The sequence below is a fragment of the Oryx dammah genome, unplaced genomic scaffold (genome assembly GCF_014754425.2).
Source record: "Oryx dammah isolate SB20612 unplaced genomic scaffold, SCBI_Odam_1.1 HiC_scaffold_27, whole genome shotgun sequence".
In the NCBI taxonomy this organism is placed as follows: Eukaryota; Metazoa; Chordata; class Mammalia; order Artiodactyla; family Bovidae; genus Oryx; species Oryx dammah.
In genome coordinates, this window is record NW_024070211.1 from 131,625,463 (window position 1) to 131,769,641 (window position 144,179).

The following is a 144,179-nucleotide window of genomic DNA, read 5'->3' on the forward strand; positions in this document are numbered from 1 at the left end:
CGAATCATTGGCCACAGCCATAAATGGGTATGTAATCACACATCTGGCCATTTCTCCTCCCAGGTAATGTGAGCAGCCAGGTGCCCTATCTGAAGTTCTGGGAGGATTTACCATCCCCACTGTCCTCCAGGGATGTCCCAAAGAGGGACTATCATACATCTGTCCATTTTCAGGTGGTGCCTGCAAGTCATATAGAACCATCTTTAGCTCAGGCCTGTGCCGGGAGCCAGAGTGGAGAATCCCGCCCATGGCAAAGGTCATGAGGAAGAGGCCTGACAGGCAAAGGCGAGTCAGGACTCAAGGGATCCCCTGGACCTGCTAGAGCATCTACCCCCCAAAACCAGAGTCTGTCCGCCTTATTGTATTATACCTTTCACCAACTCTTCTGACATTAACAGGGGGCTATCCCCCTCCACCTTTCTCTGGAAAAAGTTAACTTAGAGCTCTAGTCAATAAGTCTCCTGGGCGTAATAAGAGTGTTTCGGTCTAAACACTCCTCTGATGGCTCTCTAGCCTGCCTGACAAGTTTATCCAGACTCTCACAACCACACATGTGATTGTTCACAGCCTCCCAACTGTGAGAGGCACAAGACGCCCTAAACTTTCTAAATACGGAGACTTTTGAGAAGTTAGAAGTTATTAGTGGAGAAGGCAATGGCACCCCACTCCAGTACTCTTGCCTGGAAAATCCCATGGATGGAGGAGCCTGGTGGGCTGCCGTCTATGGGGTCACACAGAGTCGGACATCACTGAAGCAACTTAGCAGCAGCAGCAGCAGCAGCGTAGTATTAGTGGATTGTTAGAATAATACCGGTGGAGGGTTTCATTGTTGAGCCAATATTTGCTGCTAACTCTCCATATCCCTTTCCCTCTATATACATTAATTGATATAGCTGGCATATGGAAAAAATAAGTAATAACCTTTGATATTAATCATGTTAGACCTTAGGCTAGTAAATTCTTCTCTTGATTATAGCCCACTGCACCTTTGCCCTGTAGGAATGCAACTTTATCTGGTGCCTTTGGAGGGTGGCGCCTGACTTAAGAAAAATCACCCTTGGAGAAAATAAGTTTTCTGGTAGACTGACCATTATCAGAAGGAAGGGTTAAAAAATGTTAGCAGGCCCCCTGGCCAGAAGATGATGTAAAACCACCTAAAACCTTTGTATGCATGCATAAAAAGTGCCTGGTCTCGATAAGGGTCAGGACTGCTGACCCTGCATGACTTTGTATTTTCCATTTATCTCTATGTATGACTTAAAGTATAAAAGCTACCCTGAAAAATAAAGAGACAGACCAGTTCCTCGAAAGTCTGGTTCCCCCGTGTCGTCTTTCCTTTCTTACTCTCCTTTTCAGGCAAATTCCTATCTGGAGCACAGAGGTCCGCCATGTTTACTTATTTGCCTGGGCTTCTAAGACCTGAATGGGAAGGCACCCTGCGTCTTCACTCTCTTGGGAGACCGAGAGGGCGCCTGTGGCCTATGTAAACAGTGCAAGTCTCTTGTCTTGAGACTTTATTGGCTTTCTGTGTAAACCAAGGAATATCAGCCTCTTTTCTCCTCTATTTTCTTAACTGTGACATTCCCTGTTTATCTCCCTCTATATCTCTAGTTAATCTTTTTCTAGACGCTGACGCCATTCACCCTTCGATTACCCTGGATCCAACCAGGGCTGGACCTCGGCAGGCCTGAGACTTTTTTCTGTTAACTGATTGTAGGGAGCACCTCACAAGGCCAAGACAGAGGTGGCTGCGAAAGGGAAGGCAATATAAGAGGCGTGGGGACCACTGGCATTTGGGCAACTTCTTCATACAACTTATTTGTGCCTTCAGGGGCTTCCCAGGCCCAATCACATAGATACAACACTTTCATTTGATGACAGAGTGCTGTGTGCACACCCAGCTTTATGGTTTGGTGTGTCAGATAACACTCAGTTCATGAGGTGTAGCTCAGGGCATATGGTAATTTGGTGACCCATGGTCAAGCATTCAGTTTCTACTAAGGTCCACTAGGCAGGCCAAGAGCTATTTCTCAAAAGGAGTGTTTTTATCCATGGAGGATGAGAGGGTCTTGCTCCAAAATCCTAAAGGCCTATGATGTATTTCACATACTAGTGCCTGCCAAAGGCTCCAGACAGCATCCCTGTCCACTACTGATATTTGAGCATCACTGGTTGTGATGGATCATAGGCCCATGTGGCAGAGTAGCTTAGCAGCCCGGACCTGTTGCAGAACTTTCTCTGGTTCTGGGCCCCACCCAAAGCCAGAAGCTTTGGGGTCACTCAGTAAATGGGTTAGAGGAAAAGACCCTGATGCTGGGAAAGATTGAAGGCAAAAGCAGAAGAGGGAAACAGAGGAAGAGATGGTTAGATATTATCACCAACTCAATGCACATGAATTTGAACAAACTCTGGGAGATGGTGGAGGACAGAGGATTCTGGCATGCTACAGTTCATGGGGTCACAAAGAGTCAGACATGACTTAGTGACTAATCATCAAAAACAACAAACCTGCACACACGGAACCTTCTCCAGGATAGATCACATCCTGGGCCATAAATCTAGCCTTGGTAAATTCAAAAAAATTGAAATCATTCCAAGCATCTTTTCTGACCCCAATGCAGTAAGATTAGATCTCAATTACAGGAAAACAAAACTATTAAAAATTCCAATATATGGAGGCTGAACAACACACTGCTGAATAACCAACAAATCACAGAAGAAATCAAAAAAGAAATCAAAATATGCATAGAAATGAATGAAAATGAAAACACAACAACCCAAAACCTGTGGGATACTGTAAAAGCAGTGCTAAGGGGAAAGTTCATAGCAATACAGGCATACCTCAAGAAACAAGAAAAAAGTCAAATAAATAACCTAACTCTATACCTAAAGCAACTAGAAAAGGAAGAAATGAAGAACCCCAGCGTTAGTAGAAGGAAAGAAATCTTTAAAATTAGGGCAGAAATAAATGCAAAAGAAACAAAAGAGACCATAGCAAAAATCAACAAAGCCAAAAGCTGGTTCTTTGAAAGGATAAATAAAATTGACAAACCATTAGCCAGACTCATCAAGAAGCAAAGGGAGAAAAATCTAATCAATAAAATTAGAAATGTAAATGGAGAGGTCACAACAGACAACACAGAAATACAGAGGATCATAAGAGACTACTATCAGCAATTATATGCCAATAAAATGGACAACCTGGAAGAAATGGACAAATTCTTAGAAAAGTACAACTTTCCAAAACTGAACCAGGAAGAAATAGAAAATTTTAACAGACCCATCACAAGCACAGAAATTGAAACTGTAATCAGAAATCTTCCAGCAAACAAAAGCCCAGGTCCAGACGGCTTCACAGCAACCTTCTAACAAAAATTTAGAGAAGAGCTAACACCTATCCTACTCAAACTCTTCCAGAAAATTACAGAGGAAGGTAAACTTCGAAACTCATTCTATGAGGCCACCATCACCCTAATACCAAAACTTGACAAAGATGCCACAAAAAAAAGAAAACTATAGGCCAATATCACTGATGAACATAGATGCAAAATCCTTAACAAAATTCTAGCAATCAGAATCCAACAACACATTAAAAAAATCATACACCATGACCAAGTGGGTTTTATCCCAGGGATGCAAGGATTCTTCAATATCCACAAATCAATTAATGTGATATACCACATAAACAAATTGAAAAATAAAAGCCATATGATTATCTCAATAGATGCAGAGAAAGCCTTTGACAAAATTCAACATCCATTTATGATTAAAAAAAAAACCTCTCCAGAAAGCAGGAATAGAAGGAGCATACCTCAACATAATAAAAGCTGTATATGACAAACTCACAGCAAACATTATCCTAAATGGTGAAAAATTGAAAGCATTTCCCATAAAGTCAGGAACAAGACAAGAGTGCCCACTTTCACCACTACTATTCAACATAGTTTTGGAAGTTTTGGAAGTTTTGGCCACAGCAATCAGAGCAGAAAAAGAAATAAAAGGAATCCAAATAGGAGAGTTCAGTTCAGTTCAGTCGCTCAGTCGTGTCCGACTCTTTGCGACCCCATGAATCACAGCACGCCAGGCCTCCCTGTCCATCACCAACTCCCAGAGTTCACTCAGACTCATGTCCATCGAGTCCATGATACCATCCAGCCATCTCATCCTCTGTCGTCCCCTTCTCCTCCTGCCCCCAGTCCCTCCCAGCATCAGTCTTTTCCAATGAGTCAACTCTTCGCATGAGGTGGCCAAAGTATTGGAGTTTCAGCTTCAGCATCATTCCTTCCAAAGAAATCCCAGGGTTGATCTCCTTCAGAATGGACTGGTTGGATCTCCTTGCAGTCCAAGGGAGTCTCAAGAGTCTTCTCCATCCAACACCACAGTTCAAAAGCATCAATACTTTGGCACTCAGCCTTCTTCACAGTCCAACTCTCACATCCATACATGACCACAGGAAAAACCATAGCCTTGACTAGACGGACCTTAGTTGGCAAAGTAATGTTTCTGCTTTTGAATATACTATCTAGGTTGGTCATAACTTTTCTTCCAAGGAGTAAGCGTCTTTTAATTTCATGGCTGCAATCAGAGCCCAAAAAAGAAAGTCTGACAATGTTTCCACTGTTTTCCCATCTATTTCCTCTGAAGTGATGGGACCAGATGCCATGATCTTCGTTTTCTGAATGTCGAGCTTTAAGCCAACTTTTTTGCTTTCCTCTTTCACTTTCATCAAGAGGTTTTTAGCTCCTCTTCACTTTCCTCCATAAGGGTGGTGTCATCTGCATATCTGAGGTTATTGATACTTCTCCCGGCAATCTTGATTCTAGGTTGTGTTTCTTCCAGTCCAGCATTTCTCATGATGTACTCTGCATAGAAGTTAAATAAGCAGGGTGACAATATACAGCCTTGACATACTCCTTTTCCTATTTGGAACTAGTGTGTTGTTCCATGTCCAGTTCTAACTGTTGCTTCCTGACCTGCATACAGAGTTCTCAAGAGGCAGGTCAGGTGGTCTGGTATTCCCATCTCTTTCAGAATTTTCCACAGTTTATTGTGATCCACACAGTCAAAGGCTTTGGCATAGTCAATAAAGCAGAAATAGATGTTTTTCTGGAACTCTCTTGCTTTTTCCATGATCCAGCGGATGTTGGCAATTTGATCTCTGGTTCCTCTGCCTTTTCTAAAACCAGCTTGAACATCAGGGAGTTCATGGTCCATGTATTGCTGAAGCCTGGCTTGGAGAATTTTGAGCATTACTTTACTAGCATATGAGATGAGTGCAATTGTGTGGTAGTTTGAGCATTCTTTAGCGTTGCCTTTCTTTGGGATTGGAATGAAAACCGACCTTTTCCAGTCCTGTGGCCACTGCTGAGTTTTCCAAATTTGCTGGCATATTGAGTGCAGCACTTTCACAGCATCATCTTTCAGGATTTGAAACAGCTCAACTGGAATTCCATCACCTCCTCTGGCTTTGTTTGTAGTGATGCTTTCTAAGGCCCACTTGACTTCACATTCCAAGATGTCTGGCTCTAGATGAGTGATCACATCATCATGATTATCTGGGTCGTGAAGATCTTTTTTATACAGTTCTTCCGTGTATTCTTGCCACCTCTTCTTAATGTCTTCTGCTTCTGTTAGATCCATACCATTTCTGTCCTTTATCGAGCCCATCTTTGCATGAAATGTTCCCTTGGTAGTTCTAGTTTTCTTGAAGAGATCTCTAGTCTTTCCTATTCTGTTCTTTTCCTCTATTTCTTTGTATTGATTGCTGAGGAAGGCTTTCTTATCTCTTCTTGCTATTCTTTGGAACTCTGCATTCAGATGCTTATATCTTTCCTTTTCTCCTTTGCTTTTCACCTCTCTTCTTTTCACAGCTATTTGTAAGGCCTCCCCAGATAGCCATTTTGCTTTTTTGCATTTCTTTTCCAAGGGGATGGTCTTGATCCCTGTCTCCTGTACAATGTCATGAACCTCATTCCATTGTTCATCAGGCACTCTATCTATCAGATCTAGGCCCTTAACTCTATTTCTCACTTCCACTGTGTAATCATAAGGGATTTGATTTAGGTCAAAGCTGAATGGTCTAGCGGTTTTTCCTACTTTCTTCAATTTAAGTCTGAATTTGGTAATAAGAAATTCATGATCTGAGCCACAGTCAGCTCCTGGTCTTGTTTTTTATTGACTGTATAGAGCTTCTCCATCTTTGGCTGCATAGAATATAATCAATCTGATTTCGGTGTTGACCATCTGGTGATGTCCATGTGTAGAGTCTTCTCTTGTGTTGTTGGAAGAGGATGTTTGCTATGACCAATGCATCTCTCACTGTTTGCAGAAGACATGATCCTCTACATGGAAAACCCTAAAGACTCCACCAGAAAATTACTAGAGCTAATCAATAAATATAGTAATGTTGCAGGATATAAAATCAACACACAGAAATCCCTTGCATTCCTATACACTAATAATGAGAAAATAGAGAAATTAAGGAAAGAATTCCATTCACCTTTGTAACGAAAAGAATAAAATACTTAGAATATATCTACCTAAAGAAACTAAAGACCTATATATAGAAAACTATAAAACACTGGTGAAAGAAATCAAAGAGGACACTAATAGATGGAGAAATATACCATGTTCATGGATCAGAAGAATCAATATAGTGAAAATGAGTATACTACCCAAAGCAATCTATAGATTCAATGCAATCCCTATCAAGCTACCAATGGTATTTTTCACAGAGCTAGAACAAATAATTTCACAATTTGTATGGAAATACAAAAAACCTTGAATAGCCAAAGCAATCTTGAGAAAGAAGAATGGAACTGGAGGAATCAACCTGCCTGACTTCAGGCTCTACTACAAAGCCACAGTCATCAAGACAGTATGGTACTGGCACAAAGACAGAAATATAGATCAGTAGAACAAAATAGAAAGTCCAGAGATAATTACACACCTATGGACACCTTATCTATGACAAAGGAGGCAAAAATATACAATGGATTAGAGACAATCTCCTTAACAAGTGGTGCTGGAAAAACTGGTCAACCGCTTGTAAAAGAATGAAATTAGAATACTTTCTAACACCACACACAAAAATAAACTCAAAATTGATTAAAGATCTAAATGTAAGACGAGAAACTATAAAACTCCTAGAGGAGAACATAAGCAAAACACTCTCCGACATACATCACAGCAGGATCCTCTATGACCCACCTCCCAGAATATTGGAAATAAAAGCAAAAATAAACAAATGGGACCTAATTAAACTTAAAAGCTTCTGCACAACAAAGGAAACTATAAGCAAGGGGAAAAGACAGCTTTTAGAATGGGAGAAAATAATAGCAAATGAAGCAACTGACAAACAAGTAATCTCAAAAATATACAAGCAACACCTGCAGCTCAATTCCAGAAAAATAAACGACCCAATAAAAAATGGGCCAAAGAACTAAATAGACATTTCTCCAAAGAAGACATACAGATGGCTAACAGACACATGAAAAGATGCTCAGCATCACACAATATCAGAGAAACGCAAATCAAAACCACAGTGAGGTACGATTTTATGCCAGTCAGAATGGCTGTGATCCAAAAGTCTACAAGCAATAAATGCTGGAGAGGGTGTGGAGAAAAGGGAACCCTCTTACACTGTTGGTGGGAATGCAAACTGGTACAGCCGCTATGGAGAACAGTGTGGAGATTCCTTAAAAAACTGCAAATATAACTGCCTTATGACCCAGAAATCCCACTGCTGGGCATACACACCGAGGAAACCAGAATTGAAAGACACATGCACCCCAATGTTCATCGCAGCACTGTTTATAATAGCCAGGACATGGAAGCAACCTAGATGTCCATCAGCAGATGAATGGATAAGAAAGCTGTGGTACATATACACAATGGAGTGTTACTCAGCCATTAAAAAGAATACATTTGAATCAGTTCTAATGAGGTGGATGAAACTGGGGCCTATTATACAGAGTGAAGTAAGCCAGAAAGAAAAACACCAATACAGTATACTAACACATATATATGGAATTTAGAAAGATGGTAACGATAACCCTGTATGCGAGACAGCAAAAGAGACACAGATGTATAGAATAGTCTTTTGAACTCTGTGGGAGAGGGAGAGGGTGGGATGATTTGGGAGAATAGCGTTGAAACATGTATAATATCATATATGAAACGAATCGCCAGTCCAGGTTTGATGCATGATACTGGATGCTTGGGGCTGGTGCACTGGGACGATCCAGAGGGATGGTATGGGGAGGGAGGTGGGAGGGGGCTTCAGGATGGGGAATATGTGTATACCTGTGGCAGATTCATGTTGATGTATGCCAAAACCATACAATATTGTAAAGTAATTAACCACCTCCAATTAAAATAAATAAATTTATATTAAAAACAAAACACAACAACAAACCCAAATGAGAACTACATTGCCTCCAGAGGCTAACTGGGCATTGCCTCTTTCTTGGTTATAGGAGAGGCCTTATGCTTTAACATAGAAAGGGTATCTTGACATTCTGCATGCAACTGGACTCCTCGCAATGTCACTGAGGTAGAAGGATCCTGATTTTAACCGGCTACGTTTATCCTCTGACACATGTCTTACCAATAGGTCCAGAGTAGTGCCTACACTTGTGCGTGTGTTCTCAGTGTGTCCAACTCTTTGCAACCCCATGGACTGTAGCCTGCCAGGCTCCTCTGTCCAGGGGAATCCCCAGGCAAAAATATTGGAGTGAGTTGCCATTTGTTCCTCCAGGGAATCTTCCCAACCCAAGGACTGAACCCACATCTCATGTGTTACAGGAGGATTCTTTACCACTGAGCCACCTGAGAAGTCTGAATAGTGCCTACTTCCTACTTACTAGGTCTAATCAGCACAATGTCAATGTAATGGCCCAGTGTGATATCATGTGGAAGGGAAAGGTGATCAAGATCCCTTGGACTAAACTGTGACACAGGGCAAAGAACTGATATACCCCTGCGGTAGGACAGTGGAGGCTGAAAGCAAGCTGCTCTGACAAGCCTTATGGACAGAGGGAGAGAAAAAGGCATCTGCCAGGCCACAAGTTGCATACCAGGTACCAAGGTACGTGTTAATTTGTTCAAGCAATGTGATCATATCCACTATGCAGCTTCAGTTTGAGTCATCACTTAGTTAAGCTTGTGATAATCCTCTTTCATTCTCCAAGATGCATCTGTCTTCTGCACAGGCCACATGGGAGAATTTGAGCGACTGAACTGAACTGAACTGATAGTGGGAATCATCATCCCTTCAACTTTCAAGTCCTTAGTCATGGTACAGATCTCTGCAATCTCTGCTTGGATGTGGCATTGTTTTAATTTATTATTTTCTTAGGATGAAAGTGAAAGTGAAAGTTGCTCAGTCATGTCCGACTCTTTGCGACTCCATGGACTATACAGTCCATGGGATTCTCCAGGCCAGAATATTGGAGTGGGTAGCCTTTCCCTTCTCCAGAGGATCTTCCCAACCCAGGGATCAAACCCAGGTCTCCCACATTACAGGTGGATTCTTTAGCAGCTGAGCTGCAAGGGAAGTTTCCTATGATGAGGCAGTTCTAATTTGGCCTTTCCCACTATAATAGCTCTCACTCTGAAGGTCAGGGAACCAAAGTGGGGATTCTGCCAGTTGCTAAGGATGTCTATTCCGATTCTGCATTCTGGAGCTAAGTAAGTAATGACAGGATGAGCTTAAGGACTTACCAGGCCCACGGTGAGATGGACCTGAGTTAAAACTCCATTGATGTCCAGAACCCCATAAACTTCTAATTTGGCTGGAGGGCACATGACATTTTGGGTCTCTTGAAATCAATGCCTATTCACAGCCAGTGTCCATAAAAGGTCTGATTATTTCCCTTTCGTCAGTGCATAGATGATCTGGTAAAAGGCTGTATGTCCCTTTGGGAAAGCTGGGAATAAGATTAACAGCATATGTTTTTGGTGGTGTACTGGGGTTCTTCCTCAAGGGGTCTTGCTTCACCTTCATTCAAAAGATTCTGGGTCTGTCAACTGGCTCAAGTTTGGGAATTGATTAAGTGGGTGTGACTCTACTTTATGACTTGAGCTAGATCTTCACTCACTTGACCTAGAACTTTTCTTTTTAATTAAAAATTTAATTTATTTTTGGCTGTGCTAGGTCTTTGTTGCTGTACACAGGCTTTCTCTAGTTGCAGTGCATGGGCTTCTCATTATGGTGGTTTCTCTTGTTGCTGAGTGTGGGCTCGAGGGCACTAGGGTTTCAAGCAGCACACAGGCTCAGTGGCTGCAGCTTGAAGGCTCTAGAACGTGGGCTCAGTAGTTGTAGCACTCAGCTTTGCTGCTCAGCAACACGTGGGATGCGTCCCCTGCATTCGCAGGTGTATCTCTAACCACTGGACCACCAGGGAAGTCCAGAACTTTTCTGCTTACACAGATCAATTAAGAATTTAGTAGGTTTCCTACCTATTTCAATGTTTAGTAACCCCATGATTAACAGGAAAATGCCACAGGTTTGTGCGCCAGAGTGAGTCAAACTATAAAGACTGTTGCTTTGTCTCTGCTGTCTACTGCGGTAACTATGCCTACCTGGCCTGCCTTTGGGGCAAACCATCGTGAGTTCAGTAGAAAATGAATTATACCAAAAAACCACATGAGACTGAAAGAGGACTCAGATGATATCCTACCCCTGGTGGATACCATGACTGCAGCCTCATGAGGCCCTAACCAGGGTTGCAGCTATATACTCTGCTGGGTCCCTGAGCATGGACACTGAAATAATACTGCTTTTCAATGTTTGTGGCAATTTATTATGAGCCATGAAAAACTATGAAAATGTGCACAAATGTAATGAGAAGAAAAAGCAGGGATGATTCACATCCTGAATGCAATAACTGTAGCACCCGACCCTGATAGCCACACATCCCTGAGAGCGCTTTAAAAGCAGCAATCACATGCTATTAAAATGGTAGAAGTTAACTGATAAGTAAGCCTTTTAAAACACTTTTACGCTAGTTTGAATGAAAAGATTATATACACTTTCCTTGTAAAGTTTCCATTTACCCTTTGTAAAATAAAAAGGCAAGCTGTATGTGAATCAAGAATTTTATTAAAATCAGTCAGACTGACAGTCAATCACAAAAGGTGTGGACAAAATTACTGATATACACAAAATGAAGGAATATTGTACCTTGAGTTCTTCTTGAGGAACTACTTAGAGAACAAGTTTCAGAAAACAAAATGAAAAAAGACATTGGCATAAGGACTGGAGGTAAGCACTAAATGTATAGTTGCTGAACTAATACTGACTGAAGTTTACAAGGAGAGTGTAGTATGCCCCCTGCTGTTGATGTGCTCTGACAAAGCAGGAAGAGCACAGCTATTTAAAAAATGAGGGGAGACCCCTCAAGGAGCTGGAGCTTAGTCCCTCATCCCTTGAACGTGGTCTATACTTAGGGACTTGTTTCCAAAGAGTGGCTAATGAAAAGGAGGTGGGGCTAACTTTACAATTATACACTACACATAAAACATGTGTTTGTAACACCTGTCTACTTAAACACCTGTCTACTTAAAAAGTCCTAAAGACAATCACATACTCAATAGCAATAATCACCCCACTGCCTAGATTGTGATGTTTAAGCACCATTTTCCAGAAACTGAAACCAGGGACTCAGAGAAATGGCCAGTTTGAGAAGCAGGAAATATACAAGATGTGTTGGGAATATTTTGCCATACCAGAGAGCAAAATGATAACAAGAGTTAGGAGTCAACTTGAAAAGAATTGAATCCCTTAAACAAATTGTAAGAAAAAAAGAACAGAAAGGCTATCTATAAAGATTTAAAAGGCATATCAAAGACAATAAGAATATAGGCAAGAGAAACTGTAATGTTTAGATAGACAAAATTTGTTATTAAAACCATAAACAAATGCAAAATTGTGATTAGTATAAATGTCAAGATAGAGGAGTCCATTAATAGCAGAGTTGATTTACTAAGATAAATCACATTCTGGGCCATAAAACACATGTTAGCAAATGTAATAGAACAGAAATCATATAAAGAACATTTTCAGACTACAGTAAAATTAAAATAGAAATCAATAACAAAAAGTGAAAGTCATTCAGTCATGTCTGACTCTGTGACTCCATGGACTGTCCATGGAATACTCTAGGCCAGAATACTGGAGTGGGTAGCCTTTTCCCTCTCCAGGGGATCTTCCCAACCCAGGGATTGAACCCAGGCCTCCCGCACTGCAGGATTCTCTACCAGGTGAGCCACAAAGGAAGCCCGAGAATACTGAAAATTCCAAAATATTTTGAGATTAAACAATGTACTTCTAAATAACACGTGGGTCAAAGAAATTTCAAGAGAAGTTAAATATTTCTGAACTAAATGAAAATGAAATATAAAATTTCAAAATTTCATCGCAGCACTGTTTATAATAGCCAGGACATGGAAGCAACCTAGATGTCCATCAGCAGATGAATGGATAAGAAAGTTGTGGTACATATACACAATGGAGTATTACTCAGCCATTAAAAAGAATACATTTGAATCCATTCTAATGAGGTGGATGAAACTGGAGCCTATTATACAGAGTGAAGTAAGCCAGAAAGAAAAACACCAATACAGTATCCTAATGCATATATATGGAATTTAGAAAGATGGTAACGATAACCCTGTATGCGAGACAGCAAAAGAGACACAGATATATAGAACAGTCTTTTGGACTCCGTGGGAGAGGGAGAGGGTGGGATGATTTGGGAGAATGGTGTTGAAACATGTATAATATCATATATGAAATGAATCACCAGTCCAGGTTCGATGCATGATACTGGATGCTCGGGGCTGGTGCTCTGGGATGACCCAGAGGGATGGTACGGGGAGGGAGGTGGGAGGGGGGTTCAGGATGGGGAATACATGTATACCTGTGGCAGATTCATGTTGATGTATGGCAAAACCAACACAATAGTGTAAAGTAATTAACCACCTCCAATTAAAATAAATAAATTTATATTAAAAAAATGTTAAGGAAGAATAAATAAAAGTCCTTTACAAATTCTTCCAAAAGGAAGGAGAGCGGGGAACACTTCCTAACTCATTCTGAGGCCTCTATTTCCCTGATACCAAAATAGACAAACACAAAAAAAGCATAGAACAGTATCTTTAATAAATATATAATAAAAACCTTAAAAAATGAATAAATCACATCATGATCATCTCAATAGATGTAGAAAGAAAATTTTACAAAATGTAACACCCTTTCATGATTAAAAAAAAAAAAACTCAACAAACTTAGAAGGGAACTGAATCTTTTAAATGGCATCTATGAAAAACCCACATCAAACACCATATGTAATGGTGAAAGACTAAACGCTTTACTCCTAAGATCAGGAACAAGACAAGGATGTTCTCTCTCACCACATTTATTCAATAGTTACTGAAAGTTATAGCTAGGACAATTAGACCAAAAAGAAAGAAAGAAAGAAAGGTGTCCATATTGGGAAAGGAAGAAGGAAAATGATCTTTTTTTGGATATGACATGATCTTGTATATATAAAATCCTAAGGAAACCAATTGTTTCCTTAGGAAAAAAATTGTTAGAACAAATAAGTTTAGCAAGTTTGCAGGATACAAGATCAATGTACAAACTGTATATAGATAAATACAAATTGTGCTGTGGGTGATATTAAGGAAGATGGCAGAGTAGGAAGCTCTAGGAATCTACCCCTCCACTGGCCCAGCCATCCAATTGTCGGGAACTGTCTGAAGCAACTCCTTTACAGAGCTGCTTCAAGTAGAGCACTTGCAGCCTCCAAGAGAGCGCTGGATGAAGGGGCTGGTAGCTTTTGTCAATTTCAGCTTTAATGACATGGTGGCTACTACTGCTCATTCTTAAGCCCTGGAGCAGGCAGTGATGGAAAATAGCAGCCCGCCCAAACTCCTCGTATGGTTTGCTGGACCCAGAGTGGGTGATAGGGCTTTGTCCGCCAAAACTTGGAGTTGTTGGTTCTGACTGTTGTTTTTGATCAGTGATTGGCAGCCATGGAGGGTGAATGTTGTTTCAACCCTCAGGCTGAAGTGCCTCCCAGACATGAGAGAATCTGAAGAAACATTTTCTCTCTCTCTCTCAGAGTCATTTAAGGTTATATTTGTCAGGCACACAACAAAGGATGTATACTTTGCAAAATATAGTATGGAAAAGCTACAAAAGGATGGCTCCATCCATGAATGAAGAAAACTCCAGCAATCACTGATGAGTGGGAAAATCAGATGTCCAGAAAGTAACCACAGCATGATGCTCAGAGTATGTACTTCTCAGCAAAAACTAGAAAAACATATGAAGAAATAGATCAGTATGTTCCAGTCATGGGAAATAAAGAGTTTGACAGAAACTATTCCTGGGGAAGTCCAGATATTAGAATTATTAGTCAAAGATGTTACAGTGACTGTCTTAAATGTTAATCAGCTAAAGAAAACCATGAACAAAGAACCAAAGGAAATTAGTAAGGTGATATCTGAACAAAATGAGAGTATCGATAAAGAGATGGAAACTATAAAGGGTAGTCAAAAAGAAATTCTGGAGCTGAAAATACAATAAGTGAAAAACTCACAGAGGGATTCAACAGTAGATCTGAGCAAGTAAAAGAAAGAATCAACGAATTTCAAGATTAGACATTAAGAGATTACCTAATCTGAGGAGAAGAAAAAAAGGAATGAAGAAAAGTGAACATAGTCTAAGGGACCTATGGATACTAGCAACAGAACAATATACACATTATAGGAATTCCAGAAAGAGAAGATACAAATGGGCAGAAAAAATATTTGAAGAAATAATGGCCAAAACTTCCTAAATCTGATGAAGGACATGAATACATACATCCAAGAAGCTCAACAAACCCCAAACAGGGTAAATTTAATGAGATCTGTATCTTTGTAAGGAATACATTATAGTCAAATTGCTAAAACTCAAAAACAAAGACATAATCTTGAAAGCAGCAAGACAGAAGTGACTCCTCATGTACAAAGGATCTTCAATAAGCTTAACAGCAGATTTCTCACCTGAAGCCATAAAGATCAAAAGGCAATGAGAAGACATTCTTTAAGTGCTGAAATAAAAACCTGTCACCTAAGAATTCTATATCTGGCAAAACTATCCTTCAAGAATGAAGGAGAAAATAAGGCATTATCAGATTAAAAAAAAAAAAGCTGAGGATGTTCATTACCAGTAATTTGCCCCACAAGAAATTCTAAAATGAATTATTCAGACTGAAATGAAAGCACACTAGACAGTAACTCAAAGACATAAGAAAATATTAAAAAACACTAGTGAAGGTAAAACTTCATAGGTAAAGAAAACAAGCCAGCGTTATTGTACTTTCAGTTTAGTTTATATTTACAGTGTCTCTATTTTCATGTGATTTAAAAGAAACATGCATAAAATAATTATAAATACATGATAATGGGTATATAATATATAAAGATGTAATCTGTGACAATAGCAACATAGCAACATAGAGAGGGAGGAGAGGAGATGTATAGGAGATGAGTGTATAGTATTATAATAGAACTATTATTCAAAACATATTATAATTTCAGGTTGTTAATTGTAATACCCATGGCAATTCCTAAGAAAATAACTTTAACAATATGCAGAAAAAGAAAGAAGGGAATCAAAATGGTACACTGAAAAAAAATTAACTTACTACAAAAAAGGCAGTAATGGAGGGAATGAGGAACAAAAAACATAGAAGAAACACAGAAAACAGTAAACCCTTTATATCAGTAATCATATTAAATGTAAGAGCTTTTGATTGTATATTTGTGTCCTCCCCAAACTTGTATGTTGAAATTCTACCTCCTAATGTGATGGTATTAGGAGGTAGAGCCTTTCAGAGGTAATTAAGTCATAAAGTGGAGTCCTCATGAATGGGATTAGTGTCCTTATCTCGATGAGAGGGCTTGCTTCCTCTCTCTCTGCTTTCCCCCATGTGAGGATAGAACAAGAAGTCATTGGCAAGCCAGGAAGAGTGGTCTCACCAAGACATTAGGCATGCTGGCACCCTGATCTTGGACTCAGCCTTCAGAACTATGAGAAATAAAAGTTTGTTGTTTAGGCCATCCAGTTTATGGTTTGTGTTATAGCAACCCAAATTAAGATAGCATGTAAGTGGTGAGGAGATTGAATTAGTAATGAAAAATCTCACAACAAAGAAAATCCCAGAGACAGATGATTTTACTGGTGAATTATACCAAATGTTTTAAAGAAGACTCAATATCGATTATTCACAAATTCTTCAAACAAATTGAAGAAGAGGAAACATTTCTGAAACTCACTCTATGAGGCTAGCATTACTTTGATACTAAAACTATACAGAGGCACTACAGGAAAGAAACAACAGATGAAAATCTTTATGAATACAGATACAAATATCCAACAAAATACTAGTAAGCCAAATTCAGCGGCATTTGAAAAGGATCATCCCATGATCAAGTGGAATTTATTTCTGAAATGAAAGTATGGTTTGATATATTAAAATTAACCAATACAGTAAATCACATTATTAGAAAGAAGGAACAAACCCACATGATCATCCTGGTTGTTGAAGAAATAGCATTTAACAAAACTTTGCTAAAGCTGATACTCCAGTACTTTGGCTACCTCATGCAAAGAGTTGACTCATTGGAAAAGACTTTGATGCTGGCAGGGATTGGGGGCAGGAGGAGAAGGGGACGACAGAGGATGAGATGGCTGGATGGCACCACTGACTCAATGGACGTGAGTCTGAGTGAACTCTGGGTGTTGGTGATGGACAGGGAGGCCTGGCATGCTGCGATTCATGGGGTTGTAAAGAGTCGGACACAATTGAGCGACTGAACTGAACTGAATGTAAAAACAATAAACGAGGAATAGTAGGGAAATTCCTCAACATGATAAAAGCCATATGTGGAAAACTCACAGATAACATCATACTCAACTGTGAAAGACAGAGCTTTCCCTCCAAGATCAGGAACAAAGCAACAGTGCCAAGTTTCACCACTTTGATTCAACATAGTTCTGGAAGTTCAAACCAGAACAATTAGTCAAGAAAAACTAATAAAAGGTATGGAAAGGATGAAGTAAAGTTCTCTCTGTATGCAAATGACATGATCTGACATACTGAAAAACCTAATGATTTCACAAAAAACTGTTAGAGCTAATATTAATTAAGCAAATCTGCAGGATACAAAACCAACACACAAAAATCAGTTTTATTTCTATATACTTGCAATGAACAAGTCAAAAGTAAATTGTAAGAGCAATTCAATTTACAATAGCTTCAAAAAGAATAAAATATTAGTTAATAATGTAAAATGATACAGTCACTATGGAAACTAGTTTAGTGGTTCCTCAGAAAGCTAATGACAGCATCATCATACAATTCATAAATTCCTCTCCTAAATAAATATCGAGGAACTGCAACCAGGCATTGAACAGAGACTTATACATCAACTTTCATTACAGCATTATTTATAACAGGCAAAATTTGTAAATGATTCAAGTGTTCACCAATAGACAAGTGGACAGAATAAAATGTTATGTATATTTAACAGAATATTATTCAGACATAAAAAGGAATGAACTTCTGATGCCTGCTACAATCTTGACGACCTTTGAAAAACTCATGTTAAACAAAATAATGCAGACATAAAAAGACAAATGCTTTACAATTCCATCTATATGATGGCTTCCCCAGTGGCTTAGGGATAAAGAGTCTGCCTGCCAATACGGGAGACACAGGAGATGTGGGTTCGATCCCTGGGTCAGGCAGATCATGTGGGGGAGGAAATGGCAACCCACTCCAGCATTCTTGTCTGGAAAATCTCAAGGACAGATGAGCCTGGAGGACGCTACGGGGTCGCAAAGAGTCAGATACGACTGAGCATACAAGCACACACTTAAAACAGGCAAAACCAGAAAGACAGGAAATACTTTAGGGATTACCAGGGGCTGGGGAAAGGGGACTGAAGAGTTATCACTTAATGCTGACAAAAGGGTAGAGAAAATATTTTGGAAATAGGGGTGAAGTTTGCATAACATTGTGAATGTAATTAATGCCACTGAATTGTATCTTAAAATGGCTAATTTTATGCTATATATTTCTTACTACAATTTAAAAATTAATAATTTAATATATAAACAATGAATTATACACTGAGTGAATTGTATGGTATGTGAATCATATTTGTCAGGCTGTTCCAAACTAAATAAATAATATGTACAATATCTAAAAATCAATTGTATCTGTATAGCAGCAATGAGCAATCAAAAAATGAAATTAAGAAAGTGGTTCTAACTATTCCCATTTACAACAACATGGATGGACTTGGAGGGTATCATGTGTCGTGAAATATGCCAGACAGAGAAAGATAAAAGCTGTATGATACAACTTATATGTGGAACCTAAAAATTAAAACTAGTAAATACAACAACAAAAAAGACACACTCACAGATAGAGAGAACAAGCTAGTGGTTACCACTGGGGAGAACAAAGAAGAGGCAAGACAGAAGTAGGGGGTTAGGAAACAGAAACTATTATTTATAAAATAAATAAGTTACCAGGATATATTGTACAACACAGGGAATATAGCAAATTAAGAATAACCTCTAAAATTGTGAATCAAAATACAGTATACCTAAAACATATAATATTGTAAATCAACTATCCAGTTCAGTTCAGTTCAGTCGCTCAGTCGTGTCCGACTCTCTACCTAAATAAAAACGATAAAATAAAAAAATGTTGTTGTTGTTGTTGTTGTAGAACCACTCAATTGTGTCCAACTTTTTGTGACCCAGTGGACTGTAGCAAGCCAGGCTTCCCTATCCTTCACCATCTCCGGGACCTTTCTCAAACTCATGTTGACTGAGTCGGTGATGCCATCCAACCATCTCATCCTCTGTAATCCCCTTCATCTTCTGCCTTCAATCTTTCCCAGCATCAGGGTCTTTTCAAATGAGTCAGTTCTTCACATTAGGTGGCCAAAGTACTGGAGCTTCAGCTTCAGCTTCAGCATCAGTCCTTCCGATAAATATTCAGGACTGATTTCCTTTAGGATTGACTGGTTTGATCTCCTTGCAGTCCAAGGGACTCTCAAGAGTCTTCTCCAACACCACAGTTCAAAAGCATCAGTTCTTCAGAACTCAGCCTTCTTTATGGTCCAACTCTTACATCCATACATGACTACTGGAAAAACCATAGCTTTGACTCTGTGGACTTTTGTTGTAAAAGTTAACATCTCTGCTTTTTAATATGCTGTCTAGGTTTGTCACAGCTTTCCTTCTAAAGAATGAGTCTTTTAATTTCATGGCTGCTGTCATCATCTGCAGTGATTTTGGAGCCCAAGAAAATAAAGTCTGTCACTGTTTTTATTGTTTCCCCATCTATTTGCCATGAAGTGATGGGGCCAGATGCCATGATCTTCCTCTTTAACGCTGAGTTTTTAAACCAGCTTTTTCACTCTCCTCTTTCACCTTCATCAAGAAGCTCTTTAGTTCCTCTTCAGTTTCTGCCATAAGGGTGGTGTCATATGCATATCTGAGGTTATTGATATTACTCACAGCACTCTTGATTCCAGCTCATGTTTCATCCAGCTGGTGTTTCTCATGATGTACTCTGCATATAAGTTAAACAAGCAGGGTGACATTATACAGTCTCGACATACTCCTTTCCCATTTTGGAACCAGTCCTTTTTTCCATGTCTAACTGTTACTTCTTGACCTGCATAGATTTCTCAGGAGGCAAGTAAGGTGATCTGGTATTCTCATCTCTTTAAGAATTTTCCACAGTTTGTTGTGATCTACACAGTCAAAGGCTTTAGCATAGTCAATGAGGCAGAAGTAGAGGTTTTACTGGAATTCTCTTGCTTTTTCTATGATCCAATGGATGCTGGCAATTTGATCTCTGGTTCCGCTGCCTTTTCTACTCCACCATCTTTAAGTCATAAAATAAAAAAATAAAACTAATTAAAGGGGCCTGCCACAAATATTTTTGCTATATGGAACAGATCACATTTTCCCTATACTTACTGATGTCAGCAATTATATGTCAATGGCAGGAAGCTGCAATGACATGAAGTCTCCTATGAAAAGGATTGTATCTTAGACTATAATTCCATCTGAATGTGTTAAATGAGTTGTGTAATAAATAGCTAACATGAAAATAATGTTAGGAATGAGTTTGACAACTGAAAAACTTTTACTCTGAATGTTATAGAACTGAAAGAAATTAAATTAGAACTAAATAAATGGAAAAACAGTCCATGTTCAGATTGAAAGGCTTAATATGAAGGGGGAAATTTTTCCAAATTTATCTATAGATTCAACACAATACCTATCAAAATCCTAGATGATTTCCTTGTAGAAACTGACAGTCTCTTTCTAAATTCACCTGGAAATTCAAGGGACTCAGGACAGCCAGGACAATCTTTAAAAAGAATTACAAAATGTAGAATTCACACTTTCCAATTTTAAAACTTATTGTAAAGTTTTAGTAAATAAGACACATGTGGTAGTGGCCTAAGGCTAGATCAATGGAATAGACTCAAGTATCAAGAAATAAGCCCTTACAAATACAACTCACTTACCTTTGACATATTTCCAGGACAATTCAAAGAAGAAGTTCAGTTCAGTTCAGCCACTCAGTTGTGTCCATCTCTTTGTGACCCCATGGACTACAACATGCAAAGCTTCCCAGTCCATCACCAACTTTCAGAGCTTGCTCTAACTCCTGTCCATCAAGACGGTGATGCCACTCAACCATCTCATCCTCTCTCATCCCCTTTTCCTCCTGCCTTCAGTCTTTCCCAGCATCAGGGTCATTTCCAATGAGTCCAATGAGTTATTCTCATCAGGTGACCAAAATACTGGAGCTTCAGCTTCAGCATCTGTCCTTCCAATGCATATTCAGGACTGATTTCCTTTAGGATAGACTGGTTTGATCTTGCAGTCCAAGGGACTCTCAAGAGTCTTCTCCAACACCACAGTTCAAAAGCATCAATTCTTCAGAACTCAGCTTTCTTTATGGTCCAACTCTCACATCCATACATGACCACTGGAAAAACCATAGCTTTAACTAGACTGACCTTTGTCAGCAAAGTAATGTCTCTGTTTTTTGTCATGCTATCTAGGTTTGTCATAGATTTTCTTCCAAGGAGCAAGTGTCTTTTAATTTCATGGCTGCAGTCACCATCTGCAGTGATTTTGCCCAAGAAAATAAAGTCTGTCACTTTTTCCTTTGTTTCCCATCTATTTGCCATGAAATGATGGGACCAGATGCCATGATCTTATTTTATTTATTTTTAAAATAATAAATGCTGCATGATTTTATTAGAGGAGCCACATAAATGTGGCCGCTTCAACTTTTTAAAAAAATTTTATTTAATTGGAGGCTAATTACTTTACAATATTGTATTGTTTTTGCCATACATCAACATGAATCTGCCATGGGTGTACACATGTCCCCCATCCTGAACCCCCCTCCCTCCTCCCTCCCCATACCATCCCTCTGGGTCATCCCAGTGCATCAGCCCCGAGCATCTTGTATCCTGCATCGAACCTGGACTGGTAATTCGTTTCATATATGATATTATACATGTTTCAATGCCATTCTCCCAAATCATCCCACCCTCTCCGTCTCCCACGGAGTCCAAAAGACTGTTCTATACATCTGTGTCTCTTTTGCTGTCTCGCATACAGGGTTATCATTACCATCTTTCTAAATTCTCTATATATGTGTTAGCATACTGTATTGGTGTTTTTCTTTCTGGCTTACTTCACTCTGTATAATAGGCTCCAGTTTCATCCACCTCATTAGAACGGATTCAAATGTATTCTTTTTAATGGCTAATACTCCATTGTGTATATGTACCACAGCTTTATTTTTTTTTAATGTTGAGTTTTAAACCAGCTTTTTCACTCTACTCTTTCACTTTCATCAAGAGGCTCTTTAGTTTTTCTTCACTTTCTTCCATAAGGGTGGTGGCATCTGCATATCTGAGGTGACTGATATTTCTCCCGGCAATCTTGATTGCAGCTTGTGCTCATCCAGCCCAGTGTTTCTCATGATGTACTCTGCATATTAGTTAAATAAGCAGCGTGACAATATATGTCCTTGATGTACTCCTTTCCCAATTATGAACCAGTCTGTTGTTCCATGTCCAGTTCTAACTGTTGCTTCCTGACCTGCATACAGACTTCTCAGGAGGCAAGTAAGGTGGTCTGGTATTCTCACCTCTAAGAATTTTCCACAGTGTGATCACAGTCAAAGGCTTTGGCATAGTCAATAAAGGAGAAGTAAATGTTTTTCTGGAACTCTCTTGCTTTTTTGATGATCCAATAGATGTTGGCAATTTGATTTCTGGTTCCTCTGTCTGTTTAAAATCCAGCTTGAACATCTGGAAGTTCTCAGTTCACGTACTGTTGAAGCCTAGCTTGGAGAATTTTGAGCATTACTTTGCTAGCGTGTGAGATGAGTGCAATTGTGTGGTAGTTGGAGCATTCTTTGGCATTGCCTTTCTTTGGGATTGGAATGAAAACTGACCTTTTCCAGTCCTGTGGCCACTGCTGAGTTTTCCAAATTTGCTGGCATACTGAGTGCAGCACTTTCACAGCACCATCTTTTAGGATTCGAAAAAGCTCAACTGGAATTCCATCACCTCTACTACTAGCTTTGTTCATAGTGATGCTTCCTAAGGACCACTTGACCTTGCATTCCAGGATGTCTGGCTCTAGGTGAGTGATCACAGCCTCATGGTTATCTGAGTCATGAAGATCTTTTTTGTCTAGTCCTTCTGTGTATTCTTGCCACCTCTTCTTAATATCTTCTGCTTCTGTTAAATCCATACCATTTCTGTCCTTTATTAGTCCATCTTTGCATGAAACATTCCCTTGGTATCTCTAATTTTCTTGAAGAGATCTCTAGTGTTTCCCATTCTATTGTTTTCCTCTATTTCTCTGCACTGATCACCGAGGAAGGCTTTCTTATCTCTTTTTGTTCTTTGGAACTCTGCTTTTAAGTGGGTATTCCTTTCCTTTTCTCCTTTGCCTTTCATTTCTCTTCTTTTCTCAGCTATTTGTAAGCCCTCCTCAGAGATCCATTTTGCCTTTTTGCATTTCTTTTTCTTGGGGATGGTTTTGATTATCATCTCCTGTACAATGTCACAAACCTCTGTCCATAGTTCTTTAGGCACTCTATCAGATCTAATCCCTTGAATCTATGTGTCACTTCCACTGTATAATCGTAAGGGATTTGATTTAGGTCATACCTGAATGGTCTAGTGGTTTTCCCTACTTTCTTCAATTTCAGTCTGAATTTGGCAATAAGGAGTTCATGATCTGAGCCACAGTCAGCTTCCAGTCTTGTTTTTGCTGATTGTACAGAGCTTCTCCATCTTCAGCTGCAAAGAATATAATCAATCTGATTTCAGTATTGATCATCTGATAATGTCCACGTGTAGTCTTCTCTTGTGTTGTTGGAAGAGCGTGTTTGCTATGACCAGTGTCCAAACTCTGTTAGCCTTTGTCCTGCTTCATTTTGTACTCCAAGGAAAACTTGCCTGTTACTCCAGGTGTTTCTTGACTTCCTACTTTTGCATTCCCGTCCCCTATAATGAAAAGGACATCTTTCTTTGGTGTTAGTTCTAGAAGGTCTTGTAGGTTTTCATAGAACCATTCAACTTCAGCTTCTTCCACATTAGTAGTTGGGGCATAGACTTGCATTACTGTGATATTGAATGGTTTGCCTTGGAAACGAATAGAGATCATTCTGTTGTTCTGGAGATTGCACTCAAGTACTGCATTTTGGACTCTTTTGACTGTGAGGGCTAATCCATTTCTTCTAAGGGATTCTTGCCTGCAGTAGTAGATATAATGGTCATCTGAATTAAAATTCTCCCATTCCAGTCCATTTTAGTTTGCTGATTCCTAAAATGTTGATGTTCACTCTTGACATTTCCTGTTTGACCACTTCCAATTTACCTTGATTCATGGACGTTGCCTTCCAGGTTCCTATGGAAGATTGTTCTTTACAGCATCTGACTTTACTTCCATCACCAGTCACATCCACAACTGGGTGTTGTTTTCACTTTGGCTCTGTCTCTTCATTCCTTCTGGAGTTATTTCTCCACTTATCTCCAGTAGCATATTGGGCACCTACCGACCTGTGGAGTTCATCTTTCAGTGTCATATCTTTTTGCCTTTTCATACTGTTCATGGAGTTCTCAAGGCAAGAATACTGAAGTGGTCTGTCATTGCCTTCTCCAGTGGACCATGTTTCGTCAGAGCTCTCTAATGGTGAATGAATAGTCTTTTTGGAGGGTGGGGGAGGGATAGATAGGGAGACTGGGATTGACATATGCACACTAACATATAAAATAGATAACTAATTAGGACCTATGGCATAGCATAGGGAATTCTTCTCAATTCTCTGTAATGACCTCTATGGACAGGGAAATAAGGAAAGGAATCTAAGAAAGAGTGAAAGGATTTTCCTGATGGTTCAGTGGTTAAGATTCTGCACTTCCACTGCTGGGGGCACAAGTTCCAACCCTGGTTGGAGAACTAAGTTCCCACATGCCACGTGGTGTGATCAAAACAAACAAACAAACAAAAAAGAGTGGATATAGGTATATAGATAACTGATTCACTTTAGTGTACAGCAGAAAGTAACACAACATTACAAATCAATTATACTCCAATAAAAAGTTAAAATATGACAAATAAATCCTCCATAAATTAACCTAAAAAAAAAAAAAGAATAGTCTTTTCAACAAACGGTAGTGGGACAACTGGCTGGGTACATGCAAAAGAATAAAGTTCGATAAAATCTCTAGAAGAGAACATACGTAAAACATTCTTAGGTCAGTCTTTGAAGGCAACAGAAATAAAAGCAAAAATAAACCAATAAGATCTAATCAAACTTACAAGCTTTTGTACAGCAAAAGAAACCATAAACGAAATGAAAAGACCACCTATGGACTAGGAAAAAATATTTGTGAATGAAGCCACTGACAAGGACTTAATTTCCAAAATATACAAACAGCTCATACAACTCAATTAAAAAAAAAACAAACAAAAAACCTCCATCAGAAAATGGGCAAAAGACCTAAATAGGCCTTTCTCCAAAGCAGACATACAGATGGCCATTAGGCGCATAAAAAGATGCTCAACATTGCTAATTATTGTGTGCGAGCCAAGTCACTTCAGTACTGTCTGACTTGGCAACCTTTATAGACTGTCGGTGTGATTCTCCAGGCAAGAATAGTGGAGTGAGTTGCCGTGCCCTCCTCCAGGGCATCTGCCTGACCTGGAGATCAAACCCGTGTCTCTTATATCTTCTGTATTGGCCACTGGGTTCTTTACCACTAGCACCACCTGGGAAGCCCCACTAATTATTAAAGAAATTAAAATAAAAACTATAATGAGGTACCACCTCACACTGCTCAGAATGGCTGTCATTAAAAAGTCTACAAATAACAAATACTGGAAAGGATGTGGAGGGTGTAGGTGTGTACACTGTTGGGAGAGAATGTAAATTGGTATAGCCACTATGGAAAACAGTATGGAGGTCCTCAAAAAAGTAGTCACCATCTGATCCTGAAATCCCACGCCTGGGCATACATCTGGAGGAAACTATAATTCAAAAAGATATATACACTACAGTGTTCACAGCAGCACTGTTTACAAAATCTGAGACATGGAAATGACCTAAATGTCCACTGAGAGATGAATGGATAAAAATAATTTGGTATACATATACAATGGAATGGACTTCTCTAGTGGCTCAGATGGTAAAGAGTCTGCCTGCAGGACAGGAAACCTGGGTTCAATGCTTGGGTCAGGAAGGTCCCCTGCAGAAGGGAATGGCAACGCACTCCAGTATTCCTGCCAGGAGAATTCCATGGAAAGACGAGCCTGGTGGGTTATAGTCCATGGAGTTGCAAAGGATTGGTCACAACTGAGCAATTTTCACTCATACAGTGGAATATTCCTCAGCCCTCAAAAAGAATGAAATAATGTCATTTGCAGCAACATGGATAGACATAGGCATTATCATACTAAGTCAGAACGAGAAAGCCAAATACCATATGACATCACTTATATGTGGACTCTAAAATGTGACACAAATGAACTTATCTATGAAACAGAAGCAGATTCACAGCCATAGAGAACAGAACTGTGGCTGCCAAGGGGGAGGGTGTTGGAGAAAAATTAATTGGCAGTTTGGGGATTAGCAGATGCAAATTATTATATACAGTATAATATACAGTATACTTGGATAAACAAGTCCTACAGTAAAACACAGGGAACTGTATTCAGTATTCTGTGACAGGAACATGAAAAAGAGTATGTATAACTGAATCACTTTCCTCTACAGAAGAAATTAACATATCATTGTAACATTAATTAACATAACACTGTAAATCAACTATACTTCAATTTTAAAAAAAGGAATGAAGTTGGACCCCCTACTTCATATCATACATAAAAATTAACTCCAAACAGATTAAACACCTCAGTAGGAGTAATGGTTACAGGCTTCAGGGCTTGTTTGAGGGGCAATGAAAATATTCTAAAACTGATTATGGTGATGCTTGCACAACTGTGTGAATATAGTAAAAGTCACTGAATTTCACACTTCAAGTAGGTGAATTGTATGTTATGTGAGTTTTATCTTAATACACATTTTTAAAAATGAAACAAAAGATTATCACTACTGTTCCCACAGACAAGGAAAGAATGATTAAGGAATACCAGGAACACCTTTATGCCCACAAATTTAATAACTCAGATGCAATGCTCCAATACCTGGAGAGACAGATAGGAACTACCAAAGCTCACACAGGAGAGACGATTTGAATAGGCCTACGTCTATTTTAAAAATTCGATCAATAATTAACAAATTCCCCCAAAAGAGAGTATACCAAGGGCCAGATGCTTTCACTGCTGAGTTTGACCAAACATTTGAGGAAGAAATTGTATTAATTCTTTGCAATCCTCTCCTGAAAACAGAAGAGAGAACATTCCCTAACTCATTCTATTACCAAGACATTGATATAACACTAAGACACATACAAAAAAGAAGCACAAACCAGTCCTTCTCATGAACACAGATGCAACGAATTGATGGAAAGTTGAATCTATGTGTAAAAAGAATTATACACCATAACCAAGTGGGATTTATTTCAAGTATGCCAGTTTGGCTGGTTCAATAGTTAAAAATTAATTAGTGTAATCTAAGATACCAACATGATAAAGAAGGTAAGTCATGCGATCATATTAGTGATGCAGCAAAGAATGACAAAATCCATAATTGAAAACTTTCAGCAAACTGGGAACAGGGAATAACTTCAACCTGATAAAGAACGTCTACTAAAAACCCTACAGCTAATCTTATACTTAGTGGTGAGAAACTGGACCTTTACCCTATGACTGAGAACAAGGCAAGCATATCCCCTTTTACCACTCCTACTCAAGAGCTTACTGGAAGACCTCCGGGAAGGAGGGCATGGCAACCCACCCAGTATTCTTGTCTAGAGAATCCCCATGAACAGAGGAGCCTGGCAGGTTCATAGGGTCACAAAGAGTTGGACATGACTGAAGCAAACTAGCACAGGACAGCACAGCACAGCACAAGGAAATAAAAACTATACAGAGAAGAAATAAAACTGTATTTGTTCACAGACGGAATCACTGTTTACGTAGAAAGTTCTGAAGAACCAACAAAAAAACTGTGAATATGGCAATATCACAGCACACAAGGTTAATAGTAGATAAATGGGGACCGCTTTCACATACACCACAAAAGAACAATTAGAATTTGAAATAGAGAATTCCCTGGAGGTCAAGTGTTTAGGACTCTGGGCCTGGGTTCAATCCCAAGCTGGGGAACTAACATCCTACAAGCCATCCCACTGACATCCCACAAGTGTGGCATAGCTCCCCCACCACCACCAAAAAAAAAAAGTGAAACAAAAAATACAGCACCATTTACAATAGCACACACACAAATGAAATACTTAGGTATAAATCTAATGAAATATGTACAGGCTGTACATGAGGAAAACTACAAAACTGATTAAAGAAACCAAAGATCTAAATAAATGAGGAGATAGTCCAAGTTCATGGACTACAATACTCAACATTATTAAGATGGCAATTCCTTCCCAACTTGATCTATAGAGTCATGTAATACTAGTCACAATTTCAGCAAGCTTTTTGTAGCTATTAACAGAGTCTAAGGTTTATATGAAAAGACAAAAAAAACTAGAATAGCCAATGTAATACTGAAGAACAAAGTTGGAGAACTGATATTTCCAACTTTAAAACTGTAAAGCTACAGTAATCAAAACAAAGTGGTACTGGCAAAGGAACAGACAAGTAGGTCAATGGGACAGAATATAGAACCCAGGAAAAAACCTCCACAATTACAGTCAACTGACCTCTGGCAAAGGAACAGAGGCAATTTAATTAAGAATAGTCTTTTCAAGAAATGGTTATGGAACAAATGGTCATCCATGTGCACCCTCCCATACCCAAACCAAAAAACTCCACACAGATGTTAAAATTTCACAAAAATTATCTCAAAATGGATCATGACAGCCTAAAGGTAGAACACAAAACTATAAAACTACTATATCAAAACACAGGAGAAAATCTAGGTGACCACGGGTTTGGTGGAGTCTAGATATAACCCCAAAACACAATTCATAAAAGAAAAAACTGATGTTGTATGCATTAAAATTTAAAACTGCTCTTCAAAAGGTACTATTAAGTAAATGGCAACATAAGCCACAGACAGGGAGAAATACTTGCAAAACACTTACCTGAAAGAGGACTGGTATCCAAAATACACACACACAAAAAAACCCCTTAAAACTCCATCAGAAAACAGAGAAGCTAATTAAAATACAAGCAAAGATGTGAACAAATACTTCATCAAAAATGATATAAAGGTGGAAAATGAGCATTTGAAAAAAATGGTCAACTTCATGTCACGAGAAATCACTACACACCTGTTCGAATGGCTAAAATCCAAACACTGCCAACACTAAACGCTGGTGAGGATTGAAACAGCAGCAACTCTTATTCTGCTGGTGGGAATGTAAAGTGGCACAGCTGCTTTGGAAGACAGTTTGGCAGTTTCTTATAAAACTAAACCTAGTTTTACTTTATGACCCAGCAATCACATTTCTAGGTTTTTACCCAACTGATTTGAACACTTATTTCCACATGAGAACCTGAATTTGAATGCTCACAGCAGCTTTACTCATAATAGTCAAGAGCTCGAAGCACCAAGACGTCCTTCAGTGGGATAACAGGTAAACAGACTGTGGCATAGTCACACAGCAAAACAACTCAGGATACACTCAGCAGATGGAAGAATCTCAAATTATGTTGATCAAAATAGCCAGATACAAACAAGTACCTGCTCTATGATTCTATTTACATGAAGTTCCAGAACAGACAGAACCAATCTATGATAAGGGGCAGCAGATGAGTGTTTACCTTAGGGGTTGGGGGTGGGTGCAGAAGTGTATGGACTACAAAGGAGCACTCTTTCTAGGGTTATACAGTAATGCCATGGCTCTTTATGTGGATCTTAGCCATGGCTGTATGTGTCAAAATACACGAAACTGTAAATTTAAGATGTGGGTATTTAACTCTGTAATTATATCACAATAAAATTGATTATTTTGGAGTAAAAGTTAAAGATGGTCATTTTAGAGGGAAGAAGGGGCTGTGATTGGGATACAGCAGTTTGTGACTAGCAAAGTTATATTTCTTACCCTGGGGGATCATTTCAAAGTTGTTCTTTTAAGAACTTACAAGGCTATATATTTGTTTCCCGTACTTTTATCTATGCTGTGAAAGTGAAAGTGAAGTCGCTCAGTTGTGTCCGAATCTTTGCGACCCCATGGACTGCGGCCAACCAGGCTCCTCTGTCCATGGGATTTTCCAGGCAAGAATACTGGAGTGGATTGCCATTTCCTTCTCCAGGGGATCTTCCTGACCCAGGGATCGAACCCGGCTCTCCTGCCTTGTAGGCAGATGCTTTACTGTCAGCCACCAGGGAGAATTTTATAATAAAAAAGTACATCCTTTCAAAGGTGTCCCTTTCATCACAGGTTAGGTTGGACTATATAACCTCTAAAATAACTTTAAACTCTCAAACTGTGACTTTTAATTACTATGATAAAGAAAAAAAGGTATTTTCTAGTTAATGATCTTTTGTAATACTCAGGTTTTAAAAAATAATATGATAAACTTGTGAGTAATAGTTTTCTGGACCAGAAGCCACTGGGTGTCTGGACTTCTCAGCACCATCTCCTGGTCATAAATCCCTAAAAAATACAACTAAGATAAAATCACCAGTTAAGTTGTATACCAACATTTGTTCATACATCTGTAATAACGAAAATCTAACAACCTGAATGTCTGTGGACAGAGAAGCAATTTGTGGAAGGAATATACATATTCAAATGACAAAATGCTTGCCCTTTAGCAATAAAAAGCAATGAACTATTAAAATAAGCCATAGGAATAAATTTCAGCATAAATTTCCACCATATTGAGTAAAAGAAGCCAGACTCCCTCCCTCAAAAAATAATATAATGTATGATTTCATTCATATGAAATCACAGAAAATGCAAACTAGAGTGGCAGAAAGCAGATTAATGTTTGCCTGGAGATGGGAGGAGGGCAGGTAAGGGTGAGAGGCAAGATGTCACAGAGACAACAAGGAAACTTTTGGGTCTGATTTCTTCCCTCTCTTGATTGTGGTGAATGTTTCATAGGTATTTACATAGGTTAAATCTTATCAAATTGTACACTTTAAGGTGCTTAGTATGTCAATTGGTGCTCCATAAAGCTGTTTTAAAATAAGTGTATAAACAGATGATTCACTCCCTCCTCCATCCCCTCCCACCTTCTGATCACATTGTCCTCATAAGGTGAGGGAAGACAGAAACCACCACTGTTCTCACCTGCCCTGACATCAAAGCTTGCACTGCTGCTAAGTCTGCTAAGTCGCTTCAGTCGTGTCCGACTCTGTGTGACCCCATAGACGGCAGCCCACCAGGCTCCCCCCTCCCTGGGATTCTCCAGGCAAGAACACTGGAGTGGGTTGCCACTTCCTTCTCCAATGCATGAAAGGGAAAAGTGAAAGTGAAGTCGCTCAGTCGTGTCCAACTCTTCTGCGACCCCATGGACTACAGCCTACCAGGCTCCTTTGTCCATGGCATTTTCCAGGCAAGAGTACTGGAGTGCGGTGCCATCGCCTTCTCCATGCACTGACAAGCTTCTTTTGACCAGGGTTATCAAATTGTCAAAGTTTTATTTAAACAGAGGTAACACTACAGCCATGAAATTAAAAGACACTTACTCCTTGGAAGGAAAGTTATGACCAACCTAGTTAGCATATTCAAAAGCAGAGATATTACTTTGCCAACAAAGGTCCGTCTAGTCAAGGCTATGGTTTTTCCAGTGGTCATGTATGCATGTGAGAGTTGGACTGTGAAGAAGGCTGAGTGCCGAAGAATTGATGCTTTCGAATTGTGGTGTTGGAGAAGACTCTTGAGAGTCCCTTGGACTGCAAGGAGATCCAACCAGTCCATTCTGAAGGAGACCAGTCCTGGGTGTTCATTGGAAGGACTGATGCTGAGGCTGAAACTCCAATACTTTGGCCATCTCATGTGAAGAGTCGACTCATTGGAAAAGACTGATGCTGGGAGGGGATTGGGGGCAGGAGGAGAAGGGGACGACAGGGGATGAGATGACTGGATGGCATCACTGACTCGATGCACATGAGTTTGGGTGAACTTTGGGAGTTGGTGATGGACAGGGAGGCCTGGTGTGCTGTGATTCATGGGGTTGCAAAGAGTCGGATACGACGGAGCGACTGAACTGAACTGAACAAGTCCTTGGGGTGGCAGAGTCACACACAACTGAGTGATTGAGCACACACACAATACTTGTAGAGAGACCAGGTCTCTGATGTAGGATCCCAAATACCCGGGTCCTGTCCGTCACAGGCCAGTGCACCATGCATCGCTAGGCAACGTGTACCATGAGAAACAGAAGCAAAGGAGCCCTGTTCTAACATCATCACTGGATTGCACAGAACACTATACTGGAGTCTAGCGCACAGTCAGCAATGGCTTCAGGTCAGAACACTCTAGTGAAGCAGCCTTAACTGTTCTGAGGACCTCGTTAGCCTAGACTATGCAGGCCATGCGGCCACACTGGAAGAAGGCAGAAAGCCTGCTTCATTTCTCTTTCCTGGTCCCATGCGAGATGAGAGTTTACCACTCCAGTTCAAGGAAGGCTGTCTCAGGAGAGCTAGACTCTAGTCGTGGTGCACAGACTTAGTTGCCCTGTGACAGGTGGGATCTTAGTTCCCCCACGAGGGTTCTAGAGATCCCGCATCTCAATGAAGATCCCCCGTGCTACAACTAAGACCTGACTCAACCAAAAAAAGAAGCAAGCCAGCCTAGGCTACCTTCCCACTCCAGCGAGGTCACAGAAGGTAACCTCGGAAAGAAAATCCACTCTCCTGGAAGTCCTTCCCCCATTACCGCAGCCTTAGTTTTTGTACTATAGAATGACCAATTTATATTTACAATGAGGTACAATGCAGACTCATATTTAAGATAATCAAAAGCCCACAGGCTTCACCATCTGTGACATCTTCAATATACCAAGGTAAGTGGAACTCTGTGTGGAGCAACCAAACTCTGTCAGAGTAGACTCAACAAAGTGAGAGAAACGCCAGAAGGGTAAACACTCAAGTGATGTGCAGTACAGCACTGATGTGCTACATAAAAAGATGGAAACTGCTTATGTACAAAACCACTTTGAGTCCTTTATTAACATTTGGAGATGTGCCATACGTATAATTAACAGCATCACACCAGCTACAGAAGTACAGATAACCAAGAATGTACTTCAGAAAAAGGATCTCAGAGCAACGTATGGTGTTGCCTGCTCTCCACCTCCACAAAAACCCAACTCTGACACACGCAGGACAGACAGTATAACAATTTCACTTTGAAATGGTTCTTTAGAAAATGACAAGAATTGGCAGTTCAAACCCTTTAGTGAGACGTGGCAGTCTCTCAAGTGCCATGGCACTGCTTTAGAAGGCCAGCATGGGCATATGAAGGTCAGACAGAGTAAGAACCGACTAGGGCGAGGGCAAGAGGTTTGATTTTCAGTGTAGAGAGAGAACAGATGGTCCAAGTGGATACTTTCCGTTCAGGCTCAGTAAGGGTCCTGCAGGAGTCCATCAGATAAATAGTCTATCAACTGGAAGGCTGAAAAACGCCAGCCTGTCACTTGTGTCACTGACTCCAACCGGGAGACCCTGTGGCAACAGGAGTCGGGCACAACACAGTCAGCACAGGAGGGAGACGCCTGAAAGAAAGACTGGAGTCCCCCGTCAGGTCAGTTCTGACCCTTCCACATCACTGGGTGCTCCGGGTCCCTCTGCTTTCACGTGTGAACTAAGGAACGCTTTCCTTTATCTCAATGTTCCACTTTGAAAATAACCAATCCCTTCCCCCACCCCCAGCATCATTCTCCATAAATTCTTTTTCCAAAGTCCTGATTCGGGATCTAGACTTTTTCCTTTCGCTTCAATTTTGACACCTTCTTGACAGTCCCATTCTTGTTTAGAAGCTTCAGGACACGATCTTTATGATCTAAAACTTTAAGCATGGAGTCTCTGGCCTCACTGATTTGATCCATCACAAGTTTACACCTCTGCATATTTCCCTGAAACAAAAGACATGACATCATCCATCAGCAATTTTTAAGACAGTGTGGCTTTTAAAGAGCTTCTCACCTTTGAACTGAGCCATTTTGAGGCTTTCACATAGGAAAAAAACACTTTACTGTTTCTGGATAATGCAGGCTGAAGAAAATAATTGATTTTTACCAAAGATATTAATGGAGAGAGGGGAAGAGAGAAATAAGGGGAGGGAAAGGGCTCCTTCAAACCTGTATTAGTTCATTTATTCGGTGTAAATCATCATCAGTTGCTGCTTTTTTCTTTGGGATAATCCCTTCCTGCAGGTTGGTGAGTCTTTCGTAAACATCATGTTCTAGATTCGTCTGCAACAAACAAGGAGGGAATCATGACCTCAGAAATACTTTTCTTCATCAAACTCAGGCAAAATACCCACCTTGAATCACCTGTGTAAACTGGTATCAGGTCTGTTTGGGTGATAAAATAATTTCTCCCAATGACTAATATACAGTACAATAAGGAAAGTTAATCAACAATTTACATCACAATTGGCTGTAATTCCGAGTATCTTCTAGGATAACTTTTTTTTTGGCTGCACCATGCAGCATGTGGGATCTTAGTTCCCTAAGATATCCAACCTGACCTCCTTGCAGTGGAAGCTCAGAGTCGACCACTGCGCCACCACGGAAGTCCAAGGATAGCTTTTAAATTCTCCCCTAAATTCCCAATTTCTCTGAAAAGCAAGTCTATAAGTTCCATAAAAATATGCTTTTATGCTAAATTTAAACCTAGCCATGGCACTACTTAAAAAAAAAAACACTCATAAAAAGACAATGTTCTTCAGATCATGGCTACTCCAAAGACAGAAAGACTTTGTGAGATTATTTTGATCGGCTCCTCTTTATCTTGCTGAAGGAAGGAGTCTTGCCCAGGGGTTATGGAAAGGGCTGAACACAGAACGCACTGGACAGATGAGATCAACAGCAGTTTACTAGTCAGTATACTTGTGGCCCAGGGGAGGAGGACACTGCACGTCGCGCCGAACCACAGAGCGGGTGCCCTCCATGACAGAGAGAGCAAAGAGGGAACCGGTAGGGGCTGAAGGAGGCAGGCTCTGTAGTCTAAGAGGGCATGGTGCCCCCTGGTACCCCCAGAAGGACATCACTGGCTTATCTGAGTATCTCAAGCTGGAGAGGAGAACTGAAGCCCACTTCTCAGGGAGAAGTGCGAACTGTGCCTTACTCCCACAGTGAGGAGCAGTGAGAATGTGTTGACAGGCCCCCTGAGGCCCCCTCTGTTTTAGATGTCACAGCAACGCATAGTATGAACCTTAACTGTAGGTCTTGACCATTAAAAACTCCACCATGACCCATGTTAACTGGGAGGGCTCCAGAAAGAAAATGCTCTATGAACTCAGGTGTCCTCAGCAGGACATCACAACTGCTAGAGCGCCACCTACCAGCTGCAGCAACTGGGCTGCACAGAGGTGAACCTTCCAGCCTTGGGCTCGACACGAGACTCCTTTCTGATTAGCTATTTCCTGCAGCATAGCTTTCTTCTCCTCTGGAACCAGAAAAAAAAACAAATAAAAGTCACTGAGAATGTAAGTCACAGTATGAATAAAAGCTCTGTTGGTTCACTCCAGCAAAATAAGACTTACTTTGCTAATCTAATGAGTTCCAAAGAGAGTAAGCTAATACTCTATAAAGTTTTAAGTGAGGTAAACGGTCTTTAGTGGGCTGGAGCCTTGCTTGTGTGATGGCTGCAAGCATGTGGAGAGGCTGGGCATTAAGCTTAGAAGCTCTGTGGTGTTATCTAGAGCTTGGAAGAAATCATAGGGCTCCAACTTGAGTAACATTTAAATTCAGGTGGAAAAGTCCATGAATCAGCCCCGTAGTAAAATAAATACAAACTTTTTCATTTGGACTGGGGAAAGACAAACAGGGACTGAGGAGCACCTGTCAGAGGTGCGTTTAGATATATCTGTGAAGTTTTACTATTACTGCTCACCAGGACTCAAAATGGATTTACACATTACATGGATAATCAAAAACTATTTTAAAAATTATGTTCTTATTGAAAAATTAATATTTTTTTCTGTTTAAAATTTTGGCCGCACTGGATCTTTGCTGTCGCACTCAGACTTTCTATAGTTGCAGAGCATGGGCTCTAGAATGCGTGGGCTCAGTTGTTGTGCTATGTGGGATCTCAGTTCCCCACTAGGGACTGAACCCTCATCCCCTGCAATGGAAAGTAGATTCTTGACCGCTGGTCCACCAGGGAAGTCCCTAAAAAATTAATCTTGAAAAAAATTCTATCTATATATTTGTCAAAACTGATAATAATGCATAAGACCAAGAGTGAACCTTAATGTAAATGATAAACTCTGGGTGATGATTACTTCAGTGTAGGCTCACCAAATGTGCCACTGTGGTGAGGGACGCTGAGAGTGAGGGAGGCTGTGCATGTGTGGGGACAGGGGATGTGGGGCAGACACGGGAAATCTCTTTACCTCCCATTCAGTTCTGTTGTGAACCTAAAACTGATCAACTTTATTTCCTAGAACAATTAACAACGACACAAAACCCCCAAACTTACCTGGTAGGCAAATATTAGCAAGAAAGTAATTTAAAAATCTTAAACTTTTTGAGATAATTACTGATTCATATGCAATTGTAAGAAATAATACGGAGAGGTCCTGTGTATTCTTTATCCCGTTCCCCTCTGGCAAAACCGCAGGGTAACATCACAACCATGCTACTGACAAAGTCCACTGACTCCTCAGCTTTCATCAGTTTTATATGGTCTCGGGTCTGTCGTTACGAGCATTATAAAAAAACTTTTCAGCTCAAAATAATTTCAGATTCACAAAAGCTGCAAAGATTGTATAGAGATATGTCTGGCAAGAGACCTGTCTGTAGAGTGCGGGAAGAATTCTCACCACTCGACAATAAAGACAAACAAATTAAAAAGGGCAAAATATCTAAACATACATTTTTCCGAAAAACATATACAAATTGCCAACAAACATGAAGATATTCAGCATCGTTAGGCATTGCTGCTGCTGCTGCTAAGTCGTTTCATTCGTGTCTGACTCTGTGTGACCCCACAGACGGCAGCCCATCAGGCTCCCCCGTCCCTGGGATTCTCCAGGCAAGAACACTGGAGTGGGTTGCCATTTCCTTCTCCAATCCATGAAAGTGAAAAGTGAAAGTGAAGTCACTCGAAAGTGTCTGACTCTTCACGACCCCATGGACTGCAGCCTACGAGGCTCCTCCTTTCATGGGATTTTCCAGGCAAGAGTACTGGAGTGGGGTGCCATCACCTTCTCCGTCATTAGGCATTAGGGAAATGCAAATAAAAACTGTAGTAAGTACCATTTCAAACCCCCTAAGATGCCATGATAATAATAAAAAAAAGACTAAGTGTTGGTGAGGATGTGGAAAAATCAGAAGTTGTACGCATTCCTGGTGGGAAAGTAAAATGTATTTGGTTTGGAAAATACTCTCAGAGTTCCTAGAATGTTAAATAGTTACCAAACAACCCAGAAATTCCATTCTTAGGTGTATGTACAAGAGAAATGAAAACAAATGTTCCCACAAAAATGATGACAGGAACATTACTCATAATCCAAAAGTGGAAACAACCCAAATGCCCATTGAGTGATGAATGGATAAATAATATGTGTTATACATCCATAAAATAGAGTATTATTTGGCAGGAAAATTGACTGAAGTCCTGATACATGCCATACGGATGACTCTTGAAAACATTAAGTGAAATAAACCTGTCACAGAAGACCCCATGGTATATGATTCTGTTTATAGGAAATGTCCAGCAATGGGAAATTTAAAGAGATGGCAAGTAGATAAAAGAGGTTGCCTAGGGTTGGGCGTAGGGAGGAGTGAAGACGGCAGGACTGGTGATGATAGCTAAGGGTTGTACTTGTTGGGCTAATGAAAATGTTTTAAAACTAAATGTAGAGATAAACACACAACTTTGTGAATACACCAAGAATCACTGAGTTGTACATTTTAATAGGTTAACTGCATGCTACATGAATTATAGCTCACTAAAGCTTTTGTTGGGGAAAAAATAAAAAGATAGTAACGAGAGGTCCAGTATTTCCCTTTACCCAGTTTCCCCTCACTGTTTACATCTTAGTAACTGCAGTACAGTTATCAGACCCAAGAAATTGCCACTGATGTAAAGGGAGTATATGTCATTATATCACGTGTAAGTTTATGTGACTGCTGTGTCAATCGAGGTTTAGAGGTACTCATCACCGTGAGAGACCTCCTGTGCCACACCTTTATGGTCACACCACCCCTTCCTCACGATTAACCCTTGATCCACTCATTTCTTCTCTATGTGTATAACTTTGTCACTTTGAGATTATATAAACAGAATTGCACGGTATGTGTCTTTTTTCTGGGGAAGGGAGGGGGTGCGTGTTTTGAAAATGGATTTCCTCGTAAGCCTAAGCACAATGCCTAAGCTGTTACATAATCAATAGTTCTTTCCTGTCCATTGCTGACAAGAGTCAACGGCTCGTTTGTTTAACCATTTGATGGCATCTGTGTTGCTTCCAGCGCTTGGCTATTATCAAAGACGCTGCTATAAACACTTCTATCCAGATTTCTGTGTGGACAGAGGGTTTTCATTTTTCTGGGATAAATGCCCAGGAGGGCAACTGTCGGGTCATATGGTAAGTATATGTTTAGTTTTTATGAAACTACCCAACTGTTTTCCAGAGTAGCTCAGTGACGTGTAAAAGACAGCTGAATTGTGACATGACAGTGTTCTGCTAAGCAGTTTCCCCAGCGGAACTGGGGAAATTAAAAAAAAAAAACAAACCCTTTAAACCTCTGGAAAAAGGTCCTAATGGTTAAGAGCACAGCAGAAACATCTATTCAAACAAATCTACTAAAAGGTGAAAGACCAGTAAGTCTGTGGCATTTGAACCAAGACTGATCCCTTTCTGTTTCTCACTCTAGCTTGGAAGGTGGAGACTCTGTTCCAGATTGCTGTAGCCCCAAGCACAGGGTTCCCTCTCCTCCAGCTCCCAGAAGGAGCAGGGCATTTCCCATCCTGCTCCCTGTTGCTGAGGCTGTCTCAGGTCCTGAGTCTAGTCGACATGTGGGGGCTCCCTTCTTTTGCTCAATCCCCACTTGTAGAAGGGAGACTATACCTTAGGCAAGGTGAGCTGAAAACACTGGGGCCCAGGAGCCCCTCTCCTGGCTTGTGAAGTGGTGGCATCACCCTAGGAGAGGCAGGCCAAGTGGAAGACAGGCTGCTCACCCCACCTACCCTCCAATGAGCACTCACCTGCTAAGTTGCCATTGGCCCACCCCCACCTCCAGAGCCCCAGGCTCAGAGATTCTGCCTGGAGAAAGAAACAGGCCATAAAACAGGAAGTTTCTAATCTCTTCCCAAAGGAGTTGGCTCCAATTTCAACAGAGTGTGAAGTTCAAACCTAAAGGCGCTCCCAAGAGCAGTGGAGGGTGTAGGTAAGAGGAAATGTGCAGACACAGTGAAGACACAGCCTAGACTGTGGGCTGACTCATTTGCAGGAGAAAGCAAGGAGCGAGAGAGCTGGCAGGAGCTCTCCTTGGGGGCAGAATGATTATCAAACACTGACCGCAGAAACCATTCTGGCAAGGAGCTACAATACAACTGGATTAGTCTGCAGAGGAATTTGTGTTTAAGGGCAATCCAGTACTGTGTTTTTAACAGATCAAATGGCAAGCAATAAGTGGGGTTTATCAGTTGGACGTGGTCAGCGAAACAGGAGGAAAGAGGCCTGCCCATGCCACTGTCCTCCCACGGTGGCTGCGGGCACACTCAAAGCTATGTCTCCCCAAGGAGTAACATCAGAGGCTTCCCACTTGGTGGTGCTGGTGGGGTGGAGCTGATCAGACTTCACTAAAAGAATCCAGCCAGTCATTAAACAGCTAAAAATGCAAATAACTATAGCGGGTCTTTGAGGAGGCAGCGAGACCAGTACCTGGAGTCGCTACATTATCTAAAATGTCCAGTTTCCAACAAAAATTATGAGGCATTCAAACAAACAGGGAAATATGACCCACACATGGGGAAAAAGAAACAGGCAGCAGAAAATGCTTGACAAAAGTGACAAGATGTCAGATTTAACAGAAAAAGATTTCAAAGTAGCCATTATGAATAAATTCACAGAATGAAAAGAAAGTATGAGTGAAGAAGTAAAAGAAGGGATGATAATCATGTCACATTAAACAGAGTATCAACATAGAGACAGAAATTGTATACCATTAAGAGCACCAATGCATGTATAACGGAGTACCAAAAGGAAAAGAGATGAAGGAGAAGAAATACTCAAAGAAAAAATGACTAAAGATTTCTCACATTTACTGAAAAACAGTAAAGTATATATCAGGAAGCTCAAGGCAAACTCCAAAGAAGATAAATGTATAAGGACAGACATATCATAGTAAAAATCTTCAAAGTCAAAGCTGAAAATGTCTCAAAGGAGTAAGATAAAACATGATGCGTCACTTACAATATAATCCCATTAAAATCAACAGCTGACTTCTCAGGAGAATGGAGTCTAGAAGGCAGTGGGATAACAATCGAAATGCTCAAAGGAATGTATGAGAAATTTAGTTTCTCTACATCCTCAGCAACATGTGGCATTATTAGTATTTCTAATACTGTATTTCCTTATTGATTTTGTCTGGATGATCTGTCCACTGATGAAGGTGGAGTGTTAAAGTCTCCCACTATTATTGTGTTACTGTCAATTTCTCCCTTTATGGCTGTTATTATTTGCCTTATATATTGAGGTATTCCTATGTTGGGTGCATATATTATTTACAATTGTTACACCTGCTTGGATTGATCCTTTGATCATTATGTAGTATCCTTTGTTTTTGTAAGTCTAATTTTGCCTGGTATGAGTACTGGTACTCCAGCTTTCTTTTGATTTCCATCTGCACAGAATACCTTTTTCCATTCTTTCACTTTCAGTCTGTATGTGCCCCTAGATCTGAAGAGGTTCTCTTACAGACAGCATACTTCAGTTCAGTTCAGTCGCTCAGTAGTGTCTGACTCTGTGACCCCATGAATCGCAGCACGCCAGGCCTCCCTGTCCATCACCAACTCCCAGAGTTTACTCAGACTCGTGTCCATCGAGTCAGTGATGCCATCCAGCCATCTCATCCTCTGTCCTCCCCTTCTCCTCCTGCCCCCAATCCCTCCGAGCATCAAAGTCTTTTCCAATGAGTCAACTGTTCGCATGAGGTGGCCAAAGTACTGGAGTTTCAGCTTTAGCATCGTTCCTTCCAAAGAAATCCCAGGGCTGATCTCCTTCAGAATGGACTGGTTGGATCTCCTTGCAGTCCAAAGGACTCTCAAGAGTCTTCTCCAACACCGCAGTTCAAAAGCATCAATTCTTCGGCGCTCAGCCTTCTTCACAGTCCAACTCTCACATCCATACATGACCACTGGAAGAACCATAGCCTTGACTAGACGGACCTTAGTCGGCAAAGTAATGTCTCTGTTTTCGAATATACTAGGGGCCTTGTTTTTGTATCCATTCGCCAGTCTATGTCTTTTGGTTGAAGCATTTAATCCATTTACATTTAAGGTAACCATTGATATGTATGTTCTTACTGCCATTTTATTGTTTTGGATCGTTTCCATCGGTCTCTTTTCTTCACAGGTCTTCTTTTGTTCTCTTGTCATTTAATGACTGACTTTAGTGCTGTGTCTGGGTTCCTCTTCTAAGTGTTTATCTACTGTCGACTTTGTGGCTACCATGAGGTTTTGATACAGCAGTCTATATACAGACAAGATTGTTAATAGGCTACTGGTTTTTAAATTTCAAATGCATTTCCAATATCCTACATTTGTGGTTTCCTCACAACTGCTGGTTGTGATACCATATTTGTGTGGATATGACTTCCTACCTTTACTGAACATTTGCCTTTGCCAGTGAACTTTTCCATTTGCAATTTTCTTGTTTTTAGTTGTGGTCTTTTCCACTTAGAGAAGTTCCTTTAGAATTTGTTGCAAAGCTGGTCTGGTGGTGCTGAATTTTCTCAGCTTTTACTTGTCTGTAAAGCTTTTGATTTCTCCACTGAATCTGAATGAAAGCCTTGCTGGGTAGAGTATTCTTGGTTGTAGGTTCTTTCCTTCCATCACTGTAAATATATTGCACCATTTCCTTCTGGCCTGCAAAGTTTCTGCTGAGAAATCAGCTGATAACCTTATGGGAATTCCCATGTATGTTACCTGTTGTTTTCCCCTTGTTGCTTTTAATGTTTTATTTTTGTCTTTTTGAAAAAAATTACTGTGTCTTGGTGTGTTGCTCCTTGGGGTTTTCCTGCCTGCCACTCTTCTTTCTGGAGTTGGGTGACTGTTTCCTTTACCATGTTAGGGCAGTTCTCAGCTATTACATCTTTTAAGTATTTTCTCAGGTCCTCTCTCTCTCTCTTCTGGGACCCCTTTAACGTGAATGTTGGTACATTTAATGTTGTCTCAGAGGTCTCTCAGATTGTTTTAATTTCTTTTCATTCTGTTTTCTTTATTCTGCTTCATGGCAGTGATTCCCACCGTTCTGTCTTCTGCATCACTCATACATTTTCCTGCTTCAGTTATTCTGCTATTGATTCCTTCTAGCGTAGTTTTCATTTCAGTTACTGTGTTGTTCATCTTTGTTCTTTAGTTCTTCTAGGTCTTTGTAAAACGTCTCTTGTATCTTCTTGATCTGTGCCTCTATATTTTTTCCGTGCTGGATCTTCTTTACTATCATTATTTCAAACTCCTTTCTGGTAGGCTGCCTGTCTTCACCTGGCTGTTCTTCCGGGGTCTCACCTTGTTCCCCCGCCTGGGACATGCTCCTCTGCTGTCTCATTCTGCCTAGCTTCCTGTGATTGTGGTTTCCATCCTGCAGGCTGCAGTACTGTAGTTCTTGCTTCTGCTATCTGCTCTCTGGGGGAGGAGGCTGTCTAAGAGGTTTGTGCAGATTTCCTAATGGGAGGGACTGGCCCCTGCCCAGGGGTGGGTGGAGCTGGGTGCTGTCTCTCTGGTGGTCAAGGCCGTGCTCAGGAAGACTTAAGCTGTCTGCCGGATGGCACTAGTGGTAAAGAACCCACCTGCCAATGCAGAAGATGCGAGAGAGGCAGGTTTGATTTCTGGGTCAGGAAGATCCTCTGGAGTAGGAAATGGCAACCAAATTCAGCATTCTTGCCTTGAGAATCCCATGGACAGAGGAGCTTGGAGGGCTATACTCCACCAGATCACAGAGTCAGACAGGACTGAAGTGACTTAGCACAAACATGAGCTGGTGGGTGGGGCTGTGTTCCTGCCCTGTTGGTTATTTGGCTTGAGGCATTTCAGCACTGGAGCCTAGAGGTTGTTGGGGGCAGCTAACGGCAGCTTCTGGGAGGGCTATACCAATGAGTACCCCCCAGAACTGCTGCCACCAGTATCTTTGTCCCTGTAGTGAACCATGGCCATCCCCATGTTTAATTTCCATGGGCTGGAGGTTTTCCTGTTATCTGCCATTGGTTTCTAGTTTGAGTCTATCATGGCCAATGAAGATACTCTACATGATTTCAACTCTCCCCCCAGTTGTTGAGGTTTATGATCCTAAATAAGGTCTATGTGCATCTTGAGAGAATATGTATTCTGCTGCAGCTCAAGTGCCCTATAAATGTGTACTAAATGTTGGTTTGTGGTATTCACTTCTTGCATATCCTTGCTGATTCTCTATCAAGTGCTTCTATCAACTGCTGAGATGAGTATGTTGATGTTCTAACCATAACTACGTATTTGCTTACTATTTCTTTCAGCTGTTTTTGCTTCATATTTCTGAAGCTCTTGGGTTTTGCTGACTATTTTTAAAATCAGTATGTAATGCCTTTCTTCATTTCTGGTAATTTTCTTTCCTCTGAAGTCTATTTTATTTGATATTAATATAACCACTCTTTTAAAATTAATTTTTGCAATGTCTGGTCTTCCATCCTTTTACTGTCATTCTACTGATACACTGTATCTGAAGTTTCTTACAGACAGAACACGGTTGGATCTTTTTTTCATCCTCTCTGCCAATCTGTGTGTTAATTGATATGTTAGATTATTAACACTTAAGACAATTACTGATATGTAAGGCTAAGTCTGCCAGGTTATTATTTGTTTTCTGTTTGTTTCCTGTGCTTCTTGCCATTTCTTTTTTCTTTTCTTCAAGTGAATTACCTGTTTTCAGTATTCTGTCTTTACTTGTTTATATGAATATGACTTTACAGCTTAGGCAAAACAATTCAATTAAAGTTTAATAGTCAAGAGACTTGGCACAAAGTGATTAATACATACATATTTGAACAGAAGACTTAGGAATCATCAATATTTTCAGCTGTTAAATTACCTTTCTTGAGATAGCTTATGAAGAGTGAATTCCAATAAGCAATAAGTATTTTCTTATAAGGCTTAAAATGTTACTAGGGAAACTGTAAATATTTTCCTGCTACAATATGGAATTCTGTGGTGTGAAGAAATGTTTGGTGGCTCATATCCTACTTTCACCAAAGGCCCACGTCCTCTGATTTCTCTTTGGAAGTCTCACCCTCTTTTCTAAACTCAGGATACACTCATGAGGAAGAAAAGCTGGGTAGTGCAGCCACCTCTGTGCTCCCATTCGGAGACTGAACTGTCAGGATCTTCACTCCTGCTCATTGGCTTTAGTCTGCACCATCTAACTTGGACTCATCTTGAGGCTTCAAGGGAACCCTTGGAGAAGTTTCCAAATACAATTTATTTGAGGGAATAGGAAATATGGCCAATTCTCTGAAAACTCACACTTCTCTATGCAATGATTATATTTGAGATTCAGTTCAGTTCAGTTGCTCAGTGGTGTCTGACTCTTTGCGACACCATGAATCGCAGCACGCCAGGCCCCCCTGTCCATCACCAACTCCCGGAGTTCACTCAGACTCACGGCCATCGAGTCAGTGATGCCATCTAGCCATCTCATCCTCTGTCGTTCCCTTCTCCTCCTGCCCCCAATCCCTCCCAGCATCAGAGTCTTTTCCAAGGAGTCAACTCCTCGCATGAGGTGGCCAAAGTTTTGGAGTTTCAGCTTTAGCATCATTCCTTCCAAAGAAGACCCAGGACTGATCTCCTTTAGAATGGACAGGTTGGATCTCCTTGCAGTCTAAGGGACTCTCAAGAGTCTTCTCCAACACCACAGTTCAATAGCATCAATTCTTCGGTGCTCAGCTTTCTTCACAGTCCAACTCTCACATCCATACATGACCACTGGAAAAACCATAGCCTTGACTAGATGGACCTTTGTTGGCAAAGTAATGTCTCTGCTTTTGAATATGCCATCTAGGTTGGTCATAACTTTATTTGAGACTAATAATACTTAAAATCTATCCATAGAAATATTTGCAGATTCAAGCAAACTGCTATCAGCCATTCTCACTGTAAGTGTGTTTATTAGAATGTTATTCTCAAGTTCAACAACCACAAAAACATTTACTGTGTGCTCACGCTAGATCATCCCACATATGTTTGAACAAATGTTGAACAAAAGATTTTTTGTTTCACATATGTTAAACAAAAGGCCTTTTGGAAAATACACTTTCTAGGGCTTATGCTGAATGCATATCTGAGCATCCTGGGACTACTGTGATCTATGTCACGTAACAATCTAGTATAGCTCCTCCTCAACTACTTTAGGGGCTAAGGAGGTCATCTGTCACTACTTGGGGAACTGGCAACACAGGTAGTCTTATTTATTAGACTATGTTTCCAGTAAAGTACATATAGCTTTCTAAGGCAAAGGATAATTCTCCAAATTTTATGCTCAACTGTATATTATGCTTAAGAGTTAACAATAAATTTATAACAAAACTGACGGGGTTCTTTTTGAAGCAGGAAAACTATGATTCTGTCTTTTCATTCTACTGTGACTTTAACAAGCTGAGGAAAGACCAACTGCATGAATCAACACTAACCATTTCTGGCAAAACTGACCTTTGACCCGGACATCACTGTACCGCTGAAAGTGGTGGTAAGCAGCTTTCCAGGGGTTCCGATAGTGACGGAGCAAAGTAATGGGAGGTCTTGGACGAACTGGGACATACCTTACACCCTCTTCATCTATTTAAATGAGAAGAAAAAGAAAGCATTATATAGCTTACGATATATTTGCAACAATATTCCCGGTACAATTTCTGCAGACAAGCTGTAAGTGAAATCTAGCTACTGTAAACAGCCTCAGGGATAAACTCCTAGCTTAAGTGGGAAGACTTCCATGACAAAAGTTAACTCAAGTGAGCGTTACCGATATACTCCTTGGGAGGAGACTTGCGCTTCTCTGCCTTCACCAGAAGACTCTTGGCAGTGGACTTCTCGTCATCAGTGCTGTTTGTCTCCATCATATCCCCTTCTTCTGTTGAAATCACATGTTGCTGCTTCCGAGGCTTTTTCCTTGGTGAAGCACCAGGGGGTAAGTCACTTGTAGGCATGGACAGGTTGTTAGCCAGCAATGCAAGAGACGGAGATGTGGTGTTGGCAGCCAGAGGAGGAACTGCTATCATAGGAAACAGGGTGTACATGTATGAGAACCCAAACACGGTGGAGTGTCCGCTGACTTCCATCAGGGAGAGTTAACAAAGACAGAAAGAGAGCCAGCATTACAGTGCCCAGGCCGGTGCTAAAGCATGCTAACTGCGGCAGAGGTTGCCCACTGCTGACATCTCACACCTTCATCTCCCTTAGTCCAAGTACTCCTCACCCTGAAATAGGCACATTGTCACTCAGCTCAAAGACCGTATTTATTAGTTTCCCTTGTATGGTATGGCTATTTGAAATGAAAATCCTAGTGCTTTGCAGAAATTTTAAGAACTTTCCTTAAAAGAACGAAGGCCTTACCCACTCTGTGTCTTCTTCCTGTGACCCTCCTGTGACCCTGGAACTCAGATGGGATAGCTGGAGTTCCAGCAGCTATCTTGAATCAAGAGCATTAGGGTCAAATGCTAGGGCTGGTAGAAGCCTGGATCCCTAAAGATTTAATGTAATCCACATACCATGCCTTGACTGTCTGCCTCAGAATTCACTTCAAGGGAAACAATAAAAACTTACATATTCAAGCCACTATTTTTCAAGTCTCTCAGCAGTGATTTCTAGGTGATAACCCATCACCTCATATAATCTTCAATAATAATCTGAGTAAGTAGACAGTATTGTCCCTCAACTTAACGATGGGAAAATGCGGCACATATCACACAGACAGCGATGGAGAGCTGGGCACTGAGAGAGGCGGTCTGGCTTCAGAGCACAGCCAGTCAGTGCCTCCAGACAAAGAGCATGCTAAGCACAAAGGCAACAGCGTTTGTTTGGGCTTGTATGGGTCACATACCTGGTGACTTGCAATTCATGATAAAAGTTCACCTCAACTCTTCTACGGTATCCGTGGTCCGTCCTTTCCTTCCACCATTCCTCAGCCATCCATTCCCAACAGTCACAGCCTCAACTCTGTCATCAAATCTCAATTTCTGACATCTGACTTTCCAGTCAAAAGCAACTCTTTCCAGGTCACTTCTCTTAGCAACTCACCTCCACCAATTCTTGTACACCATTAAGAACTATTTTCCATTAATCATAGTAGTTTTTTTGCTGTCATTCATCCCTCTAATATCTTCTCATTCCTATCACTGGGTTTTAGCTCTCCTATCAATTTTATTTATTCACTTACTGTCCCTTCTCATGCTACACTGCACTCACTGAACAAAAAGCACAGCGGGTTAAACCCAACTCTCCAACCAAGTCTACACCTATGCAGCTGAGGGCAGCCAGAGGAAAACACACAGCAATGAAACAGGCATCCCAACAGCATGCTTGAAAACCTCAAGCAGGCTGGCACCGCTGCTGGGAGGCCCTCCTGCATCGGCCAAGTCCATTCGCCCTCCACACTTCCTATACTGCCCTTTCCCTCAGCTAATGCCTACGCTTTCTATTTGACAAAAAGACACAGAAACCATCAGAAGGAAACGCCCATAAATCTCCACCACATATACCCACTCACTTGCATGGTGACCAGGCACTTCCTTTCTCTTTGTGCTTTCAGGAAAGGCAGATTCCTTCACATTCAAGGTAGGTCCCACCCACTCTCATCTCCTCAGACATCGTCACAAGAATTCATCTTTTTCCTGCATCATCAGTTCTTTCCTCTTTATTGGCTCATTCTCATTAACATACAAAACTCATTTGTCCTGTCTTAAAAATAACTTTTGGGACTTCCCTGGTGGTCCAGTGGTTAAGAGTCCACCTGCCAATGCAGGGGACATGAATTTGATCCCTGGTCGGGGAAAACCCCACCTGCCACAACTCCTGAAGCATACATGCTTAGAGCCCGTGCTCCACAACAGAAAGCACCACAATGAGAAGCCTGTGCCCTGCAACGAAGAACAGCACCCAGAGAAAGCTCATGTGCAGCAACGAAGACCCAGTGTGGCCAAAAAGAAAACTCTCTTGGCATCATTTCCCTTCAGATATTGGCCCTTCTTTTTCTGGTGCTTTATAACAAGTCCCTCAAGGGCTGTTTATACTCAGTGTCTCTCGCAGTTACCTCCCAGCTCTCTCCTGAACCCACACCCCACCATGCTGTGGCCCAATATGATTACATGGCAACTGCTCTTCTCACGGAGAAGGCAATGGCACCCCACTCCAGTACTCTTGCCTGGAAAATCCCTTGGATGGAGGAGCCTGGTGGGCTGCAGTCCATGGGGTCGCGAAGAGTCGGACACAACTGAGCGACTTCACTTTACTTTTCACTTTCATGCATTGGAGGAGGAAATGGCAACCCACTCCAGTGTTCTTGCCTGCAGAATATCAGGGACGGGGGAGCCTGGTGGGCTGCCATCTATGGGGTCGCACAGAGTCGGACATGACTAAAGTGACTTAGCAGCTCTTCTCAAGATCTGCGTGAACTTCATGTTGTTATACCCAATGGTCGCTGCTCAATGCTTTCCTCACTCGATCTCTCAGCAGCTGTGACCCTTGTCCTGGCTTTCCAGGACATCACACACGCCATGTTTTATTCCTGTGACTGCAGCCTGTCCATTTAGTCTCCTTTGCTGGTTTCGGACTCCTCTCCCTTCTCAAAATGGTGCAGTGCCCCAGGGCTCAGCTTACAACTACTTCTGTTTCTTAGCAGCACTCATTCCTCAGACGATCCTATCCACTACCCAGCCAGGCTCATGGCTTTAAACATAATTCATACATACAATGGCAACTCCCCAATTTACACCGGCAACTTAATTTTCTTCCAAAAGCTAGGCTTACAGATCAGACTACTTGATGTCCACGTGAAACTCTTAACTCAGACTCACCAGAGCAAAAACTAACTCCTAATCTCTCCCCACACAATGGAGTCCCTCTGCTGTACTGAAGACGAGGGTTTCCAGTTTTGTGTTTGTACTCGGTCGCTCAGTCATGTCTGACTCTTTTGAGACTCCACGGAAGGTAGCCTGCCAGGCTCCTTTGACCATGGAATTTTCCACGCAAGAATACTGGAGTGGGGTGCCATTTCCCACTCCAAGGGATCTTCCTGACCCAGGGATCGAACCTGCATCTCTTGCTCATCCTGCAGTGGCGTGCGGATTCTTTACCACTTTACCACCAGGGAAGTCCTGTGCTTCCAGTTACTAAGATCAAAACCTTTAGTTTCCTCTGATGCTGTTCCTCACACACAATATCCCTCTTTAAAGAAATCCTCTCAGTTCCTCAATAAAATATCTATACTCTCAACCACTTCACACCACTGGTACTGCTACTACCTTGGCTGAAACCTTCACTGGTCCCTGCTGTTAAAGCAGTAGTCTCTAAACACATCTCCCTAATTCTAATCTTGTTCCCAGTCTTTTTTTTCTACAGAATCACCAGAGTGGTCTATTAAAAACAGAAGTGAGCTCAAGTTCCTCCTCTACTGAGAACTCTCTCATAGCTCCCGGCTCCCCCAGCAAAGTCAAAGTCCTTCCAGAGGCTTCTAAGCTCTCACAGTCCTGACCCGTGTCTCTGGCCGTCTCTCTCCCACTCCCCTCGTTTACTCAGCTCCATCTGTCAACGCCTCTGTGCTATGTGTTGAGCACCAAGAGGCACGTCCCTATCTTAGGCCTTCACATTTGCTGCTCTCTTAGTCTGAAATGCCTTTTCCCAGATATTCTCGTGGCCAGCACCTCATCTCTTTAATGTCTCTAGTTAAAGATCATTTCTTTGGTACAGCTTTCCCTTTAAAACTCTTAAAAAAAATCACACCTCCAGCCCTAACTTTCCCTTACATTTTGTTCTTTATTTTAATGTTTACCACAATAAACTGTGGAAAATTCTGAAAGAGATGAGAATACCAGACCACCTGACCTGCCTCTTGAGAAACCCGTATACAGGTCAGGAAGCAACTGTCACAACTGGACATGGAACAAAAGACTGGTTCCAAAGAGGAAAAGGAGTACGTCAAGGCTGTATATTGTCACCCTGCTTATTTAACTTATATGCAAAGTACATCATGAGAAACGCTGGGCTGGAAGAAGCACAAGCTGGAATCAAGATTGCCGGGAGAAATATCAATAACCTCAGATATGCAGATGACACCACCCTTATGGCAGAAAGTGAAGAAGAATCTTGATGGAAGTGAAAGAGGAGAGTGAAAAAGTTGGCTTAAAGCTCAACATTCAGAAAACGAAGATCATGGTATCCAGTCCCATCACTTCCTGGCAGATAGATGGGGAAACAGTGGAAACAGTGGCTGACTATTTCTCTGGGCTCCAAAATAACTGTGGATAGTGATTGCAGCCATGAAATTAAAAGATGCTTACTCCTTGAAAGGAAAGTTATGACCAACCTAGACAACATCATCAAAAGCAGAGACATTACTTTGCCAACAAAGGTCCGTCTAGTCAAGGCTATGGTTTTTCTAGTAGTCATGTATCGATGTGAGAGTTGGACTATAAAGAAAGCTGAGCGCAGAAGAATTGATACTTCTGAATTGTGGTGTTGGAGAAGATTCTTGAGAGTCCCTTGGACTGCAAGGAGATCCAACCAGTCCACAATAATGGAGATCAGTCCTGGGTATTCATTGGAGGGACTAAAGTTGAAGCTGAAACTCCAGTACTTTGGCCACCTGATGCGGAGAGCTGACTCATTTGAAAAGACCCTGATGCTGGGAAAGATTTGAGGGCAGGAGAAGGGGACGACAGAGGATGAGATGCTGGATGGCATCACTGACTCGATGCACAGGAGTTTGAGTAAACTCCGGGAGTTGGTGACAGACAGGGAGGCCTGGTGTGCTGCAGTCCATGGGGTCGCAGAGTCGGCCATGCCAGAGCGACTGAACTGAACTCTTGCTAGAATGTAATCTCCAGGAAGATGGGAGATTTGCATGATCTGTACGAAGTGCTTGGTGAAGAGCCTGACAGAACCAAGGCTGGTGCTGAGCCCTACCATTTGAGGAAGAACTAGGGTCAGATTCCTAGTATGGAAAGGTAAGAGGAACTGTCTAGAAGGGTGGCAGAGCAGAGGAACAGCATTTCATCTCCCCTCCAGGGTGATCCGTAGCATCTTTCAACAGAAGTGCTGAGGTATCAGAGGGTGTTACCATAGGATGTTTCATGGCATTATAAATGAAAATAAACAAGCAAATAAATATACAGCAGATTTACAGACTGTAGGCATAGCATGACTATGCCTCTTAACTGAGTGAATGTGATGGGAGGTGGGGCCTTCATGCTGAAATGGAAGAGGGTAATACTAGGTAACTACAGCACAAAATGACTTGCTTTTCCCTTTGGCTTTGTCTGTAGTATATAAATTTCATATACTGAATGTTACTTTTATAGTCAGGAAAAGTAAGACTCCACAATAAATTATGAAAAAAACAGAAAACAGGGACTTCCCTGGTGGTCCAGTGGTTAAGAACCTGCCTTCCAATGCAGGGGACTGGGTTTGGTTCCCTTGGCAGGGAACTAAGACCCCACATATCGTGGGGCAACTAGGCCATGTGCTGCAATGAAAGATCTGGCAGGCAACAGTGAAGATCCTGAGTGCCACAACAAAGATCTTGTGTGCCTAAACAAGGACCACAGCCAAAAAAAACGCCCCAAAACAACAAAAAACCCAACAAACAAACAAATGCCCAGAAAACCAAGCAAACAGAAAGAAAGCCTCTAAAGTGACCTGCTTTTTTTACAAACTGGATGTTTAGAGTTGAGAAGAAAAGAAAAAGGGATAGTGGTACTTTTGAGATTTTGCTAATCATAAATATGTTTATCAAGAGACTATTTTTAACAATGCAAATCTTACTTTATTGCATAAACAAGGCAAAAAATGCTGGCAGGAAATAAATCATAAATTAATCAGCACTTAGCTATAATCACATTGAGAAATGGAGTATTACCTGCCATATCAATCAACAAGGATGTCACACTCACCTAGCTCTCCACGATACCCAGGAAGGAGAACTGTATCTGTGATTTGGCAGCCGTTAGGCTGCAGCCACTACCTGTGTCGAGCACTGAGGAAAAATGAAGGACCCTGGCCACAGAGAGCTGAGATACATATGAAAGGAACGACTTCAGTGAGCCCAGACTCTCTCATCTTCCTACACACAGAAAAGCGCTGAATTCCTTAACTTGAGATATCTGGTTTTCTTCAATTCACAAAAATATCTTCACAGTTCAGACTACCTGTCCCATGTTGCAAACTTCTATATAACCCGGCTCCTCCCCCTGCGTCCTCAGAGCAGTTCTTGAAGGTTCACTTGAGATGCTGTCTCCCAGGCTAAAAGTCCTAAAAATTTCCACTGAATAAAACACAACTCTCAACTTTTAGATTATGACTATTTTTTAAGTCGACAGTATTGTGATCCTCTTTATATGGTAATAGTTCCTTAATGAATTTAAGAAGCTATGTTTAAAAATACTCTTGGGGAAACAATCTTTTCATTGATTTGGGTGAGAAATAAAATTAGTTACAAAAATGGCAGCAATATGGTTTTAGTTTTGAAAAGGATGCTTTCTTCTATTTATTAAAAACTAACAAAATAGAAATTTCAAATGGACATCTAGGAGTCAGGCTTCCAGACTGAGGGTCATACAAGAGTTTGGACTCTTGAGGAGAGTAAGAAAAGGGGAAGAAGCAATTGCCAGCAAAGAGTATCCTACAAATGAACTCACCAGAAACTGGCCTCATGATGTCCATTGGTTCCACTTCTTCTTTAACTTTTATCTCTGGTACAGGAGGGCCCAAAACAGAAGAGAGACTGCCACCCACGGCTGCGGACGGTGGAGGGGCAGTGGCAATGGTAGTGATGGGTGGAGTGATGGGAACTGCTCCAGGAATGGTTGGAAGGGCAACCGCTGGTTGTGACGGGGGACTAGCTGCTGCAATCATAGTTGGAATGGCTGGTGGAGGCTGCTGAGTGGTGGGCGGGACTGCAATGCTGGGCTGATCACTATTTTGACTGGACATAGTCTCCATAGACACAGTGACTGGAGTGGCCATTGATACGTGGATTTCTGACTTGGGTTTGGCACTGAAAAACAAAAGCAAAGATGACGTAGCAAACAACAGAAAATTTACTTAACTTGGATCATCTCAGATGTGAATATCTGTCCACCACACAGCACAACTAAAACTCTATTCCTTGATTTTAGAAGTTGAACTTAAAGGTAACTTTTACAGGGAATTCAAGTTTTAGAACCACTGCCATCATTTTTATAGGCAGTAACAAAAATTACCTTAGAAAACAAAGGGCAGTTTAAACAAATTACTGAAAGTGACTTCATTGAAAGGCAATCAGTTTTCATCAAGCTAGTGTATTCTTCCCCCCAAGAATTTGTTACTGTGTATGTTGCCTTGGGAGCTTTAGAAATTGAGTAGATACAAAACAATACAAATTGAGAGTAACTTCCCTCCACTTTGCATACCCAGCCCTCTACCCCAGGCACCACTCTTATAACTTTCTAGTATATGTTTCATCAGAGGTACTTCGGACATCTACAAATATAGTGTTCAAAAATGTATTGATTTTTGTCAGCTTTATATGACAAAATTAATGTCCTTACAAATACTTCTTATTTTTTAAGTCAAATATTTCATTTAATAGCTGTAAAAGTTTGCCTATTTATATTACTACTACTGAAAATTCAAAAGTATCAAAAGCAACACAAGATAATACCCTTCAAGCTCAAGGCCAAAAACAACTGGACTTATATAGACAAAAAATTCAATATTGACTGAGACCTCAAAAAATGAACTAAACAGGAATCAGAAATCTAAATGCAAAAATGTAAAACCATGAAACTTTTATGATCAGAGTTCTTTAGACATGATACTAAAAGCATAATCCATAGAAGGAAAAAAGCCAGATAAATTGGGCATCATCAAAATTCAAAATTCTGCTATGCTAAAGACCATTACAAGAGGATGAAAAGACTAGGCACAGATTAAAAAAAAGAAAACCAAAAAACATCTGAGGGATGCATCTCAGGACATTGTACTAAGTAAAATAAGCCAATCACAAAGACAAAGAGAGCTGGCACTCTATATACCTGGCAGGCTCCACATCTGCGGATTCAACCAGCAGGAAATGGGAAATATTCAGGGAAAAAAAATTCCAGAAAGTTCCAAAAAGCAAAACTTGAACTTGCTGCTTACTCGCTAAGAGTTACACAGCAATGACACTGTATGTATTGTTAGTAATCCAGAGATGCATAGGTTACATGCAAATACTGTGCCATTTTATATAAGGGGCTTGAGCTTCTATGGATTTTGGTATCTGCAGTGGTGTGGGTTCTGGAAGCAATGGCCCAGGGATATCAGGGGTGACTGTTCTGTAGGACTCCATTTATATGAGGTACCTAGAGTAGTTAATTCATTGTAAAAGAAAGCAGAATGGTGATTTCCAAATGTGCACTCATCTCCTGTGGGAACACCAAAATTACAACTAGCTGCTGAACAACCACTGACAAGAGGATGTTTGAATCAAAAAAACAGTACCCCATGTCCAAGGACAACGGAGAAGCTGCAACGAGATGACACGAGGGGTGCAATCATGTTAAAATCAAATCTAATACCTGCTGGGTGGGTGACCCACAGACTGGAGACCCACAATACCAAAGAAGTTCTCCCACTGCAAAGGATCTAGGCCGCACATCAGACTTTCCAACCTGGGAATTTGGCAAAGGGATGGGAACCCCCAGGGCATCCGACTTTGAAGGACAGAGGGATCTGATTACAGAACTTCCACAGGACTGGTCAAAACGGAGATGCCTGTAGGGCACAAACAAAGCAATGTGTGCACCAGGACCCAGGGGAAAGGAACAGTGACCCCATAGGAGACTTGAGTCAGACCTGCCTGGGAGTATCTGAGGGTCTCCTGCAGAGACACGCATTGGCAGTGGCCTGCCGCAGGGACAGGGGCACTGGCAGCAACAGTCCCGGGAGGTGCACGTTGGCACAGATGGTTTTGAAGGGAGCCTTTAGCCTTACCATGAACCTGTTGGATTCCGGGACTGGGCTGCCTCAGGCCAGACAAATAACAGGGAGAGAGCACAGCCCCACCCACTAGCAGACATTGGATTAAAGATTTAATGAACATTGTCTTGTTGAACATGAAGACCTATAAGACCTTTTAGAACAAATAACCAAAAAAGATGTCCTTTTCATTATAGGGGACTGGAATGCAAAAGTAGGAAGTCAAGAAACACCTGGAGTAACAGGCAAATTGGGCCTTGGAATATGGAATGAAGCAGAGCAAAGGCTAACAGAGTTTTGCCAAGAGAACACACTGGTCATAGTAAACATCCTCTTCCAATAACACAAGAGAAGACTCTACACATGGACATCACCAGATGGTCAACACCGAAATTAGATTGATTATATTCTTTGCAGCCAAAGATGGAGAAACTCTACAGTCAGCAAAAACAAGACTGGGAGCTGACTGTGGCTCAGATCATGAGCTCCTTATTGCCATATTCAGACTCAAGTTGAAGAAAGTAGGGAAAACCACTAGACCATTCAGGTATGACCTAAATCAAATCCCTTATAATTATACAGTGGAAGTGAGAAATAGATTTAAGGGACTAGATCAGATAGATAGAGTGCCTGATGAACTATGGACGGAGGTTCACGACACTGTACAGGAGACAGGGATCAAGACCATCCCCATGGGAAAGAAATGCAAAAAAGCAAAATGGCTGTCTGGGGAGGCCTTACAAATAGCTGTGAAAAAAAGAGAAGTGAAAAGCAAAGGAGAAAAGGAAAGGAATAAGTAACTGAATGCAGAGTTCCAAAGAACAGCAAGGAGAGATAAGAAAGACTTCCTCAGAGATCAATGCAAAGAAATAGAGGAAAACAACAGAATGGGAAAGACTAGGATTTCTTCAAGAAAATTAGAGCTACCAAGGGAACATTTCATGCAAAGATAGGCTCAATAAAGGACAGAAATGGTATGGACCTAACAGAAACAGAAGATATTAAGAAGAGGTGGCAAGAATACATGGAAGAACTGTACAAAAAATATCTTCACGACCAAGATAATCATGATGGTGTGATCATTCACCTAGAGCCAGACACCCTGGAATGTGAAGTCAAGTGGGCCTTAGAAAGCATCACTACCAACAAAGCTAATGGGGGTGATGGAATTCCAGTTGAGCTATTTCAAATCCTGAAAGATCATGCTGTGAAAGTGCTGCACTCAATATGACAGCAAATTTGGAAAACTCAGCAGTGGCCACAGGACTGGAAAAGGTCCGTTTTCATTCCAATCCCAAAGAAAGGCAATGCCAAAGAATGCTCAAACTACTGCACAATTGCACTCATCTCACACTCTAGTAAAGTAATGCTCAAAATTCTCCAAGCCAGGCTTCAGATGTTCAAGCTGGTTTTAGAAAAGGCAGAGGAACCAGAGATCAAATTCCCAACATCCGCTGGATCATGGAAAAACCAAGAGTTCCAGAAAAACATCTATTTCTGCTTTATTGACTATGCCAAAGCCTCTGACTGTGTGGATCACAATAAACTGTGGAAAATTCTGAGAGAGATGGGAATACCAGACCACCTCACCTGCCTCTTGAGAAACCTATATGCAGGTCAGGAAGCAACAGTTAGAACTGGACATGGAACAACACACTGGTTCCAAAGAGGAAAAGGAGTACGTCAAGGCTGTATATTGTCACCCTGCTTATTTAACTTATATGCAGAGTACATCATGAGAAACGCTGGACTTGAAGAAACACAAGCTGGAATCAAGATTGCTGGGAGAAATATCAATAACCTCAGATATGCAGATGACACCGCCCTTATGGCAGAAAGTGAAGAGGAGCTAAAAAGCCTCTTGATGAAAGTGAAAGAGGAGAGTGAAAAAGTTGGCTTAAAGCTCAACATTCAGAAAACGAAGATCATGGCATCTGGTCCCATCACTTCCTGGCAGATAGATGGGGAAACAGTGGAAACAGTGTCGGACTTGATCTTTGGGGGCTCCAAAATCACTGCAGATGATGATTGCAGCCATGAAGTTAAAAGACGCTTACTCCTTGGAAGGAAAGTGATGACCAACCTAGATAGCATATTGAAAATCAGAAACATTACTTTGCCAACAAAGGTCCATCTAGTCAAGGCTATGGTTTTTCCAGTAGTCATGTATGCATGTGAGAGTTGGACTGTGAAGAAAGCTGAGCGCTGAAGAATTGATGCTTTTGAACTGTGGTGTTGGAGAAGACTCTTGAGAGTCCTCTGGACTGCAAGGAGATCAGTCCTAGGTGTTCTTTGGAAGGAGTGATGCTAAAGCTGAAACTCCAGTACTTTGGCCACCTCATGTGGAGAGTTGACTCCTTGGAAAAACTCTGATGCTGGGAGGCACTGGGGGCAGGAGAAGGGGACAGAGGATGAGATGGCTGGATGGCATCATGGACTCGATGGACGTGAGTTTGAGTGAACTCTGGGAGATGGTGATGGACAGGGAGGCCTGGCGTGCTGCAATTCATGGGGTTGCAAAGAGTCGGACATGACTGAGTGACTGAACTGAACTGAACTGTCTTGCCCATCAGAGTAAGACCTAGTTTTCAGGATGGTTGCACAAGCCTCTTATCCTTATCCGTCAGAGGGCAGACAGAAGAATCAGTGCTATAATACCACACCCTCCAGAACAAAAACCACATCGCAAAAAGCTAACAAAAATGATCACAAAGATCAGAGCCTTGTCTAACCCAATGAAGCTATGAGCCACAAAATCTATGCAGGGCCAACTAAGGTGGACAGGTCATGGTGGAAAGTTCTGACAAGCTCTAGTCCAGTGGAGAAGGCAACAGCAAACTACTTCAGTATTCTTGTTTTGAGAACCCAGTGAACAGTATGTAAAGGCAAAAAGATGTGTCACAGGAAGATGAGTGTATATATATATATATATACACACCCCAGGTTGGTAGGTGTCCAATATGCTACTGGGGAAGAGCAGAGAAACAGCTCCAAAAAGAATGAAGAGGCTCGGCCAAAACAGAAATGCCACTCAGCTGTGGGTGTGTTTGGTGGTGAAAGTAAAGTCTGATGCTGTAAAGAACAATACTGCATGGGAACCTGGAATGTCAGGGTCATAAATCAAGGTAAACTGGACATGTCAAGCAGGAGATGGACCAGAATGGGCAAATTTAATTCAGATGACCATGATATCTGTTACTGTGGGCAAGAATCCCTTAGAAGAAATGGAGTAGCCCTCTTAGTCAATAAAAGAGTCTGAAATACAGTACTTGGGTGCAATCTCAAAAATGACAGGATGATCTTTTTTCATTACCAAGGTAAACCACTCAACATCACAGTAATCCAAGTCTATGCCCCAAATACTAATGCTGAAGAAATGAAGCTGTACAGTTCTACAAAGACCTACAAGACCTTTTAGAACACCCCGCAAAAATGTCCTTTTCATTGTAGGGGATTTGAATGCAAAAGGAGGAAGCCAAGAGATACCTGGAATAACAGGCAAGTTTGGCCCTGGAGTATAAAATGAAGCAGGGCAAAGGCTAACAGTTGTGCCAAGAAAAAAACACTGGTCATAACAAACACCGTCTCCCATCAACACAAGAGATGACTACACATGGACATCACCAGATGGTCAGTACTGAAATTAGACTGATTATATTCTTTGCAGTCAAAGATGGAGAAACTCTATACACTCAGCATAAACAAGACACAGAGCTGTCTGTGGTTCCAATCATGAGCTCCTTATTAAACAATTCAGGTTTAAATTGAAGAAAGTAGGCAAAAACCACTAAACCGTTCAGGTATGACCTAAATCAAATCCCTTACGATTATACAACAGAGGTGACAAAGAGATTTAAGGGATTAGACCTGACAGACAGACTGCCTGAAGAACTCTAGATGGAGGTTTGTAACAAGGTACAAGAGGTGGTGACCAAACCATCCCAAAGAAAAAGAAGTGCAAGAAGGCAAACTGGTTGAGGTCCTATACTATAAGTAGCTGAAAATAGAAGAGAAGTGGTAAAGGGGAAAGGGAAAGATATACCCAACTAAATGCAGAGTTCCAGAGAACAGCAAGGAGAGATAAGAAAGCCTTAAATGAACAATGCAAAGAAATAGAGGAAAATAATAGAATGGGAAAGACTAGAAATCTCTTCAAGAAAATTAGAGATAGCAAGGGAACATTTCATATAAAAATGGGTACAATAAAGAAGAGAAAGGCAAGGACCTAACAGAACCAGTAGAGATTAAGAAGAGGTGGCACAAATACACAGAAGAACTATACAAAAAGGTCTTTAATGACCTGGGTAACCATGATAGTATGATCACTCACCTAGATCTAGGCATCCTGAAGTTTGAAGTCAAGTGAGTCTTAGGAAGCATTACTATGAGCAAAGCTAGTCAGGTGATGAAATTTCAGCTGAGCTATTTCAAATCCTAAAATATCATGCTGTTAAAAAGTGTTGCACTCAATATACCAGCAGATTTGGAAAACTCAGCAGTGGCTACAGGACTGGAAAAGATCACTTTTCATTCTAATCCCAAAGAAAGAAAATGCCAAAAATGTTCAAACCACCATATAATTGCACTCATTTCACATGCTAGCAAAGTAATGCTCAAAATCCTTCAAGCTAGGCATCAACAGCAGATAAATCAAGAACTTCCAGATGTACAAGCTAGATTTAGAAAAGACAGAGGAACCAGAGATCAAATTGGCAACATATGCTGGATCACAGAAAATGCAAGGGAATTCCAAAATAAAATACCTCTGCTTCATTGACTATGCTAAAGCCTTTGGCTGTGTGGATCACAACAAACTATGGAAAATTCTTAAAGAATACCAGACCACTTCACCGGTCTCCTGAGAAACTTGTTTGCAGGTCAAGAAGCAACACTTAGAAATGGACATGGAACAATGGACTGGTTCAAATTTGGGAAATGAGTACATCAAGGATATATAATGTCACCCTGCTATTTAACTTATAGGCAGAGTACATCATGCAAAATGCTGGGCTGGATGAATACCAAGCTGGAATCAAGATCACTGGGAGAAATACCTCAGATATGCAGATAATATCACTCCAATGGCAGAAAGTAAAGAACTAAAGACCTTCTTGATTGAGGTGAAAGAAGAGAGTGAAAGAGCTGGCTTAAAACTCAACATTCAAAATATTAAGATCATGGCATCAGGTCCCATCACGTAATGGCAAACAGATGGGGAGAAAGTAGAAACAGTGGCACAGTTTATTTTCCTGGGCTCCAAAATCACTGAGGACAGTGACTGCAGCCAAGAAATTTAAAGACACTTGTTCCTTAGAAGGACAGCTGTGACAAACCTAGACAGTATATTAAAAAGCAAAGGCATCACTTTGCTGACAAAGGTCAGTATAGGCAAAGCTATGGTTTTTCCAGCAGTTATGTATGGATGCAAGAGTTGGACTATACAGAAGGCTGACACCGAAGAACTGATGCCTTCAAACTGTGGTGCTGGAGAAGATTCCTGAGAGTTCCTTGAACTGCAAGGAGATCAAACCAGTGAATGCTAAAGGAAATCAACCCTGAATATTCATTGGAGGGACTGGTGCTGACGCTGAAGCTCCAATGCTTTGGCCACCTGAGGAGAAGAACTGACTCATTTGAAAAGACCCTGATGCTGGGAAAGACTGAAGGTGGGAGGAGAAGGGAACAATAGAGGATGAGATGGTTGCATGGCATCACAGACTCAATGGACATGAATTTGAGTAAACTCTGGGAGGTGGTGATGGACAGGGAGGCCTGGAATGTTGCATTCATGGGGCAAGAAGTCAGACAAGACTTAGCTACTGAACCAACAATAGAATCATATACATTGATAATTGCCTTAGAGTAAATGGAGTAAATGCACCAACCAAAAGACAAAGACTGGTTGGGCGAAAATAAGAACAAGATCAATGTGAGACCTAGGGACACTTACAGACTGAAATTAAGGAGATGGCAGAAAGTATTTCATGCAAATGGGAATCATAAGAAAGGTGGAGTAATAATATTTGTATCAGACAAACTTTAAAACAAATATTGTTATAATAGAGAAAGGACACTGCATAATGCTCAAGGGTTCAGTCCAAGAAGACAATATAACAACTATAAATATATATGAACTCAAAATATGAATACCTCAGTATGTAAGGCAAATACCAACAACCATAAAGGGATAAATCGACAGTAACACAACAATAGTGGGGTAGGTTAATACTCTACTTTCAACAAAGGACAGATTATCTGGTAGAAAATTAATAAAGAAACTCAGGCTTTAAATGACACGTTAGACCAGATGGACTTACTTAATATTCATAGGGCATTCCAACCAAAAGCAGCAGACTACACATTCTTCTCAAGTGCACATGGAACATTCTCCAGGATTGACCACTTGTTGGATCACAAGGTAAGCCTTGGTAAATTTATGAAAACTGAAATCATATCAAACATCTTTTCTGATCACAATTGCTATGAAATCAGAAATAAAGTACAAGAAAATAACACAAACACATGGCAGCTAAACAATATGCTACTAAACAAGCAATCGAATCACTGAAGAAATTTAGAGAAAATAAAATAATACTTAGAGACAAATGAAACTACAGCACAATGGTGCAAAACTTATCGGATGCAGCAAAGGGAGCTCTAGGAGGGAAGTTTATAGCAGTACAATGTTACCTCACGAAAAAAGAATAATCTCAAATAAACTACATAACCCTACACCTAAAACCCCTAGAGAAAGAACAACAAACAAAATCTAAAGTTAGCAGAAGGAAAGAAATCACAAAGATCACAGCAGAAATAAATGAAATAGAGACAAAACAATCGCAAACATCAATGAAATTAAAAGTTGGTTCTTTGAAAAGATAAAACTGATAAACTTTTAGTCGGACTCATGAAGGAAAAAAGGGAGAGGACTTACACCAATAAAATTAGAAATGAAAAAGGAGACATTACGACTGACTCCACAGAAATACCAAGAATCATGAGACTACTATGAGCAACAGTATGCCAACAAAATGGGCAACCGGGAAGAAAAGGACAAACCAATCAAAAGCAGCGAAATGGAAATTGTGATTAAAAACCCCCCAATAAATGAAAGTTCAGGACCTGACTGCTTCACAGGCAAATTTAATCAAACATTTAGAGAAAAGTTAACATCTATTCTTCTGAAACTGTTTCAAAAAACTGCAGAGGAAGGAACAATTCCAAACTCATTTTTGAGGTCACCATCACCCTGATACCAAAACCAAAAAGTGGGCAAAAAGGGTACATATCTTAACATAATAAAAGCCATATATGACAAACCTACAGCTAGCATCATATTCAATGGTGAAAAGCTGAAAGCATTCCCTCTAAAACCAGGAATAAGACAAGGATTCTACTCTCACCTCTTTTATTCAACATAATTTTGGGAGTCTAGCTACAGCAATCAGGAAAGAAAATGAAGTAAAGGGAATCTAAATTGGAAAAGTTGTTAAACTGTCACTGTTGACAAAATGACATGATACTATACACAGAAGATCCTAAAGATGCTACCAGAAAACTCCTAGAACTCATCAATGAATCTGGTAAAGTTGCAGGTTACAAAATTAACATGTAGCGATCTGTTGCATTTCTATACATTAACAACAAAAGATCAGAAAGAGAAAATTCAGGAAACAATTCCATTTATCACCACCTCATAAAGAATGAAATACCTATGAATAAACCTACCTAAGGAAACAAAAGTATAAGTACTCGGAAAAGTATAAGATGTTGATGAACTACTCTAGGCAATTTACAGATTATCAGTGCAATCCCTATCAAATTACCAATGGCATTTTCCACAGAACTAGAACAAAAATCTCAAAATTTGTTTGGAGACACAAAAGACCCTGAATAGCCAAAGCAATCTTGAGAAAGAAAATGGAGCTGGAGTAATCAAACTCCCTGACTTCAGATTATACTACAAAACTACAGTCATCCAAACAGTAAGGTCCTGGCACAAAAACAAAATTACAGATCAATGGATCAGGACAGAAACCCAAAAATAAGATCATGCACCTGTGGTCAATTAATCTATAACAAAGGAGGCAAGGCTGCACAACATTGGAAAGACAGTCTCTTCGACAAATGGTGCTGGGAAAACTGGACAGCTACATACAAGTTTAAAAAAATGAAATTAGATCATTCCTTAACTTCATACACAAAAATAAGCTCAAAATAGATTAAAGACCTAAATGTGAAACTGGACACTATGTAACTCCTAGAGGAAAACATAGGCAGAACACTCTCTGACATAAATCACAGCATTATCTTATTTGATCTGTCTCCCACAGTAATGGAAATAAAAACAAAAATAAAAAATAAACAAATGGGACCTACTTAAACCCAAAAGTTTCTGCACAGCAAAGGAGACAATAAACAAAATGAAAAGACAACCCTCAGATTGGGAGAAAATATTTGCAAATGACACGACTGATAAATTGCAAAATTTACTAACAGCTCACAACACCTAACAGCCTAAATACACATTTCTCCAAAGAGAAACCTTTATCTGCACTAGCAAGGATAAAGACGCTGCTATGAAATGTGCACACTGACTCCAAGGATTAGTTAAGGTAGATAAGCTGTCCCTGTAAGTGATACTGGCAGAAACCTCACATTAAAGGAACTCTTGGAGAAAATTTACAATATTGAAAATACAAAAGATAAAATGTCAGGGCAGATCCAAATTTAGAAAGCAATATGACAATTCACTAAAGCATAGAAGGACTCTTGCACAAATTATATAATATGAATAAGGCATGCACTGTTCCAACTACCATTGTCCCTTGGTACTCATCCCCTAGGGGATACGAAAATCCAGATACCAAAACCTGTGGATGCTCACCATGTGTTTACACTCGGATAGAGAGGGTGAACTGTTGATGAGTTTTTAGAAAGAAATAAAACATTTTAATGTTTTAATGTCTCAGTGTGTCTGATGTTCAAATTACAGTGTACTAAGTAAATTTTAGGGTTTTTTTTTTTCCCACTTCCCTATATATTATGGGCTTCTCTGGTGGCTCAGATGGTAAAGAAGCTGCCTGCAGTGCAAGAGACCCGGGTTTGATCCCTAGGCCAGAGAGATTCCCTAGAGAAACAGGAAGAGCGTTTTTAATATTTTCACAAATGTTTTTAAGGTCACAAAAAAATTATAAGTAACCATGTACAGTTTCTGATTACACGGTTATTTGTACATTTTTGCACTAATGTACAAAGTGGTGACCGCAAGTACTCCTACATCAAAGTCCAGGTCCCTGCTCTTTCCTCTGCCCAACACAGTCTTACATCAGGGAACACGTGGCTCCTAAAACCTCTGCTCAGAGAAGACTTCCTGTTAGTCATCACCTCTTCTCCCATCACTTATATTCCTTTTACACTGGTTTCTTTTTCTTCACATATTTATTATTTCTTTACATTCACTAGACAGTACGCTTAAGGAATGGACCCTTTGTTTCAGTCACTTTTATTTCCCTGGATTCTGAAATGATACTTAGTACACATATGGCATTCATAATTTTTTGAATGAAGTTTTATGAAGTTCAGTTCTATTCAGTCACTCAGTCGTGTCCGACTCTTTGCAACCCCATGAATTGCAGCACGCCAGGCCTCCCTGTCCATCAACGACTCCCGGAGTTCACTCAGACTTACGTCCATCGAGTCGGTGATGTCATCCAGCCATCTCATCCTCTGTCGTCCCCTTCTCCTCCTGCCCCCAATCCCTCCCAGCATCGGGGTCTTTTCCAATGAGTCAACTCTTCGCATGAGGTGGCCAAAGTATTGGAGTTTCAGCTTCAGCATCATTCCTTCCAAAGAACATCCAGGACTGATCTCCTTTAGAATGGACTGGTTGGATCTCCTTGCAGTCCAAGGGACTCTCAAGAGTCTTCTCCAACACCACAGTTCAAAAGCAGCAATTCTTCAGCGCTCAGCTTTCTTCACAGTTCAACTCTCACATCCATACATGACTACTGGAAAAACCATAGCCTTGACTAGATGGACCTTTGTTGGCAAAGTAATGTCTCTGCTTTTGAATATGCTAACTAGGTTGGTCATAACTTTTCTTCCAAGGAGTAAGCATCTTTTAATTTCATGGCTGCAATCACCATCTGCAGTGATTCTGGAGCCCGAAAAATCAAGTCCGACACTTTCCACTATTTCCCCATCTATTTCCCATGAAGTGATGGGACTAGATGACATGATCTTCGTTTTCTGAATGTTGAGCTTTAAGCCAACTTTTTCACTCTCCACTTTCACTTTCATCAAGAGGCTCTTTAGTTCCTCTTCACTTTCTGCTATAAGAGCGGTGTCATCTGCATATCTGAGGTTATTGATATTACTCCCCGCAATTTTGATTTCAGCTTGTGCTTCTTCCAGCCCAGCATTTCTCATGATGTGCTCTGCATATAAGTTAAATAAGCAGGGTGACAATATACAGCCTTGACGTATTCCTTTTCCTCTTTGGAACCAGTCTGTTGTTCTATGTCCAGTTCTAACTGTTGCTTCCTGACCTGCGTATAGGTTTCTCAAGAGGCAGGTCAGGTGGTCTGGTATTTCCATCTCTTTCAGAATTTTCCACAGTTTATTGTGACCCATACAGTCAAAGGCTTTGGCATAGTCAATAAAGCAGAAATTTATGAATAAGTAGATCTAAATATATTAACACAGTAAGCTATTACTGATATAAGTAAAAAATGCCATATAATAAACAATCAATAAAGGCTTATTTTTAAGAACTTATCAGCCTATCTACACATGTATGTGGAAAAAGATGTGGAAAGATACTTAACAAAACTTTAACCAATTAATATTACTCTGGGGGTGCTTTCCAAGTGGCTCAGTGTTAAAGAATCTGCCTGCCGATGCAGGAGATTCAGGTTCAATCCCTGGGATGGGACGATCCCCTGGAGAAGGCAATGGCAACCCACTCCACTATTCCTGCCTGGAAAATCCCATGGACAGCGGAGCCTGGCAAGATATATAGTCCATGGGGTTACAAAGACTGAGAGGCTAAAACAGTAACAAATTACTCTGGGGAGGAGGACTAGAGAGGTGAGTGGAGAATGGGACAAAGATTTTTACATTATACTTTTTATATTGTCTCATTTTCTTTTCCAAAATACCATTTTTAGAATTAAGATAAATAAAATAGCATGTATTAACTGTCATCATGCCATTTTTGATAGCAACAGGAACTGGGTGTTCACTATGAGGCAGGCTCTATTCTAAGTGCTATGAATACACAGGAATCCTATGAGGAAGATGTTACAAGTATGCCCATTTCAAAAATAAGGAAATTAAGAACCAGAGAGGTCGAGAAATGTGTCCAGATCATACAGCTTAGAAAATGGGTTTTTCAGATGCACACAAACAAATTATGTGAAGTTCATCGCATGTTACTAGACTTTCCTGTCCTCAATTATGTGCTCACCCTGCAGGCCTGGGCGACCCAGACGTACTCCGCATAGAGCTCTCCACGCGAGGGCTGGCCACGTCAGGAGGCTGAGGGGGAATGAGGGTTTTCCGCACTGCCATTCTAGAAGAGACAAGAGACAAACCCGGAATACAAGAGTCTGTGGGCATTCGAAGGGTAAGAACAACACATCTGTTACGTGGATCTACGGTGAAATTAAAGCACCATGTTGCCAGGTGCTTTTTAATGCATTGAAAGTTTTGTCAACATAATAAAGGCACATTATTTAAAAAGTCAAATAGTACTAAAGCGCTTTTAACAAAACACAGCCGATCTCTTTCCCATCCTTCATCACTTCCTGCCTGTCTCTAGTCAGGAAGCAACTATTTTGACTCTTACCTGCTTCTTCTACTTTCTACCTACACATTTCCTTTGTACTTAAAGTTTAAATTCGTTTATTATTCACAGTCATTATTACACCTATGTATTCATATTGACCTAAGCAAGTTAATGGAAGCTGAGTGAAAAAGTCGATTGAGACAGCTAGCTAGTGATCAAATGTGTCACGTAGTAGAGAGGCCACATGCGGCTCAGACCAGAGCTTAGTGCTGTAGAAATCGTAAATGATCCCGATGTGTAATTTTGGCAGAATGGTAGAAGCAAATGCTAGAAGAGAACTGGTTTGAGAGAAAACGTCTACAATGAGAACACACCATTCTGCAATGCAATGAATTCAGATACTGATCATCAAGACTGTTAATATCTCAAAAAAGGGTGACCAGCAGACAGCATATTTCTCCTAGTATAATACTAAAATCAGGCTTCCCAGGTGGCCAGTGATGAAGATCCACCTGCCAGTGCAGGATATGTGGGTTTGATTCCTGGGTAGGGAAGATCCTCTGGAGAAGGAAACGGCAACCTATTCCAGTATTTTTGCCTAGGAAAATCCATGGACAGAGGAGCCTGGTGGGCAACAGTCCACTGGATCACAAAAATAGTTGGATGTGACTTGGCAACTAAACAACAAAACACTAAACTGCCAACTTATGAAGGAATTTTGCTAAAAGGGGAGAAGAACCAAGCCTTTAGATTAAAGTAACAACTTGGAAAATGTGGAGGAGAGAATAAGTGAAACTAGGTGATGGGAGAGAGGGGCAAGGATTGTGTTCCCTAAAATGAGCCACTGGAGTCCTAGTTCCTGGCGCTTGTGAATGTCAAAACGTAGGGTCTCTGCAAATGAAACTAAGTTAAGGATCTTGACATAAGATCATTCTAGATTTAGAGTCTTTTAGAAAAGACCCTGATGCTGGGGTAAGACTGTAGGTAAAAGGAGAAGGGGGAACAGAGGATGAGATGGTTAGATGGCATCACCTACTCAATGGACATGAATCTGAGCAAACTCCAGGAGACAGAGGACGTCAGAGGAGTCTTATGCGCTTCAGTCCACAGGGTCACAAAGAGTAGGATCCAACTTGGTGACTGAACAACAACATAAAAGTTATAGGGCAGGTCCTAAATCCAATGACTGATGTAACAGAAAGGAGATGGAGATCTGAGACAGACAGAGGCAAGGGCACGTGCATACGGAAACAGAGAGTGGAGAGGCGCATCCACAGGCAAAGCAGCTCCGAGGCCTGCCAACTGCCACCAGATCCTGGGAAGAGGCACAGAGTGGATTTCCCTGAGAAGGGACTTCTAGTCATCGTACTGTGAGAATAAACTTGTGCTGTTTTAAACCACCAAACTTGTGATAATTTGTTAGAGCAGCCCTAAGGAAACTAATACAATGGGGATACAACTGACGAATTCAGGGAAAGAGATGGCGGGGGAAAGGGAAAACTCCTCGGGACAAAAGAGCCAGTAAAAAAAGGGAGTGGATAGGCACACAGATAAAACATGGACTAAGTTAATAACTGAAGTTGGATTATGGGACTAAATTCTTATGTTCAAATTTGTATTATGTTTAAACTTTCCACAATAAAAATTAAAAAGCAAGACCAACTCCACTCACCCCAGAAAACAAACCACCCCCCCAAACCCATAAAGAGATATACTATAAATGTACAAAGAGTGCCAAATAACAAGTGTTGGTGATGACAGAGGCAATGATTCCACCGCTAGTGAGAGTGCAAATGGGTGTAACACTTGAACAAACTGCTGGCGTTACCTGTTAGATCTGAACATGAGCACAGACCACATCCCAGCAAATCCCTTCTGGGGTACTACATTATGGACACATCAAAGGTGATGCACAAAGATGTCGGGATAACATTACAGCCCCAAACTGGAAAAAACCCATGGATCCATGGATAAATGATGCTATTCTTATATAAGGGTATTTTAAACAACAACTGAAAAGTTACAATCACATGTAGTAACATGGATGAACTGTCCAAAACCAAGTGAAAGATGACAGAGTCACAAAAATATATATATGATTCTATCAGAAAGAGGCAAAAGAGGGTAAGAAGAGAAACTGGTCAGTAACCTTTGGGAGGAAGTACTGGTAATCACACAGATGTACACTGGGTTCCCTTTGTGCTAACTCATTACACTGTACATACATTATCTGCACAGGCAAAGAGATAACTCCTTTATTTTCATTGCAAACAGGAGAAATAAAATGGGGTAGAGAATGGAGGAAAGTGGCTTAATAGAAGAATTTTTTTTTAAGATGGAAGAACTGACAGCAAGATTATACTTTTTATGTGAATAACCCACTTATAAGAAAAAACTGATGGAGGAGGAGAGAGAGAGAAGAGCTGGAGCTGGAGTAGGTGAGAAAGGTTGTGATGGGAGCTCTGAAGAGGCTCCCCTGGAGCCCACCTGTACTGGGAAATGGAGGTGGAGTGGGGAAAAGAGGCTGGCAGGTAGGATGTGACAGTTAGTTTGTGAAGTTCTCTTGCACTTGTAGCCATTTTCTCAAGAAAGTAGGTGGCACTTTCATTAGCTACTAGTGAATGTGGAGAGAAGCTGTGGAAGCCTGGCAAAGAACAGAGGCACCTGGTTGTCTGGACGGGTGGTAGAAGAAAGCAGACAGCGCTGGTCCACCACGATATCCCAGTGGAGGTGTGTGAGGTTAAGCAGGACCAGGCAGTGTGCTGCTCCCTAACACTGCTGCACATATGCAGGCAGCATAACACAAATTAGGATTTAACTCTGGTTTTGACAAAGCGAAGAGGAGGGTAAGGAACCTGAGGATGGAGGCAAGGAAATGATCACAAAGGACCACAGACTCTGAACCAGGGAGAGCAGACAAAGATGTCAGGAAAGGCAGTTTGCTTGTGCTCCTGGGGGTGCGCTGCTACGGGAGGGTGGATGCAAGCAAGGGACACATTCAAGCAACTGAGAGGCCACAGAGCTGAGAAATGTCAAATTTCTCTTTACAGTAAAGATAGTATGACAGCCAGCCACTACGTACCTTCTGAAGGACACACACAGTCTCTAAATCAAACCTGACTCTGTCCCAACAAGGTGGCTGCCAGTCACATGGGGCCACTAAACACTCGAGAGGCAGTAAATGCGAGTGACCAGCAGGACTTTTAAGAAAGTTTCATTAGGGGCTCCCCTGGTGGCCCAGACGGGAAAGAATGTTTCACTGAAGTTAATTTGAATTTAAAAGCTGGTATTTGACTAGAATAGTCAAATTCACAGAGTTAGAAAGTACGATGGTAGTGCCAGGGGCCAGGAGGTGAAGGCACTTTAAGGGTGAAGGGACAGGGGGGATGGGGAGTCAGTATTTAATGGAGACAGAGCTTCAGTTTAAGACGGTGTAAAACCTGGGAGGTGATGATGGTGAGAGCTGCACAACAATGTGAATGTATTTAATGTCACTGAAATGTACGTTAAATATGGTTACAATAGTATGTTTTATATTACGTGACTTTTACCACAATAAGAGAAACATTTAAAAAAACATAAAAAATAAAAACTGATATTTGATTCAGTTATTGGAAAACTTTTCAGTGTGTCTGGATGAACCTGGTTACGTGAAACTACTTTTTCAATGGCAAATTTTATGAAATTTGAATACAGACCAGGAAGCATATCTGCTGTTGAGGAGGAGTGGATGAAAGTGGCGATGAGGCACCAAGAGGACCGTCACCCCATCTCCGGGCACAGCGACAGGGAAGGATGGGGAGGAAGAGACAGCCACCACTCAGGGGAGAGTCGAGGAAAAGGCCACTGAGACCCCAGAGAACAGCCAGGACCCAATGAGAGCAAAAAGCCACGCTCAGAGAAGTCAGGCCCCAGAGGGCTTGGATGGTGACAGGTCATCATGGAAGGTGAGCAGAAGGGCCTTTGTACACGACAAAGCACGGGAAAGAGGCAGGTCTTGCTGGGTCCCGTGTTGTGAAGTTTCAAAATATTTTATCCTGGCGCCAGTGTGTGTCCACTGCATATACTGTGCCAAGCATTTTGTGGTTTGTTAAATCAGGAAACTCTTACTCTTCAGTTTTGGTAGTTTACTATGATCCCTCCTCTTCCAAGGCGGGATTCTCTTGAACTGGTACTTTAATTTTTTGGTATTTTCTCCCCTTTTGTCTTTTTGCTCTACTGAGAGATTTCCTGTTTTACCTTTCAACTCCCCTACTGAGTTTTCAGTTTCTGCTCTCATACTTTTAACTTCAGGACAGACTCTTGTTCTCTGACTGTTCCCTTTGAGAATCATGGCCTTCCCGTCTGACAGAGGCAGATTTTTTTGGTCCTTTGAAGATGGCACTGATGGTGTCTGTCTCTGTTCATGCCTTCTTAGGCTTTGTTTTTAGTTTTATTCTCTTTGCCTAGCCTTTGCATCTTCCAAACTGCCTTTTTCAGTGGTTTCTGTCTTGTATTGTTAGAATCCCCAGCAGGCACCTGATATGCTGGGCTGCATGCTCATGATGAAGGAGGACTAAAAAGCTGATGGGATGCTCTGAGCGTGTGGCAGGGTTTGTCTACCTTAAGGGTGATGTGACCCCTGTCTGAAGGGTCCTTCAACGCCTAGCGTAGGTATTTTTAGATCTTTCCTATTGGGCTGATGGGCCCTAGGAGATTAGAGTCCTCTTCTCGATTTCTCTTCTCAAATGGGAGAAGTGGACAGGCAGTCTCAACACGCCATGCTGGCCAGGCCACCTAGTCTGCTTCTGGTACAGTGCCCTGTCCTCTGCTGTGCTGGCTGCTCCCAGTGGGCCACCTGCAGAGTGCCCCAGGGCTGGGGAGGAGGCGCAGCACAGATCCACCGTGTGGGCAGACAAGGCAGGGCCCTAATCACTTTTCAGACAGATTTCAGCCGAGCTTCCTTTCACCCTCAGTTCTTTCTGTTTCTGGTTCTTCTGAAGATTTACAATTTAAATAAGGATGGTTCTCAATTGTTCTCTGCAGACTTAACATCCACCATTCTCACCGCTAAGGGAGTGAGTGCTTGCCTATCTGCTTTCTAGCCTCCAAGTCTTGTTGCTTGAGTCCTTTCCTATTCTCCCCATCCTTGCGTATTTATGATCTTTTAAAAAAGCCTCTTTACTAAAAGTTCAGTAGGGTTTTGACAGGAGGAGAAATTAAGAAGAGCATGTTCAATTTGCCATCTTCATTACAAGCTCTGCCTTGCGTTTTCCTTGATAAGGTTACTTTGTCATGAACCGACTTAGTGTTAAAAGACAGAGACTTGGATCTCTGTGTCACAGCAGAGCACGTATCTTCTCACCGATGACCCACCGACCCAGAAGCTTCTATGACAACACGGGACAGTATCTGCTACTAAATGTGACCCTTGACACACCTGAACACTGCTTGCCTGAAGCAGCGGTTCACTTAGGATGGAGAGGAAAACCAGACAGCACACATTACTGTGCCTAACTAGATATGCCTGAAAAACTCAGTACAAGCTAGGGGTTCCAGCATTAAACTCTCAGAACCACAGAGAACTCTTCAAGTAAATAATATGCAACAGATGTTTACAAACTGACACCCAACTGAATCCTGGATTCTTACTGTCTTACAGTCTGAACTCAGCAAGGTTCTACTGAACAACCTGGTCGGCAAGTTATTTTGGCAGAAATTGAGTTTGCTATAGCACTGGATTAGTGCCTACTGTTTACACCAATGATATTTAGAACTAGAGGTGTCATTTGACACTTCTGGGTCTACTCACCCATCTGTGGCAGGTTTCTTTCGGAGTATACTTGGCCGTGGGGATGAGCCCTGGGCTGGAGCATTGGTGCTCACACTCTGGCTGTGAGTCTGCACCACAGTTGTTGCTGCTGGAGCAGCACTGAACGGGTTGTTGATAGGGTTGGCTACAATTGTGGCTCCATCTGCCAACACCACTGCTGGAGGACACGGAGCGGGCAGGAGAGAACAACGAGAAGAAAGAAACAGAAGTAACATTACTAAGATGTCACTCAAAACCAAGAACAATGATTAGCCTACCACACTGAGGAGTACCCACGTGAGGACTTTCCAATTTCAAGCAGAGGGATAAGAGCAAAAGCAGATGGCAAAACGGGAGAAGTTATAGAGCCTACTGATCAAAAACCACTTTTCTTTGCTCTACAATCATAGTTACTAATAAATAAGATACATGAAGTACATACCATACTTCAAGAAATGTTCTCCTACAGATTTTCTGTAAAATATCACTGCTTCTCAATTCCTAATAATGGTACTAACATTCCAGTCTATCTTAATTTTATGCTCTACAAACAACTCCAAAAACAATCTTAGGAAATTCCTTGGCTGTCTAGTGGTTAGGACTCTGTGCTTCTAATGCTAGGGCCTGAATTCAATCCCTGGTTGGAGAACTAGATCTCACAAGCTACACAGTGAGCCAAAAAAATTAAAATGAAAAAGAAAATCCTAAAATGGAATGTACATACTACCTTTATAAGGGTGAATGTACCCTCTCAACTAAGAGTGCTTCTCCCCCTATGCAAATGCCTATTAAGCTATTTACATATGTAGTTTCTAATGCTTACAACGATCCTGACAGGTAAGTTCTAAGCAACTCATGTTCCAAAGAGGAAACTAAGGTTTAGTGAGGTTACAAGTGAGGTTTAGTGAGCCAGCAAGAGGCAGAACCATTATTTAAACCCTATGTATCTTTTCTCTCCATACCAAGTTCCATGTAAAAAATTAAAATTACCTGAAGTCTTTCCTTCGGGCTGAGGCTGCTGGGTCCCTATTGGTGCAGGCTGAAGTCCTTGGGTGCTGATGGGGGTTGCTGAGTGAATTCCCTGTGTCCCGATGGGGGCTGGCTGGATCCCCGGGGTGCCAATGGGGGCTGGCTGGATCCCCTGTGTACTAATGGGGGCTGGCTGGATCCCTTGGATATGTCGAGCGTGAGATGCATCCACTGTCATCAACTGCATGGGGTTCAGGTGGACTGTGGATGCCACCCCTACTCCAGTCTGAGCTGTGATAGCAGAGTTTGGAGCCTGAGCTGAAACTACAAATGATGCAGAAAGTGACAAGAATGTTAGCTCCCTGGTGGCTTAGATGGTAAAGCGTCTGCCTACAATGTGGGAGACCTGGGTTCAATCCCTGGGTCGGGAAGATCTCCTGGAGAAGGAAATGGCAACCCACTCCAGTAGTCTTGCCTGGAAAATCCCATGGACAGAGGAACCTGGTTAGGCTACAGTCCATGGGGTCGCAAAGAGTTGGACACGACTGAGCGACTTCACTCATTCACTCACTCAAGGAGAAAAACACTCAAAAATCAAAACAATTTTTCCACATTCAAGATCTAAACTCTCAATTTTAAAAAAAGTGCTATATAAATCTCTAAGCATTGACGTTTTCTCCACCTTACTTTCTACTAATTTGAGATGATCTTTTTGCAGAAATAGCATTAAAATGAGAAAAAGCAACCATTTATTAAAAGCCAAATGTGAGCCAGGCAACTATGAAATAATCAATACAAACTTTTGCGATCTATCCATGCCTCCAAGTCAAGAATCTACGGTTTAATTGATAGAAGAACCACTATCAGAGGAATTTCTGAAATACAGTAGTTATTAATTTTGAATTCTAAAATATGCACTTGGGAGAGAGAACAATCGACCTGCCCTTTTTCAATCATCTACTGACTCAACAACAAAAACTGACTCAACAACAAAACTGAAAACACAAACATTCCCAGGAAGAAACAAAAAAGAAGGGATTTCTCACTATTTGTGGAAAGAAAACAAACAAGACTTTTCTTCTCAGAAAACAAATCTGGAAAAAGATATATGTATCTTCCATGTTCCCTGCACTGTTACTTACAATAGCCAAGATATGGAAACAATCCATGTCCACTAGTGGATGAGTAGATCAAGAAGATATGGTATACACACACACCATGGAATAACACTCAGCTATTAAAAAGGAAAAAAAAATTGGAAACACTGCCATCTGTGACAATATGAATGAATCTCAAGGGTATTTGCTCAGTGAAGTCAGTCACACAGAGAATGACAAACATCGTCTGACCTCACATACATATGGAATCTAAAATGCAGAAAATCATAAACAGCCCCTGGATAGGGAAAACAGACCGGTGGTGCCAGAGGCAAAGGCAGAGGGCGGGTGAGACAGGCTAAGGTAGTGAGAAGGCACGAACTTCCAGTTAAAGACATTAAGTTACGTGGATATAATGCACAGCATAATGATTCCAGTTAAATATACAGTATTATAAATCTGGAAGTTCCTAAGAGTAGATCTTAAAAAGTTCTCATCACAAGAAAAAAACCAATCTGGAACTGTATAGTGACAGGTGCCAGCTAGACCTGTGGTGATTATTCTGCAATATAGACAAATAATGAATCATTATGCTGTACATGCGAAACTAAGGTATGTCAATTATGTCTCAATTTTGGAATTTTAGAATTTCTTGGCAGAAAAGCTAAGACAAATCTAGAGAGCATATTAGAAAGCAGAGACATTACTTTGCTGACAAAGGTCCATCTAGTCAAAGCTGTGGTTTTTCCAGTAGACATGTACAGATGTGAGAGTTGGACCATAAAGAAGGCTGAGTTCTGAAGAACTGATGCTTTGAAACTGGTGTTGGAGAAGACTCTTGAGAGTCCCTTTGACAGCAAGGAGATCAAACCAGTCCATCCTAACGGAAATCAATCCTGAATATTCATTGGACGGACTGATGCTGAAGTTCCAATACTCTGGCCTCCTGATGTGAAGAGCTGACTCACTGGAAAAGACCCTGATATTAGGAAAGATTGAGGCAAGGCAGAAAAGGGGATGATTGAGGATGAGATGGCTGGATGGCTCAATGGACCTGAGTTTGAGCAAATTCTGGGCAATAGTGTAGGACAGGGAAGCATGGCATGGCAGTCCATGGGGTGGCAAAGTGTCAGACACGATTTAGTGACTGAACAACAAATACTTCCATTTTAATAATATAATAAAAATGTTTTATAAATGACAAATAAAAAGGTAAATTATTATGCATTAAGAATAATGAAGTGATAGAACATGTAAACTTAAAAGTCCCTGTTATAGTACAATTCTTCCTTTGGGGAATACACACATACACAATTTCCAGAGCATTCTAGTTCCTTCCTGAGAAGTGTACCCATGGTATTTTTGTTACACAACAGTTTTTGGTCATTTGCCTGCTGTAGAACCTACAGTCTAGTCACTACTACAAGCCTTTTTAAGACCCAATCTTATTTCACACTTTATATCCTCACCCACACCGTGTGTGCATGTGTGCTCAGTCGTGTTTGACTCTCTGTGACCCTGTGGGCTGTAGCCTGCCAGGCTCCTCTATCCATGGGTTTCTCCAGGAAAGAATACTGGAGGGGGCTGCCATTTTTCCTCCTCCAGTGGCTCTTCCCAACTCAGGGATTGATCCTGTGTCTCCTGCATGGGCATTAAGATTCTTTAGTACTGAGCAAGATCTAATCTTATGCCACACTTTGCATTCTTACACTGCGCTTCCACCAAAACAAAACCACTGTTTTTTCAAGCACATATTTTAGTTAATACTTTATTCACAGACAGAAATGTGCTTTTCTCCAGTCCTACCATGGCTTTGCCCTATCCATTCTGAAAGATGCTTCCTAAATGTCATTTCTTTTAGGAAATCATTCCTGACCTCCAACCTGACCTTCTCAAGTAGAAATAACCTCTTACCTCAGAAACAGCGTGGCTTTGCTCAAGTCTCTCTTGTGAGCTTGAGCATATTATAGTATCTTTTCACATCTCATCTCCTTACTAGACTCTCAGCTTGTTGAAAGCAACATCTGTTTACAAGTCAAGTTTACAGCAGAGCAGGCATAGGATCTTACATAGAATTTCAATAAATATTTGTGGAATTAATAAATGAATGAATGGATAAACGAATGAATGAAATGGAAAACACCTCTGCAACAAGTGAATTTTCAGGAACAATATGAGAGGGATCAATTCCTTGCAAAATATATAGATTATATACCTATGCTGCTGCTGCTGCTGCTAAGTCGCTTTAGTCGTGTCCGACTCTGTGCGACCCCATAAACGGCAGCCCACCAGGCTCCCCCGTCCCTGGGATTTTCCAGGCAAGAGTACTGGAGTGGGTTGCCACTGCCTTCTCCAATGCGTGAAAGGGAAAAGTGAAAGTGAAGTCGCTCAGTCATGTTTGACTCTTCCCGACCCCTGGACTGCAGGCTACTAGGCTCCTCCTTCCATGGGATTTTCCAGGCAAGAGCACTGGAGTGGGGCGCCACTGCCTTCTCCTTATACACCTATAGTCACACACACATATACAGTTACATATACGTGGCGTCACTTCAGTCATGTCCTAATCTTTGCAACCCTATGCACTGTAGCCCTCCAAGCTCCTCAATCCATGGGATTCTCTAGGTAAAAATACTGGAGTGGGTTGCCATACCCTCCTCCAGGGGATCATCCTAGCCCAGGGATTGAACCTGAACCTCCAGCACTGGAGGCAAATTCTTTACCACTGGGCCACTGGGGAAGCCCTACGGTTATATATAGTTATATATCTAGACGTATATATTCATTTCTGCACCTAACTTATAATAGACCAAAAAGATCTCATCTGTAAAAGCAACCAAGACCACAAACAACTGTTCTAATTACCAAAAACTATATAGTAAAGTGATCCATATTTGGCAAGATCAGAGCCTATTATATACAATTTTTCCTGTTCTGTTCTTGACTTAAAAATATCTGTTTTAAAATAAGCTAATAAATTCATGATAACAGGATACTGTTAGCTGGTTTCTAAATGACTTATTCATTTGTGCCCATCCATGTGCAGACTTATATGTTTGACAAATACTACACTACCTCTCATCTGCACCAACAATGATGGTTTAATACTGGAAGAAATAAAGTACTGATTGTGCTATTTATTTTTCCGTGTTAGTGTCCATCAGGGCTACTGCAGAGGTGAAAAAAGAATAATGTAGACACAGATGACTGGCAGGATCCCCAATACTTCAGACAGTGTTCTTATGAAGGATTTTTACAATAAAGTGTATACATAAGTGATAGTATCTGCATAGTCACCTTTAGCTCAAGAGAGTCTGCATGCTCTTTTCAGCTGGTTAGCGTTCAGAGAAATACACAGTGGTCATGAATGATTGATGCCTTTTCCAGAAAGGCGAAACCACTGCACTGTTAGGGGAGTATCAATGGGCTGAGCTAGTGGATGAAGGAGGGAACCTGAAGGCAAGTGCTATTACTGATAAGAGACTCAAAAGTTTTCAGCAATCAGTGTAACACATACTCACACACAGACATGCTTCTACAATACTTTTAGCATCCCACTTGTGGTGACAATCAATTAAACAAGATTTTACTTTATAAGATTGCTAATAAAGAACAGTTATGAATTCCTTTTAAAAATAAAGTTTTTTAAAAACAAATATCTCCTCCCCCACCCTCAGCAAAAAAAAAAAAAAAAAAAAAAATCAAAGCACACACACAAAAAATGTAGAGGTGGAGGAACCTGTTTCCAAAGCTGTTTAAACATCCCAGTGTTTGAAAGCTTTAGATTAGTGCTGTCCAACAAAAATATAAGTAATACACGCTATTTTAGATTTTCCAGTAGCCACATTAATATAATAAAATATAGGCCAAATTGATTTTTATGATATATCTCGTTTAACTCAATATATCCAAAAAATGATAATTTTAAAATAATAATCTTAATAAGAGTTATTAGTAACATGTTATAAATTCTCTTTTCCATATATGTCTTCAAAATTCAGGGTATATTTTACTCTCAAATCACATTTCAATTCAGAGACTAAATTTTTATCAGAAATAAAATACTTGATTTCTATTTTGATTCCATAAAATCAACAATTTTGCAAGAAGTAGTTTCATACTGCTAAGTTGTTCCAAACATATTTGAAATTTCTCTCATTTTAATTTAAAACAAAAAATTCAGTTCTTCATTTGTTCCAGGTCCGCTTCAAATGCCCAATGGCCACAGGCAGCCGTGGCTGCAGCCCCAGAGGCACGTGAGAAGGACAACGGCTACAATCTGATAACCTGGCTTTCTCAGGCCTACAGTGAGCTGAGGGTCTCACAGCAAAAGATTACACAAACCTTGCAGTTTAAGTATTATTTACTCTGGATTGGCAAAAAGAACACTATTAACAAGACTGGACGGTGAATGTTGAGCATAACTGGGCTAACATTAAAAACACAACAAATAACCCATGAAACAGACGCACCATAAGAGTACAGCTTTATTCATTTTCAACTGCACTACCATCTTAAGGGATAATAAAACTTATTATAATTATCCTCAGGGTGGAATAAAATCATGCTAATATCACTAACAAGTAACAACCTTTTATAGTCATAGAAATAGTGATTCACAACCTTAAAGCTTTAGATTTCAGCCTTATCTGACTCTGAAAATTGAAGCTAGAATCTTTAAATTCATACTAGTAATAACCACCGATCAATTTCTATCTCATGCTTGCAAAAACTAAAATGTTAAACGTCACCGTAACAGTGGGGTTCATACCTGGATACTGTCGAATGGTGGACACAGAGCTGGTGATTGGGGTGTAGGTGTGAGCAGCCAGTGGGTATGCAGAAGGTGGGTACGTTGGGAGAAAGTACTGGAACTGAACAGGAACAGATGGTCTACAGATGGAACACAGGTAGTATGAACCAAAATGGTCTATTTCCTTCTTTCCCTTCAAATGGTCCTATCACCTACAAACTCTTCATACTTGTAACTGCCTTACCAACATTTCTCAAATTGTGTCCCAAACAATTACATCAAAGGACACAGACCTAGAGAAAGTAGTATTTTAACATTGATGGAAGTGAAGCAAGTCAGAGAAGACCAATGTCATACATCATCGATATCTGGGATCTGAAATATGACCCAAAGGAGCAAAATGGAAACAGGCTCACAGAGGTAGAAAACAAACCTGTGGTTACAAAAGGGGCGAGGGGGTGAGGAGATGTAAACTGGGAGTTTGGGATTACCAGATACCAACTACTATATGCAAAATAAACAACGTGGTCCTACTATGCAGTGTAGGGAAACATATCCAGTATTCTATAATCAACCATGATGGAAAATAATATTGAAAAAAATGTATACATACACATCTAACTGAATCACTTTGCTGTATACCAGAAACTAACACATCACCGTAAATCAACTATACCTTGATAAAAACAAACAAACAAATCCCCAAGCTGAGAAGCATTTCTAGGGGTGGGATGGAGAGGGAGGTGGGAGGGAGGTTCAAGAGGGAGGGGACATACGTATGCCTATGGCTGATACATGTTGATGTTTGGTAGAAACCAACACAATATTGTAAAGCAATTATCCTTTAATTAGAAATACAAAAATTTCATTATAAAAAAATAAGCATTTCTATACACCATAGTAATCAAACACGAGTATTTAAAAAGGATCCAATCATGAAATCACTTCATATGTGCTGCCGGGTTCTCACTGGGAGGCAGGAGACGTGAACCACAAATACAGAACGTTGGAGGCAGTGGGGTTGGACCAGAGGCATCCGGATGTACTAGTGTTAAAAATGCTATCTACTTCCTACCTCTCCTGCTAAAGGGCCTAGAAGAAATGACAGTCCAGTCAAGGTAAACAGATCTAATGCCTAGATCTTGGTTCTAAATGATGAAAAGGAACCAGGGCTCAGAGAGATCAAGTTCAAGAGGAGCTTCAAGTATTTTGTTGTGGTGAGAAGTAAGGAAGGGCTAGAATGACCAGGACATAGTAAAACCCACAGGAACTAGTCTGAAGGGGCTCCCAAAGACCAACCTGGAGACAATTTGAGCATTAAAACAGGTGACAGTAATGGAATATAATTATGAATAAACAAAACCAAGTCCATGAGCCCATGTGGATTAAAAAAAATAAAATACACAACAAAAGAAATAAATAAGCATTGATAAAATTTCTTTACATGAGGATGTCAATCGATAAACATAAAGGAAATGATAAAAAAAATCACTATCTTGCAACCATTATATTGCAAGCATCAACACATCCAGCCAATAATCGATGGAAGCAAAGACTACTGAGTAAAAGCTTACTGGGGAGTAGGATATCTATAGTCTCAGGTATTGCCACACAAATTAGTTATTTACAAAGAAGAAAAACATAAGCTTTACAGTAGAAAAATCTGACAAACATCAACTTCATGAAGCAATGTTGACACAAGCAATAATGGGAGGACAGGAGAGCATGAGCCCTGTGATACACGGCAACGAGAAGAGCTTATCCCCTAATGGTGTTCAGCCCCAAAATGCACAGGCTAAATCTAACTGTGCAGAGCAATCCAACAAGTGCAAACTTAAGAATATTCTGCAAAAACAACTAGCCAATCTATACTCTTCTAAAATGTCAATGTTGAAAGAGAATGGAATGCTAAAGGATCATTTCAGATGCCCATACTGTGGTTAAATAAGAACAGTTTTGTTCTCTGGAGGAAAATGGGAAATTATACTTAGGTATAAAAGGGTCGTGATGTTGTCACCCTTACATTCAAAATGGCTCAAAATAAATTAAACCGAGAAAAATACAACGCAAAAAAAAATGATACTAGAACATTCATCAAAAAGGAGAATAAGTAAATACAGCACAGCTTCATTCATAAAATTAAAGAAATTATACAATGTATTGGATTTTCAGCGGTAAATTTGAAAATAAGGAAATATATGCCATATTTGTGGGATAATTTTACTGGAAAATCAAAACAGCTGGTGACATGATGGGGCACATTCCCTCCTACCTATTATCATTGCGGGTTTCCATGGCCACAGGATTTGGAGAGGCTCGATGTCCTGAAATGGGAATCAGGCTACTCCTCTCTGCAGGGTAGTCAGGCTGGATCCGAGGAGACGTGTGTGTGATTTGCTGAGGCACCACCTTAGCTACAAAAAAGTATCATCTAATTACATTACTGCTCAAATGCTTCTACTGGCATGCCGAAACATTCTCAGCCAGGAAGAATCTTAAGAATGCAAATGGTAATAAGAAGCCTAGATTTTAATCAAAATAAAAAATGAAAAGATGAGTACCTATGGGTTTAACTGAATTATTTCAACCTGATAATACACTGATACATTCACAACTGTTACGTGTCAAAGCAGGATTCAATATTAACACTTTATCAAAAACATCAACAAGCAGGCCCTTTTCCCCTGACCTGGCTTCCTGGAGACTTTTTTTTTTAAAAAAAGGAGAAGACTTAAAAAAAAAAAAGTGAATACAGAAATGGCAAATACTTCTGATTCTTCTCCAGGGTTCATAACTAATTAGTAATAATGTAGCTAATTAGTAGTGAGATCATTTCAAGCTCAGTTGTCTCATCTATGAGGAAGTCTTCTTTGGATGACCACTTTATTTTTAGTCTCTTGAGTGTCCTGTGATTTTGCATATTTTATGGCAAAAATAAAAACAGTTTTCAAATTTAATTCCACCTGTATAAAGACCCAACCCACAGCAACGACAGGCACACAAACACCTGTGTGCCTGGGAGATGGGATGGTGTCAGCACACCACCCAAGAACCGCACACTGAACACCAGCACCCTGACACCGCCCTCACGCCCAGCTCTCTTCTGAGGAAGGCAGCTGGGGACGTCTCTGCGGGGAGATGGGTGGGATGCCAAGTTCACCACCGAGAATGGCCCCTGATGTCTAATGCAGACAGAAGTTGGCATGGTGCACTTTTCATCAGTAGCAGAGTCTGTGCTGAGTAAAAAGCAACTAAGCCTTGTTTTGTCAGTATGCTCATAAAAGGGAGGAGAAAAAATAATGCTTCCAATAGGGAAGTAGCTGTCATTTGGCAGAGTAGCTAAGCAGAGGTTGGTTACCACAAACACATGCATGAATAATATTTTTACTTTTTCCTAATTAAAAATCATGTCTTCAATTATTTAAAAAAAAGAAGAAAAACCCTTCAGGAAAATCACAAAGCAGAAATCATAAATTGGGGCTATTTTCAAAGATAATTCCTGTTTTCTGAACACCATGATCACCTAATTCTGAGACCACCGTCACGTGTGGAGGAAAATAAGGACGTCATTCTAGTGGAAACAGGCGTTTATGGCAGGAAGGAACCCGAGCTTACGGTTAATCAGACTTTTTTCCCCTGACCCAATACTTTCCCATTAATAACAATGGCTGAATGTAATACTTAATCTCACCTGGAGAAAGCAAGTGACACAAAAAGCCACTAGGTGGCTTTTAATACACCTCTCATGCCCCTAACTTGAAAATCAATACTCCGAGGGTTCTTATCAGGTATCCCTTCTCAATCGAGGCACTTCTATACAGGAATCCTATTATGATGTAACAAATATTTGGATTATTATACAAGAGGAAAACAAAACCAGAGCAAAAATCCTGATGGAACTTAGACAAAATCACGTTAAGTGGCAGATGTTTAAATCTGTTTGGACACATCTGTCGAATGATTTTCATGTCTAGAATTTGGTTAATGGTAAAACGTCAAAGATAAATGAGCTAGAGAATATAACCACAGACTAGAGTTAGAAATATAACCATAAATACTCAGGAGAGGCAGAAAGTTGGTAGGTTCAGCCAAATGAACGAACACTATTTGTCTCCTAGTACTTTTGGTGAGTTTACTTCCACAATATTACTCTTAGGAAGATACAGTGATATTAATAAAAACTGATCTCTAAATAATTCTTCACAGAGAGGGTTCAAGACACAACCAGAGAGCCCCTCTAGGGTACACAGCTCCTCTTTACTGGTCTGATTTTCTTCATAGCTACACATTCCCTAGTGAGACTCTCAACTATAAAAATGAAAAGAATGGGCTTGGCTCTGACTTTATACAGTGCTGAGGATGACTGATGACACTGTTAGGTATAGCCAGAAAACAATCTGAAATGACAACACGGAGCAGTCAGCGATCTTCTTCAACATAAGCGCTTTAATGCTAGATGCGCCACCCCCAAACTTCACAGAAGTGATGTTAAATTCAGAGGGGTGGGAAAGAAGTTTGGGCTCTCTAAGGCCAAGCCACAGTGAGCAGGAGTGCGAGAAAGACCACAGTAATCTTTTGCTAAGAGCGTTCTGTGGGGCTGGGCACCAGTTTAGGGGCTGGCAGCAAGTTTCCTGGGTCCTACTGATATTCTGGAAACGTGCCCTCAAAGCTTGCCAAGAGGGCTGTGGAAGCTCTAGCCTGTCACATGCACACAGGAAGGACGTGGGGAGGGAGGGCCCACCTCAGAGCTGGGACACAGCAGGCAAGGGAGTCACACTTGTGTGTCTGCTCACCAGGTCTCTACTTTGAAAAGTACAGCATGTTATAAATCCAGCAGCTGTCTCGTATCTTTAGGAGTGAAGGAAAATAAGATGGCACACTCACTGTTACAGAACCAGGGCACAGTCAACACTACCAACCTGAAACCTGTGACTTGCGGGTTAAAGAGGGGTGTGTTCTGCCTCACACACCACAGTTTCTGCTTTGGAAGCTCTGAAGTGAGCTATCAGCTCTGAGGATGAGTGTTGACAACTCGCAGGCCAAGCCTTGCTGATGCCTGTTTTGGCCCATGAGCAAACAACGGGTCTACATTTTTAAATGGTTGGGGAAAATGAAACAGAAGAATATTTTGTGACATGTGAAAATGATATGATATTCAAATTTCCATGCCCATTAAAAGTCTTACTGAAACACAGCCACACTCATTTGTTTACATATTGTCCATAGCTGGGTGGCTGCACACACCCATGAGGCCTGCAGAACCTGAAGCATTTATGATCTGGCCCTATGGAAAAAGCCTGCCAATCTCTTCTCTCCATCACTCAAGTCTGGCTGCCAAAACCTTTACAGACTTTTTTCCTGGCTACACTGAATGGCTTACAGGATCTTAATTTCCTGACCAGGGATCCAACCCAAGCCCTGACAGTGAAAGCGCTGGGTCCTAACCATGAGACCACCAGGGAAATCCCTCAAAGATTTTTTAATAATGAAAATATACACATATTTAAAGGGGGAATAAACAAAGCCTGGAAGGAATTTTAGGATGGTCATGAAGTACTCTGGGTGTCACTCAAGACAAGAACCTCAGGGAAGTGACTTGAGGTTTAGGATTCATCCCACTATTGCATCACCCAGAGATTTTTCCCGAACAACCTATCAGTGTACAAGTTCCTTCCATTCCTGATTTTTGCTTCTCTCTTGCTTTTCCTGTTGTTCCTCTCAAACTTTTATCAGTGAAGTTTATTTTAAAAGGTACACATAGAAGAGGTGAAGTTTGATGAGTAAGTCCAAAGTGGAGTTAAAATAATTTATTTTGAGCTCTCAAAGACTGTTACCTTTTCTTGCTCTACCATCAAAATGCCAAATGTCAAATAATATTCAAAGGTAAAAGTCAGTGTTGCTTTGAAAATTAACAACTAAAAAAAAAAGTCAACACTAGCCATCTTTATGAAGACCTGGTCAGATGGGCTGAAAAATTCCTTGTAAGCTTGTGTCTGCACGTTGCATGACACTTACCAACTGGTATGTTTGAGGTGGTCACGGCAGTAGCATGGGACGAATGTGAAGGCATTGGCATGGTAACAATTGTACTTGTGGGAGCCTGTGTGTGTGACACTGATCCTGGAACAAGAGAGAACGGGAAATTCTTCAACAATGGCCTCTCTGCATACATTACACACTCTCAAAATCCCAAGATTTTGGGAAAAGTCAAGAGAATTTTTCTAGCCTAATTCTCATTCTCTGCCTGAAACTGAGAAGTAAAAATGGAACCCACAACTCATGCCTCCTCCTTACCTGGCGGAAAGAGCAGGCTTGCTGACTTACCGGCCGTGGTTGCAGAAGGAATGGTGTTGGTTGCCAAAATAGGAGCTACTGTGGCTGCAGCCACTGGTGTGCCAGTGCTGAAGATCGTTTTCTGTGTGCGGAACAGCCCACGACACAATTACAAACAAGAACTTCTCCCACTCAATCTCCTTTAAAAGCAGCCATTCCCTTCAATGTTGCCAGGCTTTAAGCCAGACTTGCACAATGCTGGTTTTAACCCACGGAGTTAAAGATGGCTCTTCACCTCTGGTTTTACCTGCGCCATGGTATGCAGCTGCTGTTTTGGTGTTCCCAGCGCAGGGTGAGATGGCAGTGTGATTCTCGTTGTCACATCCCGTGACTGGGCGGGACGCTGAATACTAATTGCTGCAGACGGTGGATGCTGGAGAGACAGAGTTGGCCGACTGGGAAGATAGAAAAGGCATGACAATCTGTGACTTTTCTCCAGACACAGTGCAGGCAGTCTCATGCAAGATCCCAGTCAAAATGTTACTTTTTCACATGTCTATGAAGTCCACAGGTGAACCAATCAACTAAGCTGCCCATCGATTTTCTCTCTTTAAACTGCCATAACCTTTCATCTGGAAAGGTATCAAGATGTGTGCGATCTAAGTCGCTTCAGTCGTGTCCGACTTTTTGCAACGCTATAGACTGCAGCCCGCCAGGCTCCTCCGTCCGTGGGATTCTCCAGGCTAGACTACCACAGTCAGTGGCCATGCCCTCCCCCCAGGGGACCTTCCCCACCCAGGGACCAAACCCAGGTCTTTTATGCCTCCTGCGCTGGCAGGTGGGTTCTTTACCACTACCACCACCTGGGAAGCCCACGAACCAAATAAATTAATCCTTAATCATCTGAGTATCTTCAACATTAATAATCAACACTCTCTGACAATCTTGAGCAAGTATTATTATAATAAACACACTTCACTCTGTGAACAAAGTGAAGATAAGGTTCTAACTGTTATGAGGAAGATTACAGAAAACCCTGATTAACAGAGGTTTAACCTTGTTCCCTGAAGCACTTCTTTTTTCCTCCAGTTTTATATCACCCCTTACCACATGATAAAGTTACAGTTATGAATGCCTAATAATTGAAAAGGATATCAACACAGACAGCATGCCAAATTAACTGGCAGCAAGCTACTGAAATTGCAAAAATGGTAAGATAATTGAAGCTGAATTCCAATCAGAGAGAGAGAGAATGGGCTATTTAATAAATGATGCTGGGAAGACTATGTAGTCATTTGAAAAAAATAAGACTGAATCCCTACCTTCACACAGTACACCAGGATAAATACGAAAACAATGAAAGGTTTAATGGAAAAAAAAAAAAAAAAAACATTAAAAAAAAGATAGGATTTTTTTTTATAGCCTTGGAGTTGGGGAGAGCTTTCTAACAATCAAACAAAAATTTGAGATTTTTGGTCTCAAAATCCAAAAGCTATAAAAGATCAATAAACTTAACTCCAAACAAATAAGCAAACCTCCTAAAACAACTACAAGCAAAGCATCATAAAGACTCATAGACGAAAGCGTAATATTATATGCTAACAGCTCCTAGAAATCCATGAGAAAAATAACAGTCCAATAAAAAGAGAGGCCAAGGACATGAATAGGCAGTTTGCTAAAAAGAAAACAAAAATGGCCCCTTAACAAAGCGCAAAGACTCTAAGTCTTAATCAGAGGAAGAGAAATGTAATTTAAAGACACTTATATAGCATCGTTCACCTATCAGATTGGCAAAAATCCCCAAAACTGACAGTGTACTCTGTTTAAGCTGTAAGGGCACAGGAAACTTTAAATATTCTGGAGGCAGTGTAAATTGGTACAAACCCTAAGGAAGGCAATTAAGACACAGGTATCAAAATTACAATCACATTCACCTTGTGATCACTTTTGGGAATTTATCCTACAGATTTCTTGCACACATGCATAATGACCTAAGTATAAAGTTATTCATTGTAATATTATTTATGATAGTACAGGACAGGAAACAAACCTCAAATTCTTTTATACAATTAATCATCATATTGCTCCTAAAAGAACAATGAAATTCCACATACTGAAATGGAAAACTTTCAATACATGTTGCCATATATATATATAAACCAACCCAAAGAGGAATATATGAATTATGAGACTCACACGCAGCCAGCTGCAGTAAGACAGCAGCTTAGGAATCCACGAATTATACAATTTTGGGGGTAAAAGGATAAAAGTTAAGAACTGCATTTGAGTTCGACTGCAGTTATGAAACACTAGAAGGATACCCCAAAAGCTATTAACATGTTACTTTTCAAAGGGAAAGGATCACAGGAACTTAGCAGATGGGGGAGAGAAGAGTGATACTCCTTACTGCACACCTTTTTATGCTTTTGGAACCATGTGAATATAAATTGGGAGGAAGAAAACACAAAAATTTGCTGTAAAGGTGATGTGACTGGGATCTCATGTATCCCAACTAAGCAATGGTTTCACCATAGGGATCCTCTCTCAAAATGCTTTAAAATCAGACCTGGTGGGATATTAGTGAATAGGTTTACAAACTGAATTTAAAAGATAAGATCCAGTATGGTGCTTTAAAGTGAGGAGCATACTCTGACCGAGTAAACCAAAATGGTCTGTAACAGTGGGAGATGACATTAAAGTAGAACCTGGACCCTGACCGGTTTCAAGATCCAAGAGGCAAGGCATGAACGAGGACTTACACAGATGCAGATAAGCTTCACGGGGAAACTGTGTTGTGAGACTCAGGAAGAGAGAAACTGCCATCTTCAGCAGTGCATTCTCATTGGCAGGAGAGAAGTAATGGCCAAAACCCCTCCAAACAGCATCCTGAGTCTTCAGAAAAACTTCTGACCCAGTGGAGAGCTCAGCCTGTAAGAACCAACTACAGACGGCTGGTTGGTCCAGAGTAAGTTCATCCAAAGATTAGGATTCAGAAAAGAACCAGCAGAGTACCTACTTAAAGATGGTGCAAGAAAAAAGGCGGACAGAAGTGAGGGTGTCCACTGGAAACGTTCTCACCAGGCAGATGGAAACTGTGCCATGAATTAAGAAACTGAGTGACATACCTGCTTCCATGGAACAAAAACGCAAAGCAAAGACCTAGGAGCTCACTGGAAGCAACAAGAAGACAACAAAAGAAGACAAAATAAAAGGGCAGCACTCAAGAGAGAACCAGAAAAAAACCATTCAGCTGCGTCAGGAATGCAGGCAGAATTTGCAGCAGAGCTTGAGACACAGTGCTGAGGGTTTGGTAAGGGGCAGAAAAACCATGAGAAAAGTAAGCAGAGTCAAGAGAGGAAGAAAACAGTTTAAAAGGGTTGGACAAGGAAGTCATGCAAAAAGATCCAACAAGCACAACATCGGAGGTTCCTCTCCACCCCCCAAAAATTGAACAAAATTGAATAAATATAAAAAGATACAATTCATGAAAACTTTCATAAATATAGTGTTATCGTGCAGATTAAAAAGGCACATCATGTTCCAGAACAAACCGATACATAATGGTAATGGTGAAACATGTCCTAATAAAGTTCTTGAAATTCAAAGACAAGGTTAATAAAAAAATCAGGCTATAGACTACTCAGCTCTAGAAAGCAGAGGGAAAATATCTCATGAAAATACTCATGGAAAAAAATACAGAAACCAGGACTTCCCTGGTGGTCCAGTGGTTAAGCATCTGCCTGCCACTGAAGAAGAAACAGGCTTGATCTCCGGTTTGGGAAGACTGTACATGCTGCAGGACACCGAAGCGCATCTGCCACAACTACTGAGCTCACACTCTAAAGCCCATGAGCGCTAACTACTGCAGCCTGCACGCTCCAAAGCCTGTGCTCTACAACAAGAAAACCCACAGCAATGGGAAGCCTGTGCATCCCAACTAGTGAGTAGCCCCTGTTCACCCCAACTAGAGAAAGTCCATATGTAGCAATGAAGACCCAGTACAGCCAAAATGAATAGACAAATAAAATTTAAAAGAAAATCAACACAGGAACCAAAAAAGTTCTTTATCAGCCAAACTATTTTTTAAGTATACGGATATCTGGCAAACAATTTAAAGCATGTGAAAATTCAAAATACTGGATCTACGGATCCAATATTTTTTCAGCCCTTGCCAAAAGAGAATAAATTTTGTTCAAGTAAGTGATGAAGAACAAAAAGAAAATGATCAAAGAACTGGCAGACAGGACTGAATTTATTTAACAGATGAAGACATACCACTTAAATTTCTTTGGAAACTTCCTTTCTTTTTCCAGTTCTTGAACTAATTTAATTATCTTCAGTTTACTGGATCTTTTAAAGTGCGGTAGAATTCAATGAAATCAACTGGGCCAGGTGACTTTCTGGGAGATAGTGCTTTGACATTTTCTGTTTTTTTCTATGGAAATCAGTCTGTTTAAACTTTCTGTCTCTAGAACTTAAATATTTATTTGGCTGCATCGGGTCTTAGCTGTGGCACGTGGGACCTTCATTGTGTCATGTGGCTCTCATTGCCTAGTTATGGCACACAGGCTCAATAGTTGTGGAGTGCAGGCTTAGCTGCTCTGAGGCATGTAGGATCCTAGTTCCCTGACCAGGGCTCAAACGTGCATCCCCTGCATGGCAAGATGAGTTTTTAACATTAGACCACCAGGGAAGTCCACCATCTATCTCTAACATTTAAAGGGAATCAGACATTAGAATTGGTTTCACGAAAGGCAGAGGAACCAGAGATCAAATTGCCAATATCCGCTGGATAATCGAAAAAGCAAGAGAGTTCCAGAAAAACATCTATTTCTGCTTTATTGACTATGCCAAAGCCTCTGACTGTGTGGATCACAATAAACAGTGGAAAATTCTGAAAAAGATGGGAATACCAGACCACCTGACCTGCCTCTTGAGAAACCTGTATGCAGGTCAGAAAGCAACAGTTAGAACTGGACATGGAACAACAGACTGGTTCCAAATAGGAAAAGGAGTATGTCAAGGCTGTATAGTCACCCTGCTTATTTAACTTATATGCAGAGTACATCATGAGAAACGCTGGACTGGAAGAAGCACAAGTTGCTGGGAGAAATATCAATACCCTCAGATATGCAGATGACACCACCCTTGTGGCAGAAAGTGAAGAGGAACTCAAAAGCCTCTTGATGAATGTGAAAGAGGAGAGTGAAAAAGTTGGCTTAAAGCTCAACATTCAGAAAACTAAGATCATGGAATCCAGGCCTATCACTTCATAGTAAACAGATGGGGAAACAGTGGCTGACTTTATTTTGGGGGGCTCCAAAATCACTGCAGATGGTGATTGCAACCATGAAATTAAAAGACGCTTACTCCTTGGAAGGAAAGTTACGACCAACCTAGATAGCATATTAAAAATCAGAGACATTACTTTGCCAACAAAGGTCCATTGAGTCAAGGCTATGGTTTTTCCAGTAGTCATATATTGATGTGAGAGCTGGACTATAAAGAAAGATGAGTGCCGAAGAATTGATGCTTCTGAACTGTGGTGTTGGAGAAGACTCTTTAAAGTCCCTTGGACTGCAAGGAGATCCAACCAGTCCATCCTAAAGGAGATTAGTCCTGGGTGTTCACTGGAGGGACTGATGTTGAAGCTGAAACTCCAATACCTTGGCCACCTCATGCACAGAGTTGACTCATTGGAAAAGACCCTGATGCTGGGAAAGACTGAGGGCAGGAGGAGAAGGGGACGACAGAGGATGAGATGGCTGGATGGCATCACTGACTCAATGGACATGGGTTTGGGTGGACTCTAGGAGTTGGTAATGGATAGGGAAGCCTGGCATGCTGCAAAGTTCATGGGGACACAAAGAGTCGGATACAACTGAGTGACTGAACTGAACTGAGACATTAGAAATTTATCATAGTTATGGATCATTTAAACAGAAAAAAATCATTACAGTTATGTCTGTTTAACTCCCTAGTCCATTTCTAATGCCTAGAGTAGTGACTGGCACAGAGGGGGTACACAGCACATACTTTTTGTTTTAACAGTGAAGAGATAGTGTTATATGCTGAAAATATATCTGACAAAGTTCAACATCTGTTTTTTTAGTAAAAACACAATACACTGAATAAGACAGATAATTCAACATAAAGAAAAAAATCTGACCCTAGTTTTTATTGTATACACATTTATACCCTGTGAATTTCATCACACCATCTGAATGTATTAATTTTTTAAAGGTACTATAAAGTTAACATGAATAACACATAGTCTATTTTATGGTGGGCAATTATATCTCTTTGTACCTCAGACAATATAGTCTGTTAACAAAAAGCAAAGTGTCTTCATTTTATTGAAGACGAGACTAAGGATTAGATTAATTTTCAAACTTGCTGACGGTTACACATGGAGAAGGAAACCCACTCCAGTGTTCTTGCCTGGAGAATCCCATGGACAGAGGAGCCTGGTGAGCTACAGTCCATGGGGTTACAAAGAGTCAGACATGACTAAGTGACTAACACACAAGTCACTAGTAAATGACAGAGCTAGTGGTTAAAGTTAAGTCCTAGGCACTTTTTTGCATTTAAGTGTTATTTTCTTCAGAGTTTTGTTCCAGGCCCTCTTCTCATTGTATTTATTCCCCCTGGATAGACTCAGTTACCTAAAGCTTCAACTACAGCCTGTGTTAATGACGTCGAAATCCTGTATCTCAGGCAAAGACATCTTTTCAATAACCTGTTGCTACAGCCACTTGATTATTTCACAGATAAACTCAGTATCCCAAAACTCAACCTTCTCTCTAAAATCTGCTTTCTTTCCCTTGCCTCCTTTTCATTTACTTGGTCAAACAAGGAAGAAACCAAGAAGGCTTCTCAGACTGTTTCCAACTGATAGACAAGTCTTACAGATGGTCTCTAGTTCTTGACAGCTCTGCTCTACACGTCCACTACCCCTTTTGTTCAGCGAATCACTTCTTGTTTACACTGCCAAAAGCCCCTTCCCTGGCACCCACATAAGCAATGGCAAGAATCAAGGAAGACCACTAGAATTCTGCACACTCCCAGGAAGACTCACCCCACTACCTTCCCCCATGGCCTTCCAAGCATATTAATGGTGAAGGCCGTGAGGACAAATAACATCATGTCTTATCCCTACTGAGTCATTCACAAAAAGCACTGGTGACCATCCCTCACTGACCAGACTCTTTCCCTGTATGGCTTGTTAATCAACTGTACTATCTTCATTTTTCAAACGCTGAATCTTTCCACTATACCCTCTGGACTCACAATCCATCTTTAGCTAAATCCCCTATATCCTCAACCTCTTCTGTGAATATATCCACTATCTTCCTGCCCTAATGAATCTTGGTTTTCCCTCGAGAACACTGCCTCCCTCAAAAGACCTCTCAACTGGGAGCCATTTTCTCTCTCAAAAACTTCTTCCTCACCCATGCTTTCTTGCTAAATTATATCGTCCAGAACATTTCCATGGACCCCAGATTCCTATATTAACTTTTCTCAACATCTCCACTTGGGGGGCTCAGAAGTCAGCACAACCTTAAAATGCTCCAAATCAAAGTCTAGAATTCCTGCCCCAAACCTGCTCCTCACATTGCTCCTCATCTCAAGTTAAGGCAACTCCACTCTCCCAGCTGCAGAGCCAACCAGTGCTGGCATAATCCTGACTGTTCTCATTCTTCCATAACCCCATACGTAATTTCTCAGAAACCCTCCTACCTGCAACATTCTACTCAGAATCTAACTATGTCTTCTCACCTCCAACTATCATCTCTCTGGATTCCTGCCATCCCCTTCTAAACAATGTTTCTAACTTGGCCTCCTCGCAGCCTACTCTCTCTAGCAACCAGGCTGATCCAACTAATTCAGATTATGGTGATGCTTTGCTCCAAACTCTGCTAAGGCTTCCCTTTAAATACACTTCTGTCTCAGGCCCTTTGCTTTTACTGTTCCCACTGCTTAGAACACTCTTATCCCAGACATCCAGAGGGCTCATTTACCGTATCTTTCCATTTTCTGTTCAAATGTATCCTTATTAACAAAGCCCTCCCTGATCACCATAAATGGAATAGTAAGCCCCTTGCACTGCCTACCTGTTGCTCCAAATCCCATTTGCCTTACCAAATTTTTCCCCAAAGCACTCTCTGCCACCTAAAAAAACACATTTTTCAACTGCATGTCTCCAGTCATAGTTTCAAAAAGAGAAACTCTATGAGGGCAGGAACTTCTTTTTATTTGTTCATAGCTTTAACCTCAGGATGTAGAACACTACCATGGCTCATTAAAAAAAAAAAAAAAGCACTCAAGAAATACTGAGTCGAATGAAGGAATGAAAGAAGGAAGAAGAAAGAGGAGATAAGAAAGGAAGATGACAAGATGGCTGATCGTCAGACCCCCAAATATACCTAAGTGTGGAATCAGTGGCATGGGCTGCTGTCGTGGTAATGACTGGAGACTGAGCTCTTGTGGCTGACACGGTTGCTACCACAGCAGGAGGGATGGTATTAGAGGTGGTCACAGGTGGACGAGACTACCAAGAGAAGAGAAAAAAAAATACTTCACTTAAAAAGCGAAATAAAGTATGCCAAACACCTCAAGTACAATGTGAAACCCGGGCCTCTGAATAAGTAAGTTTATATCCAAATGAAAGTAAGCGCTAACCATTCTCATTAAGGAACTCTTTTCAGATAGGTTGTTAGAAGGCGAAGAGTCAGAATTGTCCAAAAAAACCCAATTCTGACTGGACAGTACACAAGTCCCTCCTTTTCCAATATGACCAGATTCAAAATTCTGTCCTACTGTTAGTACAAACTGGAAGCTAACCCTTCAGCTCTAGTCACCACAGATCTGGTGCTGGTCCGAGAGTAGACACTTTTCATGACTAAAGAATCCTTCACAGAACTAGATGGAACTGCTGGCTCGCACACTAAAAAAGTGAATACCTGGAAACAGCATTCTTTACCCGCGGAAGATGGAGGTCCCAGACGCTCTCATGTGGATACACTTCCCTCACTCCTACGTCCGAGAGTCAAATCCTCACCTGCAAACTAACTCCGCACTGGACTGCCCCTGTCTGCCGTCAGTTCCCTCCGTCAGGTGAGCTCTAGGGTAGTCCCTCCGTCCCGATCCTCACGCGTGCAGGTAACCCGGCCAGCTCTGCCCACTCCTGCTCTGCTGCTCACCGCAGACCTCTGCCCACCGCACTGCTCTTACGGTCTGTCGTCTCACATCAGGTCTGCTACGCTGTCCTCAGTAGCGAGCTCCTTACCATGGTTCTCTTCTTTTTCCAATCCTTCCTAACATACACTTCTGGGGCCCTAGTCTAGTCTCCAAATGTTTTTTATTAGCCAGCAAGATCTTTTAATGTGAAAGCTCTAGGCTAGATACAGCTTACCCCGCCTTCTAATCAGCACTTTCCCCGACTATCTTAAAGCTGTTTCACAAATGCTGCCAGTCTTGCCCCTAAAGGCACTGAACTTCCATGTTCTGTATACAGCTCAGCCAGATTAAACTTTCAGAGATATTCATATATCGCTCTACTTAAAAAATGAAGTAGCTCTCTACCGTGTAAAAAACCAAGTTTATACTCTTAGAGTCTCAAATTTAGAGACATGGTACCACACAGTAATATGTTCTACTGAGGCCACAGATTTCCTTGAAAAACGTATCTTCTTCAAAATAGATATGTATGTGCATAAAAATGTGCTTAAAATGTTTACAGGTTCACGTATCCCTATCCAAATTAGAATTACTTAGTTCTGACTCATGTTTACTCCACACTGTGTACAACCAACCGCCAGCTTTCTTGCCTTGTTCGGAACACTGCTCCCTTCACTCCTCTTCACTTCTCTGAATCCCCACTGCCACACCCATCCCGACAGCAAGCCTGGCCTCCCTGCCTCTCTCCTAAATTCTCACAGCAGACCACACGACACTATATAATTCAGCCTGCTCTACATCCTGGCGACTAGACTGAAAGTCAAAGTTTAAGGACTCGTGCGGCGCCCAGCAGAGCGAACAGCTCGGAGCAGGCCCGCAACACTTGCTGGCTGACTCCCCGCAGCCCCGCGTGCCTGGATGGGCTGGTGGATGATGTGCTGCACTGCTGGCTGAGCTGCAGCAGCGTTTGGCAGCTGCGAAGTGGGTCTCAGGACCGTGGTCACTTTAGAACTGGACATCACTGCAGCAGCAGCTGCACCTGGAAAAAGAGCATTTTTTCATTAGTATGGCTTCTGGGCTCGCAATTTAAACAGCTGCAATGATATTCCCCAGAAGCTCAGTATATCAGTATTTAGCTTGAGTGTTTTATGTGTATTTCCCATTTCATCACATAGGAAATTAAGAAATTAAGAAAACGTGCACTCAAGGGCTGAAGTTGAGGTTAACCACCTGTATTGCTTCTTCAAGGATGTTCTTTAATGAAATTGGCTTTCTGGTCTGACTACAGGTGTACAGCAGTGAGGCACAGTACAGTGCCGCCGCCTTGGTTCTGGCCGAGGCTCCGGCAGGTGAGCCACCAGACAGCTGCATTCGCGTGAGCCACCACTGCCTTTGCACCGTCAGTGCCCATGGCAGCACTGAGAAAAGGGCACATGGATCAGTTCTGACCTCACCAGACTCCCCTGCAGTATCTGAACCTCATTCTGAGAACCAGTAAGGTATGTTAAGAGAGAGCATCCACTAGCATGCTTTTGCCAAAATAATTGTATCCTCTCTCATAGGTGACAATTTCTGACCAAGTAGTTGAAAGCTCTCATTAAACTTAATACTGGACAAACTATTAGAATGTAATTGTAAGAACAAATTCAGTTTATTGCCAGATGAACAAAGAGATTTCAGTAACCATTTCCACTAAACTTCAAAAATGCTCAGTATTAACATTTGTGAGTTATTTATTAAAAATAGAGACCATATTTAGATTACCATAGCTTCTAGGAGCTCCTCATTACGAAAGGACAATTTTTAGACCATACTAAAAATCTGAATTGCTTTAAGTTTACACACAGACACATACTTGTTATTAAAACTATAATAAGCAACTATTAGGCCATGCTAAAAATGTGCATTTATCTAAGTTTATTTTTCTTGTCCTGCAGCTTCAAAAAGCTCATTCTGGATATGCTTTGTGTTACTGTATCTTTTACCAACTGTATGCCTGTCACTGCATTTCAAGAGTTTGAACAAAACATGCAGCCATACCTCGAGGTAAATGAGATGCTCCAATGTGAAGAGGGGGCCCAGGAGCATTGCTGCGGATGATAGACATCTGTACATTTGTGGTCATGATGTGATGCAGGTTACTGGGATGTCCCTTCAAAAAATAGGATGTGATGTTATTTCCAGGTGTCTGGTCTTAGCCATGAGTGCTTAGGCATTGCTTCTAGGAAGCCAGCTGCCTCTAAATGTGGGCTGGGTTGCTCCTTATAGATAGTGAGCACCCAAGGGACAGGACATTAGCTTTCTTTACACAGCATACTGCACGATGACCTGGGCCAGCAGGCATGTGGTGACAGGGGGGACCCACTGGCTGCCTCGGGTCTAGCTACTGCTACGTCTCTGTCACTCATGACACATTTGACCGAATCCCTACAGACACCCGCATTTCCAGCAGTAGTCTTTCACCCTTGTTTTCTCTATTTCGGCCAATAGCTTACTTTTTCTTACTCTCACTATTTCCTTTGCATGCCACTACATTCACGCATTCCTTCTGCCAGCCAGGATTTCTAAGTAAATTTAGTCAATATCCAATGGGCATTCCCCTGTGAGTTCTTCAGCTTACCCCTCAGTGTCCCTTCCTCACACTCACCCAACCCTGATGCCAGTGCATCTCAGGTGGACGTTTCAGCACTTCTGGGAGTATTCCGCAGTATGACAAAATGAAAAACCCACAGTGCATCTTTTTGGAACACCAATTTTTTTCTTGTAAACTTTAAGGAGAAGTTCTGAGATTCAGTTTTCATTGGTAAGTAATTTAAAATATTTAAAAAAATAAAATGCATATTATGGAGGAGGATTACAATTTAAAAAATGAAGCTAAATATGAGATTTTAAAATAAATGTTCATGACTGGTAGGATGCTGAGGGAACCTGTCAGTTGCCCAAAAGATACACATTACTCTCCCCAGAGAATAACTAAAGAAGCACTGCTACTGAGAGGCTGCTCTTAACCCACTAGAGTTCTGTACCTATAAACCAAGCACAACTGGACTCTGAGCTCAAAGTCATGGGCTGTCTTATCTACGTTTGCTTCTCACACTGGGGATGCAACCTCGCACACAGCAGATACTCAATACATGTGGGCTAAATGACAAGCCCACTGTGTGTGCTGGTCTTACTCCCTATGCCATCCCTCTCTGTCAACTCTTCTCTCATCCCCTTGCAGATACTGGGACTAGTTAATTTTTTAACTTAGTCCAGTGCCTAATGTACTGCTGGCATTCGATAAATAATGATCAACACTCTGGCATCTCAGTTTGAAAATCAGCAAATTAAGAGGAAAAAGACCTGTTGTCCACTGATTGTTGCCACGGGAATGGCTGAAGCTTGAGGGATGCTACTCTCCATGGTGACAGTGACCTGCCCTGGAACCTTGGGGGGAAGTGACAAGGCAGAAGGCGGAGCAGGAGCGATGGGGCGGCTAGGCATGGCAGGCTTCGGGGGCGGCTGCGAACAGAGAACCACACGAGACAGATCAGCAGCTTTTTACTAGTGATGCGTTTCATTCTATACACGCACACAAATCAAACCTGGAGAAGGCCAGGAGAGATGCTAGAAGCCTTGTATATTTTCTCTCTTAGCACCACACCTTTCCACTGAAGTACTACCATTTCCATTTTACAGATGTGCAAACATACAAGGCAAGGCTAAGTTCCTTGCTCGAAGCCACACAGACAGTAAAAACGAGAAATGGGAATAAAGCCCAGATCTGTATGGCTCACAGCCCACATTCTTCCTTCTATACTGTGCTGCCTCCCCAAGTCTGGGAGGAAGTAAACAAAACTCCCAGTAACTAAAACATATCCACAAGGTAATACACACAAGGCGATGTTCTCAGATGTCCCCAAATTAGCAAATAAAACCTCGGAAAAGAATGCCACTCCAAGATAAAAGCTACACTAGTATACCCGTAACTTTTGAATAAAATCTATGTCAATATGGATACCAGAAAAGATCCTGTGATGCCAACTGCCCAGTGGCACGGGACCAGGCACTGCAGAACAGTGAAACTCTGAGTTACAGGCAGGAGCTGGACTGATGGGTCAACAAGAAAAAGCTACAATCCTAGGATCTAGCCTAAGACTTTGTGAGCATTGTCAGAAACACTAGCCAGTCTTTAGCTGCGGTTTACTGTGAAATTTTAAACCTCCCCATTACCTTCATAAGCCCCTCCGAAAACGAGAGTGGCACTGCTGGCGTCAGATGCGCGGGTGGGGCTGCCACGGTGGCAGGCGTGCCCGAGGCGACAGCATGGTGTGCGGACAGCATCTGCACCTGCGGGTAGGGCCTCACCACAACAGGTTCCTGCTTCTCCTCCCGGGACTGCGAGGAGCTGCTGGGGCCCAGGTGCTCCCTGGCAGCGGCTTCAGCGTCTCGACCAGACTCATCGTTGACTGGTGAAGACATGGAGGAGAGAGAATGAGCTCAAGTAGCTGAGACTGTAATAGGAGATGTAAGACAATTTCATTTAAAATATTTACTTAAAAAGCTATCAAAACTGAATACTAAAAGGATTACTTTAGTTCTTAAGTCTAGGAACATACAATATTTAAAAACAAATTTCTCAGTCCATATCCCTACAGAGTGAACAAGTAAAGCTCTGCTGCTGCTGCTGCTAAGTCGCTTCAGTCGTGTCCGACTCTGTGCGACCCCACAGACAGCAGCCCACCAGGCTCCCCCGTCCCTGGGATTCTCCAGGCAAGAACACTGGAGTGGGTTGCCATTTCCTTCTCCAATGCATGAAAGTGAAAAGGAAAGTGAAGTCGCTCAGTCATGTCCGACTCTTAGCGACCCCATGGACTTCAGCCTACCAGACTCCACTGCCTATGGGATTTTCCAGGCAAGAGTACTGGAGTGGGTTGCCGGGTACAAGTTATTTGTTTCAACATTTTTATACCAGGAAAGGAATTGAAAAAACCTACATGTCTATCAACAGTGATCTGGTTATATAAATTATGGCATACTCACACACTACACTAACATGCAAATATAAAAACAAAGCAGAAAAATTTTTTAGGTACTCATGGAAAAAAATGCATAATATCTATTATGAAAAGGATATATGAAAATAGCCAGGTATAGCACAGAGAAAAAACAAAACACACACAAACATAAACATATTTATATTTGAACAGTGATAACGTATCTCCAAATCACCTTGGTTGCCTGAAGGGAAAGAAAGTGGTGAGTGGGGAACAGGGAGAAGAGATAACTCTTTTTCTTTTGGAATTTTGGACCGTGAGAACTTGCAATGTATTTAAAAGTTAAAAAATAATCAAGGAACTAATGTAAATGAAAGAGGATAGACTGTGAAAATATTAATTTGCACTATCATTTTCCTAAAACAATGCTATTTTTCTGAATGTAAAGATTACACTTAAATTTTTTTTAAAAAATTATTTGGAAAACTATACAGAAAGTAAAACTGCTCCTAAAGTCTATCCCCTAAAAGCTCCAAGTTACTATTTTGGTAAAACCTCAGACACTTCTCAGCTCTTTAATTTTAGGTGGGTTTTTATTTATTTTTGGTGTGCCGCATTGCATGTGGGATATTCGTTCCCTAAGCAGTGACTGAACCCATGAACCCTGTAGAGGAAAACAGATCTTAGGCACTGGGCTGCAAAGGAAGTCCTTATTTAATTATAACCTTCATAAAACAGGAGCACAAATATTAATTTTATAGCTTAGTCAACTTTCACAAACTGAATACACTTGAGTTACCAGCACCTACATCAACCAGCAGAACACTACTGGTTCCCCAGAAACCCTCTGTTCAGCCTGATTCCAGTCACTGCTCCTCCCAATGACACTTACCATGCTAACTTCTATCACTACCGGTTACTGCTATCTTATTTCTGAGCTCTATACAAACACACTTATACCAAATGGTTGTGTCCTGCCTCTGTCACTTACAGGTATGAGACTTCATCCATGCTACTCCGTGTAGCTGTAGATCTTTCATTCTCAGTACAGTATGCCAATTCTTGAATAAATCACAAATTATCCATTTTACTGCCAGCAGGCAATTAGTTTTCAGTTCTTTCACTATTTATGAATAGGAATGCTAAGACTATTCATGGTACATCTTTTGGTGGACATTCATATCATTTCTATTAAATACATATATATACCTAAGAGAGAAATCACTGAGTAATAGATGTATACTGTATCATTTTAAAAGGGCTAAATGGAATTCCACTGCATAGTTGTACTATAGTTTTTTAAACCATTATATCACGGATGAGCTTTTAGGTTATTTCCAAATTTCTGCTATTATCGACGACTATGGAATAAATAACCACATGCACTCTGAGTCCTTGTTCAATGACTTGCTCAGGAAAAAAATTAGGATTTTTTTCTTGTAGGAAAAATGTGCTGGGAGAAAAGATTAAAGTATATTTTATATTTTGTTATATATTGATTTTTCTCCTAGATTTTTAAAAATTTTTTTAAATTTTTATTTTTAAAAGAGTTTTATTGAGGTATAATTTGCATACAATAAAACAGCTATTCTAAGAGAGTTCAATGTTTTTTTTGTAACATTCCCACCAACATCTGGTGGCACTAGTGGTAAAGAACCCACTCGCCAATGCAGGAGATGTAAGAGAAACGGGTTTGATCCCTGGGTCGGGAAGATCCCCTGGAGAAAGGCATGGCAACCCACTCTAGTATTCATGCCTGGGGAATCCTATGGGCAGAGGAGCCTGGCAGGATACAGTCCATAGGGTCGCAAAGAGTCAAACACAACTGAAGTGATTTAGCACACGTTCACTAACAAAGTAGCAGATTGGTTAGGTCAAATAGTAAACTTTATATGAAACTGTCAAATTACTTTCCAAAGTGGTTGACTTATCTGAAGTTTCCACCAGCAGCCTATTAGTGGTCCAGTTGCTCCTCATCCTCACCAATTCTTGATAGGCAGACATTCTAGTGGGTGTGTACTGGGTATCTTATTGTGGTTTTAATTAACATTTCCATGGTGACTAGTAATGTTGAAGTTCTTTTTATATGATCACAGGTCATATTTCACAAAGGGAAATATATGTTCATATCTCTCGATCTTTTTTAATCAATCGGCCTCACTGAGGTATAATTTACATATAAAATCTACTAATTTGTTCTATAAAAGTAAATGCACATAAACATATTCAGTATTGTAATCACAACACAAGCACGACATAGAACATTGCCTATTACTCTAACAAGTTCATTCATGCCCCTTTGCAGTCAATTCCCTCCCCTCCCATCCCTACTCCTTAGAAACCACTGATCTTCATTCTATCACTATTGTTTGGTCTTTTCTGGAATTTCACAGAAATAGAACCACACAATAAGTGGTCCTTTGGGTCTGGCTTCTTTCTCTCAGTAAAATGCTTCTGATGCTCCTCCATTTTATTACATGTAATGCGAGTTTGCTTCTTTTTATTACTGAGTAGAATTCCACTGTATGGATTAAACCAAAGTTTGCTCATCCAGTCACCAGTTGATAAAATCTGGGTTCTTTCCAGTGTTTGGCTATCATGAATAAGGCTTCTATGAACCACTGAGAAAGTCACTGTATGTGTGACACACATTTTCATTTATCTTGGGTAAATACCTAGGAATGAGATTGCTGGGTTGTATGGTAAGCTCTTGTTTAATTTTTTAAGACACTGTATCAAACTGTTTTCCAAAGTGGCTAGATTATTTTGCATTCCCACCAATATATGGGTTCTACTCGCTCCACAAACATGTCAAAAGTTGGTACTGTCAGTCTTTTTTAGTCATTCTGGTAGGTGTGCAGTAGTTTCTATTGTTTTTAATTTACATTGCCCTGGGATTAATACAGCTTAATTTTTTTAACGTGTTTATCTTGCTTTTATATAGCATCTTTGATGAAGTGTCTATTCAAATTATTTTGCCCATTAAAAAAAAAACCAAGCCAGCTGTTTGTCTTTTTGCTTTTGTGTTACAAGAGTTTTTAACATATTTGGGATGTAAGTTCTTTGTTGATACATTTATCACAAATGTCCTCTCTCACTTGGTGGCTTGCCCTTTTATTTTACTTAATGATATCTTTTTCAGAGCAGTCATTTTAGTACAACATATTAGTTGTCTCCTTTATAATCAGCATTTTTTGTGCCCTAAGCAATTTTTACTTACTCCAAAGTAACAAGTAGTTTCTTCTATGTTTTCTTTTATAAATTTTAAATTTTATATTTAGGTTCACAATTACACATTGAGTTAATTTATATGCATGGTGGACATAGAGGTCAAGGTTCATTTTCTTTTCATATGAATATTCTAGTGTTCTAATACTATTTTGTCAATACCCTATTGAATTCTCTATGTACTTTTATCAAAAATCAATTAACCATTATGTGGTTAATAAACCACTGCGGTTTATTTCTGGATCCTCTGGTTAGTTCCAATGAGCCAGTGATTTATGCCAATTTAACAATGTCTTCATTAGTGCAGCTTTATACCAAGTCTTGAAGTAAGGCAGCAGAGAAAAGGCAACTTTCTTCTTTTTTGTCCAAATTGCTTTGGCTATTGTAAGTCCTTTGGTTTCTACATAAATTTTAGATTCAGCTGTCAGTTTTTAGAAAAGTACCTGATGTGAATTTGATTAGGATTTATATGAATCTACAGGTCCCTCTGGGTAAAAGAAAATACTGAGTTTTCCAATCTATAAACGTGACAGATCTTTTCATTTACCTAGATCTTTAATTTCTCTCAGTTTTCTAACCCCAGGTCATACACATATTTTGTTAATTATTCCTAAGTATTTTTTTGGTTTTTTTAATGCCACTGTAAATGACATTTTAAAAATGTCACTGTTCATTACTAGTATTTAAAAATATAACTGATTTCTGTACACTGAACTTTTATCTTGCAACTTTACTAATTTCACTTATTAGTTCTGACAGCTTTTTAAAACATTCTTTAGTATTTTCTGTATATACGATGACTGTGAATAAAGACCACTTTACTTCTGTCTTTCCATTTTCAATTGATTTTTAACCTTCCTGACTACCCAGATTTTCCTTTAAGTAAAATTTTAAAGAAAATGGACAGTTTCATAACTTTCTTCCAAACCTATCTGTCCAGGAAAACTTTGATTTTTAACACTTTCATTAAGTTATAATGCACTGATCATTTTCCATTAAGCTCTTTTTGAAATCATTTATTGTTTCCTTCTAGGCATTTGGAGTTGTTTATCAGAAAGAAAAAAAAAATCTTCAAGCAGTAGTTAAGACAATTGATTGTAATCTATACTTTTGAACTGTGAACGTGTACTTAAAATCCTGACATGCTTAGGATCCCAAGTTACTTCTTTCAATAAATGCAACAGGAACTACCGAAAGACATCTAACCGTGTAAAGAAAACTTTTATTTTCTTTCTTAGACCAATTGAAGGAAAAAAGATACACATTTCAGAAGTAAACTACAGACAATTTTGGCCTAAGTCAATGATTTCCTTCTCAACAAAATCTGAGGGCAATTATTGCTAATTGATATCCTTCTTAATGAGCAGTATAATTCTTACAAATTGATGTTCAAGAATATTCTCTTCACTATGCTCCTTTAAATTATTCTGGTGTGGGAATTCCCTGGCAGTCCAGTGATTAGGACTTAGTGTATTCACTGCCATGACCCAGGTTAAATTGCTGGTTAAGGAACTAAGGTCACGCAACCCACACAGCTCAGGAAAAAAAAAAACAATTCCGCTGTGAATTTATACTAGAGAAAACACTGTCAAAAATACTTGTTAAAGAGTAAAGAACTTGAGGCAGCTCTATAATAATTTGTTGATGTCTACACTGTAGCAAGAATAGCACATGCAAAGGAATATGGACAGATAAGTCCTGGCTTTCTTTCTAGGAGGAGGATGCTGAACTGCTGTGGATGATGGAGTCAGTAAGGACTTCCCAAAGAAAAGTGATATCTGAGATGAAACCTCAGGAAAGAACAAAGAATACCCAGATAAGTAAGTGTGGAGAGGAAGAAGTAAGACTGTAGCCAAAAAAATACAAAAAACAAAAAGCACAAAAACCAGACTATGTAAAGTCCCAAGATCGAGAAAATTGGGAACTTATCGCTTATTCAGAAAATGTCAGCAGCTACTGTTAAGTAGGAGGAATACCATGATAAGGAGCACAGAAGTCAGGCACTAAAGAAAGGAACAGAAAAAGGAGTACTTTATTTCACTTTGCCAATACAGAAGTAACAATGCTTTTTACTTGATGTATATAATATACAGATTATTTGAAGGAGTAACTCAACTTCAGCACTGCTGATTAGACTGGATACTGGGGTGGGGGAGGGCTATCCTGCATCATGTAGGATATTCAACAGCTTCATCCAGGGCCTCTAAATAAATATCAGATGCCAGTAGCAACCCCCTACCTGTGAGAACCAAAACTGTATTCAGACATTGCCAAACATTCCCTGGCCAGCCGAATCATTACCAGCTGAGGCCACTCACTGATCTACAGCATTCAGAGCATACAGTTAAAACCCAAGCTGCATATATGTGTGCATACACATTTTAGAAAAATCTCTTTTCCTAAACAGTAAGTTCCTAAAAGGTAAGTTTCTAAAAGGTAAGTTCCTATAAGTTCCTATGCCTCTGCCCACCCTCATGGCACTATTATTATACTTCTGGGCCTTAGTTAAATAACAACATATTAATACATTTAAAAAATGTATCTTATAAGCATGTTTTAAGTTTCACCTATACTCTGGCACATGTGAATCAAGTGATTAAAACAGGACAGAAAAAAAGCCTTATTTACATTAGAATTGTAATATATCCTTTCTTCAAATTCAATAACCTAGTATTTACTAAAACCCCACCAAGAATTTGCTAATTCTTAAGTTGGAAAACCTGCAATATTTTAAAAGCAGAAAGCAATGCAGAAAAATGTCACACATCTCACCTGTTGCAGCTGGGTTTATCAGTCCTGCAGAACCACTGCTGGCTATCTGTGAAGGAGCCTGGCTTAGCCCGGTGGAAGGGGTTCCTAACCGAGGAAACTGTTGAGAACTCATTTCCACCTGCAGTGCACAGTCACATGGTTATTACTGGATTCTGAGATTAGAACCAATAATGAGAAATTACAAGCATTTTTAGTACCTATACCTTCTTTTAGGAAAGCAAATGCAGCATCATTGATTGAAAACTATATTTGTGTTCAATATACAGTGCAGAAGTGGTCTAAATTGTTTAAGTTTTCCATGTACATAGGTTCAGTTAATGGTAAAATCGCTTATGTGACACTGAGGGATATTATGACTCCCCCCCAAATACTTGTGAATTGCCAAACGAAAAAGTCGACACTACGTCGTGTGCAACAGCCACACGACATGTATTAACACAATACATATACTTCTCTGTAAAGTTTCATGACAAATGGCTTGTGCCTTTGAAAGCCAAGCCTCACACCAAGGTGTACAAAACTGTCATCAGTGTGTCAAGGGAGGAATCGGAGGCAGATGCCCTGTCCTAAGAAAGGATCAGAAACCTTACATCAAGACCTGATCCAAAAGGAATTCTCATGTTTTTCTGCACAGGCCTTCGGTGACGGATTTCATCCTACCCCTTTCACAGACGGCCACCGAGCCAAAGGGAACCGAGACCTTCACCACCTTCCCTGAAATCGACCCTCACTTTCCCCTCAGGACCCAAGCTCTGCCGATATCCTCGATACGCCCGCAATCCTACCCCTACCCAGAAGCCCACAGGTGAGATCGGAGAACACGGGTCTCCAGACACATGGGGTCTCTAAGACTTCTCCGGAGAGGGGTTAGGCATTCTGAGGAGCTCAGGACCAGTATGCCTCTTTACCTGCAGCCGCCGCCCGCCGCCCGCCGCTCCCGATTCCACCTCGCCAGGCTGAGAGGGCCGCGGAGGACCCATCTCGGTGGCAGCGCTGGGTTCCGAGGTCGCCGGGAGGGCTCGCGCCGCAGCGCGCCTCGGGCCCGCCGCTGTCCAGCTCCTCTGGCCCCGCTCACCCGGGCCACCCGGCCACCGCTCCGCTCCTGTCCTCTTCTCCCGAACCTGCCCCTACCTCCCCAGTCTGCCCATTGGCCCCACGCCGGGCGCGTCACTCCAGTGCCCGGACCAATCCACCGCGGTCTGCCAGCTCTGATCCCGCCCCACCCTCCCGCCGACTGCCAGCCAATCAGGCGCGAGCCTCGCCGGGGCAGCCCAAGGCCCTCGAGGCTGAGCCAATAGCAGAGGAAGACAAGCGCTGCCGGCGAAAGGGGCGGGGAGCTAGGAGGCCCCGCCTCGGTCGGGGTCTGAAAGCGGCGGGCGCAGGGCCCGGATGTGGAGAGTCACTTTAAACTGCTCCAGGAGCCAAACTCCTTGGGCCGCCCGCCCGCCCGCGCTCCCCCGGCCTCTCAGCTTCCCCGCCAAGGCCCACGCCCGCCACGCCCCCACGCCCGGATCAGCCCAGCTCTCCCGACGCCTCTCCTTTCCTTGCCGCAGGACACCGGGCCTTTGCCGCCGAGCTAACTGCCATGCTCAGCTCGCGAAAGAGCCCAGATCTACGCCTCAGGAGACGAGGCACCGCTGCCCTTCCCCGGGGACGCGCAGCGGGACGGACGCTGCAGCCCGGCTCGGCCGCCCCGCCCCCTCGTCTCCTCCCCTCCCCTTCGCTCCCGGGCGCCCGTCCCGCCATTACTTGAGTGCTGCGCCAAGTGGCCGCCGCGCCACTTCGAGCTTGCTTCCGTGCGCTCTCCGCCTGTGGAGCCGACGTCCTCGGGCTCCGGGACCGGCCGCCGCCGCCGAGGCGCTAGCACTCTGCCCCCCACCCCTCAACCCAGCGCCGCTGCTTCCGCCGCCGTAACGAGCCCCTCACCCATTGGCTGGATTAGGCCCCGCCCTCCTCCGAGGAAGCCAGTCGCCGCGCAGTGTGAGCGGAGAGCGAACCGGCCAGCCCCTCGCGGCCGCTGAGACCTCTGGGAAATGTAGTCCCTGATGCCTAGAAGGCGGGCCTGGGCGGGGCGTCCTGGTGACTCGGCCCGGGCTGCACACCCCTTTGCTGTCTGGAGTCGATTCTGCCTTTTCCGTGTTCCTAGTAAAAAGGTCCCACCCTTTTGCTTCAGCTGATGGCACCAGGTTTCATTTTCTCGAGGGAGGTGCCTCACCGGAGAAGAGTAATGGAGGCCGACTACAGTGGGCCGAAGGAGCTGCAGACAGGGCCGAGGGGTTTTCTAACTGTACTTTATGTTTGCGCCGAGGCCATGGCCCGCGAAGCCTGAGCGTCGTGGGAGGATCAGATGCACGAAACTGGAGCGACTCTGTGGGGTTTACGCTGGACTCCGCGTCAGCAGCTGCTCATCGGGCCGGACCCACCAGAGAGCTGAGCTGAGCACTCTCAGGTTTAAAGCCGGCTCGGAGAGGCGAAGGACTCGGACACGTTGTACCTGCTTGGTTTTTCCAGATTATGAAGAAGCGGAGGGAGTGGTGGTGGTTTGTTGTTTTGTTTAGAATGGAGGGATGGCGTTTATACGGCTGTGCAAGACTTAGTCAAAACTGGCGAAGCAAAATCTGAGTCTGATAAATAGAGATTATGTCTCCCTCCTTCCTTCCCAGATGGTAATTTAGGTTGGAGTTTTGTGTTAAGAAATAAAAAGGGCTTACATCCTTCCTCCTTTCATGCACAGCTATGTTCTTGCTAGGAAGAGCGTAGCTTGTGGCTACAGGAATGAACCTAAAATACCCCTCTTCTTCCTCAAGCCACTTTCGTTTCTCACTCTCTTCCCTTCTCAAATTTCTTCTAAAAGTAACTGATGTGATATACCTTAGCCTCCTCTGCTTAGGCAGTTGATTCTGCTTCTGCCACTGCTTCTCAAACTGCTCCCCCTAAGTTGCCGGTGACTCTCTCACCTCACCCAGTAGTCATTGCTTAGTTTTCAGCTTGTCTAGTTTACCAACAGTAGTTCCTCCTTAAAATCTCCTTCCCTATGGGAAAAGAATACTGAAGAATAGATACATGTATATGTGTAATTGAATCATCTTGCTGTTCTCCTGAGACTAACATAACATTGTAAACGTTATGTTACATTTAGTCTTCTTCAACTATACTAAAAAAAAAAAAAAAAAATCTGACACAACATTGTAAATCAACTATAAACTCCTTTGGTCTCCAGAAACACACTCTTTCCTGATGTTACTTCTGTCTCTATTAAGCTCCTTTATGCCTGTCTTTCTCACATATATAGCATTCTCCAAGGCTCCAGACCTCTCTCAATGCTATGCCATCTTCCAGACTAGTTTAATGCGCCCTCACAGTTTCAAATATCATTTTCAAAAATGACTCCGTTTCATTGGTGTGGTGACCTCTCTCATGCTTTGTACACCTACATTCCACAAATATGTCTTACAAACCCCCGAGACTTAACATATTGGACACTTTTATTGACTTGCCTCACCTCTGTACTCCTCCTCCTGATTTCTGGGTTTGGTTAATGGCAGTGGCATCACCATCCATCCTTTCTGCCTTTGGTTTTATTCTTGTTGATTTCCACTCTTCCATCTTCCAGAGTCAGCTTATGGATTTCTGTACTCCCTTTCCTGTTGCATTCATAGACTTGGCTCAACATTTCATTAATTCCTGTCTGGACGTTACTAGTGTTGCCTCCACTTAGATCTCGTCCTACCCCCAACCTGTCCTCCATAGAGTTCTTTTTCTAAAGCATTCCTCTGAATCTGTTATTCCTATCCATGATGTTCTGGTGACTTCAGAATCTATTAATATTCCAAATCCCTAAACCCAGTTCAAAGGCTGGGTTTAGTCCCTCCTGCCTCTCACGTATGGTTGAGTACTGTCTCAACCATAATTTCCACCTGTTCTCCACACAGCTTGGCTTCCAAGCTTTTGCTTAAGCTTTGCCTTCTGTAGGCCCCACCTTTCAGCCGGCATATAGTGGAGTGCTGCCCATTTCACAGTGCCTAAGTGGAAAAAAAAAAAATGATTTCTCTTCTCCAAGAAACCTTCCTTGAATTCCTCTCTTTCCCATACACTACAGGATACTTCCTTAGATATTTCTTCAGTACCTCTATTATAGCACTAATATATCTACCCTGTCTTCTTCCTGGATTAGGCAGAGAGATAAATTATTCCTCTTTATATCTCCCATCAACAGGAAGGAGTCAATAAATACTTGCTAAGTATAATCTCAAGCACATCCATAGTACATGAATGAAATCCACATTTTCATTAGTTCCTGCTTTATTCGTTTATGTCTCTAGTCCTTCACATAAGGATACTTGAAGGAAAATAGATGTTTGACTCCTGGTTGAGTTGCTAGGGATTAGGATTCCCCTTCACTGAACGTGGTGTGCTGAAAACAGCCTCTGTGTAGCACGTCCAGGGTGAACCTTCCACACTTTCCAGGTCTTCAAGCACCCTCTGCCAGTTGCAGGGGCTTCTTAGTATCTTCAGTTCTTGAAGAAAGTAGTTGGGATGGATCGAACAGAGACACCATTAGGCACCACATCTGCTGGGTGGTTCTCTGGTAACAAAGAAAGAAGATTCTCAGTGCAAGTGTTCTGTAGTGCTCAGTCAGATATCGGTGGGTGATCTGCACCCTCTGGTCTGCAAGCATCAGTGAAGCTTTCTGTGGCCACTGCCACTGAACCCTGTTGGCTCTCAATCCACCCTGTGGGGTCTGATGATACTGACTCTTTGGTTCCTGTAGGTCTAGATACTCTCTTTGGTCCAAGCCCCCAGCCAATAAAGTATAGTTCCTTCCAGTTAACTCATCTGAAAAGTGAGAGTATCATTGTTTTTGTTTTTTGTTATTTGATCACTAAGTCGTATCCAACTCTTTACGATTCCATGGACTGTAACCCTCTGAACTTACTCACAACCATTGTTTTTGTTACCTTCATCTGGTTTGTTATTACCTTCATCAGGCCAAACTCAGACTGTCTCCTCCAAAGTATGGTGGACAGACTCTAAAAGTGAAGTGAAAGTTGCTCAGTCATGTCCGACTCTTTGTGACCCCATGGACTATACAGTCTATGGAATTCTCTAGGCCAGAATACTGGAGTGGAATCCAGGTCTCCTGCACTACAGGTAGATTCTTTACCAGCTGAGCCACAAGGGAAGCCCAGACAGACTCTAGGACGACCTCTAATGATCCCACTGTTAGTGTTCATGGCCTTTTGTAATATCTTTCCATTGTATGTGGCAGGACCTGTGACTCTTGTAATAAATAGAATACGGCAAAGGTCACTTCCTTGACCATGTTACATTGTAGAAAACTTTCTCTTGCTGCAAGACAGCCTCAGTTCAGTTCAGTTCAGTCATTCAGTCGTGTCCGACTCTTTGCGACCCCATGAATCGCAGCATGCCAGTCCTCCCTGTCCATCACCATCTCCCGGAGTTCACTCAGATTCACGTCCATCGAGTCTATGATGCCATCCAGCCATCTCATCCTCGGTCGTCCCCTTTTCCTCCTGCCCTCAATCCCTCCCAGCATCAGAGTCTTTTCCAATGAGTCAACACTTCACATGAGGTGGCCAAAGTACTGGAGCTTCAGCTTTAGCATCATTCCTTCCAAAGAAATCCCAGGGTTGATCTCCTTCAGAATGGACTGGTTGGATCTCCTTGCAGTCCAAGGACTCTCAAAAGTCTTCTCCAACACCACAGTTCAAAAGCATCAATTCTTCGGCACTCAGCCTTCTTCACAGTCCAACTCTCACATCCATACATGACTACTGGAAAAACCATAGCCTTGACTAGATGGACCTTAGTCGGCAAACTAATGTCTCTGCTTTTGAATATGCTATCTAGGTTGGTCATAACTTTTCTTCCAAGGAGTAAGCGTCTTTCAATTTCATGGCTGCAGTCACCATCTGCAGTGATTTTGGAGCCCCCAAAAAGAAAGTCTGACACTGTTTCCACTGTTTCCCCATCTATTTCCCATGAAGTGATGGGACCAGATGCCATGATCTTCGTTTTCTGAGTGTTGAGATTTAAGCCAACTTTTTCGCTCTCCTCTTTCACTTTCATCAAGAGGCTTTTTAATTCCTCTTCACTTTCTGCCATAAGGGTGGTGTCATCTGCATATCTGAGGTTATTGATATTTCTCCCGGCAATCTTGATTCCAGCTTGTGTTTCTTCGAGTCCAGCGTTTCTCATGATGTACTTTGCATATAAGTTAAATAAGCAGGGTGACAATATACAGCCTTGACATACTCCTTTTCCTATTTGGAACCAGTCTATTGTTCCATGTCCAGTTCTAACTGTTGTTTCCTGACCTGCATACAGATTTCTCAAGAGGCATGTTAGGTGGTCTGGTAGTCCCATCTCTTTCAGAATTTTCCACAGTTTATTGTGACCCACACAGTCAAAGGCTTTGGCATAGTCAATAAAGCAGAAATAGATGTTTTTCTGGAACTCTCTTGCTTTTTCCATGATCCAGAGGATGTTGGGAATTTGATCTCTGGTTCCTCTGCCTTTTCGAAAACCAGCTTGAACATCAGGGAGTTCATGGTTCACGTATTGCTGAAGCCTGGCTTCAGAATGTGGTCCACTGGAGAGGGGAATAGCAAGCCACTTCAGTATTCTTGCCTTGAGAACCCCATGAACAGTATGAAAAGGCAAAATGATAGGATACCAAAAGAGGAACTCCACAGGTCACTAGGTGCCCAATATGCTACTGGAGATCAGTGGAGAAATAACTCCAGAAAGAATGAAGCAATGGAGCCAAAGCAAAAACAATACCCAGTTGTGGATCTGACTGGTGATAGAAGCAAGATCCAATGCTGTAAAGAGCAATATTGCATAGGAACCTGGAATGTCAGGTCCATGAATCAAGGCAAATTGGAAGTGGTCAAACAAGAGATGGCAAGGGTGGACGTTGACATTCCAGGAATCAGCGAACTAAAATGGACTAGAATGGGTGAATTTAATTCAGATGACCATTATATCTACTACTGTGGGCAGGAATCCCTCAGAAGAAATGGAGTAGCCATCATGGTCAACAAAAAATTCCGAAATGCAGTACTTGGATGCAATCTCAAAAACGACAGAATGATCTCTGTTCTCCAGGGTAAACCATTCAATATCACAGTTATCCAAGTCTATGCCCCAACCAGTAACGCTGAAGAAACTGAAGTTGCACAGTTTTATGAAGTCCTACAAGACTTTTTAGAACTAACACCCAAAAAAGATGTCCTTTTCATTATAGGGGACTGGAATGCAAAAGTAGGAAGTCAAGAAACACCTGGAGTAACAGACAAATTTGGCCTTGGGATGCGGAATGAAGCAGGGCAAAGACTAATAGAGTTTTGCCAAGAGAACGCACTGGTCATAGTAAACATCCTCTTCCAACAACACAAGAGAAGACTCTACACATGGACATCACCAGATGGTCAACACCGAAATCATATTGATTATATTCTTTGCAGCCAAAGATGGAGAAGCTCTATACAGTCAACAAAAACAAGACCAGGAGCTGACTGTGGCTCAGATCATGAGCTCCTTATTATCAAATTCAGACTCAAATTGAAGAAAATAGGGAAAACCGCTAGACCATTCAGGTATGACCTAAATCAAATCCCTTATGATTATACAGTGGAAGTGAGAAATAGATTTAAGGGCCTGGATCAGATAGATAGAGTGCCTGATGAACTATGGAATGAGGTTCATGACATTGTACAGGAGACAGGGATCAAGACCATCCCCTTGGAAAAGAAATGCAAAAAAGCAAAATGGCTGTCTGGGGAGGCCTTACAAATAGCTGTGAAAAGAAGAGAGGAGAAAAGCAAAGGAGAAGAGGAAAGATATAAGCATCTGAATGCAGAGTTCCAAAGAATAGCAAGAAGAGATAAGAAAGCCTTCCTCAGCGATCAGTGCAAAGAAATAGAGGGAAAGAACAGAATGGGAAAGACTAGAGATCTCTTCAAGAAAATTAGAGATACCAAGGGACCATTTCATGCAAAGATGGGCTCGATAAAGGACAGAAATGGTATGGACCTAACAGAAGCAGAAGATATTAAGAGGAGGTGGCAAGAATACACAGAACTGTACAAAAAAGATCTTCACGACCCAGATAATCATGATGATGTGATCACTCATCCAGAGCCAGACATCTTGGAATGTGAAGTCAAGTGGGCCTTAGAAAGCATCACTACGAACAAACCTAGTGGAGGTGATGGAATTCCAGTTGAGCTCTTTCAAATCCTGAAAGATGATGCTGTGAAAGTGCTGCACTCAATATGCCAGCAAATTTGGAAAGCTCTGCAGTGGCCACAGGACTGGAAAAGGTCGGTTTTCATTCCAATCCCAAAGAAAGGCAATGCCAAAGAATGCTCAAACTACTGCACAATTGCACTCATCTCACATGCTAGTAAAGTAATGCTCAAAATTCTCCAAGCCAGACTTCAGCAATATGTGAACCGTGAACTCCCTGATGTTCAAGCAGGACAGTCTAGGGGTTCTCATATCTGGCCTGAGGAGGCAGCTATGCAGCTCACATGGCAAGGAAGTGTGGGTGGCCTGCAGGGACTGCAAGCAATCTCTAGCGGTTGAGGGTGGCTTCCACACAAACACCTGCAAGAAGCTGGACCCTCAGTCCTACACATCAAGGAAATTAGTTCTGCCAACAACCTGAGTGAACTTGGAAACTGTTTCTTTCTTCACTGAGCTTCCAGATAAGAACCTAGTTCATATGATACCTTAATTGTAGCCTGTGAGGCCTGATCAGAGGACTGACCTAAAGCATGCCTGGACTCCTGACATACAGAATCTGTGAGATAATCAGTGTGTGTTGTTCTTAGTGCTAAGTTTTTAGTGATTTGTTATGTAGCAATAGCTAACTAATACACCCAGAGTAGGATGGCATTTGATCCTAGGGCAGCTGTTCTTACTACAGGCTGTCTGGAAGGAAAGTTCTGTCCAAACTAGAAGGGATGCAATTAACCAACCTTCTCAATTCTCTCTAGAATGGGATTACTATCTTCTGCTCTGCCAAATCTCACCTACTGCCTCATCACCCAAGTCAGCAGCACCAGCTCCAACCATCTAGTTTGCTTCTACTCCAAATGGTCTAATGCTGAGTGGACTGTAGTTCAGTCCTGATACTAACCACCCAGAGTTAGCACAGGCCCAAAGATTGAGAAGAGTTCTCCACAGGGTTGCCTTCACTTCAGGTGTCAGCCACAAGTCTCAGGGGCTCCCCCGGCCACCTATACTTCTGGCTCACTGACTGCAGCCATGAATTTGTTCAATAGTTCACTTGAATGACTCACAGAATTCAGGGAAGCACTATGCTTACTATTACAGTTTTATTATAAAGGATATGCATAGGGTGAGGTCTGAGAGGGAGCACAGAACTTCCACGCCGTCTGCTCATAGAACTGGGTGCATCATGCTCCCAGCACATCAGTGTTTTCACCATTCCAGAAATTCCTCTGAACCTACAGAGTCTCTACTGGAATTTTACTTTAGGCGTGATGAATTAAGTTATTGGCTATGTGACTGAACTCAGTCTCCAGCTGTCTTTTCTTCCCTGAAGGCTGGGCAGCTGAAAGTCCCTACCCTTCATTCTAAAGGTATCTGCTGCTACTGCTAAGTTGCTTCAGTCGTGCCCGACTCTGTGCGACCCCATGGACGACAGCCCACAGGGCTCCCCTGTCCCTCGAATTCTCCAGGCTGAACACTGGAGTGGGTTGCCATTTCCTTCTCCAATGCATGAAAGTGAAAAGTGAAAGTGAAGTCGCTCAGTCATGTCTGACTCTTAGTGACCCCATGGACTGCAGCCCACCAGGCTCCTCCATCCATGGGATTTTCCAGGCAAGAGTACTGGAGTGGGGTGCCATTGCCTCCTCCCTAAAGGTATCTAGGTACTATATATAAAAGAGATAAATAATAAGGACCGATTGGGGCTTCCTGGATGGTTCCATGTTAAAAAAAAAAAAAATCCACTTGCCAGTGCAGGAGACGCAGGTTTAATCCCTGGGACGGGAAGACTCCCTGGAGGAAGAAATGGCAACCCACTCCAGTATGCTTGCCTGGAAAATTCCATGGACAGAATGGCCTGGCAGGCTACAGTCCATAGGGTTGCAAAGAGTCAGATACGACTGAGCAAGTGAACATGCAAGAATAGCCAATCATCAATGTTGTGATAGGTTCACGTGCCCAGCAAAGGGCCTCAGCCATATGTATACATGTATCAATTCTCCTCTAGACTCCCCTCCCATCAAGGCTGCTATATAACACGGAGCAGAGCCTCTGTGCTATACAGTGGGTCACTGTTGGTTGTCCATTTTAATGCAGCAGTGTGTACATGTTGATTCTAAGCTCCCTAACAATCCCTTCCCCTGACCCTACCCCCAGCCCCAGGTAACCATAAATTCGCACTTGAAGTCTGTGGGTCTGCTTCTGTTTTGTAAACAAGTTCATCTGTGAAGATATTATTTTTGAGAAAGGAGGAAAGATTTGCTATTGGGTAGGCAACCAGTAGTATTTGCATAGACCTTACCCAAAGTGAAAGTGAAGTCGCTCAGTCATGTCCGACTCTTTGCGACCCCATGGACTGTAGCCCACCAGGCTCCTCTGTCCATGGGATTTTCCAGGCAAGAATACTGGGGCTAGTTGCCATTTCCTTCTCCAGGAGATCTTCCCAACCCAGGGGTTGAACCTGGGTCTCCCGCATTGTAGGCAGATGCTTTACTGTCTGAGCCACCAGGGAAGTCCAGACCTTACTCAAAGGATAGAATAAACACAAAAGGTAGAGAGTTCTTTGACTTTGTGGGAAGTTGAGATATCAAGGAACCACTACATGGGGGCATCGTGTCCTGGAGCAGTGGCCTGGGCCCCATTCCCAAGAATGGCTGCCAGATCAGAGCCGAGTGTGCCCACATCAGAGCCTCAGTTATTGCCTGTGGTATGACAGGGACAAGAGAGATTATCCTAGCAGCCAGAGGGGAAGATGGCACATGTCCCACGGAGCAGACAGGAAGAGTCACCCACTCACTGTACCAATAGACTGAGAGGCAGGGGTTCCACAGAGGCTAGGTGTGCAGAGCCCAACAAAACAAGTCCATTGCCACCCGTAGGAACCATTACATATGGACAAAAACCTGCCCTGCAAAGAGGTGAAGCCAGACTATAAGAACTAATAATTCACGACCGTTACTATAACAATGCTTTTACTCCCAGGCCTGTGTGGACTTGGAAATCTCAGTTAAGAACCATGATTGAATGTTGCAGTGAGCAACTGGGGTTTCAGACTGATCCATATTGCTTCCTGTTAGAAACTACTCATCTTCACAACCCTTGAGTGTAATTCTGACCATCACTTGGCCCTGGTCCCTGACCACAAGGAGGAGTGTGGGCCACACTGGAAGAGTGAATCCTTTCTCAAGAACTGGAGACTTGCTTGGAGCCCAGTCACCCATGGCAACCCCTCAGAAAGCCGGGGCTGCCTGGTTCCCACACCCCACCCCACCCCCGCCCCATCCATGCCTTCAGCTCTTCCTTTGGTTTGTGTGCTCTCTAGTATGCATCTAGTTTTCTACTGCTTTTAAAACAACCCCCCACATTTACTTTCTCATTGTTCTGCAGGTGATCCAGGAGGTACCAGTCAGGATGCTTTCTCTTCTGAAGAATCTAGAGGAGTCCATGTCCTTGATCCCTAGGACATATACTACCTGATACGATGCCTTTCAAGACCTTACTATAAAGCTACCATAACCAGGCCCATGCTGCTGCTGCTGCTTAGGCGCTTCAGTTGTGCCTGACTCTGTGCAACCCTATGGACGGTAGCCTGCCAGACACCTCTGTCCTTGAGATTCTCTAGGCAAGAATACTTCAGTAGGTTGCCATTCCCTTCTCCAGGGGATCTTTCCGACTCAGGGATCGAAGCCTGGTCTCCTGCATTGCAGGCAGATTCTTTACCACTGAGCCACCAGGGAAGCCCAATCAGTACCATACGGTATTTTATTTCAGTAAGGATAGATGTGGGGGCTTCCCAGGTGGTGCAGTGATAAAGAATCTGCCTACCAACGCAGGAGACACAGGAGATGAGGGTTCAGTCCTTGGGTCAGGAAGATTCCCTGGAGCAGGAAATGGCAACCCACTCCAGAATTCTTGCCTGGAAAATTCCATGGACAGAGGAGACTGGCAGGCTACAGTCCATGGAGTCACAAAAAGTCGGGCATGACTGATCAATGGATCAAGTATGCAAGTTTAAATGTGCCATTTGTGGAACAGAATAGAGTCTAGAAATAACTCCCTCTAGCCTGGAGAATCCCAGGGATGGCGGAGCCTGGTAGGCTGCCATCTATGGGGTCGCACAGAGTCGGACACGACTGAAGTGACTTAGCAGCACCAGTATATGATTAATTGCATTTCAGAATGGTGCAAAGATTATTCAATGGGGATGTATTTGGTTGGCCAAAAAGTTCCTTTGGTTTTTTTAAGTAAAAATAAAAGGAACAGTTTTCATTCTCACCAACAACTTTATTAAACAACGTATTTTGTTCCACTACCTTATGCCATTCTTCAGGCAATTTCATAATTCCCTTTTCCCCCAACTTTTTATCTTTTGAGCAAAGCACTGTTTCAAGTGCCTTTTATTGTCTTCCAGGGAATTGAAATGTTTTCCATCTAGAGAATTTTGTAAAGACCAAAAATAACTGGACATCCAAAGGTGCAACGTCTGGTGAATATGATGAATGTATCAGATTTTCCCAGCCACACTGTAACAGCTTTTGCATGGTCATCAAAGAAACATACGGTCTTGCAGGATCCTGATGGAAAATTATGTGTTTTTTGTTGACTAATTCTGGGCGCTTGTAGTAGAATGCTGCCTTCAGTTGATCTAATTGGGAGTGGTGCTGGAACAAATTATTTGGTTTTTCTGGAAGAAACTCATAATAAAGGACTCTCTTCCAATCCTACCATATATATAACATCACTTTTTTTGGATAAAGACTGACCTTTGGTATGGTTGGTTGTAGTTCATTTCACGGAGAAGGCAATGGCACCCCACTCCAGTACTCCTGCCTGGAAAATCCCATGGATGGAGGAGCCTGGAAGGCTGCAGTCCACGGGGTCGCTAGGAGTCGGACTCGACTAAGTGACTTCACTTTCACTTTTCACTTTCATGCATTGGAGAAGGAAATGGCAACCCACTCCAGTGTTCTTGGCTGGAGAATCCCAGGGACGGGGGAGCCTGGTGGGCTGCCGTCTATGGGGTCGCACAGACTCGGATATGACTGAAGCTATTTAGCAGCAGCAGCAGCAGCAGCAGCAGAGAATCATTGGCAGGAATACAATCAAGAAGGTTTTTTTCACTTAACTTCTGTGGAATACAAACATCAAAGCAATTAACGTAACTAAGCTGGCACAAATGATTTCCAATGCTTGCTGCCGATATTTTGAGTATGTCAACTGTCTCCCTCATGGTATAACACTGATGGTTTCGATTAATGTCTCCGTTTGGTCGCCATCAACCTTGACGGGCTTATCCCACCACGGAGCATCGTCCAGTGAGAAATCTACAACACGAAGCTTCACAAACCGCTGCTGATGTGTTTAATGATTCGTAGCACCTTCTCCATACACTGCAAAAACAGTTTTCACATTTCAGTCGTGTTTTTACCTTTCTTGAAATAAGAAAGCATACTGTGCTGCAAATGTTGCTTATTTCTTCCATTTTCAATATTAAAATGGCGACATAAAAGTTCACCAATTTTGATAACTTTAAAAAAATTGCATGCTGATATGACAGCTGTCACAATAGTTTCAAATGAAGTCAAAGAAAACTAAGTGGTGCTAGAATCATCTTACAGAAAAAAGAAATGAATGAACCTCTGGCCAACCCAATAATAATCTTTTCAATAACAATTGCTGGAACAATTGAATGTTTGTATGGAAAGAAAAATGAATCTTGACTTCTACCACAGCATATAAATAATTAACTCCTGTTGAACATATGGATAAGCCATTTAAATATCAATACATTAAAAGAAAGAAAAAAATAAAATTACCATCGCAATTTCTTATCAGTTATATAAATATTAGTGAAAATACCCTTTAAATGTCACATTTAAAGATATTCTGTGGCAAAGAAGAGAGAATATAAAGAACTACTCTCCCATCATGCATGGATATAACACATTTGACCTTTTATGAACAAAGCTGGTGGAGGTGATGGAATTCCAGTTGAGCTATTTCAAATCCTGAAAGATGATGCTGTGAAAGTGCTGCACACAATATGCCAGCAAATTTGGAAAACTCAGCTGTGGCCACAGGACTGGAATAGGTCAGTTTTCATTCCAATCCCAAAGAAAGGCAATGCCAAAGAATGCTCAAATTACCGCACGATTGCACTCATCTCACACGCTAGTAAAGTAATGCTCAAAATTCTCCAAGCCAGGCTTCAGCAATATGTGAAGGGTGAACTTCCAGATGTTCAAGCTGGTTTTAGAAAAGGCAGAGGAACCAGAGATCAAATTCCCAATATCCGCTGGATCATGGAAAAAGCAAGAGAATTTCAGAAAAACATCTATTTCTGCTTTATTGACTATGCCAAAGCCTCTGACTGTGTGGATCACAACAAACTGTGGAAAATTTGGAAAGAGATGGGAATACCAGACCACCTAACTTGCCTCTTGAAAAACCTATATGCAGGTCAGGAAACAACAGTTAGAACTGGACATGGAACAACAGACTGGTTCCAAAGAGGAAAAGGAGTACGTCAAGGCTGTATATTGTCACCCTGCTCATTTAACTTCTATGCAGAGTACATCATGAGAAATGCTGGACTCGAAGAAACACAAGCTGGAATCAAGATTGCCGGGAGAAATATCAATAACCTCAGATATGCAGATGACAACACCCTTATGGCAGAAAGTGAAGAGGAACTAAAAAGCCTCTTGATGAAAGTGAAAGAGGAGAGTGAAAAAGTTGGCTTAAAGCTCAACATTCAGAAAACGAAGATCATGGCATCTGGTCTCATCACTTCATGGGAAATAGTTGGGGAAACAGTGGAAACAGTGGCAGACTTTATTTTTTGGGGCTCCAAAATCACTGCAGATGCTGATTGCAGCCACAAAATTGAAAGACGCTTATTCCTTGGAAGGAAAGTTATGACCAACCTAGATAGCATACTCAAAAGCAGAGACATTACTTTGCCAACAAAGGTCTGTCTAGTCAAGGCTATGGTTTTTCCAGTAGTCATGTATAGATGTGAGAGTTGGTCTGTGAAGAAAGCTGAGCACCAAAGAATTGATGCTTTTGAACTGTGGTGTTGGAGAAGACTCTTGAGAGTCCCTTGGACTGCAAGGAGATCCAACCAATCCATTCTGAAGGAGATCAGCCCTGGGATTTCTTTGGAAGGAGTGATGAAACTGAAGCTGAAACTCCAGTACTTTGGCCACCTCATGCAAAGAGTTGACTCATTGGAAAAGACTCTGATGCTGGGAGGGATTGGGGGCAGGAGGAGAAGGGGACGACAGAAGATGAGATGGCTGGATGGCATCACTGACTCGATGGACATGAGTTCGAGTGAACTCTGGGAGTTGGTGATGGGCAGGGAGGCCTGCTGCTGCTGCTAAGTCGCTTCAGTCGTGTCCGACTCTGTGCGACCCTATAGACGGCAGCCCACCAGGCTCCCCCGTCCCTGGGATTCTCCAGGCAAGAACACTAGAGTAGGTTGCCATTTCCTTCTCCAATGCATGAAAGTGAAAAGTGAAAGTGAAGTCTCTTAGTCGTGTCCGACTCTTAGCGACCCCATGGACTGCAGCCCACCAGGCTCCTCCATCCATGGGATTTTTCAGTCAAGAGTGCTGGAGTGGGGTGCCATTGCCTTCTCTGCAGGGAGGCCTGGTGTGCTGAAATTCATGCGGTCACAAAGAGTCGGAGGTGACTGAACAACTGAACTGAACTGAAACAAAGTAATAAATTTAAAGATATCTTCAAGTGACAGTGAACTGTTTTATCTCATCTGTGCCACAGACAAACATTTAAAAGAATACATATAGAATTTTCTGTCCAACTCGATGAGAACAATGAGTGTGTAATTTGTACAACTCTTTCAAGTTAGTATCTGATATGTGTGGCAAAGCTGTTCTATGGAGTATTTATTTGTTATTTATCACATATTGAGCACCTAGTGTGAGCCAGGCCTTTCTGCAAGTGCTGGGGATATAGCAGTGAACAAAACAGACCTCTTCTTATGGTGCTTGTTAGTTAGTACTATCTACAGTTAACCTCACACCATTGTAAATCAACTATTGGTTCAGTTCAGTTCAGTCGCTCAGTCGTGTCCGACTCTTTGCGACCCCATGAATCGCAGCACGCCAGGCCTCCCTGTCCATCACCAACTCCCGGAGTTCACTCAAACTCAAGTCCATCGAGTCCGTGATGCCATCCAGTCATCTCATCCTCTGTCGTCCCCTTCTCCTCCTGCCCCCAACCCCTCCCAGCATCAGAGTCTTTTCCAATGAGTCAACTCTTCTCATGAGGTGGCCAAAGTACTGGAGCTTCAGCTTTAGCATCAGTCCTTCCAGTGAACACCCAGGACTGATCTCCTTTAGAATGGAGTGATTGGAATCAATTATACTCCAAGATAAAATAAAAATTTAAGAATAAAAAAAATACTAGATGCTTATGATAGGGAGTATATTAGAAACCACCCTGTGGGCCACCTAATCCTTTCTTCAAAGCCAACCCAAACATTCTCCTTTATGATTTTATCTTTATTGTTGCTCTAACCACAGCATCTTACGCTTTATCTCTTATATTTGCCCTAAGATAAAATCAATAAACACAGTAAAAAGGTAGAAAATTAACCTTAAGTACAAATGGAAATTTATAGAATTGGAAAAGTACAATGTTGAATAATACACATTAAATTTAAAATGTAATAAAAGAATGAGAAGTTAGGTAAACTTGGAACTAATACAATCTTGTTAATCAACTATACTCCAATATAAAATAAAGATTTAAGAAAAGAATGAGAAGCTATGGCGTGGCAAGTATCATCAAAGAACAAAGCGTAGATAACTAATATCTATCGCTAAGAGTTGGACAGGACTGAGTGATGTCACTTTCACTTTTCACTTTCATGCATTGGAGAAGGAAATGGCAACCCACTCTAGTGTTCTTGCCTGGAGAATCCCAGGGACGGGGGAGCCTGGTGGGCTGCTGTCTATGGGGTCGCACAGAGTCAGACACGACTGAAGCGGCTTAGCAGCAGCAGCATGCTGCTAATACCAATGCTGATCAGAATCACTATTTTATGCATCATAAAATTCTGGTATCCAATGGAATTTTGCCAAATCCCTGGATGTACTGATTAATGATGTGGTGTTGTTAATTTTATTAAAGTAAGGTTGCTGAGTAGCCAAGTTTAAGACACATTCTCATGAGAAGCTGGGGCAAATCAGACCCACTCATATTCGAGTCAAGTCATTGTTAGAAACAGTTCTAAGCATTGGCTATGAGTGCTGGAGTGCAAAGCACATTTTCTAGTTGAAAATCAGTCTCTCTCTTTTTTTTTTTCAAGTTTCACTTTAAATTTTATTTATTTATTTATTTATTTTTTACTTTATTTTTCTTTACAATTCTGTATTGGTTTTGCCATACATTGACATGAATCCACCACGGGTGTACATGCATTCCCAAACATGAACCCCCCTCCCACTTCCCTCCTCATAACATCTCTCTGGGTCATCCCCATGTACCAGCCCCAAGCATGCTGTATCCTGCATCTGACATAGACTGGTGATTCAATTCTTACATGATATTATACATGTTTCAATGCCATTCTCCCAAATCATCTCGCCCTCTCCCTCTCCCTCTGAGTCCAAAAGTCTGCTATACACATCTGTGTCTTTTTTGCTGTCTTGCATACAGGGTCATCATTGCCATCTTTCTAAATTCCATATATATGTGTTAGTATACTGTATTGGTGTTTTTCTTTCTGGCTTACTTCACTCTGTATAATCGGCTCCAGTTTCATCCATCTGATCAGAACTGATTTAAATGTATTCTTTTTAACAGATGCTGGAGAGGGTGTGGAGAAAAGGGAACCCTCCTACACTGTTGGTGGGAATGCAAACTAGTACAGCCACTATGGAGAACAGTGTGGAGATTCCTTAAAAAATTGCACATAGAACTGCCTTATGACCCAGCAATCCCACTGCTGGGCATACACACTGAGGAAACCAGAATTGAAAGAGACACTTGTACCCCAGTGTTCATTGCAGCACTGTTTATAATAGCCAGGACATGGAAACAACCTAGATGTCCATCAGCAGATGAATGGATAAGAAAGCTGTGGTACATATACACAACGGAGTATTACTCAGCCGTTAAAAAGAAAATCAGTCTCTTTAGACAAATACTATACAGATGACAGTTGGGGACTTCCTGCTTGTACAGTGGGTGGAAATCCACCCGCTGATGGCAGGGGACGTTGCCTCACTCCCTGGCCTGGGAATGTTCCACACGTCACAGAGCGATGAACCCATGTGCCACAACCACTGCGTCCGGGCTCTGAAGCCTGGGAGCTGAAACTGAAGAGCTGGTGCGCCCAGAGGCTGTTCTCTGAAACAAAAGGAGCCACTGAAATGAGAACCCCGTGCATGGCGACTAAAGAAAGCCCTTGCACAGCAACAAACACCCAGCACAACCAAAAATAAATAAATAAAATTTAAAAAGGAAGCCAATTTTTTAAAAAAGATGATATTTGGACAACAAAATTGGAATATTTAATTTTTCCATTCTTTTAAACTAAATTTGAAACCACAGAGAAACATGATTTCAACAAATTCAGGATGTTTAAGGTGCCAAGTTTTTAAAACTTGTTACAAGTTAAAAAAAAAAAAAAAAGTAATTGTCCTGGCTACAATAGTAAGAAAATGTTACAAAGAAGATAGTGTGAACAAACAGTTAGAGAAATTGTTACATCTCACATCATATGTCTCAAACTTCTGTTCATTACTTTCCAAAAGAAAAATCTGAAATGTTAATGTAAACTATTTAGATAAACTATCCATTTGCTGATAATTGAATTAGTTTACACCGAAGGATGCTAAGACATTAAGATGAAAAAAATTCAATTATCAAGTGCAAAAGAACATATTATTATCATGATCACTGTTCTTGGGGACCTATTAGCATGAATGACGACTTTCAACCCTGACCTGATAAAAATCAGAAGATAGACCTTGACAGTGCATCAGCTGTGCGTGTCAGATTGTCCGAAGTGTTTCAGGCTGTACTGAACTTATCAACAAGCAAGCATATCCACTGTGATATACATAACATCTTTCTTAATTTGTTTTTAGGGGGAGAATTTACTTATTATATTTAATTATTAGTAAATAACATTTTATATAAATATAGGTTTGTTTTTACTATATGTCATGAGCTGAATTGTGTCTTCCCTTTTCCAAATTCATACTCTGAAATCCTAAAACTCTCAGTACCTTAAAGTGTGACTATATTTGGGAGTAGGGCCTTTAAAGAAGGGATTAAGTTAAAACGAGGCCATTAGGATTGCTCCCCGTTCAAACTGATTGGTGTTTTTATAACAAAAGGGGATTAGGACAGAGGCACCAAGGATATGCTTGCACAATGAGATGGTAACCATCTATAAGCCAAGCAGGGAGCCCTCAGAAGAAACCTGCTGACACTTTGATCTTGGACTTCCAGCCTTCAGAATGGAAAGGAAATAAATGTCTGCCGTTTAAACTCTATGGTCTGCCATATTTTGCTATGGCAACCTTAGCAAACTATGTACTACACATATACTATGTATAGTCAGGTATTGTTTTGTGAAATTTTAGTTGCAGTTGTGTGTATGTGCATTGGGTCTCATTGCAAAATGCATTTCTTGTTATGGGCTGTAGGCCAAAATGTTTGAAAAACACTGAGGTGAAGGAAATGACGGATTTTGCATCCCAGTTCTGAAATACGCCAATTGAACGAAAACTTTCTACTAGGCAAATCTAGAGAAATCCTAGCTCCGCTTTTCCAAGGAAGGCTCTAAGGAAAAGAAATGGCCTCTAGGACTTTGGGTTCCTCGTGAAAATAACTCTAGAACAGTGTTCCAGAGTGGAGTTTGGGGACAGAATTTGCAGCGTCTGTGAACTTGGACACAGAAAAGGTACATGTTTATTCTCACTGATGTGTACCTGAAAGTGACTGCTTCCTTTCACTGTAAGTAGAAGTAATAAATTTTAGTAATATTGGTAGTACTTATAACTGTCACCAATTGAAATTATGTATATTTTCATATCACATTACTACTTTAAAATACAAATTGCAATCATTCCTGTATTGAAAGTATATTGGTTATTAGATTTATTGACAGAGCTTGTTATTTAATATATTAATAAAGGAGCACATGTATTATAACGCACAAATTTGTTTTTTTTTAATATATTTTGATAATAATCATGTTCGTATATAATCTGTTTCCCCTGAGACTCTAGGTACTTTACCTTATGTGTTTAAGAACATTTTTCTGAGAAGAGTCCATAGGTTTCATAAGACTGCCAAAGGTGGTCTGTGGCAGATAACTGGTTAAGAAAATCTCTACTTTTTAATAGACTCAGGTCCTGCCTTTGCCACATTTCATCTGAGGCCTTTCTTAACTGTTTCTTTCCACTTCCATCCTTTTGGTTATGACCCAGACTGTCATTCTGACTGGTTTCTTTTAACTGAGGGCTTCTTTGATTCTAACTTTGACCTGACATCTTCCCAAAGGCTGCCTCTTTGCTTACATGCCGGCTCTGCAGCTCCAGGGCAGTGGCTCTGCCCTGATACCTGGCCCAGGAAACTGACTCACACAGCAATGATTTCTGGATTGCTGAGGACCAGGGAGAAGGTGTCTTCTCCACCCAAGGTCACAAGGCCACCCAAAGAGTTTATGACCGCTAGAAAACCAGGTAATAACATAAGCAGCACAGAATGGGAACCCTTCAGTCCAGGCCTTGTAGATACCTGTTCCGACCCCCTGAGGGTGTCCGGCTTACACTTGTGGCTTCCTTCATCACTTCATTTCCTATGAAGACTTCCAGCTCATGACCTGGATTTGTAGCTCCAAAGGCCATCCAGACCCCGGAGGTCCACGTTGCCAGTGCCCACCATCCATGGCCACATGAAGCTTCACTCCCCACGGTGTCGAATCCGTCAGTTCACAGTAATTGGGGTTTTCACTCCCTGTGGATTCCCCAAGCGCACAACTCTCTTATTCTGGGCTCACCCACCTGGCCAACACTGGGGGAATTCCACACTCCCACAGGGAACCGAATGGTGTCTTCCAGGGGTGAGCAGGGACCACACTAAATCTCCTCCTCCCACCCTCTTCTTGAGAGGGATGGAACATCATGAGCAGTTGGCCCCTGCTTAGGCCACTGTGTGGTAGCACACGCTGGCCTCTAGAGGGAGCCCCATGAACGATGAGGAAGGGGAGCCGCAGCTCTGAGCATTTAGGGAATGGGGGGATGGAAACCTTGAATTCCACCTGTCCTGGGGAATGGGGCTCATCTGGGCCACATACCCTAGGTTCACGAATATCCTTTAGTGTCCTTTGGGCAGGAATGCCCGACTTAATTTACTCTGTCTGGTCTGGCCTCCCGACCCACAGCCACTGTTTATCTATGTGGGGATCATGATCCAGATCGGTTTTTTTAAATCCCTTTTATTTTTATTTACCACTAGTAAACAATTAGGGAATTAAAATAGGAAGGCATCTACAAACAATAAATGCAGAGAGAGTGTGGAGAAAAGACAATCATCCTTCACTGTGGGTGGGAATGTAAATTGGTACAGCCACTATGGAGAACAGTTTGGAAGTTTCTTAAAAAGACAAAAATAGAGCTACCGTATGACCCAGCAACTGCACTCATAGGCATATATCTGGAGAAAACCATAATTTGAAAGGATGCTTGCACCCTGATGTTCATTGCAGTAGCCAAGATACAGAAGCAATCTAAACTAAATTTCCATTGACAGAGGACTGGATAAAGATGTGGTATCTATCAGTCAGTTCAGTCGCTGAGTCGTGTCTGACTCTTTGCGACCCCCGTGGACTGCAGCACGCCAGGCTTCCCTGTCCGTCACCAACTTCCAGAGCTTGCTCAAACTCCTGTCCGTCGAGTCGGTGATGCCATCCAACCAACTCATCCTCTGTCGTCCCCTTCTCCTCCCGCCTTCAATCTTTCCAAGCATCAGGGTCTTTTCCAGTGAGTCAGTTCTTGCCATCATGTGGCCAAAGCCTTGGAGCTTCAGCTTCAGCATCAGTCCTTCCAGTGAATATTCAGAACTGATTTCCTTCTGGATGGACTGGTTGGATCTTGTAGTCCAAGCACTAGGTTTTCTCTAGTGGCTCAGCTGGTAAAGAATCTGCCTGCAACGCAGGAGACCTGGGTTTTATTCCCAGATTGGGAAGATCTCCTGGAGAAGGAAATGGCAACCCACTCCAGTACTTTGGCCTGGAAAATTCCTTGAACAGAGGAGCTGGGCAGGCTATAGTCCATGAGATCACAGAGTCGGACACGACTGTGCAATTTTCACTTTTCCAACACCACAGTTCAAAAGCATCAATTCTTTGGTGCTCAGCTTTCTCTTTAGTCCAACTCTCAAATCCATACATGACTACTGGAAAAACCATAGCTTTGACTAGACAAATCTTTTTTGGCAAAGTAATGTTTCTGCTTTTTAATATGCTATCTAGGTTGGTCATAGCTTTTCTTCCAAGGAGCAAGCATCTTTTAAACTCATGGCTGCACTCACCATCTGCAGTGATTTTGGAGCCCAAAAAATAAAGTCTCTCACTGTTTCCATTGCTTCTCCATTTATTTGCCATGGGACCGGATGCCATTGTCTTAGTTTTTTTTGAGTTGAGTTGAGTTTTAAGCCAACTTTTTCACTCTTCTCTTTCACTTTCATCAAGAAGCTCTTTAGTTCCTCTTCATTTTCTGCCATAAGGTTGGTGTTGTCTGCATATCTGAGGTTATTGATATCTCTCCCAGCAATCTTGATTCCAGCTTGTGCTTTATTCAGCCCAGCATTTCGCATGATGTACTCTGCATATAAGTAAATGAATAGGGTGGACAATATACAGCCTTGATGTACTCCTTTCCCAGTTTGGAACCAGTCTGTTGTTCCATGTGATATCTATATCTAAATATATATGGCTTCCTTGGTGGCTCAGATGGTGAAGAGTCTGCCTGCAACACAGGAGACCTGGGTTCGATTCCTGGGTCAGGAAGATCCCCTGGAGAAGGGGACAGCAACCCACTCCAGTATTCTTGCCTGGAAAATCCCATGGAAGAGGAGCCTGGTGGACTACAGTCCATGGGGTCACAAAGAGTTGGATATGACTGAGCAACTTTCATTTCATTTTCATCTCTATATAATGGAGTATTACTTAATCATGAAAAAGAGGGAAATAATGCCATTTGTAGCAACGTGGATGGGCCTGACATCATACTGCGGCTGCTGCTGCTAAGTCACTTCAGTCGTGTCCACCCTCTCTGATTACCATACTAAGTGAAGAAATTCAGAGAAATATCAAATATCATCTGATAGCCCTTATATACAGAATAAAAAAAAAAGATACAGATGAACTTGTTTATAAAACAGAAACAGACTTACAGACTTAGAGGATGAACTTGTAGTTACTGGGAACAAGGGAAGGGTGGGAAGGAGGATAGACTGGGAGTTTGGGATTGACATGCACACACTGCTATATTTAAAATAGATAACCAACAAGGACCTACTGTAAAAAATAAAAATAAAAAATAAAATAAAGGAAGAAAATAAAATAGGAAGGTATCATGTTTTACAACTTTTAAAAATCAGATATGATATAGATGGCAAGGTTTATACACTAAATAGTATAATTATACACCAAATATTATAATACAATGTTGAGAGAAATTAAGGCAGACTTAAAGGAGGTACGTGCCATCTCCACGGACTGGCAGATGTTGGGTGAAAACATCTATTCTGCCCAAAGTGATACAGACTGGCTACCATCCTGGTCAAAACCCCAGCAGGTTCCCCCTGCTGTGTGTATAACTATAACAAACTGATTCTAAAAAAATTTTTGTTATGGTAAAGTGTATTTAACAAAATTTACCATTATAGCTGTTTTAAAGTGTACAGTTGAGTGTTTTAAAGCGTACAGTGGTGTTCAGTCAGATTCTTGACTGCTCAGGCTAGCCTGGCCTCACCATCAGAACTCATGCACTCCCTTAAAGGAGACACTGGATTTTAGCAAAGGGCAGCAGTGAGTGTATGTAGAAAGCAACCATTCTGGGACAGATGTGTATACCGACTCTCATCTAGGCTTCTGTCTAGGAATAAACAATGTTTACAATAAACAAAGCATCATGTTTAGCTTTTTTCCCCTTTAAGCTGATTGTTGGAAACACTTCATCACTGTGTTATTTTTCTTGTCTCACTTTTTAATTTAGGAGCATTTAAAAAACACATAGAAGGGTTGACATTGTTGCATAGTGAACAGCTAGATTCCAGCCACCTAGATTCAACAGTTGGCAGTATTTTGCACAGCAGTGTTTCATGTCAGCTTTCTTGTCCTCTTACCCATTCTCTTACATGTGATTTGTTTGTTGACAAACATTTTTTCCCTCCTAGACCATTGGGCGGAGAAGGCGATGGCACCCCACTCCAGTACTCTTGCTTGGAAAATCCCATGGATGGAGGAGCCTGGTGGGCTGTGGTCCATGGGGTCTCGAAGAGTTGGACACGACTGAGCGACTTCACTTTCACTTTTCCCTTTCATGCATTGGAGAAGGAAATGGCAACCCACTCCAGTGTTCTTGCCTGGAGAATCCCAGGGATGGGGGAGCCTGGTGGGCTGCCGTCTATGGGGTCGCACAGAGTCGGACACGACTGAAGCAACTTAGCAGCAGCAGCAGCAGCAGCAGCAGACCATTGGGAAGTAAGTTCAGGCATCAAGATGCTTTACCTTAAAATGCGTCAGTATGCATTTCCTAAGAATAAGAAGTTTCTCCTAAAGAAATTTAACACCATAGAAGTTGCTCTGATGAACTCCACGTCCCCCAGGGCCCCCGGCAGTTTGTTGCTCAGATGGGAGAGTGGCCTTCCCCACACCGTGTCGGCAGTGACAGACTCCAGGTGCCAGGCTGTTCCCAAGGGCCTGCCTTTTATGGTTCACCTTCCAGGCTTATTTGCTCTGGACTTCCCAGGTACAAATAACCCACAGGCCCTTATATTTTATGTTTTAAATTTTATTCCTTTGAATAGAAAATGCATTCACACATTATAAAAAGGTGGACAGTGCAAAGTCTCCCCTGTTCTCCTCTCTGTCTCCCCCTCAGTTTCCCTCCCTGAAGGAATCTCACTAGCTTAATATGTGTTATTCCTAGGATAGTTTATATGTTTACAAGCATAAACATGAATGTCAATGGTTTTCCTTCATTGCAGTAATAATAGCATATTATACACACTCTTTTGGGCCTATTTCCATCTATGTTTTAAAATATATAACTCAATGTAAAAGCAAAATTTTATGCCTAAAATGTGCCTAAATTCAAGCTCTTCCATAGTAGTCAAGCTTCAACAACAAGCTTCACATCCAGGGGCTGGAGCTTTCCACTGTATTAGGAGAGAGTTTTGTGGTCACAAGAGTAGTGGTTGCTCAGGGAGCCTCTGTTCTTACAAAAGGGTTTCCCTGGAGACTCCTACCAAGTCCCATCAATTCTGTCTGATATGAAAGACAATTCTATCTAGTACCAAACATATTCTTAACAATACAGTGTTGACACTGTCTCTTCCTGCCTCTTGAGAAACATATATGCAGGTCAGGAAGCAACAGTTAGAACTGGACACGGAACAACAGACTGGTTCCAAAGAGGAAAAGGAGTACGTCAAGGCTGTATATTGTCACCCTGCTTATTTAACTTCTATGCAGAGTCCATCATGAGAAACGCTGGGCTGGATGAAGCACAAGCTAGAAGCAAGATCTCTGGGAGAATATCAATAACCTCAGATATTCAAATGACATCACCCTTATGGAAGAAAGTGAAGAAGAACTAAAAAGCCTCTTGATGAAAGTGAAAGAGGAGAGTGAAAAAGTTGGCTTAAAGCTCAACATTCAGAAAACTAAGGTCATGGCATCTGGTCCCATTGCTTCGTGGCAAATAGATGGGGAAACAGTGGAAACAGTGTCAGACTTTATTTTTTGGGCTCCCAAATCACTGCAGATGGTGACCGCAGCCATGAAATTAAAAGATGCTTACTCCTTGGAAGAAAAATTATGACCAACCTAGAGAGCATATTAAAAAGCTGACACATTACTTCGCCAACAAAGGTCTGTCTACTTAAGGCTATGGTTTTTCCAGTGGTCATGTATGGATGTGAGAGTTGGACTATAAAGAAAGCTGAGCACTGAAGAATTGATGCTTTTGAACTATGGTGTTGGAGAAGACTCTTGAGATTCCCTTGGACTGCAAGGAGATCCAACCAGTCCATCCTAAAGGAAATCATTCCTGGGTGTTCATTGGAAGGACTGATGTTGAATTTGAAACTCCAATACTTTGCCCACCTGATGTGAAGAGCTGATTCACTTGAAAAGACCCTGATGCTGGGAAAGATTGAGGGCAGGAAGAGAAGGGGATGAGAGAGGATGAGATGGTTGGATGGCATCACTGACTCAATGGACATGAGTTTGGGTGGACTCTGGGAGTTGGTGATGGATAGGGAGGCCTGGCGTGCTGCAGTCCATGGGGTCACAAAGAGTCAGACATGACTGAGCGACTGAACTGAACTAAACTTAAACAGCCTCTATGCCCCAGAGCCTGCTGACATTATGCACACGTGCAATCCTAAATGTGCTTAGCCTGCTGACCCTGCTTCACCAGTTCCTTCCTCTGGGAATGGCAGCGAAGAGCTCTGCTCACATTTCCCCTTGCTCTCTCTGCCTCCTGGCTGACCCTGGGCTTCCCATGTGGCCCTGCTTGCTGCAGCATGTCCTCTCACCTGGGAACTGTGAGAGACAATCTCTTCAGTAGCAACTGTTTCCTGACCTGTTGGTTTCACCAGATCTGAGTGATATTTAAACCTACATTTGAAAACAAGTTTGCAGTTATAGCTGAGGAGCGGTATGGTAACAAAAGGGCTCCCCTGGTGGCCCAGTGGTAAAGAATCTGTCTGCAGTGCAGGAGACCTGGGTTCAATTCCTGGGCTGGGGAGATTCGCTGGAGGAGGGCATGGCAATCTACTCCAGTATTCTTGCCTGGAGAATTCCATGGACAGAGGCACCTGGCGGGCTACAGTCCACTGGAGTGTACAGAGTCAGATACGACTGAAGCCACTTGTTTGCAACCCCAGGGACTGTAGCCCACCAGGCTCCTCCGTCCATGTGATTCTCCAGGCAAGAATACTGCAGTGGGTTGCCATTTCCTTCTCCAGCAGCATGGCAGCATAAATGAATATGAATTTGAGCAAACTCTGGGAGATAGTGGAGGACAGAGGAGCCTGGCATGCTATAGTCCATGGGGTCAAAGAGAGTCAGACATGACTCAGTGACTGAACAGCAACATGGTAACACTGCGAATGAAGTTAACCCTAGAAGTTGCATATCTGTGTAAGTCAATTTAGGGAGAATTGCAATGGCTTGTCTAATACTAGATGCATTAAGTTGAATTCCTCTCAAGACTAAATGGCAAACTGAGATTCAAAGTCAATGAATATAACACGTGGATTTATCAGGTAAACTGATCATTTAAAAGATAAAAAACAGAGCTAATCATTTGATTTCTTTACTCATAAAAGGGAAATTTAACTCATAAAAGGGAATTTAACAGTTAAATCTTAACAGATTTTCTTTCTGTTAAGACCAGTACAGAATATGGCAGCTAGTTCCATTCAAAAATGCATGTGACTTACAGGTTCAACATAACCTGTATCAAAATCCCAACTGTCTTCTCCCCAGCCAATCCTAAAGGAAATCAATCCTGAATATTCATTGGAAGGACTGATGCTGAAGCTGAAGCTCCAATACTCTGGCCACCTGATGTGAAGGACTGACTCACTGGAAAAAAAACACTGATGCTGGGAAAGATTGAGGGCAGGAGGAGAAGGGGATGACAGAGAATGAGATGTTTGGATGGCATCACCAACTCAATGGATGTGAGCCTGAGTGAACTCTGGGAGATAGCAAAGGACAGGCAAACCTGGCCTGCTGCATTTCGTGGGGTCACAGAGTTGGACTTGACTTAGCTTCTGAACAAAAACAGCAAAGCTATTTTAAAAGTGTGTAACTTACTTATCTTAGATGCATGAAAGGTATATTCACACCAAAGTGAACCATTTCCATTTCATGATGGAAAGAATATTTCAAATTCAAGATAGCCTTTAAGTTTCCATATTATTTCCCATTATATTTTAGACATAATAGGTTATTACATACAACATACTGTTTTACTTTATTATCTTGTAGTTAGGAAAATAGTAATAGTTGCTTGAGAGATTATCGTAATAAGTGAAATAAGTCAGAAAGAGAAAGACAAATAGTATATGATATTGTTACTTATATGTGTAATCTAAAATATGAGACAAGTAAACCTGTCCATGAAACAGAAACACACTCCCAGACAGAGAGTAGCCCGTGGTTGCCAAGGGGATGCAGCATGGGAGTGAGACGGACTGGGAGTTTGGGATCAGTAGATATAAACTGGGATATATAAAATGGGTAGGCAAGGTCTGGAGAAGGCAATGGCACCCCACTCCAGTACTCTCGCCTGGAAAGTCCCATGGGCGGAGGAGCCTGGGGGGCTGCAGTCCATGGGGTTGCTAAAATCGGACACGACTGAGCGACTTCACTTTCACTTTTCACTTTCATGCATTGGAGAAGGAATTGGCAATCCACTCCAGTGTTCTTGCCTGGAGAATCCCAGGGATGGGGGAGCCTGGTGGGCTGCCGTCTATGGGGTTGCACAGAGTTGGACACGACTGAAATGACTTAGCAGCAGCAGTAGTAGTAGTAGTAGGCAAGGTCTTACTGTACAGCCCAGACAGCTGTACTCAATATCTTGTGATAAACCATAATGGAAAAGAATATGAAAAAGAATGTATATTTATGTATAACTGAGTCACTTTGCTGTATAGCAGTAATTAAAACATTGTAAATCAACTATACTTCAGTTAAATTAAAAAAAATCCATTATACTTCAAAAAAAAAGTTGCTTGTAAAAAACTATCCACAGTAGCCATTTAGTTTTTATTCTGAAAAACTGAACCTTGTAGAGCTACCTAGTGCAAATCCATCAGCACAGCTCAGTACAGCAGAAAGGCAACCAAAAACCCAGATACCATCTACCATGCCCCAGATGGACCTCTTCACTTAGAATACTAGGCAGGTTTACTTCCTCTGGTGTTTTCCCATTTTTGTCTGTATTAATTGTCTTGCTCTCTTTATTATAGGTTTCTATGTTAAATTTAAACCATCTTCTGGGCTTCCTTGGTGGCTCAGTGGTAAAGAGTCTGCCTACCAGTGCTGGAGACACGGGTTTGATGCTGATCTGGGAGGATCCCACATGCTGCAGGACAACTAAGCCCACACGCCACAACCACTGAGCCCAGGAACTGAAGCTACTGAGCCCGTGTGCAACTACAGAAGCTCGCATGCTCTGGGGCCCACGGTCTGCAACGAGAGAAGCCACCACAAGGAGAAGCCCCCACCACCCAGCAAGAGAAAAGCCTGCTCAGGAACAAAGACCCAACACAGCCAAAAACAGACAAATAAATAAATAAAAGGATAAAAAAATTTAAACCGTCTTCTGAGAGGTATAGGAGGGGGAAGTTCTGGAGAAGGAAAAGTCTAAGACAAGAATATTGGCTATTAGAATGTCCTTGAATTTCTCTATATTTGCTGCAGAGTTCTTCCAGGAAACTTGATGTACCTCTTTGCACTTGTGATCTAGGTTGCCTGTTTATCTTTTCATTTTTTAGGATTTGCCCTCAGTGTGTGATGTTGGTGCTCATTCTTTTTATGAAGCAAGTAGAGTAGTGATTCTTAGGCCCCTTTCAAAGAGTCTAGGGTTTTTCTGGCAGGTATTTATCTGTAAAAAGGCTACACTTCTGAAAGAAAAAGAAAGAGGCCTAAACACCAATAGCTTTGCCCTTGACTACATTCTTCTGGGCTTTTTTCTGCGGTTCTGTGCTGCCTTTTTCCACTTTCTTGGCTCTGAGATTTCATTTCATTCTCTCTCTAAGTTAATATGTTAGCCTGTCCCTATTTCATGGATGCTGGCAGAAATTACCAGACTCTTGGATCAAGTTTCATTGCATGGATTTATTACAGACAGCATAGCAAGCAGCATCAGCATTATATATCATGGGGGTGACGTGGTGTGGGCCTGATAGCTTTTGTGCACACAGTGAGTTTTCATGACAGCTGAGAAACATGGAGCTTGGAGAACTCACTATTTGTAGCAAGCAATATGCAAGCCTGCTCTCTGCCCCAGAGAGAAACAGTCTCACATCTCTTAGGGCTGCTTGCCACAAATACAGTCCTAAGAAATGGTCTGGGATTCGTCAGGGTAGTCAGGCACTTGTGTTCTTGACATAGTGTTATAGTGTTAGTGACTCAGTTGTGCCAGACTCTTTGCGACCTCGTGGACTTCAGCCCGCCAGGCTCCTCTGTCCATGGGATTTTCCAAGCAAGGATACTGGAGTGGTTTGCCATTTCCTTCTCCAGTGTTTTTGGCATACCCAGCAAGAAAGGTGAGAGACACATGAAGAACTGTCTGTCTCAACATACTGCTCCTATTTCACATATGTGTTGACCTCCCAAAAGGGCTCCCCTAGGTAAACCACCATCTAGGAGCTTCCTGGATGGCTGTGCTAATGATAGCCAACAACAAGCATAAAAGATAAACCTTTATTAATGCTCCCACCAGTGGGGACTGTCAAAGGAGAAGGGGCTTCATCAGCTGGAGGCAGGTGATGACAGGGTCATGGGAAGGCAGCCAGGTTGCAGAAGCAAAGCTATTTATGTGTTAATTAGGGTTGAGTTACATTTTGCACAAATTCTTCTCTGACTGGCTGGATTTGGATCCTAAAAATCTCTCACAGGTGCCACCGAAAAGGGAGTATACATGTGAGTTCAATACCTGTGAGGTACAGGGGTGTCAGTGGGTGAAGCAATGGAGGGCATGCAGATGGGAGGACATTAGTGGGCATCCTAGAGTTAAGTAGGACTTAACCAAGCTGAAGTGGGTCTTAGGAAGTGCTACTATGAACAAAGCTAGTGGAGGTGATGGAATCCAGCTGAGCTATTTCAAATCCTAAAAGATGATGCTGTTGAAGTGTGCACTCAATATGCAAGCAGATTTGGAAAATTCAGCAGTGCGCCACAGGACTGGAAAAAGTCAGTTTTCATTCCAATTCCAAAGAAAGGCAATGCCAAAGAATGTTCAAACTACTATACAATTGCACTCATTTCACATGTTAGCAAGATAACTCTCAAAATCCTTCAAGTTAGGGACTTCCCTGGTGGTCCAGTGGTTAAGAATCTGCCTTGCAAAGCAGGGGACACAGGCTCAATCCCTGGTCAGGGAACTAAGATCCCACATGCCATGGAACAACTAAGCCCATGCCACAACTAAAGATCCTGCATAAGTCAACAAAGATGCCACATGCTGCACTTAAGACATGTCACATATATTTAAATAATAAATATATTTTAAAAATTCTTCAAGTTAGGCTTCAGTGGTACGTGGACCGAGAAAGTCCAGATGCACAAACTAGATTCAGAAAAGGCAGAGAAACTGGAGATTAAATTGCCAACATCTGTTGGATCATAGAAAAAGGAGGGGAATTTAAAAAAAATTTGCTTCATTGAGTACATGAAAGCCTTTGACTGTGTGGATCACAACAAACTGGAAAATTCTTAAAGAAATGGGAATATCAGGCCACTTTACCTATCTCCTGAGAAACTGTATGCAGATCAAGAAGCAACAGTTAGAACCAAACAAGGAACAATGAACTGGTTCAAAATTGGGAAAGGAGTCTGTCAAGGCTGTATATTGTCACCCTGATTATTTAACTTCCATGCAGAGTACATCATGAGAAATGCCAGGCTGGATGAATCACAACCTGGAATCAAGATCACTGGGAGAAATATTAACAACCTCAGATATGCAGATGACACCACTGTAATGGCAGAAAGTGAAGAGGAGCTAAAGAGCCTCTTGATGAGAGTGAAAGAGGAGAGTGAAAAAAGCTGGCTTAAAACTCAACATTCAAAAAACGAAGATCGTGGCATCCAGCTCTATCACTTGGTGGTAAAAAAAAGAGGGAAAAAGCAGAAGCAATGACAGGTTTTTTTTTTTTATTTCTTGGGCTCCAAAATCACTGTGGATGGTGACTGAAGCCATGAAATTAAAAGACGCTGCTCCTTGGAAGGAAAGCTGTAACAAACTTAGACAGTGTATTAAAAAGCAAAGACATCACTTTGCTGATAAATTTCTGTTTAGTCTAAGCTATAGTTTTTCCAATAATCATGTACGAATGTGAGAGTTGGACCTTAAAGAAGGCTGAGCCTTTATTGAAGCTTCAGTAAATGACTAGAAATTGACTTTTCCATTTCCCTGCAGCTCATGATTGGTCTGCTCTCCTGCTCTGTTGATAAATGTGGAGTGAATTGGGTACTTCTCTTATTTTTGGAGATGTTAGGCATCACTCCCCTCTCCAGAAAGGCATTGAGACATCGGGACATATTCACAGAGTTATGACTGTCTTACTTCGAAGTTTTTGCAACCCCCCATTGATTGTCTAACTATGTAGTACCAAATTAGGCACTTGGCTTACGTCCTAGTCAATCAGTAATTTCCTCCAAGCTTGCCTGTCTATTACTATAGAAGGCATATCAGAAATTCCTTTCATAGATATAAAGTAGCCCAATGAATACTACTATATGAACAGGATTAAAAGCAGTGAGGGGACAATTCTCAGTTCCTGCAGCCTCCTGTGTCCTTCATTCCATGCCATTTGCTGGGACAACTGGCTTTGGGGAGGAGTCTCAGGGGAATCAGGCGGGCATGGGAAGTGGTGCAGCCTACACTGCTCTGCCGAGACCACACTGCTTCACAGTTGATGCAAGAAGAACACAAGTGAGGAAAACTTCAGCTGAGCCTGAATTAGCCTCTGTAAGTTGGCTGAGGCTCAGTCACGTATCACCCAGAATCCTGGGCTAGACAGAAAGAACAAAAGAGAAGTTGGTAGAGCTCGGAGGCCCACGCCTCACACGGAAAGATGATGGGGCTGTGTGACTTGTGACTGCTCTGTTTATATAACTATCTGTGCTCACAAGCCAAAATTACTTTTTTTTTTTTTTTTGGCCTCACACCTTACAACAGTGAAAGCTTGAAGTCCTGACCACTGGACTGCCAAAGAATTCCCTCAAATTACTTTTTTTTAATGGCGACTGTGGTTCTCCCTGTTGCTAGTTTCCAAGGGGCAGAGGTCAAGCACAGGCCAAAGACCATGATAAATACAATTGCAGCCCAGTGGACAGTGAGCATGGATGGAGCAGCAAGCAGAACGGTTTCCCTCAAGAAATCCTTGCTGATGGGTTATAGAACATGATATAACAAGGAATAGAATACATGAAAACTCCACTAAAGTTGTAGTTGCTATTACAAAGCAAAAATGTTTTAGTTGTGGCCTCTACAGACCTGATTTGAGCCAAACATTGTAGGGTCATTTTCCATCACCAGATTCTCACACTGAGGCAGTTTACAGCCCCAGGGCCTCTTAAATTGAAGGGGAAGGAAATCTCTCTGAGGAAAAACCTTGCGAGACTGCCTTGATATTCCAGTGGCTAAGACTTTACACTCACTAAGGAGCAGGGCCTGGATTTGATCCTTGGTCAGGTAACCCCTAGACCATTCGGGGATGACCTAAATCAAATCCCTTATGATTATACATTGGAAGTGAGAAATAGATTTAAGGGACTAGATCTGATAGACAGAGTGCCTGATGAACTATGGATGGAGGTTCACGACACTGTACAGGAGACAGAGATCAAGACCATCCCCGTGGAAAAGAAAAAAATCAAAATGGCTGTCTCGGGAGGTCTTACAAATAGCTGTGAAAAGCAAAGAGAAAAGGAAAGAAATAAGTATCTGGATGCAGAGTTCCAAAGAATAGCAAGGAGAGATAAGAAAGCCTTCCTCAGCGATCAATGCAAAGAAATAGAGGAAAACAATAGAATGGGAAAGACTAGAGATCTCTTTAGGAAAATTAGAGATACCAAGGGAACATTTCATGCAAAGATGGACTCGATAAAGGACAGAAATGGTATGGACCTAACAGAAGCAGAAGATATTAAGAAGAGGTGGCAAGAATACACAGAAGAACTGTATAAAAAAGATCTTCACGACCCAGATAATCACGATGGTGTGATCACTCATCTAGAGCCAGACATCCTGGAACGTGAAGTCAAGTGGGCCTTAAAAAGCATCACTATGAACAAAGCTAGTGGAGGTGATGGAATTCCAGTTGAGCTCTTTCAAATCCTAAAAGATGATGCTGTGAAAGTGCTGCACTCAATATGCCAGCAAATTTGGAAAACTCAGCAGTGGCCACAGCACTGGAAAAGGTCAGTTTTCATTCCAATCCAAAAGAAAGGCAATGCCAAAGAATGCTCAAACTACCACACAATTGCACTTATCTCACACTCTAGTAAAGTAATGCTCAAAATTCTCCAAGCCAGACTTCAACAATACGTGAACCGTGAACTTCCAGATGTTCAAGTTGGTTTTAGAAAAGGCAGAGGAACCAGAGACCAAATTGCCAACATCTGCTGGATCATTGAAACAGCAAGAGAGTTCCAGAAAACCATCTACTTCTGCTTTATTGACTATGCCAAAGCCTTTGACTGTGTGGATCACAATAAACTGTGGAAAATTCTGAAAGAGATGGGAATACCAGACCACCTGACCTGCCTCTTGAGAAATCTATATGCAGATCAGTAAGCAATAATTAGAACTGGACATGGAACAACAGACTGGTTTCAAATAGGAAAAGGAGTACGTCAAGGCTGTATATTGTCACCCTGCTTATTTAACTTATATTCAGAGTACATCATGAGAAACGCTGGGCTGGAAGAAGCACAAGCTGGAATCAAGATTGCCGGGAGAAATATCAATAATCTCAGATATGCAGATGACATCACCCTTATGGCAGAAAGTGAAGAGGAACGAAAAAGCCTCTTGATGAAAGTGAAAGAGGAGAGTGAAAAAGTTGGCCTAAAGCTCAACATTCAGAAAACAAGGATCATGGCATCTGGTCCCATCACTTCATGGGAAATAGATGGGGAAACAGAAAATAGATGGGGAAACAGTGGAAACAGTGTCAGACTTTAATATGAGGGCTCCAAAATCACTGCAGTTGTTGACTGCAGCCATGAAATTAAAAGATGCTTACTCCTTGGAGGGAAAGTTACTACTAACATAGATAGCATATTCAAAAGCAGAGACATTACTTTGCCAATAAAGGTCTATCTAGTCAAGGCTATGGTTTTCCAGTGGTCAAGTACGGATGTGAGAGTTGGACTATGAAGTAAGCTGAGCACCGAAGAATTGATGCTTTTGAACTGTGATGCTGGAGAAGACTCTTGAGAGTCCCTTGGACTGCAAGGGGATCCAACCAGTCCATCCTAAAGGAGATCAACCCTGGGTGTTCATTGGAAGGAATGATGCTAAAGCTGAAACTCCAGTACTTTGGCCACCTCAGTTGAAGAGCTGACTCATTGGAAAAGACCCTGATGCTGGGAGGGATTGGGGGCAGGAGGAGAAGGGGACGACAGAGGATGAGATGGTTGGATGACATCACTGAGTCGATGGCCGTGAGTTTGAGTGAACTCCAGGAGTTGGTGATGGACTGAGAAGCCTGGTGTGCTGCGATTCATGGGGTCACAAAGAATCAGACATGACTGAGTGACTGAACTGAACGGAACTCAACAGGTAACTAGATCCCACATGCCTCAGTTAAGAGTTAGCCTACCACAGCTATAGATCCTGCATGATGCATCGAGATAGAAGATCCTAACTGCCGCAACTAAGACCCTGTGCAGCCAAGTAAATGAAATAAAGAAAATAAAGAGACCCTGCAATGTGGCTACTTTTTTCCCTTGCTTTCCACGTGCAGCTGTGGCCAGTTACCAGAGTGATTGTGTATTATAGCAAGGAAAATGCTCAGAATTTTCAAGGATTACTGGATGCTGTCACTTAACTGATGTTATTTTCTTTTTAAAGAAAAATTATTTATTTAGGCTGAGTTGGGACTTTGTTGCTGCGTGAGAGCTGTCTGTAGTCGTGGTAAGCAGGGGCTACTCTGTTGCGGTGTGTGGGGTTCTCATTGCCGTGGCTTCTCTTGGTGAGGATCATGGGCTCAGTAGCTGTGGTGATGGGTTTAGTTGCCTCTCAGCACGTGGGATCCTCTGGGACCAGGGATCGAACCCTCATCCCCTGCATTGGCAGACAGATTCTTAACCACTGGACCACCCAGGAAGTCCCAAGTAATGCTTATTTTCTGATGAACCTTTGAGTGGTAGGCTGAATAATGGTCCTCCCTAAGTAGTTTACTTTCTAAGCCCCCAAATGGAACCGGTGAATAGATGACTTTGCTGATGTCCTTAAAGATCTTGAGACAGGAAGATTATCCTGAATTATCCAACGGAATCTTAAGGGTCTTATAAGAGGGAGACAAAGGGTCAGAGAGAGAGGAGATATGATGACAAACGCAGAGGTCAGATTGTGCAGAGAGAGTGGGAGGCCCTGCTGCTGCTGCCGCCGCTAAGTCGCTTCAGTCGTGTCCGACTCTGTGCGACCTCATGAACTGCAGCCTTCCAGGCTCCACCGTCCACGGGATTTTCCAGGCAAGAGTGCTGGAGTGGGTTGCCATTGCCTTCTCTGGTGGGAGGCTTCTAGGGGCTGAGAAAAGCAAGAAACTGATTCTCCCTTAGAGCCTCCAGAAGGAATGTGGCCCTGCTGACCCATTGTGAACGTTTGACCTCTAAAACTATAGTGGAGTTCTTTGGTGTCCTAGTGGTTAGGATTCTGGGCCTTCACTGCCATGGCCCTGGGAGATCCTGCAGGCTATGTGGCCAAAAAAACCCCAAAACAACAAAAATAACAAAAAAAACCCCTAACAAAACCATGTAAGACTTTGCATTTTACTAGTCAAAATAGGTACTTACAGAGTCATAGTATACCAGAAGTTTTTATCCAAGTCTAATGGCTTATCAACTCACTCTATTTTTTCTGTCTATACACACTAATAGAATCCCAGTAGCTTTCTGACCCATAAAACAAAGTTTGCTATTAAGGTCAGAAGTGCCAAGTGGAAGCCTAGGAATTACTCCACACATCACAGCAAAAATATAACAACCTCCTGAGAAATTCCAGAGATCAGCATCATTAGTTAAAAAAAAAAAGATATAGGGGTACTCCTTCCCCATTTATCTTGCCTATTAGTTTTGTGCAAAAGACTAATTTCAGAGAACAAAGGATTATTGTAAATTTAATTGCAGCTGCATCTGATTTCATAATATTGTCTCTTTAGGGCAAATTGTCCTATTTGGTAACTGGTTTGCAAGCCATCATATCAACTGGAAATTGATGTGGCAAATGTTTTTTTTTTCTAAATGCCAATTAAACAAAACCTCCTAGAATTTGTTTTCCCCTGTCGTTGAGAGCAGTAGTGTACCTTCATCATCTTTCCTCAAAGATGTTGAATCTTTGGCTCTACGTCATAATCTCGTCTACAGAAAACAATCTGTCATTAAGTCATCATCCTGTTCTATTACAAGGCATTGAGTAAGTTATACTGGATCTGATAACAAGGATACTTCAAATGCCCTAGATTTCTTAAAAAAAAAACAATTAAAAAAAATCTTCACTCAGTATATTTGTGTACTCTTATTTTTGCCTACTTTTTGGCCACGTGGC

At 41.6% G+C, this 144,179-nt stretch overlaps 1 protein-coding gene across 5 annotated transcripts; it reads right to left on the bottom strand.

The window, feature by feature from the left end:
• Positions 1 to 32,869: 32,869 nt before the first annotated feature.
• On the bottom strand, positions 32,870 to 108,041 carry SAP130 (Sin3A associated protein 130). Of its 5 annotated transcripts, none has more exons than XM_040227798.1 (21): positions 107,875 to 108,041; positions 106,126 to 106,243; positions 99,362 to 99,597; positions 98,492 to 98,650; positions 97,187 to 97,298; positions 96,061 to 96,185; positions 94,393 to 94,517; positions 86,274 to 86,421; positions 86,018 to 86,108; positions 85,709 to 85,813; positions 81,966 to 82,107; positions 79,712 to 79,833; positions 73,868 to 74,170; positions 72,878 to 73,055; positions 66,766 to 66,870; positions 52,994 to 53,352; positions 46,108 to 46,356; positions 45,798 to 45,923; positions 35,239 to 35,342; positions 34,031 to 34,144; positions 32,870 to 33,805 (listed from the first exon to the last, which is right to left on the bottom strand). In XM_040227798.1, the coding sequence occupies exons 2-21, from the start codon at positions 106,235 to 106,237 to the stop codon at positions 33,647 to 33,649; spliced, it is 3,174 nt and encodes a 1,057-aa protein (XP_040083732.1). In that variant the 5' UTR covers positions 106,238 to 106,243; positions 107,875 to 108,041; the 3' UTR covers positions 32,870 to 33,646. The 5 variants fall into 5 exon arrangements, with proteins under 5 accessions (XP_040083732.1, XP_040083733.1, XP_040083734.1 ...); XM_040227799.1 differs by having other exon boundaries at positions 32,878 to 33,805; positions 46,108 to 46,353; XM_040227800.1 differs by having other exon boundaries at positions 32,882 to 33,805; positions 72,878 to 73,052.
• Positions 108,042 to 144,179: the final 36,138 nt, after the last annotated feature.

What these genes read in the sequence shown, in the direction of transcription:
- SAP130 (XM_040227798.1), bottom strand. Translation starts at nt 106,237, where the DNA reads ATGAGTTCTCAACAGTTTCCTCGGTTAGGAACCCCTTCCACCGGGCTA. An exon ending in TTTCGGAGGGGCTTATGAAG is followed by an intron (nt 98,651 to 99,361) that starts GTAATGGGGAGG and finishes CTCTGTTCGCAG; the next exon opens with CCGCCCCCGAAGCCTGCCAT. An exon ending in CAGTGATGTCCGGGTCAAAG is followed by an intron (nt 35,343 to 45,797) that starts GTCAGTTTTGCC and finishes TTCTGGTTCCAG; the next exon opens with AGGAGAAGAAAGCTATGCTG.